This window comes from Sebastes fasciatus, chromosome 13, assembly GCF_043250625.1.
Source record: "Sebastes fasciatus isolate fSebFas1 chromosome 13, fSebFas1.pri, whole genome shotgun sequence".
Classification (NCBI taxonomy): Eukaryota; Metazoa; Chordata; class Actinopteri; order Perciformes; family Sebastidae; genus Sebastes; species Sebastes fasciatus.
This window is the reverse complement of record NC_133807.1, coordinates 27,015,765-27,142,111: the sequence shown is the minus strand read 5'-3', so window position 1 is coordinate 27,142,111 and position 126,347 is coordinate 27,015,765. Positions and strand designations below refer to the sequence as shown.

Genomic DNA, 126,347 nt, shown 5'->3' with positions numbered 1-126,347 from the left:
AATATCTCTCTATATTACACCTGCTTGGCACTAATGTAAGCTGACCATATGAAGGTCTCTCAATGAATCACTGCCGATCCTAATGTTGGCTTTTCCTGCTTCAGCCTCCTGACCACGGCCGGAGGGAACAGGGGAGACACCGGCACCCGGTCGAAGACGATAACGTTTCTCGCTGCGGAGCCCCGTCACTTCACAAGACACAGGAAACCTCTGTTGGTCTGGAGGATTGGCAGCATTTATTTCTGCACAAACATCCACTGTACATTCCCTAGATATTCTCAGAGCTAAACTAACTCTTCCGCAGTGTGTAGTGTGCGCGCATGCACGTGTAGAGGTGGAGCGAGAACGAGCGAGCTGTGTGAGTGAAGGCAGGCAGGCAGAGGAGCAGAGTACAGCAGAGACTCCGTCCCTGGAGACCAAAGCTACGGTCTCCCCCGCGTCCTCAGACCGCGGCCAACACTGTTTAACAGACGGGCTTCACTAGATATAACTTTGCGGTTTTGGTGCTTCCATGTAGTTTGTGTTGGAGTCTGAGTCTGAACAGCGTAGCCAGACACGAGCGCGCATGGGACACCGATCCGGATTGACTTATACGTGTAAGAAGTTACAAACAGTCCCTTTAAGTAAAACTATTAGCTATACTCCTAATAGTAAAACTATTAACTATTAATAGTACAACTCTCAATACAGCACAGTAAAAGTCCTGCATTCAAATGTTTACTTCAAGTGAAGAGTGAAAGAGAGGTATTATCAGCAATATGTACTAAAAAAGTGGAGCTTTTACTTCTAATATAATGCTGGATAATTTCATGAATGATAATGCATCATATTTAAATTGTTATATTTTGTGAGTAAAATCTGAATCTGCAACGTAACCAGTAACGGTTCTCTGTCAGGTAAATGTAGTACTGTTAAGTTTTCCTCTGAAGTACAGTGAGTTGCATATTATTTTAAGTGCTTTGGGGGCCTTTTGTACGTTATTTCAGGGTACATTGAGTTAGAATAGTAACATATTTCAATATTTTTTATATCTATCTTAACATCGTAATAAATCTATAGTTGTTTGGGGCCCTTTTAGTTTGGGGCCCAAGTAGTTGCCTACATTGCTTAACAGTAAAGTCTGCCCCTGTGTTGTTGATGCAGCGTTGTGGCTTGCTAAAATAATTCAAATTTGATGTGAATTCCATGTGAATTAGTCAAAAGTCACGTTTATCATCACACTTCTCCCCAACAGAATGAAAACAACAAACTTCAAACATGTCAGACTCATCAGATAAGGTGCTGAATTGTGTTCACAGGGGTTTGATTGATTAGGGATGATGGCAGTTTCCTCCTCATGAATCATGGAGTCTTTCCAAGCAATTGTGTTTTCACCACACAACAGACTAAACCTGACACACTTTAACAACATGCAGGCTTACGTGCCCGGGCAGGTGGGTTAAACAGCCACACATAAAGTAACAGACTAACTCACAGGGAGTCATCGGTTTCTGAGAAGCGTCACAGACGGTGGGCGCACAGTAGCATGACACCACAACAGATGATTGATCAGTTGCTTCCGCCGATCGTTACATGATCACTGTGTGTATTCAAAGATGATTCTTCCGCATGGTTCAGGGTTGTACAAACTCATAGCAATGGTTTAGTATGATGTAGGAGAGAGTGCTGCGTAGCAAGTGATTCATTCACAAGTAATGTCATGCCAGGTTACGTGCACAACGCTGTAATGTATTCTCCAGGAGGGAAAGTTCAGATGTGTCGTCACTTGTTTTGCTGCGAGTAAAACATCTGGCTGTATATTTTATTATTGTGTCATTTTTCCCAGCAAATAATTGACTTTGTTTGTGTGGTTTTGCCCTAGAATTTTGAAATCAATCCTGTATAGTGGGTTAAGTATGTAATTTACCAGCTTGAACTCAAATGTCCTCCCAGAATTTTCCAATTTCCCCTTATGTTAGAAAAACATACACATTGAAATGGACAGTTGTCAGCATAACGTACTTAATTTAACAGATAAAAATGTTCATATCTATGATGGATCAAATAACTAGATGAAAGGAATTGCTTCCACTGATGAACCTTCCTACTGAAGCTTTAAACTCTTGCAAAACACCAACCTGCTAGTTCATCAGTTAAAGCGCATCCTCGTCATTCACTGTCAGCATTGTAGAGGAAATGATTGTACAATAATTTAACGGTAATTTACATGTATGGGTCTGTTACGTAAAAGTTTCTTGCGGAGGCATTCATTTCCACTGAAACCAACTTAAGAAAGTGATGACGCTTTGTGGAGGTTACCAGCAGACTCATGGTGACTAACTGTGACGTTGTGACGCCACTCTGAGGACAGTCCAGACCACTTGACCCCAGAGTCTATGGTGTGATTTGTTTTTTCGTGCAGAGGTATTTTCCTCCTGTCGCTGAGGTGAATTCGCTAACGCTGATTCACTGTCTTTCATTGTCACCAATAAAATATGAATAGCTGCACCCTGATGAATGGAAAATGACGGGAATTACCCCTGGGCCGTGGCCTGGGTCACATCGAGACAAAGAGGGAGGGGACGGACAGTCGAAAAGCTCTGTGTTGGTCAGGTCATGTGGGATCTGTGCAGGGCAGAAGAGGTGGGAGTCAGAGGATGTGGGTCACTGCCACAGCACCCACCAGTTCCCGCAATGAGACCCTCTTTTTTCCATCTTGCCGGGCACTTCCTGTTGAGAGTATTCCTGGCCTTGCAAGTCTGTAATTTAAGGGACGGAGGTTCAGGCCATTCCTGAGCCCCTTTTGGAGTGTGTAGCGGGCAAAACACACAGGGGGCTGCTTACATTGCACTTCTTTGACAAATCCGCCCTCTTTCAACAAATTAAAACCAAATGTTGATACAATAATCCAGATCTTTACTGGCGAGTAAAACCCCGTTCTAAAGCGAGACGTTGCAGTGTGGGAAATGGCTCCGAATGGTCACGCCGTGAGGTCATTTGAAATATGCCCAGGAGCCGGGGACACGGCTGCGATCTGAGCAGAGCCCACCACATCAGTCAGGCATCTCGGTGCAAAAGGAAGCCAGCTGTTTGGACAGGGGGCGGCGGGCTTTGCCCAGAAGAAGGCGTTTGCTGTTCCTCTAATGCCTTTTGGTAAACTGTAACAGCATACTTTTACTCATTTGGTCTTCTTGGATGTGTCACTTCCTTTCATGTGTCTTCATTTCTTGCCCCACGCCCAACATCTGTGTTGTTGTCCCTCTTACGTCGTTTGTGTCTGGTAACTTCCACTCTGCTTCCGACGAGTCATACCGGCTTGCAAAATTTCTAACAATTTGGGAATTTTCCTTATCTCTCTGATGGCATTATTACCCCAAAGATAATAGCGAATGAATATCCGAATTTCTCCTTAAGACGTAGGGGGACGTTAGTCATCATTAAGTCATCACAAAGATGACCTTCCCATTTTCCTCTCACTCTCTCTCCCTGCCTGTTTTTACACAGACATCAAGTAGGCTAACAGTGGAAAAGCAACCAAGCAAAAAATGCTCAACTATGGAAAACAGTGGAAATATTTGCCAGAGTGGCCAGAAGACCGACAGTCGGTGGCCAAATATGATGTCAGGGAGCGAGGCAGCCACAGCAGATACAGTCCTGTCTCTCTCTCTCTCTCTTTCTCTTCGGTCCTCTTCATTATTCATCATCAACTCTAATCACCATGCCCTCACTGTGATCTCTCACTTCTGAGCCAGAATCCACACACAAAACCCCAAAACTCTTGAGATCCTCCGTTTCCTGAGGTGGTGTTGTAGCGGGGAACTTTCCAACAAAGGAGCCATCTATTTTTGTGCATGAGTAAGGGATGAGAAACAACTCAAGAATTCGACTATAGCATAATGTTTCAGCGGAGGGGTTTGGGTAGCTTACGCTTGGGGGGAAATCGCCGCCAGATTGAATCTATTAAGTTTAAGGGGATGATGTCACTTCTCTCCACTCCTTCACTCCTACTTCCTCAGTATTTTCATCTGAAACAGTGTTTTAATTGTTACAGAAAGTGACTGTGCATGAATAAACACTTTCACTGAAATAAAACCACAGACAACAAGAGCGGCGTGGGCTGGCGATTACTCTGCAGGACGCATATCACAGTTTTCTCAAGTGAATTATCGGTAGCAAGAATGTTTAGAGCAGCTAATCAATTTTAGAATAATGGCCCTTACCAAAAAGTGTGCAAAAACCAAGTGTGCTATTAGTTTACTTCTTTAAAACTTAAAATAAGAGAGTATACTTTCAGTTTACTTTTGATGTACTTATCAGAGATATACTTAACAAAAGTATACATAAGTATACTTGGCTTATACAGACAAGTATACAGAAAAGTCTAAGTACACTTAGCTTATACTGATAAGTATACAGTAAAGTTTAAGTACACTTAGCTTATACTGATAAGTATACAGACAAGTCTAAGTACACTTAGCTTATACTGATAAGTATACAGAAAGTCTAAGTATACTTGGCTCATACTGATAAGTATACAGAAAAGTCTAAGTATACTTGGTTCAGACTGACAAGTATAAAGAAAAGTCTAAGTACGCTTGGCTTATACTGACAAGTATACAGAAATCTGACAAGTATACAGAAAAGTCTAAGTATATTTGGCTCATACTGACAAGATTACAGAAAAGTCTAAGTATACTTGGCTCATACTGACAAGTATACAGAAAAGTCTAAGTATACTTGGCTCATACTGAGAAGTATGCAGAAAAGTCTAAGTATACTTGGCTCATACTGACAAGTATAAAGAAAGTTTTAAGTATACTTGGCTCATACTGACAAGTATACAAGTTAAAAGAGAGTGAGTACTGGACCGGTGACCAGAAACACGACTCCAAATGAGTGATAATGTTGCTAAGTAACTGCTGGATGTATAAACAAAGCAGCTGTTTGCTAACAGGTTCACCTTTTCAACTCAAAAGGTGACGCCATGTTAGTGTTGTGTTTACAGCTTGTTTTTGCTGTCGCCAAGCGGTCAAATGTTCTTACAGGTTTAAGGAACGTATTGCATTGCAAAACTATTGTGGAAATATAAAAAAAGGGAAGAACAAAAATCACAGCAAAACGGAAAATTGTCCAACTTGTAGGTTTACCACACGTATTGTAAGGAAGTATAGTATTGTAAGGTCACTGTTACTACAGACAGTGTGACCTCCAACCTCAGGTCACACAGTGGCCTTACAATACTGCTTACACTTACAGGTGTTGTAAGAAGTGTTGTAAGGTCATTGTTACTACGGACAGTGTGACCTCCAACCTCAGGTCACACAGTGGCCTTACAATACTGCTTACACTTACAAGTGTTGTAAGAAGTGTTGTAAGGTCACTGTTACTACAGACAGTTTGACCTGAGGGTGGAGGTGACACTGACTGTACAGTGACCTTACAATACTTCTTAAACTTACAAGTGTTGTAGGTTGTCGTTGTAAATGAGAATTGGTTCTCAATTGACTTATCTGGTTAAATAAAGGTAGAATAAATAAATAAATAAGAGAAAGAAATACACAAGCAGAGGCAAAAAAAGAATAAAAACTGATTAACATTAGTTCACGCCTGTGGGACAAATTATTCAGTTTTCTTTCCTGAGAATTAAAAGTGAAATTAAAAGCAGGCCTATTTAACAAAAAGTGCTGTTGCGATGTACTTATTATTTTGTTATTTTCATTCTTTAAAAGTCACCAGAATGCAGAAAACAAAGTCTCTGAAACTTTACATTTTGAAACCGCTGTGGTTTCAAAATCCTCTTTATTTTTGAGGTCTCAACATTGGCAAGTATAGTTTCAGATGATTATGAACTATGAAAACTCATGAATATTATATTCCATTTCTGCTAATAGATCCCCCCTTAAGGAGGACCACAAGAGTCACGGAAATAGTAATAACGCATTTAATTGATTCATACCTAATTGTACAACAACAAAATAGGCATTAATACATTTGTTCACAAATGTATTTATTAATCTATGAATAAATGGACTAAATTACAAACTGAACTATTTATTGATGGAACAATATTTAATTTGTAAATTATTTTTTAAATAATTTTTTACCGCCCATAAAAATGTCAAATAATTGCTTATAATTGTATAATAATATTTGTATTTTATATATATTTTAATATATTATTAATATATATTACATTAATAAATTTGCTTACAAATGTATATACTATATGAAGCAATTATTTTTAAAATAAAAATATATATACAATATATATATATATATACTGTATATATATGATCAAATGCTGCTTCATGATATAAATATATATATATATTTATAATAAATATATATATTTATATATTTTTTTATTTTAAAAAGAATTGCTTCATATAGTAAATACATTTGTAAGCAAATTTATTGATGCCTTTTTTATTGTAAAATTAGCTATTAATCAATTAAATGCTTTCTTACTATTTCCGTGACTCTCGTGGTCCTCCATACCCCCTAAATGTTTCACATCGCACCTTTAATATTTGGGGATAGTTCAAGGTTAAAGTTGAGGTCATGGTTTCATGCGTGTGGCTGAAGGGTGTGTTGTAACAGATGTATGTCGCACACGCACGATGATCCACCTTTCCATGCCACAGTATTGTGACAGAAGGTGACGGGGGTTTTGCGGGTGGATGTGAACACTCCGGTAGCCCCTGACCTCCACAGAGCTGCAGCAGCAGCTGACTGGCTGAGCCCCCAGCAGGGGAGGAGTCTGCTGGCTGCCTGCACTCATAAAAGCACGGCTCCTCACGGTAGTGGAAAACAGATTTTGAAGGAGCAACAGGAATGAACTCTCTCTCATGCTCTCTGCATCTCACACTCTGACAAGTGGACCGTCTGTTATTCACTTTGAAGCTTTGGACATTTTCCTGCCTCATCTCCTTTAAGTTTTTATTTTTTTTATTTTTTTTATCTCTCCCCTATCTCTTTAAATTAATTTTTCAAGATGAGTTGGACGGCGAACAGTTGTTTAGTCACCCTGGCCATCCTGTTTCTGTGGCGAGTGGAAGAAATAGCAGAAGCCTGCAGCTGCGCCCCTGTGCATCCTCAGCAGGCCTACTGCTCCTCAGATGTTGGTAAGTTGATTTTTAACTGAGTATAATGAATGAATATGAAGTAGCATTTGATCATTATGTGTTTATAATATAGATGATGTCGAGGATCATCTCTGACAGAGAAACTGTAAATGCTGAGAGGGAAACTTCCCCCTACTCCTGTGTTTACAATTACAGGAGGAGGAGGAGGATGGAAATTTCTGTCTCTCTTAATCTTTCTTTCCACCTCCTCTCTTTTTCCTCCTTCTCTCTCTCTCTCTCTCTCTCTCTCTCTCTCTCTCTCATGACCATCTGTTGATATTCTTCAGTCTTGTAGGCTACTTTATCTCATTTGCCAACTATATTGTTTGACCTACTTTTAGATCTACAGTGGTGAAATATATAACTTAGCCTACTTACCCTTACCAAAAAGAAGTTTATTCAAGTGTGCTGTTAGTATACTTCTTAGTATGCTTTCAGTTTACTTTTTATGTACTTATCAGAGATATGCTGTACTTAACATAATTATATTTAAGTAAACTTGGCTTCTACTGACAAGTATACAGAAAAGTCTAAGTATGCTTGGCTCATACTAACAAGTATTCAGAAAAGTCTTAGGTATACTTGGCTTATACTGACAAGTATATAGAAAAAGTCTGAGAATACTTGTCTCATACTGACAAGTATACAGAAAAGTCCAAGTATACTTGGCTCATACTGACAAGTATTCAGAAAAGTCCAAGTATACTTGACTCATACTGACAAGTATATAGAAAAAGTCTGAGTATACTTGGCTCATACTGACAGGTATTCAGAAAAGTCCAAGTATACTTGGCTAATACTGACAAGTATTCAGAAAAGTCCAAGTATACTTGGCTTATACTGACAAGTATACAGAAAAGTCCAAGTATACTTGGCTTATACTGACAGGTATATAGAAAAAGTCTGAGTATACTTGGCTCATACTGACAAGTATTCAGAAAAGTCCAAGTATACTTGACTCATACTGACAAGTATATAGAAAAAGTCTGAGTATACTTGGCTCATACTGACAGGTATTCAGAAAAGTCCAAGTATACTTGGCTCATACTGAAAAGTATTCAGAAAAGTCCAAGTATACTTGGCTTATACTGACAGGTATATAGAAAAAGTCTGAGTATACTTGGCTCATACTGACAAGTATTCAGAAAAGTCCAAGTATACTTGTCTCATACTGACAAGTATTCAGAAAAGTCCAAGTATACTTGGCTTATACTGACAAGTATACAGAAAAGTCCAAGTATACTTGGCTTATACTGACAGGTATATAGAAAAAGTCTGAGTATACTTGGCTCATACTGACAAGTATTCAGAAAAGTCCAAGTATACTTGACTCATACTGACAAGTATATAGAAAAAGTCTGAGTATACCTGGCTCATACTGACAGGTATTCAGAAAAGTCCAAGTATACTTGGCTCATACTGACAAGTATTCAGAAAAGTCCAAGTATACTTGGCTTATACTGACAGGTATATAGAAAAAGTCTGAGTATACTTGGCTCATACTGACAAGTATACAGAAAAGTCCAAGTATACTTGGCTTATACTGACAAGTATATAGAAAAAGTCTGAGTATACTTGGCTCATACTGACAAGTATTCAGAAAAGTCCAAGTATACTTGGCTTATACTGACAGGTATATAGAAAAAGTCTGAGTATACTTGGCTCATACTGACAAGTATTCAGAAAAGTCCAAGTATACTTGTCTCATACTGACAAGTATTCAGAAAAGTCCAAGTATACTTGTCTCATACTGACAAGTATACAGAAAAGTCCAAGTATACTTGGTTTATACTGACAAGTGTACAGAAAAGTCTAAGTATACTTGGTTTATATTGACAACTTCAAGTATACAGAAAAGTTTAGGTTTACTTGGCTTATACCGACAAGTATACAGAAAAGTCAAAGTATGTTTGGCTCATACTGACAAGTATACAGAAAAGTCTACTTGGCTTATACTGACAAGTATACAAAAAAGTATACTTGGCTTACACTGACAAGTATAACCCAAGTATACTTAGACTTTATCTCATTTGCCAACTATATTGTTTCACCTACTTGTTTGACCTCAAAGTTTACTATTCTTAAACTTAAAGTACACTTAAAAGTATACTTTTATAAACTAAAAAGTGGGCCAATTTAGTCCCAAGTAGTACACTTAAAAGTATACTGCTAGTACACTTATATAAATAGTATATGTATGCAGGACTTGTAATGGAGTATTTTCACAGTACTTTTACTAGAAATACAATAGAAACACAAAATGTAAAATATCAAGACTGCTTACAAAAAAAAAAATTTCTCACATCATTGCCTGTTATTGAGGCTGATCAGAGTTTTTTTTCCCATTGTTATTTATATCCCTGTAATTTATCATATGTGGAGTCTCACAAAGAAACAGCACAGATGTGGTAGTATCTCATCCTTTTCATCAGTAATGCTCATCAGGACTATGCAGAATAATTTATTCCTACCATCCTCACCTCTGTGGTTGAGAGGTTTATGGTGCACTTCCTTAATGACGTTTAAACGGCCGTTTAATTAGCTCTCCCTCAGAGGTCATGTGGATCCGTTCCCTCTTATTTTTCACCTATTACAGAACTCTGTTTGTTGCTGCCTTCAACACAGGCCGTAAGCTAACGAGAGTCTCAACAGTGACCGGCTTGTGTAGCTATTTAAATTTGGTGGTGTGCTGAGGGTCTTTTTTTCTTGGTTGTGAGCCGACTGAGTGTGTGTGTGTGGTATGTATACAGAAGCTGACTTATTCAAAGGTTTCTCTTTACCATTGGATTCCACGGCGCTGGAGGGTGAAGAAACCACATTATCCTTCCTGCTCGAGATTTTACTGAAAGTCATTTTTCAGCAGCAGTTCCTTATAATGATAATAGAGAGAGTGAAGGAAGTTAGCTAAGATGACCTTTTAACTTGGGTTTAACTGCCATTTCTTGTTACAAATACTACAGCGTCATAGGGAGTAGGCCACTACTACTAATAATGATAACAACAGTAGTAGAAATAATAATAATGATGCCAAAAGAACATTTTTCCAACATTGACTCATGGACAGAATTGATGACTTATGATATATTTTCAGTTTTCCTAAACACAACACTAAATATTAAATACAACTCTCTTGTTTTGACACAATGGAACATTTTCTAACCTTTTTTGCATGAAGATAATATTATTTTTCTTATTATTATTAACACTTTTAGTGTCATTTTGTACATCTTCCTTGCTTTACAGTTTGAAGAGGAGCCTTTAAAGTCAGTTCTAGATGCAGGCTTTCAGTCAAGGATGTCCTCGACCAAAAAAATTCTTCGTCGATTAACACTTGATTAGTTGATTTTAAACGGCAGATCTGTAAAACTGAGTTTCTCCACAAAGAAGCACACAAAATCACCACTTTAAATCTTGTGTTTACCAAGGATGTGCTCCTAAGTTTCTTAAAAATTATTCATTCAGCATGAAAAAAAGCATAAAAAAACACTAATCGAATAGAAAAACATAGCCGACTAGACCAAAACAACCGTTTTGAAGAAGGGACATCCTTACTTACTTTGGGGCTCTATCCTGTGAATTGATTTAAACCTAAACTAAGGAGCTGATATTCATCTGAACATCCACACTGATTCATTTCATCACTGAGGTCCGGTCCTAACATGACCTTAACCCGCCCTGCTCCTGCTTCAGCACCATGGATAGACCCTCCTTCTCAACATAAACCACCAGCCTCTCTGGTCAAAAGGTTCTTGATACCAAAACTTGTTAATTTGCGATGTTCTTGACTTGTAAACTCTCTTGTTGTTACATAGAAAATGAATGGATGGCCCACTTTACTACGTTGAGCTGGCACATTCAAAATGAAGCTCATTATCTACCATATAGCTCTGACTTTAATGCACATTTTTTATTTTTTATTTTTTAATTTTAGTTTCGTATAGGGCTGGGCAATATGGAGAAAAATCAAATATCACAATATTTTTGACCAAATACCTCCATAACGATATTCCGACAATATTGTAGGGTTGACTATTGGTGCTTTCACAAAATATTTACACAATGAGATTTTTGATAAATGATCATCAGTAATGTGGATATAATGGCAAATAATAGAACAGCTAGAACAGTCTGATAAGTAAAATGACATCACTTTACTGTAATGCAGCCTTTAAAACCAGGAAAAGACAACACTTATGCCATATTACGATACATTATCCAGAATCTAAGACGATATCTAGTCCCATATCACGGTATAACATCGATATATTGCCCAGCCCTAGTTTATATTATCCTCTGAACTGTAGACGACTGACATTTGTGTTACAATACATCAAATTTATTTGGATTTTTTTATTCGTCTGGTATTTCCATGCCGTTACTGCACAGTAAGACGTTGCCTTGAGGAACCCCTACTTACTGTCAGACAGTTTATGGAAGTGAAAGTATTACTTAAGTTGCACAGAGTCAGTCAGAGTGTCTGGGAATCTATACGGGAAATTACTCAAGAACACGAGTAGCTTGCAAACAAGTGAAACTCCCGAAAATGGGGAAGTAACAGTCAAAGTTTGCAGAAACTACACATTTGTGTTGCATCATTAGGTCCCCGGTGCAACCACTAATCTCTGATCATAGTTTCTATACTGGTTAGTTTCCACCTCTGCCCCTAGTTGACCTCAGCTTGCCGTATTTTGCCTGAGCCTGGCGTATTTCTCTCTCCATATACTAGAGTAAACAAAAACAAAATACCAGGTCAGCTATAAACATGTATTTCCATTTGTCTTGTCAAAACAGACGGAGCAGGAATAAAATCTTTCCTCGTAAATTGAAATCCGTCCCTTGGGTCCTTGGCTGAGGCCGAGGAATGCTGGGCGGCCATATGCTGCGCTCATCATGTATTTGCAGTTTGTTTCACAGTATTCTCTGTGATTGTAGAGTGTACCTGTAAAGCACATTTGAGATCTTGAAGGAAAAGCCAGTTTTCTGACGTGACTTCCGGTACAAACACAACCCCTGCGTTGCAAGCTGTGTCAACATAGCTGCCATTAGATTGAATGTGTGCACGCTCCCACAACAGCTGCTTTAAACTCCAGCATTACAGGCGATAATGCGTCACATCGATCTGTCCGATTTCATAACTTTACACTGCATGTGAACAGAAAAAGAGAAGAAATTAAAATGTCAAGTAAACAGTAAACATGTGGTGCCAGAAGATAAACTATTAGCATATTTCACTGATGGAATGAGGGTTTTAAACAAATTTCATTATGTAAAGTAAACAAAAAGGGTAATGGTGGATTAAACCCGTGCATCCTCGGAGCGGTTCAGCCGAGGAGTCAGTTTGAATTTGTAGTTTCTCGTTCAAAGTGCCACCACTTTGTGGCTTCTTAGAGAGGAAAATGGATGTACAGGCCCTGCAATTACATGACATGCATTTGCTTTCTTCTCTTCTTCTCTTTGTTTTTTTAAAGCGCTCCCGAGACCACAAGACTACATACAAAATAATGTGTTTATTGTTTGAGTAACTTGAAAATTAGATGGTTCCCTCAGTCCCTGGTTTTGTCAAACTTATGATTTTTATAGGGCTTGGTCAGCCTCTTCCAGAAAACAGCATCATGTCCTGTGAGAACTACTGTATATGAGTACAGGAAATTAGGTATAAATAACTTTAACACACGGTACCACCTCAAGCAATAACTAATGTATTAGTGCTTCAATGCAATGGGCATCAGAGCTTATTTTGGAATTTATTGATTATTGTTAATGACTTAAATAACAAATTAGAAATGTAATCATGCTTTTTATTGTTTCCTTAAGAAAAGGACTACAACAACCTAAGCCATAACAAATGAAGCAATATGTACATACAATAACTGTAAATTGAAAAGCACATTATTCAAAAAAAAGGGAGGAGAAAAATAATAATAATAATAATAATAATAATAATAATAATAATAATAATTTATTAAATTGCATTTAATTTGAATAAATAAGAAATAAATACATACAAATGATAATAAATTAAAATGTGTAAATAAAAGAATAATACAAATAAGAAATGTATAAAGAAATGAAATAATAATAATAATAATAAAATTAATTATAATAATAATAATGAAAAAAACATCGTATTATAATTTGTCTATTTTTAGCATGTTGAATGCAAATTAAAGAGATAACCCTCACCCACACAAAGTTGTTTTTAAAGCCCAATTGCTCAAATTATATACAGTATATCATTTATTTAATTGATTAATATAATTTAATTTAATTTAAATAAAAAAATAAGAAATATATACAGTAAATTAAAATGATAATAAATTAAAATGTGTAAATAATAATAAAAATAAATAAAAAATACAAAAATGAAATGATAATAATAATGATAATAATAACAATAATAATGAAGAAAAGATCGGATTATTATTTGTCTGTTTTTAGCATGTTGAATGCCATTTAAAGAGATAACCCTCACCATCACAAAGTTGTTTTTAAAGCTCACACAGTGTATCATTCACATAAGCCCACCACATGTGTTTTTTTACATACTGTGCATATTTTCACCTGCCCTACTTTACACTAGTAGAAGGAGAAGTGATCTGATTCTGCACACTCAGGCGAAGGGGATTACCACTAATCCACTTTGTAGCCCGACAGAGAAGTTGGAGAGTTTCTCAGCACTGCTCGCTCAAAAGTTTGTGATTCGTGAGCCAAAACCATCTTCACTGGTGTAGATTATCTACATTATCTCTGTAGTGTGTGCAGCTTGTTTGTCAGTATATATCTGCTACTTCACAGCAGCTCAGAAAAGCTTCTCTCAACTCAGTATTTTGCACATTTTCCTGGCTGTTGCACCTCCTCTTCTCCCTGACAACTTGCATGTTTGTGACTAGTATTGCTTTGTCTTCTCCCTGTGTACACAAGAAGACACTGTTAGGCTTCAATGTGACTGCTATTCCTGTCTCTTCTCTCCTCTGTTCTCCTGCATCCTCATCACTCCATCACTCTCTCTCTCTCCACACACTCTCCTTTTTCCCCTGTTTTTCTTCTTTTTTTTTTAAGCCTCGACTCTTTAGACCCTTAAAAGGAGATGTTCTCTCTAAGCCTCTATTGTCATCGAATTAGGGCACATATGGCTCGCAGCTTCATACCTCCGTCATATTAAAAGCAAATGAAAAAGATCTTATTTGGTAAGGAAGCGGGTTATTATGATGGTCGGTATGGCTGCCACCTTGACTTCTTGAACATCTGGTTAACATTAACTGTGTCGCTATAGTCTCCCCTTCGCTTAAAAGCTTGATTTTGCATATGATTTTGTGAGCGTAGTAGTCGTCATGTGAATGTGCAGTAATCCACAGGTATTTAGCTATAACTGGCATGTGATCAATGCTACTTGGATTCACATGACAGGAGCAGTGATTGTGAAACACATGAGTCATATTTTTGTGTTGAATACTCGGAGCTCAAAAGCTCATTCGTATGGCTCTGATAATATTTTTCCACTTGAACGGTTGTATTTTCTCTCTCTGAATCTGTGGAAGAGAGAGAGAGAGAGAAGGCTGCACACATGAGAGGTTGATTTGCATGTCAGCACCTCTATCCAGACAGAGAGGCAGGCCGGCCGAGAGGGCCTGAGGCGGGGGTGAAGGGGAGCATTCTAGTTCAGCTTTTCAAAAGATTGCTGACTGGCTTCCTCCTGCGTCGGCCCGGGAGCCTGGGAGCAGGCAGCGCACATTCCTCCCTCTGATTGCAGCTGATGAAACACTCATGTTGCCTCTGTCTTTCCCAGCACCTGGCACATGCACACTCCTCACATCCAAGCCACAGCAATGTGTGTTGTGGCCGACTCCGGCATGCCAGACCTGGGCAGGGCTTAGATCAGACTGTTCGGTTTTAAACATCACAAAGAAACTTTGTTTTCTCATACAATGCATGTAAAATGTGGGTTTGTCTCTCTCCAGTTATCAGGGCGAAGGTAGTTGGAGAGGAGAAGGTTGATGTTGGCAACGACATCTACGGAAACCCCATCAAGAGTCTCAAGTACGAGATCAAACAGATCAAGGTATGAAGCTATCATTTTCATGTTAGGGGTATAAACTTAACTCCAATATGAATCTAAATCTTCTCTGTTTGATTTGCCAGATGTTCAAAGGTCCCACCCAGGATATTGATGCCATCTACACTGCTCCCATCTCCTCACTGTGTGGAGCGACTCTGGAGAGTAACGGCAAGGAGTATCTTATCGCAGGTACAACCTTTCCCCACAGATATAGTTCCTTGATACGTCTTCCTATTGGTTACCATGTCATCTAATGCACTTTCCCTCCTCTGCAGGCAAGATAGAGGCCGATGGGAAGATGCATATCACACTGTGCGACTTCATCGAGCCCTGGGAGGCCATGAGCGCCACCCAGAAGAAGAGCCTGACTCAGCGCTATGAAATGGGCTGTGGTTGCAAGGTAGAAAATGACCACAAAACTAAAACAATCTTGAAAGATGCATTGTTTGTCTTAAGGGGAGACACCCTAGAGAAAAAAACGTTGGGCTATTTTGCTTCTAGGCAAAAGAAAACATCCAAAATACACATTTAGATGTTTATTTTACTACTTTGTCTATTTGCGTCTCTAGATTTCTCCTAAATACACCAAAAGTTAGCATTAGATAATGCCTCATTTGCATATTTAAACATAACATTTTCAGAAAACTTGTAATACAAAAATAATTGTCTTAATGTAAGTAATCAACTGGGGAAGATTCATGATGATATCTGTCAGTTAATTTTTTTTCCCCTATTCATCTTAATCCCTGATTTTCGTCTCTTTTCCGATGCTCAGATCAGCCCCTGCATCTCCATCCCCTGCATGATCAGCAGCCCGGCGGAATGTCTCTGGACGGACTTGGTGATTGAGAAGAAGGTCAGCGGAGCGCAGGCCAAACACTTTGCTTGTATCAAGAGGAGTGATGACTCTTGTGCCTGGTACAGAGGGGCGGCACTGCCAAAACAGGATTTCCTGGACATCCAAGACCCTTAACTCCACCACTCTCCAATAGTCTGAGGATGTCTAAGATATACATAGATACCAAAAACACAGTCAAATTCTTTTTTTTTTTTTCTTGTTAAAAAAGCGATAGGGTGTGTGTTCTGTGGTGAGGTTGTTTTTATTTACAGGATTCATTATGTTTTTTATGAATTCAGCACTTTCAGACCGCTAAATCCAAAGCACTTCCTCATAAACCACTTCTCCCTCAGCTGAAATAAAGGGATCATCATCACAATTCAGTATTTTTTTTGTTCTTGAGCTATTAATTTACCTTTTAAAACAAAGGTATTGTTTTAAAGAGGACCTATTATGCGTTTGTGCTTTTACCTTTAGTGTGTTTAATTGTTTTTCTTTGTTCATGTAAAAGCTCTGCAAAGTTACAAAGCCAAAAGTCCAGGGCAAAGGGAGTTACTCTCCCCCACAGAAACACTGCTCTTGAACTGCCTGAAACGCCTCGCTTTCAGTCTCACCTTTTCTGACATAACATGGTGATGTCACTAAGTAACACATTTGCATAATACCTGCCTAGATTGGCACGCCCTCATGCGAAGCTAGTTAGAGTGGAGCTTGAGCGGAGTCCGAAGAGTTTGGTTCAGTTGACCAGAGTGAGCCAGCTGACCAATCAGAGCAGACTGGGCTTTTCGGGAGGGGGAGGAGCTTAAACAGAGCGTTTCAGACAGACGGTGAAAAAAGGTGCTGCAGCACAGCCTGTATGACTAAAGTAAAGCGTTTTTTGAACATTAAAGCATGTAAACATGTTCTAGAAAAAAAAACAAATAAAAGTATGCGCCTGAAAAATTAGCAAAATAGGTCCTCTTTAAAGTGAACTATAATATTATAATGCAACACATACACACCTATAACTCAAAGTGCAACAATTCTGTGAATCTGTGTGTTCATGAATAACATTAACCGGCGCCCTGATTTGTGACAGCAGAGCTACCACAAGGAATGAGTGCCACCTCTTGCCCGTCCTTCTTCAGATTCTTTCTTGTACCGAGTATGCAAAAACTCTTCCCCTCTTTTTGTTTTTAAAAAGGTGTGGCAAACCTCTTTCGAGTAGTGCTTTTGCTTATTGTTTCCTTTAAATAATCCTGAATAGACAAGAATGCACTTTGAACACATTTGTCACAGCAGTCATATCGTCTTTAATGAAAAATGCCTGAAAAAGAGGATTGAATCCTCCATTTTTGTATGTTTTTATATTACAGCTCTTCTCTATGTAATGCTTTAGTGTAAGAGCATATTTTATTTAATATATAATTCATCATATTCTGTTGAAAAATAAAAGCCAGCATTTTGATACTTTTTGTGACAAGTGACGCCATTGGTATTGTATAAAGAGAAGACCAAATATTTTAACAGCATTAGCGACACACATGTGCGTTAAAGGTCAAATTGTAGGCCTAAATGATAAACTGTCTCGTCCTTTAGGACAGTGGGTTAAGAAACACATTGTAACCAATCATCCATTTACTTTGATATGACCATAAAAGTGTTGAGCAATGTGATTTTAATAATAATAATATGAGAGTGTGAAAAGATTCTTCATTTGAACCTCTAGTCCAGTGTGATGTCTTGTGCTGGTTTCACATGAAATGTTTGAGATGATTTGTGCATGCATGTCCAGCTGAAACAATACTGTACATTTTGACTATTATATTATTAAATGCCAAACCCTATTTTGATGCTTTTGCACTGGTTATTTTCACATCAAATGGTCAATAATGTGTGCCAAAGGATTTAGTTTTTATTTTATTTTGTCCGTTTTCTACTTATACAACTCAAAAACACATATAAAAACAAATAGCAATAACAATAAAATAACAAAAATAAGTCATTACTTTTGAAATAGTGACCAAAGCAAGTTTATGCTGACTGAAAAAGTGCAGGCTGAAGTCTTAGCTTTATATTAAATTTTTTGTAAATTTATACACTAAAAATGAAAGATAAGATAAGATAAGATAAGATATGCCTTTATTAATCCCGCAGTGGGGAAATTTGCAAAGAAACAAACAAAATAAAATATATATATATTACATATACCCCAAAACAAAAAAATCATATAGTGTTCATACCTCAGTTTTATATTTGTATATCATTAAATATATTTTTTTAATCAATTCAGTTTCATTTCATTTTCAAAACAAATCAACTCCTTTGACTGTTGTTTTGCATTTTGTTTCTTAGCTTTGTCTTTGTAAACATGCAAATGTGTCTTAGTTCATACTGACAGTCTAATTTGGAACAACTTCTGGATAATTTTTTTTTTGTTGTTTGTACTTTATACATTAATTGTGCAGTTTTAAATTTCTCCATTTTTAAGAGCATGCTAGTCTATAAATAATATGTTGGGGTTGGTTCATGATAATCAGCTCTGTTTATCTCTCTTCTGTAGCATAACAATTGGATTTGTGCTTGTTTTGTGTGTATATTCAATCTCAGTTCATCAAAGAATCAGGCTTTGTTTGCTAGTTATGTGCATAATAATACACAGAAACCTAACTCATAGTATTAGTCCAAACAGACAGACATGGTGCATGATTCAAGGGAGGCATAAGTCATACAGAAAACTACAGTAAGATGTATCATTTTTCTTAAATCAGTATTTGAGAGACTTAATAAGAGGCAGGGACAGTATAGTTACAGCACTATAACAGCAATCTGCTGCCGCCTAGTGGAGACAACAACATGTGACATCCACAGACATTCCTTCACGAGCCCATCCATGTGCACTAATGTGTAATTATCAAAATGATACTCTCAGGATTTCATCCTTTATTTCATCCAGAATTTCATATGAAATAAAAAGAGAGTTAATTACAGTATATAACATTGCATTTATTTGAATGTGTTCAAGGATGAAATTAAAGTCTTTTCTTTGTTCAGTGTTATTATTAATAATGGTTATGAATAGGTTAATAGGCTGGCTAATCAAATTACAAGTCTACATTTAAGATAAGATAAGATACGATAAAATTGTATTAGTCCCGCAGTGGGGAAATTTGCAGTGTACAGCGGCAAAGGGGATAGTGCAAAAAACAAGATGCATCAGCTAACACATTAAAAAAGAGCTAAACAAAGTGTAACAAAATATGAACCATTTAAATAGAAGGAAGTATAAAAATAGGAGCAGTATATACAGTATTGACAATAAAGAGACTATTAACAAAATTGCACAAGTGGAAAATGATATTGCACAGTGAGAATGAAATGAATGAATAAATGAATGAAATTCCACCTGAAAATATCAGATTATTGATATATATATATATATATCTAATATGGATGAAATTTGTGGGCATCATTCCAATAGTGTTATTATTATTAATAATGATTATGAATAGGCTAATAGGCTGGCTAAATCAAATTACAAGTCTGCAAATATACCTAATATGGATGAAATATGTGGGCATTTTACAATAACTATTTGGTAAAATCAGACAAATTGACACTGAGGAGGTGATTTTATGTGAAGGATTTTCATGTGCAGCTTGTAATTAAGAGTTAATTACATTATATAACATTGCATTTATTTAAATGTGTTCAAGTATGAAATGAAAGTCTTTTCTTTGATACTACTGTGATATGAGGAATTTGTTAGTTCATTCCAACAGTGTTATTATTAATAATGATTATGCATAGACTAATAGGCTGGGTAATCAAATTACAAGTCTGCAAATATACCTAATATGGATGAAATATGTGGGCATTTCATCCAGAATTTCATATGAAATAATTCAGAGTTAATTACAGTATATAACATTGCATTTATTTAAATATGTCCAAGGATGAAATGCAACTGCAGTCTTTTCTTTGATGCTACTATATGAGGAATTTGTTAGTTCATTCCAACAGTGTTATTATTATTAATAATGATTATGAATAGGCTGGCTAATCAAATTACAAGTCTGCATATATACCTAATATGGATGAAATATGTGGGCATTTCATCCAGAATTTCATATGAAATAATTCAGAGTTAATTACAGAATATAACATTGCATTTATTCAAATGTGTCCAAGGCTGAAATGAAAGTCTTTTCTTTGATACTACTGTGATATGAGGAATTTGTTAGTTCATTCCAACAGTGTTATTATTAATAATTATTATAATATTGCATTTGTTTAAATGTGTTCAAGGATGAAATTAAAGTATTTTCTTTGATACTACTGTGATAAGAGGAATGTGTTCATTCCAACAGTGTTATTATGCATAATGATTATGAATAGGCTAATAGGCTGGCTAATCGAATTACAAGTGTGCATTAAACCTAATATGGATGAAATATGTGGGTATTTTACAATAAATATTTGGTAAAATCAGACAAATTGACACTAAGGAATCGATTTTATGTGCAGGATTTCCATGTGCAGCTTTGCTTTCAAGCCAAACATAACTGCTTGCACACAATAGATGATTTATAGTTGCTCTTTGTTGTTATATTAATAATAATAATTGTTAACATGAATCGAGCAGATAGCATCAATGGTAAACAGCGCTGATGCTGGAAGTCAGCGCTGATTGGCTGAACTTCTCCGGCTAGCGGCGTGACCTGTCCTCTGATTGGCTCTTCACACCTGTCAATCACACGTCGTTCCTTCGTCACCGCCCTCTGATAATGCAGCATGGGCGAAAATAGCAGAGCCGAGAGCTACAGCTGAGGAAGCGAGAGCACTGTTCTCTCTACTGGACACGTTTTTGGACGATTGAACGAAAGGTGAGCGAAGAATACGCACTTGGGTTTACTTAATAGTTGTTAATAGTATATTTCTAGCTTGGTGCAGTTAAATAAAGAGGCAGGATGTGGCGGTTAGTGGATTGTTAGCCTGAGATGCTAGCTAACACCACATTGAGGCTTAGCCACGTTAAGTTAGCTTCAATGGCTAATTTGCTGCTACTGTCAAGCGCTTAAAAAGGCAGAAAACACACACAGATTGCAGCAGGAAACTACCAATACTTAAACACAAGAGAAAGGAGGTGTATGTGGAAGTAAGGACGATGGTTTTGTGTCCAAACGTGACACCGTTTGAGGTCGACATTACGGTTAGCTGTGGTTAGCTGTGGTAGCAAGCTAGCATTGAAGCTATGATGATGAGTGGCCCTAGAGTTGACTCCAGTTTGGTGTACTAGAGGCTAGTGGAGTCGATATTAATGACTAGTATTAGTCTTTAATGATAATAAAGAACTACAGAATTGGAAAATCCTTGATATTAGGTGGTTAAATAGTTGTTTAATGAAGCAACAACAGTGTATGTGAGAGAAATAGCCTGTGCTGCCTTCATGTGCTCCTGGAAAGTCAAATTTTTTAAGTCCTAGAGTGGATACTTGTGATTTTATTGGTTATTATTTATGAACAGTATTTTGCTTTTTTGTTGCTGTCGTTGTCAGCAACACAAATAATAATAATAATAATAGTTTGCCAAAAGATGAATTAACTTTAATGCAACTCAATTTGCTGTCTATATTTTGGTAAATGATGTTATCTTAAAATATCAATTCACATGGTCCACTTTGTTTACTTGTGTTTTTTTTATCAGACGTGATTAGAATATTCATCCAGTAATATCCATCATCCAGCTGATATGGGAATAGTTTTTTTTTTTTTTTAGAAGTGACAGTAATAGCTTGTGCTGCCTTCAGGTGCTCCTGTAAAGTCACATAAAATAGAAAGCTTTATTGTCATTGTATTAAATACAACGAGATTCACAGTGTCCACTTCTGGTCAGTGCTTTAAAACAAATACTTGACAAGACTAAACGAGGCAGGTAAAACATATAACAGGTAAAACACACACAGTTATAAAGCAAATAAAACAGGTAAAGTAGATGTAATACATAAATATAAACAGAAGTGTTACACTAGAAGTATAAAATATAAAAATAGATGTAATGTAAACTGAGGTAATTGCACTTGTAAAACAGGTAGGGTAGATGTAATAAATACATAAAGTGAAGTGACAGTAAATAGCTTGTGCTGCCTTCAGGTGCTCCTGTAAAGTCTCATTTTTTTAAGTCCAAGAGTGGATACTTGTGATTTTAAGGTGCTTATTATTGGTTATTATTTATGAACAGTATTTGCTTTTTGGTTGCTTGTCATTTAAACTGGTCCAGCAGCTTTATTTGTGTCAGCAACACAAATATATATATATATATATATATGTATATATATATAACCTTTATTTAACTAGATAGATAGGTAGTAACTTTATTGATCCCGAGGAAAAATTCAAGTTTCCAGCATCACAGTTCCTTAGTGCAAAACATGTTAGTAAAAAGGCAGGAAAAAAGTTAGTAGTACAAAGTGCAAAAAAATATACCAGATATAAAAATACAAGGAGATGAAGAAAACTGTTAAAACTGAATATAGTGCAGGGTAACAGCTGTGATACAAGACTATTAAAAAAAGTGAATATAGTGCAGACGAGACTATTCAAAATTAGTATAGTGCATTATCTGTCCTGTATTATTATCTGTCCTGCAGAAGGACGTCACATTAAGATTAAAACCTCTTCTACAAGTGAGACCTATAGCCAAGACAGGGTCCAACACATAAAATCACGACAGCAACAATAGGTACGATAGAAAATACATTACATCATTATATACAGTGCAATAACAATGCAGCATGTTGGTCATGTGTTTGTTATTTAATTGAAACAACTGCAGCTTGCAGTGACCACTTCCTTTATTCTATGTTTAAAATCAACACAAAAGATGCCAAAAGATAAATTAACTTTAATGCAACTCAATTTGCTGTTTATATTTTGGTAAATGGGGTTATCTTAAAATGTCAATTCACATGGTCCACTTTTCTTTTTTTTCTTTTTTTTTTCATCAGTTGTGATTTACAATATTCCTTGAAGCCATTGAAGTCATCACATGTCCCCCTCACTCTATCATCCAGCTGATATGGGCATAGGCTAATTAAAAAAAAGTTAACATCACTATTAGGCCTGCCACTAATATTATTTTTAATGTGCTAAATATTTTCTCAATTAATCATTTTGTGTATGAAATATGAGAAAATAGAGGAAAATGGGTGGGTGGGAATTTATTTTTTGATAGATGTTAGCTCCTGAAGAGAGGTTGTTCTAAATGCAGCTTCAAAATGTGTAAAAATGTTGACAAATTGTGTGTGTTGCTCAGCCCCTGTGGTTGCTGCAACTCAGCATTGTATTTACTGTACAAGATAACTTCTAATTAGGGAGTAATTTTTCTAGTCTATAGGTTTGCAAATACACCCTTCTGACAAACATTTCAATTTTACCCTGCACTTTTTAAGTGCACATGGACCTGAGATGAATGGAGAAAAAAAAGACATAAAAAAATACAATTTAAAAAAAAAAAAAGAAATCGTCTTGGATTTTGGCAAATTTATCTGGGTGGGCCACTCAAATATATTCTGTATATTGGAAAACCCAGGCGTACAATGCAGCTGTTAAGACTTAATGCATTTTTGCAGTCCTCGTAAAATTAACATGTTGCAACAATTCAGCCTGTCTCATTTAGGCTCCATGAACTTCACTTTGTCGATTTTCCAACCATTTCTATGTATTGGTCCTAATATATAATGCTAGTGCATATTCACACTTAATAATATTATCTGTATTTTTGTCAAAAACTTAGAAAAATGGCCCTTTTTTCTTCTAATGTTTGGCCTGTGATTGCATCGTCAGATGTATTTGTAAGTGACAGAAAACAATGAAAAACTCCACTGATGTATCTAAGCGTGTCAGCGTGAGGAGTACCGCCAAAATATGAAGGAAGCAGACAGTGTATAAGTCATTAAAGGACATAAGAGTGAGACTTGTTTTCATGTTCATATAGAGAGGTCATTACATATTAAACACACAGCCATTGTTTGAAATAGTACAACTAAAGAGTATGGATATACCTGAATGCAAAACTCATAAAAAATCAGTATTTTTGGGACCAAAAAATGTTTCAACCATCTGAAGGTGACGTCTTTTGTGATTTCCGATGCGTGATTCTGTTTGCAGATCTCACGCCAGGCGCCCACTAACCATCTTCACATCTAAATGCATGTGCACTAAAAGACCATATACTATATCTATGTATTGATATTAGCACTTGTAGCCTCAGCTAATACCCATGCATAGATATCACCTATTTGTGAATGGCTCATATCACCTTACAACATTAAAAAAAATCAGAACTATCCTTTTAATTTAATGACAGGATTTCAGATGATTGCTCATTGTCGCTGCAGAGACAATCCAAATGTAAACAAACATTAGAAAGTTTCTTTGTGCTACATTAAAATAAAATGACTAATTGTCATGATGTCATAATAATCTCTGTATTACTGTCTGGTCCTGCAGTTGCATCACTGCAGTTAGCTGCATCCCTGTGAGGCTGCTGTGTCGTTTTTAGTTGTATCAGCCGCACGTGAAGGTCAGCGTGCCCTTGTGCATACAATGCATGTTCAGCCCTCCTTCCCTCCTCGTGACGTCACTGCCCACTCTGATGAGCACGACTCTCGTGGTGCTCCACGCCTCTCAGTGTTGTACTGTAACATCTACATGGTGTAATGCTTTCACTTTTAAGAGGGTTTGTTGTGTTTGGGGGCACCTCGGCTACGTCCTTGAGGCAATAGGAGACTGAGTGATTTGTTTACTCACTCCTCGGTCAGCGTTGAACACATTTTGCCAGCCTGCTGCCTTTTGTAGAAAATCAAAGATAAATCAGAAGTCATTCACTGGTGTTGTTATCTACACTGAAATGTTCCTTTTAGTGTACTCAACTACTCTGTATTTAAAGGGACGGCACAATGCAAATGATTTAATATCTTTCATTCAATTTTTTTTTTATCTGTCATTTCTGATAGTCCTGATGATATACAGTAGAGCTGCAACAATTAGTTGTCAACTATTAAATTAATCGGCAACTATTTTGATAATCGATTAATCGGAATAATTTCTTAAGGACAAACAAGTAAAAATTCTCTGATTCCAGCTTCTTAAATGTGAATATTTTCTGGTTTCTTTACTCCTCTATGACAGTAAACGGAATATCTTTGAGTTGTGGACAAAACAAGACATTTCCGAACGTCATCTTGGGCTTTGGGAAACACTGAACAACATTTTTCACCATTTTATAGACCAAACAACTAATAATAAGATTAATCGAGAAAACAATCAACAGATTAATCGACAATGAAAATGATCGTTAGTTGCAGCCCTAATATACAGCTTTACTGAAGAAACATGCCAGTTGGTGGAAGATAACAATAAAAACATTGAAGCAGAAAAAATAAAGAATAAGAATTTGCCTTGGCAGTTAACAGCAACTGTTTACACCTCATGTGCTCTAATGCTTGTCCTCTCCTATCTCATACACTCTCCGCCACCCTATGTTACCAACGTCTGCTGTCTTGCATAACTGTGAGGACAGCTGCCAAGACCCAGCTGGCTCCTCAGATGCACACAGTCCTTATATCTCTTGTGGAGCCACGTCAGGATTCGTGGCCTGGAGAGGGCTTTATTAGGCTTTTAAGTGATTATCTGAGAGATAAATTCAACATTTACTTGATCAACTGAAGGTTTACTTTTGGTCCTGTTCAGCTTAAAAGGACCATTAACACCGATCATGGTGACAGTCAAGGTACTGTGAGGTGCTTTTGAATAAGGTATAGCCGTAATAAGATGTAGGGAAATGAGTGTTATTTTTTTGTGCAGCTTCGTGTTGTGCCAGTGAAGTGATTCTGTGAACAACTTATGACCCTGACTTTCTCTGCAGTGATGTTCCAACAATGCCGATAGTGGATAAACTCAAGGAGGCGTTAAAACCTGGTCGAAAGGAGACGGGTGATGAGGGCGACCTCAACAAACTGTTGGCCTCCTCTGCCAAGAAAGTCCTCTTGCAGAAGATAGAGTTTGAGCCCGCCAGCAAGGGTTTCTCCTATCAGCTGGACAGCCTGAAGAACAAGTATGTGATCCTCAACCCCAGGAACGAGGGCGCTACGGGCCAGAAGGCCACAGAGCCGGCCCAAATAAAGAGGCAAGGTAAGCTCTCAGACTGAACTCTTTCACATTTTCCATATGAATCTTTTGCCCACTGGTGCTAACTATGGATGTCACGATACCAGAAATTTATTAGTCGATACCAATACCAGCAAAATTCCATGATTCTCGATACCAATTCGATACCGCGGTAAAGAACATACTCTCCTTCATTACCGTTTGTATACTGTTTTTTGTTAGTAAGTTAAACAGGTCATAATTCCCTCTCTATTATCTATTTTATATTGCTGGGAAAATATCTCCTTCAAACAACTGGATTTATTTGAGTTTCTTACCCAAAACTACGTTTTACAAGCAGGGTTTACGTTAGCTGGCATATGCCGTGTAGTTGTCTGGCAGATTAAATAATCAACCGCCAAAATGTCAGTTTGGAAATATGCCTAATTAATTAATTAATTAATAGCATATTAAATAGCCCAATATTGTCAGATATGTTGCATAGACAACTTAAATATGAACTTATATTATACAAAAGTGTAAATGCCTCCGTTCTGCTCTGCTTCTAATCAACTACAGTTTTTGTCAAATTCAGCAAATAGTTAGTTAGTTATGTCAAATGTAGGCTATTATATGACTATTTAAAACATGTCCGGTAGTTGTTCTATATGGCTGGATTTCTGGGATATTAGAATTAGAATTTACTTTCTAATTCTAATATTAATTTCTAATATTATCATATCATTTGTACTGAATAGAGAACCTGAATGCATCGTAATGTAAATCAATGGTACCTCCGTGTTGAAATCAGCAGGACAAGAGCTAGTTAGCGTTAGCTTTTAGCAGCACAGTGCTGCACGGAGCTAACGGCTAACGTTAACTAGCTCTCGTCCTGCCAATTTCAACACAGATTTGTTGTTAACAATGTAGCATTATCAGGGAAAAAATAGTCTCCTGGACATGTCGATAGTGAGTTTACTGCATCACATACTCATTTTCTATCATCCCCAGGACGACGGGACGCTTTTATGCGTGATTAAGCACATTAAGAGAAACCCACATGGAGTATAAAAGATCCAAGCACTTCCTCGTCACGCTAAAGGGCCTATTGAAAGAGGCTCGGACAGGGGTCTTGAGCTATGGGGTATGACACGTGCAGTGTAACTGGAGCTGCGGTTGTGCGTCGCTATTGGCTCAATTTCGGCGAGTGCAGACTCGGTGTTGTACCCCAATAATATGACGCGTGACATGTCCTCTTTTCACCCTCCTTGGTCACGATTCCACGTCAGCTATGTCCATGCGACGTCCTTACGGAAAGTATAGCCAAAGCATTAGTCTCAAGCCCTGATGCTACCTACGGTACTGTAGAAAAACAAGTTCCGCAACATTTTCTGAATTTTGGCATCGACATATTACCGCAGTATCGGTGCTGGTGACATCCCTAGTGCTAGCCATACAACCTCAGTTTCTGTATTACTGTTCTTATGATGTCACATAATTGACTGCACTCTTCCTTCAGTCTCAGACAACGTAGTTGGAGGCCAGAGCGATGGGATCTCTGCCCCACAGAAGATGCTCTTTCAAGGGAACAAGCTCACCCTTAAATGGGAGCGCGTGTACAGGGTGGGAGCCGGTCTCCACAACCTGGGGAACACCTGCTTCCTCAACTCCACAGTGCAGTGTCTCACCTACACCCCGCCACTCGCCAACTACTTACTCTCAAAGGAGCACAGCCGTGCCTGTGAGTATTTGAATCATGCTCATGCTTTTTTTTTACATTTTGGAAATGACTCTGACCCTGCTACTGTTACCCTACTGTATGCTCAGACACATGTGTGAGTGCAAGCCAAAGCAGCTGAAGAAGAAAAACAAAAACAGCTGCTTCAGTGCTTTTGTTCACACTCAGTTTTATTCAGCCTCTGAAACATTCAGCAGTTTATGATTTACTAACTTAACCTTTTTAACAAGCCAAGAGAATAAAGACTTGCTGACCTTAACGTTTCAGAGCTGAAGGTTAAATTGTAAAATCATAAATGACACTTTAGTCCAGACCAGTGGAAGGCTGCAGATGAATAGCCTTGAGTAAGTTTTCATTTCATCAAGACTTATTATGTTGTGGTATTGCAGGTGACAAAGGCATTGAGATGCCATAATTGAGCCTTTAAAATGGCATAATTTAATTTGCCCCTATTTGTTAAGAGGGACAACCTGCTAGATAAAGGCTCTACAACCACTGAATTGTCATACACAAACTGTATGTAAGGCTCATACATTTTCAATTTCTACTACTGCTCACTGAAAAATACCTGGATTTTTCCCCCCCAGATTTTAAGTAAATGCAGTAAAAGCAAAGTATATCCTTCAAGTTGATTAAAAAATATTCCAAATCATTATTTTTCATCCGATTTTCACCTTCAAACACAAAAAAATACGGAATATTTGTTTGAAAAAAAATAAATTCAGAAAATAATTAGCACATTGCTTGTGTTGCTATGCTTTTGAGAAGTATTTCTTTGAGTACCATCAGCCTAATTCTGACTTAGTTTTTTAACCCAACATGTTTTTACTGTGTTTTTAATTTTTTTTTTACTTACTGTATGAAGGAGCCACATGAAAGACCTAGGGCTGCAACTAACGATTATTGTCATTGTTGATTAATCTGTCGATTATTTTCTTGATTAATCGATTAGTTGTTTGGTCTATAAAATGGTGAAAAATGTCAGTATCTCCCGAAGCCCAACATCCTCAACTCAAAGATATTCAGTTTACTGTCATAGAAGAGTAAAGAAACCATAAAATATTCACATTTAACAAGCTGGAATCAGAGAATATTGACTTCTTTTTCTTTAAAAAAAATATTCAAAGTGATTAATCAATTATTAAAAATAGTTGGCGGTTAATTTAATAGTTGACAACTAACGGATTAATTGTTGCAGCTCTAGTGTACAACATTACATTGTTATGAACAATAATGTTTTTCTGAATCATGTCACAATAACACATTTCTGTGCTTTAATTTTGTCAATGACTGATTTATTTTCTTTGTGTTCCAGGTCACCAGTCAGGCTTTTGTATGATCTGTATAATGCAGAACCACATCATCCAAGCCTTTGCCAACACCGGCAATGCCATCAAGCCTGTCTCCTTCATCAGAGACCTGAAAAGTAAGACTTCCTGCAACACTGTGCGATTGTGTCTGAGCGCTTTGTGCTCGCTAGTGTCAGGAGTCACAGACACCTGATTTTTGGTCGAATGCTGCCGGAGGCGTGATGACGCAACACCGGCCACAGCGTCTCATGTGACGACAGCCGGTAACTGCAGTGCAAAAAGTGGAGCGGTGAGACTGCGGGCTGTGAATGAACACCATGTAGGGGGTAGCGATGAGGTGTGAGTTGCACCTTGACATGGTGAGGTACTGTGTGCTGTAGTCTCACAGGAGCCCTCCCTCCCCTCCCTCCACCCGTCCCCTCCCTCCCTCCCTCCCTCCCTCCCTCCCTCCCTACCTGCCTGCTGCTTCCTTATGTGCTGCTGCAATCATGTCTCCACCTCCTGCGCCTCTTTTTTTTTTTCTCTCTCCCTCCTCCCCTTCACCCCTCCTTCCCCGATGCCCTCTCTGTCTCCTTGTGACTGCGGGCTGAGAGGAGCAGCTTTAGCACAAAAAAAATGTACAGTCCACCCTTTTTCCCTCCTTTTCAACCACGACTCAGAGATGTGTTTCTCTTTGCATTCATCTAGCTGGTGGCCACCCCCGCAGTTAGAAACCTCCCTCCACAGCTAGAGCAATGTTAATGCATACAATGAAATTTCAACATCTGTGCCTCTTGCTTATTACGCCCCCCCCTATAAAAAAAAAAAAAACCCATACAGCGCTATGTCATCACACTAGAGCTGATCCTGAAATCACCCCAGGATCTCACAGCCGGAGCTTTGCAAACAAAATAAAACCACAACCACCCAATCGTTTGCCCACAGCGTTCATATTGTCAAGATGTCTCTGAGAAGTGCCCTGAACGGGTCATTAACGCACGGTGTCTTATTCCTCTTTCCCACTCAGGGGGTGACTCATTGTCGTAAATGTGCAGAGATGCGATGCTGGGAATGTGGTGATGACCACATTCTCCTACCAGCTTTCCATTAAGAAATAACTGTAGAGGCAACGGGGTTTAAAGCTACATTATCTCTAATGTGAGTCTTTTAGATGAGACGTCAGTCTGCTGAAGTCACTAAGTGACCGTAAGCTGCTTATGAGGTCATGGCTGTTGAGCTGCATGACTGAGATACACGAGGAACTAACCTCGTAGTAGGGTTTTTCATGCATGTTAAATTAACTACCAAATGAAAAATAACATCAACAGTGAGCTTTTAAAATAATGTCCTACGATTATTTATGGTGCCTTCAAATAAAACTTGTGAGCTCGTGTTTACAACATGGGAAGTCATGCACACAATATGCTTGGCGTTCAAGTGGTTAAGTCGTGAAGAACACCGCTGCTAAGCAACGGCAGTATTAACGTTACTGTAAACGTTACTGTACTATTAACTCTTCCGAATTGGTGGACAACCCGCTCTATCTGAGCCACGGCCTCATATACTGACAGCACAGCCAGACTGATCCTGTCTGTATCTTTCAACACCGCAGATAAGCGAATATACACGGTATGATAGCCGTCAACTTTCCGGTACACCTTGATAACGGTATACCGTATTGCAATGTTATGTTTTGTGATACTTTATTGATTCTCAAAAACACAATTGAGTTTTAATTAATAGTTTACATGCAAAGATTTGTGGCAGTCAGCGGCTCAGATTGCACAAACAGTAGTGCTATGATGTTGGATGTTCCAGGGACTGTGATAAATGCATTAGATAAAAAAATCGCAATATATCGCCTTGCTTACAGTATCGCAATATATTGAACCATGACCACTGTATCATGGTCATTATCATATCGCCGGATTCTTGCCAATACACAGCTCTATTAAATAAATCATCTTCCATGATAATCACTTTATAATGTGTCCATGTGCTTACCTGCCATATGTAAACATCTTAAATACTCAAAACCACATTATAACCTGCTACTCTATAATACTATGAATGTTTTTAAAGAACACACGCTTGTTTGTATCCTTTAAATTCTGACAGGAAATATTCAGGTTATGAATCCGAGCACTTGTCTTTTATTGAGCGTCGTCTCTGTTGTTTTGCAGAAACTTATTTTTAGAGAATACAAATGTTGGCAGAACAAAGGGTTCTTAATGTTTCCTCTCGCTGCTCTGCTGTCCTTTTGTTCTCAGCGTGTCTGAGGATTGTGATGTGATTGAAAGCCCACATTTTTTGTCTGTCTTTTTTTATATTTTAATTATGTCATAATTCAAATATAAAAAAATGTGTGCTATTCTGAACTCTCCTGTTTCATTAAGTGGTGTGGCTAAAACAAATAATTGTCATAAGGCACTTAATTGATGTTAATGCACTCAGAGTTGGAAACATTTAATCAGCACAAAGCTAACAGGCTCTTTTGTCTCCCACAGAAATTGCCAGACATTTTCGCTTTGGAAGCCAGGAGGACGCCCATGAATTTTTGCGGTACACCATCGATGCCATGCAGAAAGCCTGTCTCAACGGCTACCCTAAGTAAGGCTTTATTGTTGTTTCTTAAAAGTGTTCAAAGCATGAGTATGTATTTTTTTAAAAACTGTCTGGTTTTACTGGGGAGCCCTCCTGGAGCCAAACCTGGGAGGGAAGCTCGCTGGCAAGCGTCTGTTAGTCAGGAGAACGAGAGGGTCACCTCTATGCGAGTATGAGTTGCTGAGAGGAAATCTCTGATTGCTGTTTGTGCCCGTGCACCGAACAGTCGAGTGAAGTGGTTGGGATCAACACCTCCACGTCTGAGGCCATGATTCTCTGCCGGAAAACGGTGGATGGCTTCCTCCGGTTGCGAGTTGCTGCCCCAATTGAAGGAGTTCAAGTATCTTGGGGTCTTCTTCACGAGTGAGAGTAAAATGGAGCTTGAGATGGACAGGCATTTTGGTGCGGCATCAGTAGTAATGCATGCTTTGTACCGTTGTGGTGAAGAGGGAGCTGAGCCGGAAGGCAAAGCTTTCGATTTACCTGTCAATCCGACCTTAGCCTATGGTCATGAGCTTTGGGAAGTAGGGATGTCACAGTGAGGATATCTTCCCAGTGGTTAATAAACTCGAGACAACACCGGTGTCGCCGATTACACCGGACATCTTATAAGAAAAGATGACGCTCACTATATGTAGAGCACTTACTTTAATCTTTAACGTTGGATGTCTGTGTGTCTGCTCTCTCCGGTCCAGCTATACACATTCACAAATCTCAGTATGCATTAAGAGATTCTTTTACACATTTACAAATCTAATTACGCACACACAGGTTCAGATACAGTTACACACCTCTCTCCACACACATTTGCAAATAGTTTTGCTTCAATAATGGCCCCATAAAGAACACACTGGAGAGATAACATATCTCATATCTGTCAGGAAGAGCTGGAAACCGTTGCTGGGGAGAGAGACGTCTGGACTACCTTGCTCAGCCTATCTCGGCCTCGGATAAGCGGATGCCTGGTTTTATGTGAATTTTGTTTTGATGTTTTTTTTCCTTCCTGTTTGCAGGCTCGACAGGCAGACCCAGGCCACAACGCTGGTTCACCAGATCTTTGGAGGTTACCTCAGGTCAAGAGGTATTGACTTTCTTTAATGAAATGTAGAATAATATTGCCTCTAGAGCTGTGCACATGAATGAATTACCACATTTGTTTCTTTTGTTATTGCATATTGATCCATTAGCAAGCAGACTACACTAATGTCTGTGTCAACATTCTGAAACAGCTTGATGTAGTTCAATACTCTTCACGCTGCGTTCATACATGGAGATCCAAAGTAGTAGGTGTTAACGTAACGATTAATCGATTAGTTGTCAACTATAAAATAGTAGTTTTAGTAATTTCTTCAGAAAAAAAGGTCAAAATTCTCTGATTCCAGCTTCTTAAATGTGAATATTTTCTGGTTTCTTTTCTTCTCTATGACAGTAAACTGAATAACTTTGAGTTTTGGGCAAAACAAGACTTTTGAGGACGTCATCTTGGGCTTTGGGAAACACTTATCGACATTTTTCACCATTTTCTGACATTTTATAGACCAAACAACTAATCGATTAATTAAGAAAATAATCGGCACATTAATTGACAATGAAAATAATTTGTTAGTTGCAACCCTAGAAAAGTTAAATTGTATTTCTCATCTTAAATCAAATATTAAAGTATCAGGAAAACATGTCTCTCCACTCCATTATATTATTATACTCTTATTATATTACTTATATTATACTCTCCATGATATTAAATAGCATTTACCAAATCCCCTCCTGTTAATGAGTGAACTTTAAGTTTAATCATAAATCTTTAAGATGCAGAAACGTGTCATATTTTGGTATATTTTCTGGTTTCAAGTGTCAGTTTGGTTGAGTAGCTACTAACAGTCAGATCTGAAATGTAAATATTGAGGAGAGTGCTAAATGTGAAGGGATTTCCCCTCAATGTTTGTTCTGAGAGTCAGTTGGTTTCTTCTGTTTACAGGAAGTAGAACAGAGGCTTGTGTGAAAAATTCCAGTAATCACTGATCACTGATCGCATCGTGTTTGTTTTTAATTTTGTCTTTCAGTGAAATGCTCTATTTGTAAAAGTGTTTCCGACACGTATGACCCATACCTGGACATCGCTGTGGAGATTCGAGTACGTTGCACAAGATCTCAATATAACCTTTATTTCTCTGGAAATATTTAATAATATTTTTGTTAAAACTGGCCTCAGCAACACCAACTATCTCTGTTTTCAGCAAGCAGCAAACATTGTGCGAGCCCTAGAACTGTTTGTTAAACCAGACGTACTAAGTGGAGAGAATGCCTACATGTGTGCCAAGTAAGTGTCATTCATCTACTCTGACAGCATCTTAGCTTTTAAGTAAATCTATTCGCATTAGACATCGTTTTGTATCGCGTATCATCACTCTATTTTTCTCTCCAGGTGCAAAAAGAAAGTGCCAGCGACCAAGCGCTTCACGGTCCATCGAACATCCAACGTGCTGACACTTTCACTGAAGAGGTTCGCCAACTTCAGCGGAGGAAAAATAACAAAGGTTAACAAAGAAGTCTCACACTATTGGCTGTTTTTTGAAAGAGCCGTCTCATTTCTCAGTGATCTCATGTTTCTGTCTGCCTTTTTCTTTTCTTTTTTTTTTTCTCCAGGACGTTGGTTACCCAGAATTCCTGAACATCCGCCCCTACATGTCTCAGAGCTCAGGCGATCCTGTTATGTACGGCCTCTACGCTGTTCTGGTGCACTCTGGCTACAGTTGTCACGCTGGCCACTACTACTGCTATGTCAAGGTAAGATGAGCGGAAGTGCATAAATGATGTCAAAATCTGAGGATAAACATCTTGAGATGAGCCTCTTTGTTTTCGAGGGTCAGAAACATGACATTAACAGACAGTAAAGTCAAATAAAAACAAAGAAATTAACATGATTAAGGCAAATAAAACATGAAGGATGCTCTTTAAGACCCAAAGTAAATGTACTTACTAACAAGTTACTTAAAATGTCCTTCCTCTGCAGAAACAGACACCACCACACACTTCTAGTGGGGCATAAGTGATGATTGAGAGGGATTGTTTTTGTATCAGTCTATACATTGTTTTTTAATTAATTCTTGCATATTATACCTTTTTTAAGATGGAAAACAAATATGAATGTGTATTGTATGTCAATCAAATGGTGCTCCTAAAATTTGGGATGATGCTCCTAAAATTTTCATTAGGGAGTAACAATCCTATATTAGTTGTAACAATCTTATAATTCCAGTATTGCCATAAAGCAATCCTTCTTATTAATGTGCAACATTGCCCACAATGGCCTAATACAGGCAGAGTAATTGAAAAGATAACTACCTCGGTGTAAACTGCTTTATCTGAATCTGCATCTGTTTTTGAACTTGTTTATAGTTTAACTGTAACTAAATAAATGTGTAATTAATACATGCTTCATTTTAAAGATGTTATCTCTTCCTTGTTTCCTCTCAGGCGAGTAACGGCCAATGGTACCAAATGAATGATTCAATGGTGCACTCCAGTAACATCAAAGTGGTGTTGAACCAGCAGGCTTACGTGCTTTTCTACCTGAGGTGAGACACCGCGGAGGGCTGCCAGAGATCAAACAAGGTTTTGTCTGGATATATAATTAAATAAACCAGAGTCTTGATTCTTGTATTAAAGGATCCCTGAAACCAAGAAGAATGCAGATGGACTGACCACCAAGCAGGCGATGTTGCATCCTGGGAAGAACAGCGTGTCGTCTGAGCAGATAAAGAGGGCCAACCTGAACGGGCCTCTCTCCTCCCCGCAGGTCACAAAGGTACGAAACAAGATGACTGGATGTGAGTAGAAAAGTACAGCCCAGTTTTTAACACAGGTTCTAAATACAATACTCCTCTTCTCAGAAACTCGAGCCTGCACAACTGCGTAAGATCCAGTCCATGGACGGCGGTTTGGGCCTGCCAATTTCCAGGAACGGTGTGAGCTCTCAGCCACAGCCCAGACTTTCCAACTGGACGTCGTCCGCCAACGGCCCGCCGAAGCTGCCAGGCGGTCCCACGGTTATCGAGGAGCCTTTCAAGAAGCTGAAGAAGCCATCTCCCCAGAGCCAAGCGCAGTCCCGCAGCAGCACGCCGACCCCCTCCAACAACGGGGTCAGCCGTCAGCAAGGTGGCGAGGGCAGAGGCATGTCAGCGTCTACCTCATTTAAGTCTTTGTCTGACTCTTCCTCTGCCGACACCTCTGACTCAAAGGTAATATTTGCATTGGAGAAGCACAGACAAAACCAAATATTAGCTCAAAGGCAGGATCACGGCAGTTTATTTATCATTTGATAACATCTATTAGATTTATATAGTTTTGGTGCACCAAAATGTGCAAAGAGTTTTATCATCAAGACTAGATGTGAAAGTATTAAGGCGCTTATTGTGATCTAAAAACATATTGTGTCCGCAAAATGCATACAAGTTATTTAACAACGTGGGGAACAGAAAAACTATAATGCTGATAAAAACTGTGTCCATATAGTGTTCATTTCGTTAACGAAAACTATGACAAAATATGTTCGTCAACGACCTTTTTTTCCATGACTAAAACGAGACGATGACGAGGCGGCACCGACGTCATTAAACACTAACGGTGACGATATCAAACATGCAATATCATTGACGAAAAAAGACGTTTCTACATTTAGAAATCTTTTGGATCAACATTTTGTGTTTATTTAGTAAGATTTTATGAAAAAACGTGAGATTTTTGTATATATATTTTTTTATTTATGACGCAATTTCAATACTTTTGTCAATTATTATGGTTTATTGACTTATATAACCTTGTAGCTTAGGTTGTAGAGATTTGAGGGATATGAAGCATTTGAAGATACTCCAAGAAGTGACATCACAATAAGTAAAAATACCAATGTAGGCACTGACGGACCATTTCAGGTGCAGAGTTCAAAGGGTTATCTAAGCCTGAGGTGCAATCTTAAAATGGCTTGTTTTGTCGAAGCAAAAATAAAAATGTTCCAAAACCCAATGATATTCAGTTTACAATGATATAAATTAAAGAAAAGAGGCAGATTCTCACATTTGGGAAGCTGGAAATTGGGAATGTTTCGATGTTTTTTTTCTAGATAAAATTACTGACTATCAAAATAGTTACCAAATATACAAATTATTTGTCAGTTTACTAACGGATTTAATCGATGAATTGTTTCAGCTCTAATGCAAATTGAGTATATTGTGTAAAAATACAAGTTAATTAGTCTTTAAAAATGGTGGAAAATGGTGATCAGTGTTTCCCAAAGCCCAAGATGACGTCCTCAAATGTCTTGTTTTGTCCACGACTCAAAGATATTCAGTTTTACTGTCATAGAGGAGTAAAAGAAACCAGAAAATATTCACATTTAAGAAGCTGGAATCAGAATATTGATTAATCAATTATTAAAAATAGTTGCCGATTAATTTAATAGTTGACAACTAATCGATTTAATGTTGCAGCTCTAGTGTACCACATCATGTAGCCCCCTTGAATAAGCATACTGATGCATACTGCAAACTGTATATGGAATATTATGTGTAAAATGAGCCAGACATTACAGCAGACTTCTATTATGGAGTTTTAAACGGAGATGCATAACAGCCGTCTGTAGCTGCACAGAAGCATACCCTAACCACTGTCTTTGTTTCCGCCAGGACTCCGTGGGCACCAAAAGCGCGCCGGTCGGAGAGACTCCCTCCACCCCACGGAAAGGCTCCAACGGCCTGGCGTCCCCCGCCAAGAGCGTGGAGCGCTCTCACAGCACGGAGGAGCAGAAGACGGCGAAAATAAAACCCCCGGCCCTCAACAACATCACGTCCGAAGCCACCAGCACCATGTCGCCACCTCCTGCCAAGAAACTGGCCCTGTCAGCCAAGAAGGTGAACTTCATTCCCATCCACAGCAGCAGCACCACCTCCTGTGGTTTCCTGCTGCCTCACTCTACACTGCTATCCCAAAATATGACCATTGATTTCAATAAGTAGTTATGTTAAGGCAAGTAACTCTCCTTTTCTAGCTTACTTTTGTAATGTGTTGTTCCTCCAAGTGTGCCTGTCTAATCAACCACACGGTAGCACTTGTTTAGAGTTTGTCTTCTTTTCCTTCAGTTTGTTCTTTTTTTCTAACCATTTCTAATTCTTCTCTGCCATACCCTCTTCCTCTTTGTTTTCCCTCCCTCCATCTTTTCCTGCCATCCCCTTTAATCTTCCTCTTCCTCATTTGATTCTCTTCCTTATTTTTGTCACATTCATGGCTATTTTTTTTAGACCACCAAGTTTTTATTTATGTCGATAACTGCAGGCTCGCAGCCGGAGACCGAGCAGCATTGATGCTCTACCCCCTTCGCCACGCCAGCTGTCCAGTGACCCCACGCATCAAAATCAACTTAACCCCCTCACCTTTGCCTCACCCACTCACACTCACAGGTATGAACTATATTACAGGTAACATTTCAAAGTCAATAGCAAATAAATTATAAGACTTTGTATATGATCTATTGCTCGCTTATACTTCCTTACATATCTTACTGTGTGGGGGGGGGGGTCAACATTTAAAACGACCATAAATTCAATAGTCTTATTACAAAAATAGTTTCTTACCTATTATCAATAAGGATGGTTACCAGAGGTGTGGACTCAAGTCACATGACTTGGACTTGAGTCACAAATTTGAGGAGTTTTTTATTTATTTATTTATTTAAAAAAGGATCCCCATTAGCTGATACCAATCAGACCAGCTAGTCTTCCTGGGGTCCGAAATCATGTACATCATATACATACTATATACAACATCATATTGTACATGTTACGCTATGTTCAGCTCATATTCACTTTTAACTGCTTTACATTAAAAAAGCAGACATTCAAATTTTTCCAACATTCATAAATTTACATCATCTATAATTATTTAGCCTCCAGGAAAAAGAACAACTTTAGACTCGACTTCAATTTTAAAAGACTTGCACCTTGACTTGGACTTTAACGCCAGTGACTCGTGACTTCACTTGGACTTGAGGCTTTTGACTAGAAAATACTTGATACCTTCCCTCCAAACCCAAACAGTGAAAAAATATGTTATTTAAAAAGTGTGTGCAAGAAGGCGATCCACTGCAGTACCTACCGGAGGTAACTCCGACAGCGTTGGAGATGTTGGGTTTATTTACTTTTGGAGAGATCATCTTTTATTGATTTGTTTGGGAGGAGGATTCTCTCGTGGGAGAAAAAACTGAACTGAATAAACAGAATTTTCGTCTTTTGTTGTTTATTGCTGAATCCCCGAAAAGTTGTGTTTTGTTTTGGTTGACTAAAAGTTGCAGGAGAAAACTATGAAGAACCAACTTTACTGAGTTGGCGGCACTTACTCTGTTGTTAAAATGGCATTACGTTTGGTGAAGAGTTTGGTGCCCTTTATGACCTGTTTAGAAATCGAAACTCAAAATGTGGGACTTGGGACTTGTCAATCTTGACTTAGGACTTTGTGTAAAGTCTTGCGACTTACTTTGTGACACGCAAAACAATAACTTGGTCCCACCTCTGCTGGTTACTCTGCTCACACAAATACATTATTTATACAGTCTCATGCTATGAAATTTAATGATTTGGTATTTTATAAAATAATGTAAATAATGTTCAGAGATAAAACAAAGTCACTGCTAGACTGTGTACACACAGATGATTATAAGGACATGTATTTCCTTTGTTGGGATTAAATTATGGAACAATGCTAACATAATTTTAAGAACTCGCTTTTGGGTTTTTTGAGGGTTAAAAGTGTGAATGATTTTTATTTTATTATTTTTATTTCAGGTGGGTATCTTATGTTGATAAGAATGTAGGATATGCATGTAAGCATTCTGACGGTGCCTTTTCAATCATTGCTTGAAGGAACTGTGGAGTATTTGGGGGATCTATTGGCAGAAATGAAATATAATATTGATAACTGTTTTCTTTAGTGTTTAATCACCTGAAATAAGAATAATTATTAGCCGTTTATATCTAAAGTTTCAGATGATTGCATCCTACACACTGCACCTTTAACTCTCACTCTTAATTACTTTGCTTGCACTGTCTAGACTATTTATACTTTTTAATTATATTTTGTTGTATTGTGTGTGATGACTGAATAAAAACAACTAACTCTGAACAAGAAATGCAGATTTGCCCAATGCGGCCGAGTAAATCCAGATGTTTTCTCCTCTTCTCTCCCCAGAGCTGGTCCATTCCATTCACCTAAAGTCCAGTCATCGCCTTTTGCCCACTCAAGTGGATCCTTCAAACAGCAGAGCCCTCAGAAACAGTCCCTTCTCTCCACACTGCAAAAACCAAACGCCAGCCTTTCTCTTAAAACCAACGGGCTCCACAGTGCCGGCCCAAAGAGCCCCAAGTCTTCCAACAACCTCAGCTCCTCGGTCCAGGAACCAGACCTCAACGGCGCTCCAGCTCAGAAGAAGAAGAAGAAAAAGAAGCGGCGCCATTCTGAGGTGGAGCGCGACGCGGAGCCGGTGACGTCGTCCCCGGCTACGGCGACGCAGGCCAATGCCGTGGAATCAGCCAGCGAGAAGAAGAAAAAGAAGAAAAAGAAAAAGCGGAAGAAGGAGCACGAAGATGGGGAGAGAGTTGAGGAGAGGGAGTGCGTCCCGTCTCACCTGGACACGTCAACCCAGGAAGAGGATTGGTGTCACGGTGGCATATGGAGCCTTGCATCCCACCCAGATACAGAACAGTCTAAACAAAAGCCTATATTAGCTGACTCAACCCCAACGCAGTGTGAATCAAATCAGAAAGAACAGGGAAGGGACTCAGTGAAGAAGAAGAAGAAAAAGAAGATGCAGCTGGTGGAGGCTCCGCAGGACACAACTCCATCATGTTCTGTACCAGAGAGGTGGGTTGAATTGTAGGATTATTTTAGTTATGTGTGTTTTCTGTTCAAAAAATTGCTGCCGGAAATTAATTTTCAGTTCATAATTTGGAAGAAGAGGCAAATATTTGTTTCTATAACAACCAGTTGACCTCCAGAAACTCCCACAATGCAGCCAGCTTTTCAATAAACATACTGAACTTACTTTTCTTTTTTTTTTCTCCCAACAGCACCTCTGAGACGAAGGCCGCAGTCGTTCAGAATGATTCGGGAAATTTGAAAAAGAAATTAAAGATGAAGAAGAAAAAGAAGAAGAGGCTAAAAGAAGAGGTGAGACTGTGGGAGGAGAGCAGGCGATGCTCGGACGGGCCGAACGTCGAGCCCGAAGAAGTGGAACCCCCTTCCAAGAAGAACGCCACGGAGAACGGCAAAATAAGTAAACAAAGCACAGGTATGAGAGCGTGACACACACACACACACACACACACACACACACACACACACACGCTGTACATGCATTCATGCTATGCAAACTGCAGTGAGAAAAATCTTGTTTACTTGCCAACACAGAACGTTCAATCCCGCTCTGTATTGATTAGATTAATTTGCCGAGAATTGTAATTACAGTAAGAGAGCATGACTCACTACATTCTGAGAATGTCAGATTTAATCTTTTTTTTCTTTTTTTTTATCTGCTTTTTTTTTCTTTCCAGCCTCAATGGTAGTGTGGGACAGCCAAGTGAAGGACGGCTACAAGCGCAGCCAGGCGCCGGCGACTGATGAAAGTGAGTTAGGAGACACCCTGACCCGTCCTGTAGTCTGGGACGGCAAAAAGACAAGTGGGGTGGTAGAGGAGCTGCTCAGGAACGCCACAGATAAGGCCTACGGAGCCAACGGTGAGACACAATTGAATTCTTACTACTAGCATACTAGCTTGTCGCGATGGAGCCTATATAACGCTCCAAACTTGCGCTAAATTTTGGTGAGGAAAATTCAATGTTAGGATTTGAGCATATTTTTTATGCTAAATGCAGTACCTGAGGGTTTCTGAACTATATTTGTCATTGCTTTGTGTAGTTAATTGATTTATAATAATAAATATATACATACATTTGCATAAAGCAGCATATTTGCCCACTCCCATGTTGATAAGAATATTAAATACTTGACAAATCTTCCTTTTTAAAGGTACATTTTGAACAGATGTGCGATTAATTTGCGATTAATCATGATTAAATATTTGAGTTGATTGACAGCTCTGATGGCGATGCATTATAAAAATGAGAATCTTTGACAATACTTTGATAATTTGTCGCAAAAGATGTTTTTTTTTTATATATGCATTTTATAGGTTTTGTTTGTCTTATCTAGTCCTCAGTTGGGATGGAGAGATCTCTGCTATCAGTAGAGACGCTGTTGATGACGTCCGCCACGCCAGATGTGACACTGTGATCGACGAGTGGGATGAAGACTTTGACAGGGGAAAGGTGAAGAAAAAAAATAAACAAGAAATGATAAGAATGTCATCTTAAAGGAACAGTGTGTAGCATTCCGGGGGATCTATTGGCAGAAATTAAATATAATATTAATAAGTATGTTTTCTTTAGTGTATAATCAGCTGAGTCCCTCATCTTCAACTACTCCCCTTGTTTTTGTTGGAATGAACAGGTGAAGAAAATGAAAAACTATAAGAGAGAGAAGTGGAGAAGCGGCAGCAGCATCTTCCAGAAGATCCAGGACCGGCGGAGCAAGTGGTCTGTAACGCCTGGAGGGAAGAGAGCTTTTGGAGTCCGTCGCTGAGAGTCCAGATTGCTGTTGAGGTCATGCTGACTGGAAATCGAGAGAACAATACTGTATACCAAACTTCTGTACCTTTTCTCACTTTCTTTCTTTTTTTTTTTTTTCTTTTTTAAATCTCTCTGTCTTGTGTTAAATCGAGACACAAATTCTTGAATTAGATTTGAGCTCAAAAGCAGCGCAATCTGACTGACGGCCCCTTCGATCTCAATTTTAAACAAACATGAAATGTTGGCTTCGCTCACACTTTTCTATGCATGCAGTATTTAACAGAAAACCCTACACCTCCATGTTAAATGAATAACTGTGTTGGCCTCCTTTGAGCTTTCGTTATTGCCCCGACATGAGCTACTATGAAATTAAATTACCATATTAGATATGTGTGGGCTAAGAATGAGAAAGTAACACTTTGGCTGTCTTGTTTTGGAAACTGCACACAATCTCAGAGCATACTTGTTGCAGACACAAGGGCTCAGTTAGTTGGACATTTTTAACTTTCTCTTGAAATTATTCTATACCAAATTACAAAGATCAAAAAAATCTTTACTCATTAGAACGTATATTATTTTAGATTTCTGTATGATTTTCCTATTTTAATACCTTTTATTTTTGCTGCAGTGTCTGTGCCACGTGGCTTCTTTTTAAGGACCAAATTTTGCCTGCATATTGTTGGTAAAATTAAGCTTTAAAAATTGCCACTATTTTCTAAATATGCATGTCTAAATTTAAGTTTAAAAAATTTACAAAGGTGAATTTTGTTTTTAGTTGTGCTTTCATTTTTTGCTCCTTAAACAAATTCAGTTTATTTCAGATTGAATGTGGATACATTTTAAGATCACAAAAGAATGCTCTGCCGATTAACAGTTTAACTGTTTGTGGAAGTGTCGACACTGATGAGCAACGCAATTGGACGTTATATAAGTTTCATCATATCTCTATTGTTTACCTGGAAGTTATTGTTTTCCGTGCATTTTGCAGAGCAGAAGTTGGGGTTGTTGGGAGGTTGTTTTCTACTGTGCAGCGTTCACAAACTGTTCTTCACCAATGTACTGAAATAAAGGGGTTACATTTTATACTTCAGGCACTGTGTTAGAATGGGACTGCCACACGCTAATAATTTCTCCCCCCCCACCCCCTTCCTTGTATCTTATATCTCTATGCAATTTTCTGATGCTCATGCTGGTCACCTAGAAACTGGGCTAAGACTCAGGAACCCAGAGACATCCTGTAACCCATCTTCATCTCTGTTTCACATCAGAGTAGCCACCAAACCACTTTGCATCTTGTACATCCTGTAGAAAAACTGTTTTATACAAAAGTATTTCAGGTGTGGAAACCATGGGATCATCTCGCACCAGTCCGGGCACAGATGCGTAGAGAAACTTAAAAACAAAAATGCTTTGCCAGCGTAGAAGCCTGTACAGTCCATCTTGTGCTACCCGTTTCCCTCCGACGCTGTAAAGATTTGCCCACATGCATTTCTTTTCATTCTAGAGATGTTGCCTTGAATTGGCTATTAAAAAAAAAAAAGTATAGGATTTAATGTTATAAATATATAATTTAAAGAAGAAAAGACGGATCTTTAATGTGCTACTAATACTCGGATCAGTCGGTGGATGTTGACTTGAGAATCTGCAAATGTGTTAGCTCATTTGTGTGTCCCCTGTCACTGTAGTGTGTACAGTACAAGAGAGACTAATTCCGATAGGACATGTTTGTCGGCTGTGAAATCGACGTAGGGTGCGACTCTCAAACTGGCACACAGGAACATTTGCTGGTGTGAACGGACGGTCCACATGTTTGCATTTGATGGCTCTATATTTTGCACCACCTTTTTCTGACCAGGGAAGAGACCTTTCATAATGAAAGAGGCTCTTACCACACTATAGTTAACTATAAAGGTGCAATAAAGTTGTGACTTTTGTGAGCGGAGTGTGTATCTTTCTGTCTTCTACTGTTTTGTTTTTTTACTTGTAATTTGATGATGGCACTGTAGAAAGGATTTGATATTCACAGTATCAAAATCCTATGAGAATGATCAGCGAAATCACATTTGTTCATTGTTATGCCTCAAGGATGAAGTGATTAGAGTTTGGTGGTCAAAGGTCAAGCTATTTTGGCCATAAATCAAGAATTCACATGCTAATTATGACAATTTCACACTCATGTCTAACAGGATAAAATAATTAAGTGCTGACATTTTTGGACAGACGTGGATGTAACCTGCAACTAGACTGGTTGGTGAAATGTTTGTTGGCCTAAATCCATTATTATACATAAATGTATTGTTAGGCCAATTGAACTGTATCAGGCTTATGTCACATTTAAACGATGAAAACTGAGTTACAAAAAGGCAGAAAACCTGAGGTCAAACACCTGCTGTGACATCACTGATTAGCTAGACGGGAATACTGAAACTTTAAAGCAGCTATAGATATTTTTACAATACCTAATATCAGATGACAATGTGAAAGGGGTCCCTTGTAGCGATGAATCTACAGAGAACTATCGCCTGAATCTGCAGCTCCCCTCGGCCTTACGGAGCTTTATAGAGAGTTTCAGATTGGGCTAGTTTCTACCCCACTGGGCTATTTTTCATTAAATTAGGTGGGTAAAAATAGCGTTGGGCTGGTAGATGAAATTTGGTCTGCTTTTGTCAACATTTGGTGGGGTTTTGAAAATCAAAAAGTAATTTTATGGTAACACAAATTCCATGCTAATTAGGTGATATTATAAAGTAACCTATTTTAAATTTCTTTGGAATTACTGCCAAATTACCCCAATATTTACCTCAAAATGTATCAAAAATGACTTTATTAAAAACATTATTTAATAATTATGTGCTAAAATAGCATATAATGATTAAAATAGAGCGCTTAGGCTTGAGAAGCGGCTGCTCTTCATCAGAGGTGCAAAACCAAAACTAATAGAAGACACTTCTGATCAGGCACCAGTCATCCAGTCATTACATTAGCAGTTAACCTGTACCAGTAACCTGGTAGCTAATGTCAAGATTCAGGGAGTTTTTAAAGAAATTTCAAAGAAGTTATTATGCTAATTATTATCTATTTACCAGAAGACTTGGAAATAAAGCATATCAATAAACGTTGTATTCTTTTCCTGGAAATGTATGAAATAAATTACCAGCTATTGGGAAATAGCGGAATATAATTATTAAATAATGTTTATAATAAAGCTATTTTCGATACATTTTTAGGTAAATATTGGGGAAATTTGGCATTAATTCCAAAGAATGGTCAAAAACACAAATACAAAAATCAGTAAAGTTTGTGTGCTTTTTTCTTTCAAAACTTTCTTAATTTTTTTTTACAACAAGCAGTATACAAAAAGTGTCATTGGCTACAAAAACAAAAAACTACAAGCTAGGGAGTCCAATGTCCATTCATTTTAAGTCGTTTCAGAGTTCAAATAAAATGTATTTGTTTTGGTTTGTTATTTTTTTTTGTACTTTCTTTATTGTAGACTACACATGTTCTTATACATAAGTACAAAATAAAAAAAATAAAAAAAAGAAGACAAAACTAAATTAATTACATTTACATTTTATAATGCCAGAGTTTGTGTTACATGCATTATAATATATTAATTTAATAACATAAAGATCTTAATGGCTTGTTGTTTTTAACATTAGGTAAGAGAGTTCAGCAAAGTTTTTTAATTATTTTTTTTTAACTTTTTTTAACAAAAAAAAAAATAATAATAATAATAAAAAAATGTCCATTAAGTTTAAGTCCTTTCAGAGTTCAAATAAAATGTATTTGAGTTCAGCAAGTGTTTTTTTTGTACTTTCTTTATTTCTTATACATAAGTACAAACAGATACAATAAAAAAAAAAAAAAAAAGACAAAACTAAAATAATTACATTTACATTTTATAATCCCAGAGTTTTGTGTTATATGCATTATATTATATTAATTTAACATAAAGATCTTGTTGTTTTTAACATTAGGTAATAGAGAGTTCAGTAAAGTTGTTAAGTTAAAGTTAGAGCGTGACACATGCGTGACATCACATCTGGAGTGGGCGGGGCTAACGTGCACCGGCTGCTCTGGATTCACATCAGCAGTCAGACAACATCGACACACACTCACACGTTTTATACGGCAACTAGGGGCAAACAAAACGGCAACAAGCTGGAAAAAGTAGGCCTACAGCCGGAGAGAGAGCCGTTCTTTTAAGTTGAAACCAGGTGAACGCAGGAAGGAAGAGGAGAGGAGACCGGAAAGGAGGAAAGGTGGAAGATATCCGGATCGCTGCGGGCGCTTGGCGAGAGAGAGAGACTACTATCCCCGGGCTGTGACGCCTGCAGCAGCATCAGGACCACCAGGATGGAGGGGGAGAATCACGGTTTGTCTTCACTCTTACATATTTGTGGACGCTTTTGCCCCCCTGACAGTTTGTTTTTCTAGCATTGCTGTCTGTCTACAGCTGTTCGTGCTCTGCAGTGCCAAGTGATAGATAGGCTGCAGAAATGACAGACAGTCTACTGAGCATAGATATGATCACACTGCTGCTGCCAGTCTGACTGCCTGGCTGCCTGCCTGCTGGGACTGTTGCATGACTGTGTGTGCATGTGTATTATTTCCTGAAGTCTTAAAGGGACTCATGTTGATTACATTGAAATGCATGCACAGGAAAGGAAGTAGCCTTGAAAACAGGTGCATCCTGTAGCATTCGCTGCAGAAAGGCAGCCGATTAGACTGTTGTCAGGCTATTAAATAGGAGTTATTAGTCGCTATGAGCCCCATAGATGTGGATCAATAGGAGCCTACTACACCCACTAGTAGGTTTTATCTTGGTAGATCACCAAAAGACGGTATAAAAGAACACAACAGCGACCTCTAGCAAACATAGTTGTCTTTCTGTTTGTAGTTATTTTAACCCAAAGCACTATGTTTTTCTCAAAGTGTTTTTTTTACCTAAACTTAAAGAAGTTTTAGTTTTGTTGCATAAACCTAAAGAAGTTGGGAGCAGCACAACTGTAGTTTAGGTTTTATTGCCTAAACCTAAAGAAGTTGTAGTTATGTTGCCTAATCTTAACTATTTTTTGCCTAAACCTAAAGAAGTTGTAGTTTTATTTCCTAAACCTAACTGTTTTTTTTACCTAAACCTAACGAAGTTGTATTTTTTTTTGCCTAAGCCTAAAGAAGCGTTTTTGTTTGTGTTCAAAATGTGATGTTTCATTCAGTTTTATGTTAGAACATGGTTCTTTTAAGTTTCACTTGAACTTTTACAACATATAGGCGTAGTAGGCCCTTACTGACCCACATCTATGGAGCTTATAGTGACTGATAACGCCTATTTAACGGCCTCATAACAGTCGAATCGAGTGTAGCAGGATATGAAATAAATTATTAAGCATTGCACTGCAGCTATGACAGCACTGTAGAAATCCACATATTTGCAGAGAAAGATAAAAAAAATAGTCTTATGGGAATTAATATACAAACTGATTTATTTATATCATGCTGGCTCTTCAGATGACACAGTTCCACCTTCTTATAAAGCTGCCCCTCACTGCTATAAAACCATCTTTACAGGAAGTCCGATGTCCTGACATCATGTAAATAGGGGTGATGATGTCAGGCCAGGATGAGCTGGCTCATCTGATGGCTCATCTCAGGCTATGATAGAGGCTTCGTCTCAATTATTTAGTTTTTCTTTGCTTAATGCATCTCAAAATAGAAACACCAGCTATGGCCTCATTGCAAAACTGATGCTCTGTAGAAAGAAGGGAGGGCCGGTACCCCACATGGCTTTCTGTGAGTCATATAAGAGATAAAAGAAGTAAAGAATCTAATGTAAGTAGAAATAAAAGATGTATGCTGTGGAAATTGTGCTAATGTTACACTTACCAATCTAAAGTATTTGCCTTTTTAAAAAAATGTGTTTATTAGTTCTCATTTTACAGCTAAACAGTACACTATAAGATGTTTCTGAACACATTTGAGGCGAGAAATAGACATTACAGTAACAGAATATTGATTCATATTTGATCAGCGCTGCCTGGTTTGACCATTTGATCGGAGTTTGCAAGTGATTGACAGCTGCTCAGAGACGGCAAGGCTCCAACTCGGCTCTGATTGGTTGTTTTCCTCTGGTCTCTGAAATCTTGCAGACGCCGTTAGGAGCACCGGAGGACACAAAGGCACATGATTTCTTTCAGATTACCTGTCTCATGCTGTCAGGATATAATGACCGTTTTATAAAAATAACTTTTTAATCATAATTGCTCCAACTCTACCCACTGCAGCTTACCTAGCTCTCCAAACCTGCAGCCTCCCAGTTACATTATATGGTAACTGGGAGGTTGCAGGTTTGGAGAGCTAGCCTGCGCGCTAACAACAATACAAAGGTCATAATCTTATAATGAGCTCCTCTAAGAGGACTAAAAGTATTTGCTTTTTGATGGGTTTTTGACACATTAAGGAACACAGTTCTGGCATTCAGCATGTTTGCTCCCAAGAAGGATAATCATATTTACTCGCAGTCGTCTTCCCTTCTTAGTACTTTCCTATTTGCAGCCGAAGAATCAGCCGACGGTTATGTAATTATCTGCTGAAGTGTGAGGCAAAAGAGAAGGTACATACTGAAGCTCCCAGCGCATTCAAATAACACCCTGCCTGTCCCTCACACCTCTAAATCAGCCGCTTTGTGGAGCTAAATAAGTAAATATAAGTCATATCATCTCTTGAGCACTGTCACTTTTCATCATAGTCTGAGAAGGAGAGGATAGAAATAATCCATCCGCTGTCAAAGACTTGACTCTATTTTATTATGGCACAGCTGTGTTTCCTCTATTTTATTATTAATGTGGACTTATGCAACAAAACCGTGTTCTGTTTGTGAGGATAATCTGTGTATTTTACAGCCTTAGTTTCGGTGTCTTATTCTAAAATGTATGACAGGATTAACGCACTCTGCTTGTGCACTCCGTTCCTGTGATGTTGCCCTGAACTGTCTCTGGATTCATAGCTCCATTTCAAGACTCGCTTCAAAGACTTTGAGCTGCACGTTGTCAAAAGTGACTTTGTTTTATCTCTTTGTGCTTTTCTTGCCACCTACCTGCACCTGTCAATGCAGCTCAGTTTGCATCACGGAATTTATGTACACAAAGGAAGCAGTGTGCCGGTTTTATAGGTGTGGTGCACTATAGCGGCAGTATACGCATTGGTTGCTGTGGTTATTATGGGTGTCATCACGCCTCTCTCGGTTTGTAATATAGCTGCTTCTACTGGCTTGTGATATGTTTTTATTTTATGTATACTGTCACGGTAGTCTCTTTACCCATGGGGATTAGACAGGTTCACTCCTCTCTCGTTCAAAGCACAAAAAACTGTCAAAGCAGCAGCAGCAAACTCTCAGTGGACTTATGCAGACATATCATATTCCTGTTCGAAAGAAAGTGTGAAAATCAAAAGATAAAAAAAGGAGAAGTTGAAATCTGTCTCTTCACAGTTGTGTGCTGCAGTTGTTCTTCTCACGTAACCATGTCAGATCCAGAAATAATTATTGTCATGATAAAAAAAACAGCATCTCTTTTGTCTTCCATCATGTTGATAAAGAGAAGCAACACAAAGGGAGGATATTAAAGCTCTCAGACAGCTGAAACAAATCCATATTTAGCCTGTCAAGCTTTATCCTGGTGAGTTGTTCCAACATAGGTGCTCGTTCTGCTCCCACCCGGCCGGTTGTTAGTCACTGGAGGTGATGCTAACAGTGCTGCTATGTAGGAGTTCCACCAACACAGATCAGCCAGCTCTCTGAAGGTTTTATACCCAAATGGGGAAACGCTTTCATCACACAGAACAGAGGACTTGTCTAACTGTTTGAGGACAAACATATGAGTGATATTCATCAGAATCTCCTGCTGATGTTTTGTCTGCTTACACGAGTTGTTCAACCACAGAGGAATTCAATCTGTCTGTATTGTAAACTTCACTTGTTTGTGTGTGACTGAAGCCTTCTGGCCTGTATATTATAGTGAGCTAAGAATAAAGGTGTTGTTCTCTGCTATGTCCACCTGGTGGCATGTATGCATAGCAGCTCAAGTAAAGTGTTCATGTGGGTCCAGTTCAAGGCCGGGACTACATACAGTACAGTACAGTACGCAGCGCCGTGCAGAGGAAATCACATCTCAGCTGCCACTGTGGAGATGTTTGCCTCATGATGCACTTTAACCACATACATGCAGCTGCACCAGATATTGTTGTAGTGTGAACATGTATTGATTGCTGTAGGAAGTTTTTAATTAATACCTTCCACCTGGAGGTAGAGATTGCAGGATCAGCTGCAGAACAGCAACTATGTATTTTTTTTATGCTTTATTAGTAATAAGTTTTTGTGGATTGGAGTGAGTTTTATAGCAATTATGCTATTATAGAGGGCAGACAGTAACATGTTTCCCCTGCAAACTGTGCTCTACACGGTATATCCAGAGCATTAATATAGCAGCAAACTATTTGCTATAATGATATAGTGGATTTTTACGCTGCTTTGTTGAATACTCAATTCTGTTTGGTCAATCATGGCGTATTTCTTTATAGCAGACCGTTGCTATGGGCACAGTTCTGATCTTGGACTCTGGTGGACCATTTTTGTATCAAATTATTGATTTCTTAAGTAAGAAGTCGCTTAATAAGCGGGATGATGTACAGCTAGCGGGTCATTGTTGTGAAATAAACCCAGACAAGGCGATGCGGCACCCCGACGCTCTCCCTCTGTGTGTGTTGTATTTAGAGCTTCTTCGCGCTTTGTTGACATATCCGGGCTGGCCGTGCTTTTAGTGCATGTTCGTGCATGTGAGCGTGCCCCACTGGCTAGCTCACGGCCGCTAATCTGCACTGCTCTCATACGGCGGTGACAGCTGAAAATGCCGTCCCAACCGATGGGGCTGTTGCGGAAGGAAGTGTAACACCCACCATCCGGTTTTCTTCCGCTTATCCGGGGCCGGGTTGCGGGGGCAGCAGGCTTAGCGTGGAATTCCAGACGTCCCTCTCCTCAGCAACGTCTTCCAGCTCCTCCTGGGGGACCCCGAGGCGTTCCCAGGCCAGACGAGATATGTAATCTCTCCAGCGTGTTCAAAGGGAGGCGTCCAGGAGGCATCCTGATCAGATGTTGAACCACTTCAGCTGGTCCATTTCGACGCGAAGGAGCAGCGGCTCTTCTCCGAGCTCCCTCCGGATGTCTGAGCTCCTCACCCTATCTCTAAGGCTGAGCCCAGCCACAAAAGGATAGACCCACTCATAGAGGGAGACCCACTCATAGAAAAACTACTCCACAGCGCTACTAGATGTCAAGAACTCCACAGGGAACCTTTAATAAGGGACGTCCAGGCTGTCTGTCTCTAACTGTGTGTTGCACTTTGCCTAAAAGAATCTGCTAGACCTTGTGGGGCAATATTGAGCATAATGAATTGAAATATACTGTTATTGCTTTGGCTAATCTGCCTTCATGGCGTTCATTAGGGTACTTACAGTTTGCTATGTGGACTCAGGCCACTTGACAGTTCAGTGTAATACACTGACGTTATTCCATTTACAGCAATGAAATGATGTATTTTTGACCTTGCCAGCGAGGTACTCAGCTGACGAGTGCACTCTACACACCTACTATCTATCCATCTATCCATCTATCCATCTATCCATCTATCCATCTATCTATCCATCTATCCATCTATCCATCTATCCATCTATCCATCTATCCATCTATCCATCTATCCATCTATCCATCTATCCATCTATCCATCTATCCATCTATCCATCTATCCACAGTATTTATCTCTCTGTCTGTCTGTTTACTTATTTATACTGTGCTCAGTGAGGTGCTGACAACAAACTCTCATTCAGCGAGGTAACATGGAGCCGAGAGGAAGTGGAGGAATACGATGCATACTAAAAAACGAGAAGATATTTGTGCTGACTTCACCGTGTGGCGTGCTGCTGTTCCTCCTGTGACAAGGCTGCTCTTCTGGGTGATGTGCAGCTGCAGCATTATAACGTGGTCAGGACTGACTTTGCAGTTCATGCAGGGGTCACTCCGAGGCACTCGGCCCCCACGAGGCGATGAACTGGGCAATGATTGTTAGATCAGAGGTGATGTCATAGCCGTGCAGACTGTAAAGAGATGCAGCATGCGTCAGATCTACCTGGCAGCCTGAGTCACTGGCATGCTTTTGGCTCTGATGGCAGCGTGATTGAAAGAGTTGAAATAATAATGAATGACTGACATTGAATGAGCGAGGCTGGTGTTAAGGAGTGAGAGACACTTTGTGTGAGTGACAGGGAGGTTAATTCAGAGTGGCAGCAGTTCAGGAGTGGAGGTAAACGTTTCCTCCGCAACAAGACTTATTGAAAGAGGCTGGGACACGGTTTTGAGCTCTGGGGTATAACACATGCGCAGTGTAACTGGAGCTGCAGTCGTGCGTTGCTATTGGATCAGATTCGGGGAGTGCATACCAGATTTTATTGCGCAGGTGTTGCAACCAAGCCCCCAGGAAGAGCGCCAGTCGTTGATCCCAATTTTCGTAGTGTCCGTCACGTGATGGACCCAAAAATACTTTTTCCCCATAGACTTACATTGGGAAAGAGACGTCTCAACTCCCCAGTACGAACACTTGAATGCCCTTATTTAAATCATTAAGAGATCATTAAAAGTTAGAAAATGCACTAATAGCCAAACCTAGAGTTATTTCCCTTCCTCCTCTCACGTGAATGAGACCCAGACCGAGGCTGGGGCGAGGTGGAGGTAGCAACCGATCGGACGCTACTGCGCCTGCTCCATGGGCCCAATGGATGCGGAAGATTGCCGGAAGATCCGGGTACTTTTCCAGGCAGAAGTTGAGGTATTTTGGCTTCCTTCTCCACTGAGCAACTTTCATAGGAATGAACGGGAGCCCGCCTCCAACGCTGCATCCAGTTCTCTTAATACATCCATGGTTGCACCCCAAAGATATGACGCGTGACATCTCCTCTTTTCACCCTCCTTGCTCCACAAGAGGAAGTGAAAATCAATTGGTGTTGATTATGAGCGCATCTGTGGCAGTTTCAGTTTATTTTGTTGTGTGTGTTTGTGTGTGTAAAAGCCCCATGTGTGTTACGTGGCTCCAGGACGCCCCCAAAATGTGTCCGTGTGGTGGTCAATAGCTGTGATAGATATAATCTAATCAAAACAAATGGCTCACAGTGTTTGGCCCAGGAGCACATCATTTCTTCCACCCCGTTGCCAAGCAACAATGAAATCTTGATTTTTATGTGCAAGGCTTTTGAAGCCAAAAAATGATGAGTGACTAGAGGCTCAAAAGCAACAGAGGGTAACTCAAACACCGCGCCGCACAAAGGAAAGCAAAGTGCCGCCGATAGTTCAACTTTCTCCTTAATTCTTTCTTTCATTAATTGATTTTTATACATTTTTTATCAGGCAACTTTTGGTTGCAGCAAAAAAAAAAGTAATAGCAAACAGTCCTGAAGGTACATTAATAATTATAAGCTTTAAAATACAAGCAGGCTTTTCCTGTGTGTGCAATCTGTTATGTCTAAGAATATCTGCTTGAATTAATATGGAAAGTAGCAAGAGAGTGCAAGTGGGAGAGAAAGAGAGAGAGAAAGAGAGAGAGAGGGAGAGAGAGAGAGAGCAGAGGAGGATAGAGGGAGGCTGAGACACCAGCACAAAAGGGGAACTGGGAGAAAGCAGAAGTGATTTCGGCGTCCTGGCAAGTTGCACGATCTAATCGAGGGGGGGAAGAGAAAGTAGGTGAGAGTGTGAGAGAGATTGGCCGGGGAGCGGAGGATTCATACATGCTGAGGGGATTAGGTGAAGCAGAGTGACAGCAGAGAGCAGGACCTTACAGTTGGAGTCTCTCTCTCCATGGACTGATCGGCCGTGAGCTCGGAGAGCAGCCACAGCGGGGAGCCCGGGCCTCTGCAACTTCCCCTTTTTTCCTCCGTCTCAACCAGGAGAGAGCGTTCAAACACCTAACGGAGACATACCTTCACACAAACACACTGCAGCGATGGGGTCAGTGAGTGAACTCTGCGTGTCCAGCCTTCAGACGTTCTTGTGTCCAGCTGTGAAGCCGCAAGCTCCAGGTAAAGCCACAGCTGTGTGGCCTTATCAGTGTATTATGTTTGTTGTTGGTTGGCTTGTTGGCATGTATTGTATTACTGTAACTCTCTGGCTAGAATAGATCATTTTCAAGCCGTCATCACCATTAGTTTTGAAAGACTTCTCACACACCTGTTGATTGATGGTGTGCTCATGTGACCACTGGCAGAAACACATGGCTCCACCAGGGATGATAACATTTGGACGGAAATAGAGGGATCTTCTTGCAGCTGAAGAGGCTCTCTCATTAAGCACAACTTAAAGCTCACACACACTGAGAGAGGGAGCGAGCTAATGTTATTACTTACTGAGCTGATCTAATCTCCAGATGGTGTCACACTTGGCAAGAATCTGTTGATACGATACGTATCATGATACTGGGGTCACGAGTCAATATGTTGCGATGTATTGCCATACTGTAAGCAAGGCGATACATACATTACGATTTTTTTTAAGTGTCATAGTATAAAGATCACACCACCATATGCATAAAATCTGAGTTAAAAAAGAGTTACTTTTTTATGCAATCAGAACAGTGGGATCTGCATTCATCACAGTCATCTTGGCGGTGTGTTCGAGTGCAGTGGCCAAGACAAAGGCGACGTGAGGAGATGCAACTGGTGGCCTTCTTTGATGTCGGGTTGGTGTGTTTGGGCATTTGGGCTTTGTACATTTGCAGACCTTTTACATGCACAAAAAACTATATAACACACTAAAGGAAAGGGATAAAGCACGAAAGCATAATAGGTCCTCTTTAAATAAAAAATCGATACAGTGTTTTTGAGGATCTTTACAGTATCACAAAACATTAAATTGCGATCCCCGATATTTTTGATATGTCCTTACACCAGACGGTGGCCTCTTTAGGAGTTTTTTTTTTACACTCGCCATCTGTTCTCAGATTTATCCTTTCACACTGTAGTAATAACAGGATCTGAGTTGTGATGGAGCTAATGTGTTTGTTCAGGGATGGTTGTTAAGTGTTGCAACTGCATTACAGGGTGGTACACATGCAGGTTCCCATTGGGAGTGTTTGAAACTGCGCCGGCAGACAGTGTTGATGTGACTAAAGCGGCTTTGCCGGGTTGTGGTGAATCAGCTGACTTTGGTGCGTAGCAAAGGGAAACGCTGCTGTCTCAGGGGTTTCAAAACACCTGAATCAGCACCACGGACGTTCGGGAAAAGAGGGGAAGTAATCTGGATTGTTCTGGTATCAAGAACGCGGTGACAGCAGAGTTTCACAGATTTTTGTCGAGCTAACAAAAATAATTTTTGACATGAACTGAAGAAAAAGTTCTAGTTAGATATGACACTGGTTTGTCATTTGAATACTCAGCCTCCAGTCTGAAAGTAATATACTCCCAAAGGCTTAATTCCAGCTGTCACCCGCCTGCAAGTGTCAGGTTTTTTTTTGTTGCTTAAACTTTAAGAAAAAAACATGTCGTGATGGCAGCCATTGCATTTTGGACCCCTTGTGGTGGGAAGAGACTGGGCAGTGTTCTGTGAGTGTTGGTGGTTCTGCCTTTAATCGTGAATCATGCAAACAGTGATTCATGTGTGACTCATCGAGTTAGTTCTCATTGTATCAGCGGCACTATTAAATCACTCCTGACATAAAGCCAAATGCTGTTTGACATGAAAAAAAAACAAGTGCAAACACGAGTAAGAAGCTTAAAAAGTCACCTAATGTAGTCTTATTTAGGGAATGCAGATTGATTGTTTCAGTCTTCTTAGTCGCTCTCTCTCTCTCTTTACATCTACAGCTTTTCTTAATTGCTTATGCTGTTTCATCACAACACTATTGCATGTTTGCAGAAGGTAGTAACTCACCCAAAAATACTTCATTCATGCTTCAAAAGCTAGTTATTGTGTCAGTAAATTGGCCACCAAAATGAAAAGTTGTTTTGTCATCGTGTGAGTCGTACTGCTCAAAATGTTTAGATGTATTTTCACCATCAACCCTGGAAATGTTTCTAATGTACAAATCTCTGTTTTGTTCTACTTTGTTGTTGACACTGACTGCTTACTCTACTATACAAGCAGTTTTATCTAGCTGAATGTTGTTGTGTATCACACTGAGCTTTTTAGATTCTCATTTCAACAGCAGGTCAAGGTTTACTGGGAAAAGTCAATACTGTAGTAGCTACACAGTAAAATGTATTTGTGTAGCAAAGTGTTACCTGTACTGTAAACATAAAATTCACCCTTGATCTTGTACAGTGAACAGACATTTTGCCACAAAATGACATATATGCCAAAAAAACAACAACAATGAAAAAACCTGCGGTAGTTCAGTTCAGACACCCTTGTCATAGATATTTATGGAATATATTAGGGATGCACCGATACCAATACCGGATCGGATATCGGGCCGATATTGACTCAAATAGCTGGATTGGGTATCGTGACAAAGGGGCCAATCTATTAAATTCTATTTATCTTTTTATATACTACTTTTTATTGCAGAATTTTAATTCCTGTTGCTGCAGTAAAAAGGTTTACACTTGAATTGTAATCCCTGTTAATTTGGAAGATTTTTTACCAAGTTGCTGGTGTACGATTTATTATTTTAATAATAAATAAAAATTCTATTTGTATAAATAGAATAATAAAAAATATTTATTACATTTTGTTTTGACAGATTTTGATAATTGAATGGATTATTTTGAGTGTGATGGCTCAAACGATGAAATAATGTTTAGAAGTTGTGAAGAGGACGACAACTTCACTCTGTTTGATCAGCAAGACGTGCAAGTGGATATTGTACTTACTCTGTTGCACATGTGCCAAAACACGTGCAATTTGTTTGAATGAATGAGTATTCAAATCTGTTATAATCTAAATAATTGTTTAGAGATTTGAACTGAAAAAAATATATTCTTATTCAAAGAACTGAGCCAAAGCGAATGAGAAAAGCTACGAGCACATGTGCAGTGTTACGTCAGTGCCCTTTCAGACTGCAAATGTTACTGTGAGTCTTAACTTTCACAGTCACTGTGAGTGTGACTCAACATGCCCAATTAATCTTCACAGGCTGGGATTGATAGTGGGACAGTGTATCGCCCGTAGCAGACGTGATAGTAATTTAGCTGATTAATACCGCTGCAGTTACGAGGGGCCTGAGGGCCGTCTGCCTGCGCCGTGAGGCAGGTGTGCCCGGTGCTTTGCCGAGATTTTCTGTCATGGAAATTACTCCATGTGGACTCCAGCAGCAGCTGAGGACAGAGTGATCTCTTTGGGAGCACAAACAAGGCCGTCAGCAGCAGTATTTGCCAAATCAGCTTGTTGTAAAGGAGGGTATGAAGCAGCAGTGACGGTGGGTGGTGATGCTAACGTCATCGTGGTAGTGGTTCCCAACCTGTTTGGCTTGTGTGACCCTTTAACCCCTTACCTTCTATATTTCGAGGATTAGGGAACAGGGGATGTTCAGGGAAGTCAACAGTATATGCCACATATTAGGGGTGTACATCATCTGAAAGCTGGGAACCTGAAGATTAATGATGTGAGATGCAGCTCAGCACTGTGTGTCAAGTTGTTCTAGTCATTAATAAGAAACAAAAAAATAATGAATACAATTATGAATTTATTCCCATTTATGTCTCATAAATTGTTGCAGCATTTTTTGGGTTGATGCCATTTGTTACAGATTTTTTGCTAAATTTAACAATTTTTTACCACTCGAGAATTGATAAAAAATTATCAATAATCCCTCCAAAATACCAGGCTAAAATGGGTACTCATGACACGGGGAATGTCCGTGTAACGTCGTAGTATTTATACAACTTCCTGTGAGACTGGGATGTTTTCACAGTGTGTTTTTAGCTCATGAAAGATAATAATAACATGTTAGTCGTCTAAAAATGTCTTATTCAGCGTTCGGTTGTACGTAGTTCTATCCTCTCGTGTCACTTCTGGTTGCAAAAACCAAGATGGCGACGGCAAAAATGGCGGACTCGAGGCTTCAAAACGGCAGTCCACAAACCAATGGCTGACGTTACGGTGACTACGTCCACCCTCTTATATACAGACTATGGAAATAAATCAACCTTGTCACAGGTTGCATACGTACAATATGTCTATGAGATGGGAGAAGTTCAAATGTTGTTTTTCAATTTATTTCAGAGGCCTGAAGAGATAAAAGTATCCAGTATTTCAAAACAGAAAATCAAATATTAATATCAGTTTTTTTTCTCTCAGATTTTCCTTGAGGGTTCCAAACCCAACGTTGGGAGCTACGGGATTATGGGATGCAAACCTCTAACTTTGTATGATGATAAAGTAATGCACATTGATTATAAGGCCTAGTTGATCAGTAAGCTCCTGTGTACATTTACATGAAAGCAGATCATAATGTTGGTATCTTGGATTTCTGGTGAACTGTATTCCACTGGCGATGCTCAGGTTGACGTGTGTTGGAAGCTGAGCGAGACAGACTCTGCCAGCCAGCTGCTTCAAAGAGGCGTGTGTGGGAATCAAAACAGAGGCAGATGAAGTCCACACAGCTCTGTAAGCCAAATCAGATCCTTCTGGTTGCATGGGAGGGTTTGTTTTTCTCTGGCTTTTCTTTCTATCTTGATGAAATGCCAATAAATGAACAGGCGTGGTGGTAGCAGCACGTCGGCTTGGTGAACTGGAACATAATGTTTTCGATTGTGTTCTGTGACATACTGTAACTCCTATTGTTGTAATGTAAATGTGTAGACATGCCGGCCTCCGACTCATCAAGCTTTCATGCCTGCGGACGCCATCCATCTTTGAACAGAAGGGTTTTTTATTTTGTCATTCGCTAAAAGACTGCTTGTTAGTCAAGACTTCATGCATAATGAACTACAGATGAACAAATGCTTTGTCAGCCTGTATTTACCGAGGCTTGTTGGGGGTGATGTCAGCTGAGGAAATGTATGCAGTGCAGAATGCTGCGAGTCTCGCCTGAGGAAGAGTGACTTCTCGACAGGCTGTCCTACTTCAGCAGGAGCTCTCCGCATTTCACACTCTCTTCATAAAACTGATCCGCGAAGTCACATCTCCTGACGGCAGCATTTCTATTTATGTGAGTTATAGGCTGCTATAAAGGATACGATTATAAATGCTGTTGAGGATACGCGGAGAGCACGTCGTATATTAAAAATAGAGCTTTATGTTTGTAATGGCGAGGTGTTTGGCCGCCCCACAGAGTGTTTTTCACATGATAAAAGTAACACAAGAGCCAGATATATTCTGACTCATGTCAGTAATTAATCGCTCAGGTCTGATGCACGCCCTCTTCACTCGGAAAATTATAGGATCCAAAGGTCTCATTACCTCCGACTGCACCTGTAAAAGGAAAGCAGTGGTTTCAGAATCAGCAATGAGTCACGAAGCGTGAAGCGACGAAACTCCAGCCGCAGCAGCTTATGCCAAAGAATGTCTGCCATGCATGTAGTAATATTGATGGTATCTTGTCATGCCTCATGGTGTTTACTTGTCTCAAGCAGGTGTGCAGAAACTAACCTATTTCTCAACGAGCTCTTTTCTGGGAATTAAATTAATCTGTAAGTCATTTGTGTAATCATGTCTGGCTCTTAGGGATCATTTATCATTTAAGGATTTTTATTTTTTTATGTGTGTGTCCAGATATCATTTAGTTATACTAAGTTCCTTTCATACCCTGTCTTTTTCCTGAAGTTTTAAACTGTAACTACTGCAGTTGAGCAGCAGGGGTCACTCTTGGCATCTCTTCTCATAGGATGTTTTCTCTCCATCTAATTCAGGCTATTTGAACACACAGATTAACTATTGTCACTTCAGGAGCTGGAGCTGCATTGTTATGGCCGTATGGATAATAATAGAGCCCTGTGGTTTCAGGAATAACCCTGTTGTAGCTTACAGTTACAGTTCTAGTCATGATTGTGGAGAGTTTACTACTACATTGCCCCTGCATGCAGGCACACACGGCTGGAACCCGTCACCCTATAACCCTGCAAGCAAGACTCTCATTACAGCGTCGTTCCACTGATTTTGCACATCAAGATCAGTTTACTTGTAAATTATGAAGGATGGAACCTGACAAGATCAAAAATAAATGAATGAATAAATAAATGACTTGATAAATATTATTAAATGCAGCAAAAATAATATTGAAAATAAATGTAGTCATTAATTGATAAAATGTGACTAATTTGCTTCTATATTTATTTATCTTTGTATTAATTATCTTATTTAATTTTTTAATTTTCCGTTTTATTTATTTATGTATTTATTTTTATTTATTTTTTTATTTTTTTAAATTTATTTTTGCATTCATTCAGAGGGTTATTGACAGTGTACAACTGATTAAGTGTTCAACAACGGAGATGAATAAAGAAGAAAACGTCATCCTTTTGAGGAATTTCTCCATCTCATTGATCAGCTGCATCTTTTAGAACAAACCCCTCTTAACACTTCATAATCTAGTTTATGACGCTGCTTTGACATCACATTTATTGGAGGATCAGATTTCTTTGTGTTAGATCAGGAAGTTGCAGACAACAAAGTGCTGGTATCAACTGATTATCTGTTCAGTTAAAGGTCAAACGGCTCTCTGGTTTCACTTGTTCTGGGTTCTTTAGTGCAGATTTACAGCAGCGCTCGGGGGAACGGGTGAACTCTTGACAATGAATTGAAACTTTGTGCGAACAGGGGTTCACTTCACACAGACCACATTGTCGGTTGTTGAGTTCGGGCTGCACAAATGAGGCATTCATGGGCCACAGTTTGAAGCCGAGGACCCTCAAATGAAGTGGCCTTTCAATGGGTTTGTGCTTTTATGCTTTAGGTGTTGTACTCTTTGAGCCAAATATGGGCTTCAGAAAACGGGTGAATCCCAGTCTGGATTCCTGCGTTGTTGGTTACTCAACACTATTAAAACGCAGCCAGACATTCAGCCACATTGCATCAGATAGGATTGCAGAGGTGAAAAGAAAAACAGAGAGGAGGTGTTATCTCCTGGTCTCTTTCATTGGCTGTGAGCGCAGCATTCCTCTCGGCTCTCCTGTGTTTTCATCAACAGGCAGGGACAGGCTCGGCCTTCTCTCCTAACTGACAGCAGCGCGGTCGAGCAGGTGTTAAACAAAACAGCAGGCTGATTTATTCACTTTTAACAAGGGGATGGCAAGCTGATGTCTGCCCTTACAGTTTTCATTAAAATATGCAGCAAGAGAAATGTCCCCTTATCAGAGCAACCATCAGATGCACCTTTGATCACAGGCAGCAGCATAAAATGTGAATTATACTGTGTTGATGGGCCTCGGTGAAACATGAAAGTAATAAATCCCACCAAAAAAGATGACTTTTATTTCAGAGCAGATGCTGGCAAGTTGAATCAGGCATTAAAACATGCTGATCAGTCTCACCAGGATTTGGTAGAACCAGTTTCACCATTAATGATGCAGCTGTGTGTGCGTGGTTGTCGTCTTATTGGAGTGATTCAACTCTTTTAGTTGTGTATTAATAACAACTCTTTACCTGAACCACTGAAACAATCCTAATCATCCTAAACACATTCCTAATCCTAAACAGAGCTCCAGTATTTCAATTATAGCTTTTAGGAGGGTGGCTGTCAACATTTCTATATGTAATTTCAAGTGGAAATAAATACCAAATAATATCAAAGTGTGGTGAGATTAGTAAATACTAGATGATTGCATTTCATGGAGAAAATGCACGTGAATGCTGAAAGCTGAAATCAATTGCAAAGCATTGCTGAAAATACAGAAATATTAAAGCGCAAATACGGAATAGACTTCTAGAAAGTAGTATTCGGGTGGAATGACCCTTTAAATCTTTAAGTAGTAAAAGAGTAGTATTTGGGTAGAATTAACTTTTATTTTAAAACATTATGTACATCCCTAAAGAGCTGAATAGTTTGATAATTGAATGGTTTCTGTAGCTTAAAGTATGCAGAAGTAGTTAGAGTCCAAAACATGTACGGAAGAAGAAGAAGAAGAAGCAACATAAGAAGGAGAAGAAAATAAATAGAAGAAGAAGTTGCGGAATAAAGCTGCTGCTGTACAGATTTCACACCATTCCGAGTTTATTTGAATATTCAACAGGTGTTTGTCATGTCTTCGCCACAGACATGTGTTGTAACTATTTTCTGAAGAATGGTTTAATTTTGTTTCTGAGGTTTAAAAGTCTGACTGTAAACACACGTCTGCTCTCAGCGGATGTGGTGAATAAAACGCAAAGATCAGCAGTAGTGAACTGTGTGCCTGTGTGTGTCAATCACAACCTCTCCCTCCCTACCCCCACAAGTCCCAGCAACACTCGTGTGTGTGTGTGCGCCCGAGGCAACAGAGTGCAAACAGCAGACGCGTCATCAGGCCCATTTGCTGCACCTTCAGTTACCGGAAAAGGAGCAGCCCATTCTTCAAAATAAGAGTCTAAAATTATAATCATTCATAGGCTAATATTAAATGAGCTATACTTGCTGTAAACCAGAAGGTTTATATTTTCATTTCTATTTCCAGCGATGATCAAATATTAATCAATATTCTGTAGCTGTAATGCCCATTTCTCGACTCAAATGTTTTTTTTCAGAAACATCTCGTAGTGTAGTGTTTAGCTTTAAAGGTCCCATATTGTAAAAAGTGAGATTTTCATGTCTGTTATAGTATAAAGCAGGTTTAAGTGCTATATAAATACTGTGAAAGTATTGAAACGTTCAATATACGGAGAAATACGCACAGCCTGTATTTAGTAATTGTTCGTTTGAAACAAGCCGTTAGGATTTCTGTCCATTTGTGATGTCACAAATATACAATTATATAGATCATTACACGGTTTTGCACATTTGTCCCAGTTTATTTCCGGTTGCAGTGTATGTTTATGACATCAGCTGTCAGGAAGTAAACATGGACCCAAGCTGTTGCCTAGCAACGTAATTCCATTGCAATTCCGTTGAAATGAGCTAAAACGGAGCGTTTCAGACAGGAGGGTGAATACATGTATATTCAGGCAGACGGTAGGAGAAAAATAATGTGTTGTTTGAACATTAAAGCATGTAAACATGTTCTAGTAGAAACCCAATGTACAAGTATGAACCTGACAAGGAGCATGATATGGGACCTTTAAAGCCTGAAAACAGAGCCATGAGGAGGTGCAGAAGTATCTCTCATTGCACTTGAGTTACAATATGTTGAGAGGTTATTATAGAACTTTTTGCCCAATGATGCCAAAAACATTCTGCCTACTGAAGCTTTAAGCCCTAGTCCTCACTGTAGTCAGAGAAAACCAGTTTATCTGCCTGGTGAGGCATTATGAGGGTTTTTTATTCTGTAAATCCTGACCGGAAGCTCGTTGATTTAACTCCGCGTCGTCTTGACAGCAGAGGATCAACGCAGTAAAGATTGGTTGGTTAAAATCCTTCGTGTCTTCTAACCACTCCCTTTGAGCTGTCGACTGACTGCGAGCCACCCTTCACTTACCGGAGAAACCAGTCAACCCAAGTGGGTTTGTTAACTCGGCAGAAACACTTTTTTAAAAAAAAGAAAAAAGAGTCAATATATTCATCGATACCAGTATCCGGTGAAAAGTTGTTATCGCTCGGAAACCTTCTAGAAACTTTGTTTAGTCGGACCTGCTGGACGGAGACGGAGACAGCATGGTGTTAAAATCAGAAGACGGCGTAGGTGAGTGAAACAGTCAAGGAAATACATATTTTCTTCGTCTAAAATGTCGTTTAAACGTCTTTACGGGACCGTGTTTAGAATATAGAATTTAGAACATGGAATATAGAATGTTCGAATGTAACCGTTAGTTTAAATCTCAGGTTCCAAACGTGTGAAGATAGTCTGGCCTTGTTTACACTGTTTACTCTGCCATTTATACCATCACTATTGTACTTTACTGAGACAACTTTATCCATATTATAAGACTAAACTTTAGTGCCTTCATTAAAAACACAAAGTACAACATAAGAATATAATATGTTGTCATTTATAGTGTCATTAAATGGTTGAGCCAACAGTTGGTTGATGTTACATGTTTTCTGATGCTGTTTGGAATGCAACAGGAAGTACTGTACTTATGTACAGATTTGAGGTACTTGTACTTTACTTGAGTACATCTCAAGAGGCAAATATTGTACTTTTACTCCACTACATTTCGCTGACAGCTTAAGTTACTTTTCAGATTACAATTTTCCATACTTTTCCTGTCCAGAGAAAATAATGTATCTTTATTACTGCACACAAACAATTAGCAGAATTTAGTCATAACTTTACGAGACAAAAAGTTGTAATATTACGAGAATAAAGTCATAACTTTACGAGAAAAAGACGTTATCTTACGAGAAAAGACGTTATATTACGAGAATAAAGTCATAACTTTACTAGAAAAAGTCGTAATATTACGAGAATAAAGTCATAACTTAACGAGAAAAGAAGTAGTAATATTACGATAATAAAGTCATAACTTTACTAGAAAAAGTCGTAATATTACGAGAATAAAGTCATAACTTAACGAGAGAAAAAAGTTGTAATATTACGAGACTAAAGTCAAATTTTTACAAGAAAAAGTCGTAATATTACGAGAATAAAGTCATAACTTTACTAGAAAAAGTCGTAATATTACGAGAATAAAGTCATAACTTAACGAGAAAAGAAGTAGTAATATTACGATAATAAAGTCATAACTTTACGAGAAAAAGAGTTGTAATATTACGAGAATAAAGTAAAAATTTTACGAGAAAAAATTTCGTAATATTATATTAGGCTAATTGCTTGTGTGCAGTAGAAGTTAATTTCATTAATGCAAGTTAATATCAATGCAACAGTAATATTAATCCAAAAACATCATATATAATAGTACAATACTGATAGGGAGCGTTACAGTTGATAGTGTGCAATAGGAGATTCAAATAATACAAAAAAACAACAACATTGACTTAGATACATACAAATGGGTTAGCCATGCTATTTTAAGTTTGTTGATTGTTATTAACAAATTGCCATACTTGCTTGAAGAAGTGTATATATTTGTGGATTTTAATTTTACTTTCACTGTGGGTCACTGTCTCACTCATCTTCAACCGCTTATCTGGGGTCGGGTCGCGGGGGCAACAGCTCTTGCACTTTCGCTGTAGGTGTTATTTCTTAACCACATGTATAGCAACAGTTTAGTAACACATTTAATCTCTTGGCCCTCGATGCAGAGCACAATTTACCAGCTTTTTTTCTGAGAGAGAACATCGTCGGTGTCATTTTTCAGTGACTGCTGAGCTATCAACAGGTGTGAAGAGTAGACGGTTACTCCTCCAATGTCAGCATGGCAGCAAAACATTCATGTTACATTTAAATTTTCTTTATTATCCCTGCCTTTTGAGGAGGTTATCTTAGTTAAAATCACCATATTAACTTCATAGAAGCCCATTCCAACAGTTGTAATATTGTTTTAAACTGTGTAAAAGGATAGTTGTAATTCCTTTACATGCGGTTATTATTTTTTTTATTATTACCCCACAGTGTGTTACTATGAAGAAAGCCTTTGAAGTCAGACACAAATCCGTTGTTACTGAGCATGACGCTTTCATCTCTCTGTCTCGGGTTAGCCTGCCAGCATTAATTAGCACCCTCCACTTGCGTCACTATTAATCGTATTAGAGAACAGTGAACATCTGACTGACTGATCCTGTTATATGCCGCTGCTCTTTTGTCATGCCGATGGATGGAGAGGGAGAACTTGCACCACTCTTAAGCCCCACCATGGCTGAGCCCCGGCTGGCACACATGCTGCATTGTGTTTACCGGGATGAGAGGAGGGGAACAGTCGATTCTCTTTCGAGTCCATTTATCTCTGCCACTTAGAGGTCCGGGAAGTTAAAGTTGTTGTCGCTAATGGTTCCCTAATGAGTGGCGCTGAGAGCTCTAATGGGCCCTCCAGAACAATGTGCCCTGCCTGGCACTAATGCCCCGATGGTTTGATAATCGTCATCCTCTCCCCATAATCATATTTTAGCCTTCTTTCTTGCATCGGTCGCAGCCCTCCTCTCCTCTCAGGCCAGTGTTCACTCTGCACAGTTACTGCTGTAATGCAATTGGACAAATGTGTGTTTACTATGTGTGCAGAGAGGTGTTATTGCGAGTCTCATGTTTGGTAGCTCAGCAACACTCAGTAGGCTGCGTTGCTGAAATGTTTTAGTGTGGTATCACCAGCCAATGAGGCAGAAAAACAATGATATACAGTATTTGAACCACTGCTACCTGTCGCAGTAATGTTTGGCTACATGTAGGGCTGCAATCAATACATATTGTCATTGTTTATTAGGGGCCTCTTGTTTTGCCGGATATTCTTCTTCTTCCCAGGAAAACTGCCTTCCCATGCGTGAAAATTCATAACAAATCAGCTGTACATGCTAGCACATAGCAGCTTTCACCAAAATTTAGGCCCAAGTTAGCAGAAATGTTAATTTTTCATCTTTCTCCTTCTTCCTCAACATGGCTGGCCCCGACTCACAAATGCATCACTTAGATTACAACATGTCAAAAATAATTACTGCCCATCATAGGTTGCCAGAGCCAAAAGTTTTCTTAAGCTTTAGCTTCTTTTGCAGCCAAACATAAAACAAATCATAACATTTCATAGCAATATAAAAGCCAAGGAAAGCAAATCTTAACATTGGTGAAAGTGTAATCAGAAAATTAAAGTTTTAGTTTGATAAAACATTTAAAAAGTTAGTTGATTAATTGTTCTCGTCAAGATCTAAGCTGTAATTTTTTTTTTTTACAATCTAAATTAGATTTCTTAGCCACAATCATGCAGCTCTGTCCAAGTCTAAACTTAAGTCAAAACAATTAATTGATTAGTCGATTGACAGAAAATTGTCAAAATTTTTGATCATTTAGTAATTGTTTAAGGCATTTATCAAGGAAAAATCCCAAATATTTGCTGTTCCAAGCCTCTCAAATATGGGAATGTGCTCTTCTTTTGTCTTTTATTCGTTTTGTGAGTTTGATATCTTTGAATTTGAAGTTAGTCGGACAAAACAGTCAATTTCACTACGTCACCATGGGCTTGTGTTTGTTTCACTGCTGCACCTAACGATTATTTTCATTGTTGATTAATCTGTCAATTATTTTAGATTAGTTTAATTACTCAAACTCATTAATCGATTATCAAAATAGTTGGCGATTAATTTAATAGTTGACTACTAATCGATTAATTGTTGCAGCTCTACTTTATATACTTAAATGAATTTAATTTGATAGCCTAAACTTCCTCTTGTCTCTCATGGGGCTGCCTGTCAGGATAACTGGACAAACTCATGTTGTCACTACATATTGCTGTTGACACAGTTGACAGTTATGGCTGATTTGCATGGGAGCTGTATTTGCTCAGTCATAAACTTATCATCACGCAGGCTTGTGAGAAGCCATATCCTCTGTGTTCCACAAATAGAGCAACCGGTCCTCAACTTAAAAAAACGTGCGGATGGGACGCTGTAGATAAAAGTGCGGATGGAGTTTGCCAGCCATCTTGGTAATAATTTACTTCTCTTTCTCGCAGTCTGAAACATGTGAAGTCACACACACACACACAGCTATTCTTTCACAAGGAATCAAAATTGCACCATTAATATATAGCAATATTTCACTTCTGCCTTTTTCGCTCAGTCTTGCACAGTTTAGCCTGCAGTTAATTTTCCTCTTTTCTCTGCCAGCACTGATATGAGTTACTTGCAGGTTTATTTGCAGCAGGTATAGACACGCCTGCAGTCATTTTCTTCATACAGGACAAAACTCTGTGATCAGTCCTGTTTTTTAGGGCCCAGAAAATCAAAATGGCGCTTGGCAGGTGATGCGGATGTGGAAAAGCTGTTTTTTAGAGTTGATTATCACACCTCTTGTTGATTTTACAAATGGTTTGGAATATTTACTATGTGTATGGTGTGTGTTGTCTCTTTTTGAAAATGCAAAGAATGCATTGAGAAAGATCTGGCACCATAGAAACTTTGTCAAAGAGGTAAACAATGCATGCTTGTGTAGCTGCTTTGTGCACTGTTCGGATCATAGTTGAACCTGCATACCATCATGATGTTATGGAGCTGAAGGATTAAAAGTTATGAAGAATGGCTATTTTATTACTACATTTTCCACAGGATGGGTGGGTTTAGCCACAGCTTTCACTCCTCCACTAAATTATGAGAACAGCTCGCAAACAGGAAGCTGAGAGTTTGACAATATGCTTGACAGGAAATGACATCCCACAGTTTGTGTGTGTGTGTCTTCAACACAGAGACAGACATACAGAGAAAAAAAAAGCTTGGTGGGTCTTCCAGCTTTCCCATCATGTGTTTTCTGGATGTGCGTGTGTGTTTTACTGGCGAGAGAGAGGATGTTGATAGTAGGACAACCCCGATAAGAATCAAGGCCAGCAGCATTGGAGGACAAAGGCATGCATTGTGGGTAGAAATAGCACTTCCGCCTTTGAGGAAAAACATTGAGAAGCATATCAAAACAATTAACGTTGATAAATGCCAATAAAACAGAATGGAGATTATTTAAGAAAGCTGATCTTTTGTGTTCATAGTGATGGATTGTATGTGTGTATGTGTGTCTGCGTGCAGCTGCCGGATGTTTATGCTGTGGAGTCGTCTGTATGTTTGCTTTACACTGAAGCTGTGTGTATGGTGGAGGCAGGCCTTGGTATACGTGCTCCAGCTTCCACCCAGTCACATCCTCTGGTCCCAGCATTCCTCAACACAGCCAGCTGACTGACTGTGAACTGTTTCTGGGATGTCAAATGTTCTCTCACGGGAGTAACAGTCATTTGAATCCTGTGACTAGTTAGTGTGGCATACACCTGACCCGAGTGAAGTAAATACAACAACACCAGGTTGTTTTTGTAGGACAGACAAGGCTCCGAGGGGTCCCAAGATAAATTTAACACAAGGGGACTTAAGATAAAATTACAGGTTCACAAGGTGATTAAACACAATGTTGTTACTCCGTACACATGACATCTATTGCATGTCTGTCCGTCCTGGATGAGGGATCTCTCTTCTGTTGCTCTCCCTGAGGTTTCTTCCCTTTTTTCCCCTGTTAAAAGTTTTTTTTGGTTAAGTTTTTCCTTATCCGATGAGAGGGTTGTACTGTAAAGGACAGAGGGTGTCGGATCCTGTACAGATTGTAAAAAAAAACCTTCGACAAATTTGCGATTTTGGGCTATACAAATAAAATTGACTTGACTTTACTATGTTCTAATAACTATGAACAAGTTCCTCTGGTCCAAAAACACCTATTGCTTCATTTTACGAGCCAAAAAGGTTGGGAACCACTGGTGTTGTGAATATGGGTTCCATACATATTTATTTACATTTTATTTCTGACATAAATCAACCTTCACTTCACCTACATTTCCCCAAAAAACCTGAGCCAAACCCAGAGACAAAGTGCCTGATCTTGATCGATAGGGTTTTTTATTTTAAAAGAGTGATGACGATACTGATAGTGATAGACCAAGTGAAAATATTTTCCTGCTGCATTGCATTATGGTCTTTCTTAGAAGTCTAATACAGGATATAAATCATCATCATCAGAAGAGGCTTTAACCCAGCCGACACATGGATCCCATACTGACACCAGTCAGAGGAAGCTCTGTCACTGTGGGACTGCAGAGAGCAGCCGGCACAGCAGAGGGCTCCAGGTTGACTTATAACAGACATACAGACATGACTGAAGCAAGCGCTCACATCTGCTCTATGATGCAGACGTACCCGGGGCAAGTGTACACTCACGCTGTAAAAAAAAACACGCCGCTCGGGACACGACGAGGAGGAATGCTGCAATCTTTTGGCATGCGTCATTAGGCTCATTGGGATAATGCTCATGCGCCAACAAAAACATATTGTCTTCAGGACAGACTCCATTGTTGAACTGGAGGTGAAAATGATTGCATGACTGGTCGCATGACTGATCAGGAGAGAGAAGACCTGGCTCAAAGTGCTGACTCATACCAGCAGCTCATGACTTTCTCACTGTGATGAAAAGAAGAATAAATACTCCTATATTAAGGGTGTAACGATATGTTTTACAACGATACGTATCACTTTCCATTGTTCCGATACTATTCAAGGAAGATATTTGGCTCATCTAGCGATACGATATGATACGATTCAATGACTTGAAATCAATACAGTAACTTGCCGTTGTATTTTATCTGGCCATTGCATATTCTGCAAACAGCGGGCGATTTATCAAGGACATCTCCCTTTTTGCAAAAGCCTAAATGTTTCCACACGCTGCACCTCAAAAGCGGCTTGAAAATCTCTTGCTCGTCTGGCTCCTCCCCGCCATCAGCCATGCTTCGTTTTGTTCTCGTCTTTCTGAGTTTGACGTTGCTGGCGCTTATCGATGACGTCATACACAGGGAGAGTGAACCCGAGTAATGTTTAACATTTCTTTACTATTGAAAGTGATACAAAATACACTCATAAAACATTTGTTTTGCTTAAATACAAGGTGCAAATTCTTGATACAATAGATTATCTCATCATCTCATAACAATAGATTATTTACCTTGCAAATTGATTTTAGATCGATATGCGTCTCTTGTGAAGGACAACTTGCCAAATACCTATCGATGTAGTTGATCGTAGGAATATAAATCGATACATTGATGTAGTAGATGAATCGTTACACCCCTATCATATATATATATATATATATATATATATATATATATATATATATATATATATATATATATATTATATATATAATGCTCAACATAATAAAATGTTATATCATAAGACCCGGAGCCAGCGGCACAAAAGAGAAAACATAAAGTCTGCCTTATATCAAAAACTAGTCATATGTTCAAACAAGGATCCATTCAAAAGTCACATGTAGATAGAGATATAACATGTCAAGAAAAAAAGACAAATATAGCACTGAACTGGATGGTGAACACAGTGTGTATATATATATATATATATATATATATATATATATACACCCCTATCATATATATATATATTTACTTACTGCTGCTTACTAAAGACAAATATAGCACTGAACTGGATGGTGAACACAGTGTGTATATATATATATATATATATATATATATATATATACACCCCTATCATATATATATATATTTACTTACTGCTGCTTACTAAAGACAAATATAGCACTGAACTGGATGGTGAACACCATATATATATATATATATACACTGTGTTCACCATCCAGTTCAGTGCTATATTTGTCTTTTTTTCTTGACATGTTATATCTCTATCTACATGTGACTTTTGAATGGATCCTTGTTTGAACATATGACTAGTTTTTGATATAAGGCAGACTTTATGTTTTCTCTTTTGTGCCGCTGGCTCTGGGTCTTATGATATAACATTTTATTACCCTCTAAAACGTTGTTTTTGTATGTTTTTTTTAAGTGCATGTTCTTAATCCTATCATTATGGCTGGGTGTCAAACATCAATATTTTATAAGTATTTGTCTTCATTTCATGATTACAATCCTTGTAACCACAGCTCGACATATTTAATAATATATCTGTATTTAAAGAAAGGCATGTGGTTATTGTGATATAGACCTTTTTTATATTGCCATGTGTGTGTGTGTGTGTGTGTGTGTGTAGGTGTATGTGTGGAGGCAGAGAAAGGAATGACCACTGGGTGGAGCCTCCATGTTAATGGTAGTGACAGCAAAATTGAAAGGGAGAGAGAGAAAGAGAGGGAGAGGAGGTAGTGAGTAAGGCTCCTTCCTCAAATGGACTATGTCAGAGTGCTGTGAGCATGCTGGGAGCTGATAGCTGCTGTGTTGTACAGTTGAGGAAACCCGGCAGTATCTCTCTCCCTGTCTGGAGGAGCAGGCTCCTTCTCTCTGACACTTGTCATGTGGACGTCCGGCTCGTCTGCGTTACGCCACAGGAAGAGCTGACGGAAAAAGGGACTTTTTTTTATATCGAAGAAGAGAGATAAGGTGGAGTAGAGACAGAAGAGGAGCTCAAAACTGTCACTTTGGAGGATTTCTCACACAGGTTAGCACTTCAATTTGCTGACGCTTATTTATTTGTTAAATGAATCTTGTTGTTTTCAGGTTTGTTTGTGTAGCTTGTCGTCTCCGGTGCTTTGCTGTCATGTGGGACTTTGGTCAGTTTTCATTGGCTCTGTGTCCACCCCCAGCCACACTCTGACTTTATCATTAAATCAGTAAAGCTGTGCATAATGCATGCTACCCCGATACAAAAACGGATAGGATTAGGAGTCATTTAAAGTGCTACAGGCCTGACTTTTCGTCTCCTGTCATTCTCCAGCGTGGTTTGTTGTGTTGTGGTTAAGACACTGGAGATGATTGAGTGCTGGTGCAGCAGGCCAATGACTGGGCAGTGTGGTGCTGCTGTCAGTGGGGGTGAGGTGTGTCTCCCGATTCGATACTATCACGATACTTGGGTGCCGATTCGCTATGTATTGCGATATGTATTTTTAAGTATTGCGATTTTACAAGTACTGTGAGATATTACGATTTATTGTGATTTTTGTTAACTTTTTTAACACTAGACCATGAGAAAAGTTGAGTCATACACTTCTAGGGACTTTTTCTTTGGCAAATATTTAAATTGATACAGCAAAAATGTTTGATTTTCAGAATGTATGGAGTCAGATGTCCTGAAGTCAAAAAATATTTGTGTTATTTTCTTTTTATTTTGAATACATTTAACATAAATGTAAGTATATGAGTGCATAGATGCGAGTGATGGCTGGCTTTACTGCAGGTTACTGCAATACAATAACATTACCTGTCCATGAGAGAGTTAGCATGCAGCTTTAGCCATGATGTCTAGCTCTGCTTTTCCTGGCAATGTGTGAAACCTAAAGTGTTTCAATACTTTAGTATATGTGTAGTGTTTATCACTTTGGATTTAAAATGTGAGGGTGCAGGTCGTATCCATGTGGAACCTTGGAGGATATCAGAACGGATATGACGTCACGTTACTCAGACTACAACATTAAAAGCGGTATCTTCCTTCTACCATGGCATAGACTGAAATGAAGCAAATATATAGATTCTGGCATTTAAAAATCAATTTCAAAGTCGTAAAAAAAAAGACTATTTTCACTCTATTATGGACCTCTAGTGGCACAAAAGGAAGCTGGGATGACCAACAAAAAAAATGTTGAGTAAAGCCAAGGATGCTGAAGCCATCGGTCCCCCTGCCTGGGCCCTGTTGAGGAATGTCCTGACTGAGAGGCCACTTGCAGACACAAAGGGAAAGCTGTAATCGTCCCACTGCTCTTCCCACTGTCTCTGTGTTCTCCTGCCATTCGCCGTCCCACGCCTCCCCGGCCAAACACAGGGCTCCTTCTCCTGTTATCTCTCCTCTCTCAGTTCACCTCCTCCTACCCTCAGGCCAGGTCAGGTTGGATGCTTTGTGGCTTTTTGATCCATAACTGGTGGTCCATTTCGGGCCCATTTTGTTTGGGTTCTGTTTTTGTGTTTGGCAGCTATGGATCTAAAGGTCAAAGGTGAACAAGGCTTTCGGGCCTATATTAAAGGCTGGCATTCCTTCACAGCCCCTGCTTTGCTTTGTTACAAGCTGTCTGGTTCAGAAGATGAAGAGGCGTGTGTGTGGTTTCAAATATATATGAGGGAGAGTCCCCTTGGGGTTTACCGTAGTAATGAGATTCAGTCTCAGATCAGAGATCAGCGGATGAGACGGCCACGTTTTAAATCACCCTTTGTTGTTCAAGCAGCAAACAGCAGGAACGATCAGAAAGCTTAGAGCCATTTTAATAGACCTGGGCTTACTCTTGCATGTGTGTTTTTGCCCAGCTCACATAATCGATTGTTTGTGTGTTTTGTCCTGAATGCATTTAACCTCATCATGAAGTAGACTGCTTCTTGTTACAGCTGACGCTCTTATTGGTTTAGGCTAGGGGTCGATTGATTGGGGCCTACAGGGACCTTGGGGGATGGAGGGTGCATTTTGCAGTCCAAAGGTAACTATCCGTGTAAATGTAAGGACAGAGGCTGTACAACAGCAACAACAGCATTAAGGAACAGGGGGGAAGGGGAGGGGAGAAATCAACTGATAAGATTGTCTAGAAACAGAAAGACAGGAGGGTACAAAGGAGTAGATGATAGAGGTAGAAGAGTACGGGTAATCAAGTCTAAAGTATGTGAGGACCAAATGGATGCTGTTTCTTTCACAAAGAGGAAAAAAGCTATAGTCACAGAAGAGATGAAGGACCTCGTGCATGGAGACATTTCTGCTATCGGTGTCATTCATCTGCCTCGATCAGTGCGTGCACTTCATCAAAATGTAATTATGTACAGGCACACAGACACATGGCTGCAGGAATGGATGCGTATCTCTTTGCATATTCCCTCAGTCAGCAGATCCCAGGCAGCGTTGAAGCGTAAATATATTCACTGATGTCTCCATCTGGTCCAGTAGATATACAGTAGATAGAAGAGATCCGGTGTCACGCTAAACTGTGTCATTCAGGTCTGTGTGGAGCATAGATATGTCTTTCTCCTCAGTGTGTATCTTGTAGGGCTGGGACGATTCACCTATCTCCCGATTCCATACTATCACGATACTTGAGTGCCGATTCCATATGTATTGCGATTCTACAAGTATTGCGATTCGGTACTACGATTTATTGAGATTTTTAAAAACTTTTTTTAACACTAGACCATTGGGAAAAGTTGAATCATACGCTTCTAGGGACAAGTTAGTGGTATTTTTAATTTATAAGGGACATAATGTTTTTTACTTCTGGTGACTATAATCCAATCAATCTTAGTTCCATATATATATTTTGTATACACAGTTCCCTTTGTTAAGACCTTATTTTGAAAACCGGACGTAGTCATACGTGTACACTTCCGCTAACTTCGCGAAGTCTCTCGCTAGCTTCTCTTTATAGATCTATGGTCACCTCCTTCGGGGCCGTTTGAATGCGTTTAACATAAATGTCAGTATATGGGTGTTCTACAGTTGTAGCGTTGGCTGATTTAACCACAATGATCTGAGTGACGGCTGGCTTGACCGCACATTACCGCAATATGATAACGTTTCCTGTGCATGACAGAGTTAGCATGCAGCTTTAACCATAATGTCTAGCTCTGCTTTTCCATACTTTACTGTATGTGTAGTGTTTACCACTTTGGATTTAAAATGTGAGGGTGTGTATCGTATCCACATGGATCCTCCGCCGTTTCTTACTTTCTCATTTTGGCTCGCTGTGGTTTGTTTTGGTTGACGGATACGGAACGGATATGAGGTCACGTTATTCAGATTACAACAATAAAAGCAGCAACTTCCTTCTACCTCCGTATAGACTCAAATTACCCAAATATATCGATTCTGGCATTAAAGGTGAATCAATTTCCACCCCACCCCTATTATCTTGTGACCCTGTCCAGTAGCTGTGTCACTAGGTGCAGCCTAGGTGAGGACCTTATTAAGTTAATATGTTTTTTTGAGTCCCTGTGAGCTGAGAGGAGCTCCCTAAATTGGGTCACATCTGCAGGGATGGGAGGAGGAGGGGCTGAGAGATCCTACAAGCACTCAAGAATTCTAATTTCCTTATTTTCCAAGGAGAGTTCCTCAGTGATCTGGGTGGAAATGAGACGTCTGCCTCTTCTGCCAGGATGGCAATCAGGATGTGTATTAGTGGGCTCCGCCGCTGTGGGAGAGGGAGCTATAATTGGTATCTCCCTTGATGTCACCTCCCCAGTGCTCTCCGCTGACCCAGCCCTCGCTAAAAACTACTTCGCCCATCTAGGAACTCTAGAGACGCTTTTAGATGCAAGAGATAAAGACACTGTTATATGGGATTTAGGGCTCAAATGAAGCATTGTGGTGAGTTAAAAATGTTAAAGGCACATAAGTTTCGCAGGAAGAGTTAAAGTAAAACAATAGTTGTAGTACGAGATGGGTAGGGCTGTGTATTGTTTAAAAAGTTACGATGCCAGTACCAATACCAGTACCCTTAAAGTGATACCGATACCAATAGAGTACTTCCATGGCTGCTACACTCAAATCAACACTCCCTCCAAAAAATAAAAACAAGCTGTGTTGTATTTGAATTAGGGCTGTGAAGATCGCTGAAGCTTTGACCCTAAAAACAATAATGCATTTCCAATCCAAATTCACAATTTGAATAAAGTTATTTATCGTTCTGAGTCTTTTTTTATTAAATCAACTTTCTTGAATGAATATAACTTGTTGGTTTTGTTTGATTGCTGCTAGAGCGGGATGGAGAGGAAGGTACGGTGATGCTTTTTGAAAAATCCACTCTACGCTCCATCCAAAATCCTTCCACGCGGGCTCCTCGCTCGCTCGCGCTGACATGCTCTGAAAATAGTCATTTGTTTTAGATCTGGGCACAAAATTAATAGATTGCACCCAGCCCTAGGGTTAGGGCTGCGCTACTTCAAGAGTGGGCCCCAGGATTATACTTAAAGGTAGGGCCGTCCTCGACAAAAGAAAGTCTTAGTCGACTATCACTCAGCATTTTGTCGACTAATCGATTAGTTGATTTAATCAACACATCTGTAAAACTGAGTTTCTCCGCAAAGAATCACACAAAAGCACCACTTTACATCTTGTTTTTACCAGAGATATGATCTTAAGTTTCTTGGAAATACGTCATACAGCATTAAAAATGACTAATCGACTAAAGAAATCTTAGTTAACTAAGACCAAAACAACCGATTTGTCGACTAACCGACTAAGAGAGGACAGCCCTACTTAAAGGGAATGTATTAAGTGTTTTGAGTCAAATTTAGATTAAACAGCACTCTCTAGTAATGAGGGCCAAAGCTCAGATTATACTGTCCCAGATTTAACAAAAGGGCAGTTGTTCCTTAAAATAGGGATATTGTCATTATCAGCTCTCCACTCGCACGTTCCCAAATCACTGCACCACCTAGCAAGTTATTCAATCCAGTAAAAAACTTGATGTATTGATATATGTGAAGAGGTAATTTCAGTATCATTTTCTCGCTACTATAAATGTCCTGCCTTGTTTTCCGATGCTGACTTTGGTTAACACTCTCTATTTGAAACATCTTTGCAGTCATATAATGGATTCAGTCTGAATAACACAGTCTGGACAGTTCCAGTCAGATGGTGTTAGTGTTGAAAGTTGAAGCAAGTTACCGAGTGCTGACGCAGCGCCAGGCACAACGGGAGACGCACTGTGTCAGCCCCGGGCGTTGGTGTTCGTGTGGGTGTTACGCATGCGAGTGCGCGTGACTGTACCCTGGTGTATGTGCACGACTGCGCTCATTGTAAGCACGCCTCCGTGTGCATGTGATTCCCCTGAATAAACTGCTTTCCGGGCAGCGTGAGTCCCTGAAGGAGTGGAGATGTGGGCGGCCCGTGTTTCTCTTTCAGCCTGTAGAAAACACTACATACTGTACATACAGGGTCGCCCCAGATGTATAGCTTTAGGGGCCCTCTGCTTCTGAGAGGCTCCTGAAGTCAGATACAGATGGGGCAGATGAGGAGTGGTGCATGTTGTGAATATGGAGGGAAAAACACCACATTTCCTCTCATATCATTTGCTCCTCAAACTTTTTTAGTTGTATCACTGCATCAACAAGAGATGGATATTATTAAGGTATGAGTAAATCAAGCTTTCACTACAGAAACCCATCCTCTCCATCACTCTTTTGTTGAGCTTATTTACCCTTTCTGTCTTGTGTCTTTGTCACTTCCTGTCTGTTTCTGATGACGGCCTCTTTTCATTGGCATACCAGTGCAGAGGTTTGCTGAATGACAGCCAAGCAGCGCTCCCAGATGGAAGGGAAACAAGCAGCGATCAGCATTTACTTAAGTGGATGGGTTCCCCCCTCATCTGCCGGGAAATGACACCCACTTGGTGCCCACCCTTGGCTCATGCGTGGGTGGGGCCTTTCCCTTCCCTAATGTGGTCTTGAATATTTACCCATCTTGCATGGATTTTACCATTTTTTTCATACAGTCATATACTAATTGGGATTCATGTTGATGAATATGAATAGGGAGTGAGAACCATTTCATTTCACTTTATTTCTATTTATTTTGAACAAGTAGCAAATAAGTAAATAACAAGGCAAGAATAACAAATAAAATTAAACAGTAAACATATAGCAAACCATTAAACAATCAACATAAATATATTACATCCAAAGTATACATTTAATGGTTTTACCCCTTCTCCATGACTCAAAAATTAACTCGGCTATTCCTTTTTTATTTCAGTTCCAACCTTGTTAGTGAAGTAATATTTTTCACCGATTGTCCACGTTAGGTCAGGTAATCCTTTATTATATGTTGACGTGGAGTGTTACAGCAGCAGAAGGATCTGCAGTATCTTGCTTTCACACACCGTGGGTGAAGCAGCCTGTCACTGAAAGAGCTATTTAAGAACGCACGGGGTGATGACGTGCCTTTTGTAGTCCATCTTCAGAACATTGTAGTTTCACCACGGCAGACTTGCGTCATAACATCCGCCGCTATCGCATCATCATTACGGAGCCTAGTCTAAGTGCAGTTGGATTCTCTTGACACCACGGTTGTCTTTTCCTAAGTCCTTCTGTATTCTCCTTCACATCTTTCCTTGACCTCATGACGTTTTCTATCGATGTTAGGAAAAGATGTAATTTTTGGACTTTTCGACTGCAGCCTAAATCTGATCTTGTGGGTGATAACGGATGACGTGTGCAGTGGTGGGGTAGATATCCTGCCCTTTAATCCCAGGACCAGGGTGTCATCATGCATCTGCCCTGCTGATGGACTAAGATACTGATTTCCTACAAGTTGTTGTGCTCTTGAAGAAGGCAAGGGAACAGATGATTTCCATCCTCCAAATGATAACGTTCCTCTGCTCAGTTTCTTTTTAATTATAGTCCTCTTCTCTACTGTCAGTCCGTCACTTTGTGGTCCTCTTTTAAGACAGAAATGCTGTGGTTGTTTTGGGTCCGGCTGTCTTGTTTTGTGTGGCGTGGCCTCCCTTTAGCGTCCGCCAGCCGCCCAACCTGACATCATATTTCCAGAAAAAGGAAGGACTTCCTGCGTTTTAGCTCATCCTCTCTGTTGCTCTTGTTTGTGCTGCTGCCCGCTCTGGGTTTACTCAGCGTGACATTAACTCCCCCAGTCGATCGGGAGACAGGGTCATTAAATGCTAGAAGAACGCATATTCTCAAACCTGTCGGCACTTTGTGTCTGTTTGTGCATCTCAGTCTGTATAAAAACATGTTTTCCCCAATATGAGCTGCTCTCGAGGGAACTGTCTGACCAAAAGGTTGTGCACCTATTTATTTTGGTGTCAGTTCCCCTAAGTAAGTGAGAACAGTTGTGTAGAGCTAACCATCGTTTCCATGGATACCCTGAACATTTGGTATGGAATACGGCCAGTTCGCCAGGGTTCCTGTAGGCTGTGAGGTATGTGTGAAAGGTCAACCTCGAGTGGACTAGTGTGCTCCCCCGGCTGTCTGAAAACAAGACAACATGGCTTTGTTTTGGAGCTCCTTAACAGCCCGCTATAAGGCTCTTGTTTTGGACTTCCATTGTCTATTATCCCTGTGTTAAATATTAGCAGACATTCCAGTGAGTGTCATGGGTATTTGCCTCAAGATGTTTAGGTTAGCATACTTTCTGTTATTAAAATAAGTGCTCTGCATTATGCTGCCTCTCTGGGATATCATTTTACGCTTGGATTAAAATCTTCGTTGCAGTAAAATTAAATGCGCTGATCTTGTATTTCGCTAATTGTGACGTTGTGTATGTTTTGTGTGTGTCGAAGCACAACGGAGCTCATCATTTCTGGATGGCTGGCCTCGTCCTTGCTTTATTGATTGCTGTGCCAGATTTTGTTTAGCTTTTGTAACCTTCATTCCGCTGACCTCTTACTTACTGCAGGTACACTGCGTTCACAGTTTAGCCGCTCACATTTTAGTCGTGATTTTTGGCGGTTTTATTGGGATTATGTTGGACCAATATTGAATTAATGTTTTCATTTAGGAGAGTGAAGGAAAAGTCAGAGGAAAAGGGAGTTTTATTCAGGTCATTGTTGTGAAATGAGTAATATAAAACCTTGTGTTGAAGATTCCTCTGTCCTCTATCACTCTATAACCATTACCTTGTTAACCGTTTGCGGAGAGATCCACAGAGTCAACCCTAGCCTCGACCCCTTTGACCTTTGAACCCTGCTGCTGAGGTAATGAGGGGAGGAGGAGGAGGAGGTCACAGGAGGCGGCTTGTGCTTGGCCACTGGGGGAATCAGAAAGAGTCACTGAGTGACAGAGATGATCTTCCAACATAACCGCTGTGACTTGAGCAGCTCATGACACTGTCAGGGTTCAGCGGGGTCGACTGTCATCTATGCAAATATCTCCAGTCTTGTGAATACTGTGACAATATTTCAGTGCAAGTAGGGCTGCCCCCTCTTAGTCTGTTAGTTGAATACAAGATTTCTTTAGTTGATTAGTTGCTTTTAATGCTTTTTTCATGTTGAATGACTCATTTCCAAGAAACTTATGAGCACATATATGATAAACACAAGATTTAATGTGGTGCTTTTGTGTGATTCTTTGTGGAGAAACTGTCCATTTAATCAACTAATCAATTAGTCGTCAAAATGTGTAGTCGACTGAGAATTTCTTTTGTCGAGGACAGCCCTAAGTGCCAGTGTCTACCAAACAACGCTTTGCAGCAGTTTATTTTGCTGCAGAGCGACCAAATGGTTGGTTTTTCACACCTCAGAGGGCACAGGCTTTCATGTAATTTCACAGGAAGGAAGTTAAACTAAAGTTTAGCATTCACTAAAGGAGATCGTTGTTGTTGCACGTTGGATCATGCAGTTCTTCAGACTAATCAACAGTGAAAACAATCATTCGTTGCAGCCCTATAGTCTGAAATAAAAAGGTAGAAGAGAGTAAAGGGAAAATGCTTCCAGTGCAGTGCTGAAAAGGAAACAGAGATTGTGCTGCTTGAACTGCTTTTATGATTAGAGTGCTGATACTAGTGGTGTCCCTTTATGCTTGTAGTGCAGGTAGGGGTTGCACACACACACACACACACACACACACACACACACACACACACACACACACACATAAACACACTGTCCATCAATCAGGACACATTGCTCGCCCCTCAGACAAAGTTAATTATAGCAGCCTATAGAGTGAGTGACAGGAGGACTGGCAGCGCTTTGAGACCTGTCACATTTGTGCTACTCTGGCGCCGATGCTCAGCGCTGCTTGGCTGACCTGCACTGTTTCATTTAGTCGGACAGATTACACACAAAAGTTTAAATCCTCTTCAAAGTGCACCTGGCTGCTGCACACGTGGTTTACTGTTGGTTTAGATGTTTCATTTGCTGTCTGACCTGTCCCCCTCTCCTCTCCTTTCTAACCACATATCGATTGCTTGGCAGACTCCACACCCCTCGCCGTAGGCATTCAATCACCCTCTGATATCAAGGAGAATATTTCTGTGATATCCTCAGGGACACGCCTCAGAGGATAGATACGCATATAGAAGGATTAAGGTGCATTATATTTTGGGTGCTTCTGTCCTAACCCTTCATCCTCTCTCTCATCTCTCCCCAGTGCCGGACGACCTCACCCCAGAGGAGCAGCAGGAGCTGGAGAATATCCGCCGGCGCAAGCAGGAGCTGCTGGAGGACATTCAGGTAATATTGGAATAAGATATGGAGGCTGTTGTAATGTTTATATGTGCAAATCTTAAAACATAGAAACAGATGCATGCACTCCATGTGTTTGACTGCAGAAAATGTCCATCTTAAGCTTATTTTCAGGTTTCTTTTTAGTTTTTTAATCACATTTTCCAACTTAAATTGTACTTGTTTCAAGAGTTCTCTATAAAAAAAGGGTCTCAAGAGAAAATAAACTACTTGATTTTAACTGGAAACAAATATTTTTACCCAACTGCAACACATTTCAGGGTGCTGTAACTTTGGCTGGCTGTAAAAGCTTGTATTGAATGTAAACTAACTATGCAGATTGGACCCAGTTAAACTTTATACCACAGTCGGGCTAATAATAATAACATATTCAAGTGATTCACCCATTAAAATGACCAGTTTTGAGATTTAAAGGCTCGAGGTGGCAAGAGCATCTTCAGTTTTCTTGTCGTACAAGGTCCAGACATTTGGCTCACTTCCACAGCCTTCAGCTACAACTCCTTTGCGTTTTGGTCAAATATTTAGTTGTAGAAATGTCTCTTTTCCAAGGAGTCCTTAAAACATTTCACCCCGAGTGGAATTTGAGGTATTTCCTGCAAAGTGCTCGCTTCGTTAGCAAACCATTTCTGTTTACTGTTAAGCCATTTGTGTTTTGTAGATGTACTGTGTCAACAAAGACCTCTATTTATGGATAGAAGGATCTTTTGGACAAGTGGTTTTGAATATATTGTGAGTACCAAAATAAGATAAGCATACAGATAAAATAGGATTATGCTCTTGCAGCCAGTCGAATATCCCTCATGTGCTCTGATTTCCAAGGATTGCCAGGATTCAAATCAGCTTGGCCGAATTTCCCTAAAGTGGTTTGTTTGATTCCTGTCCATGGCCCATGATCGTTGTTTTTTGGCTGTTGCCTTGACCCAAGAGCAGAGCTGATTATCGAAGCGAGCTGCTCAGTCACTCAATAACCAGTTCTGTAAGCAAATGACACAGAGAGGTGACGGAACTGTCATGGCAGAGAGTTGGCCTCCAGATGTCCCAGTGGGCGTCTCAACGTCCACTAGTCCTGACAGACAAACATCAGAGGCTTGATCCGACACCTTCTCTTTTATGAGCCTGGCTCTCCATCGCTGCTCCTCCCCCCCTCTCTGGCCACCACTGCTTCCTCCCCGTCCTCTCCTTTCCTCCTCACCTCTTGCCTTTTTCCATACACATGTACTGGCTAGCTTGGCTTGACTCGGTTTGACTCGGCACTTCAGCCCAGCAAGGCAGGGATTTGCCTCTCCTTTACACCAGAGCTACCCACTTGAGGGTGTTTTAGAACCACGGCTATGACTAGTGGTCAAAAGAGTGGCTGTAAAACGGTGGATGAACACATTTAATTTCCAATATTCTTCACAATAAATGTCTCCCGTTATTTACAAGCTTTTTATTATGAAGCAACAAAATCAGGAAATGTTGGGTTTTCATCAGCAGTAACTTAACTCAGCTCCCGTACAGCTGAAAGCCAAACAGCAAAATAAAGCAGATATATAAAAGTACAAACTGGGACGCAGGAGAGAAACTAAACTTGTTTGAGGGGGAGAAGTGGGGTTGTCATGGGTTGGCCGTGGCCGGCAAGATGTCACCGCGACCTGCTCCGAGGCAGGTCGGGCGTACCCTTGCCTGACTCGGGAGATGGTTCTTCTTAGCTGAACAACAAAGCCATGGTTTGACTCTGCATGGCCAAAAGTGCCAATAGAAAAGCCCTACTCCTCTTCTTTCTGCACACTGACCCCTCTCCTCCCTCTCGACTCCTACACCCTGGTCCTGCATGTCAAGGCCCCCCACCACCCTAACCACCCACTTCCCTGTATGAGCACAGCCTTTGTTTGCAGATACAAGCATCTGAGGAATGTGTTGTGATTGCGCAGGCCTTGAAAACACAGATGTTCCCTTTGTGGTTTGGCCTATAGTGAGTTGGTATTATACAGGAGAAATTATAAACTGTATATATGAATGGAGAGGCTCGATGATTGTAACCTTTTACTTGAAGAGATGCAAACCTCTCTTGATCAAGAGGAAGCTCTCTCTGTATACAGGACTTATTATTCCACACTTTCATCAAGCTGACGTCACCCTCTCCATCCTCTACCCTCCGGAATGCCCTCACTGCGCCAGTCTGGCACCAGCGGTCCTGGCTTGATCGACTAAATCTGCCTTTTAAGGCCATTAATCACTAAAACGCTACACAAAATATAATCCACTTTCTTCCTGCATTTGTATTGAGGTTATCCCCGAATGTTCTCCGCCTAATCGAATTGAGAATGAGAGGATTGTTTAGGAGAGCACACACACATATGCGTTGATATGAGATAAAGACAGTTTTTAGTTTAAGCAGGGTTCAACAATCTATTTGCCCAAAGTCAATTTGTACTTACAAATTGTTTTATTTATTAGTGCTTATCAAATAACAGCAAGGACTAAGTTAACTGTCATGTTTACTTAAGTAAATGAATCTGGAGTTTCGCCCACATCCTCAACGCCACCCAACTAAACTCCTGCACTACAGCTCATAAGCTTTGTCTTTACCCATCGCCATTGTCTTGCGAGTGCCCAATCGGTACTGCACATTGTGCAACTCTCAACAGAGATGAGAAGGAAGCAAAGTGGCTCACTCCTTAGCTACTTCATAGGGCTGTCAATCGATTGAAATATTTAATCGCGATCGCGAATCGCTGTTCAAAATGTACCTTAAAGGGAAATTTGTCAAGTATTTAATACTCTCATCATCATGGGAGTGGACAAATATGCTTGCTTTATGCAAATGTATGTATATATTTATTATTGGAAATCAATTAACAACACAAAATGATGACAAATATTGTCCAGAAACCCTCACAGGTACTGCATTTAGCATAGAAAATATGCTCAAATCATAACATGGCAAACTCAAACCCAACAGGCAACAACGGCTGTCAGTGTGTCAGTGTGCTGACTTGACTATGACTTGCCCAAAACTGCATGTGATTATCATAAAGTGGTCATGTCTGTAAAGGGGAGACTCGTGGGTACCCATAGAACCCATTTTCATTCACATATCTTGAGGTCAGAGGTCAAGGGACCCCTTTGAAAATGGCCATGCCAGTTTATCCTCGCCAAAATTTAGCGCAAGTTTGGAGCATTATACAGCCTCAACAACCTAGTATGACATGGTTGGTACCAATGGGTTCTGTAGGTTTCCTAGTTTCATATGATACCATTTTCACTGTAGCACATTGTTATCACAGCCCTACTACTTCATCAGCTCCGGAAAAAACAATGTGTTTAATTCTTTTTTGATCAAGTAAAGCAGGATCTGAGGAGAGATGGATTTGCAGCTCATCAGAAGTGACTCTGCTCTCTTTGTTTAGCTGCTGTGACTATATACAGGATGTGATAAAAGGCCACCTGGTTTATAGACAAACAGAGGTGACTCAGAGATGATGGCCTCTCCGTCGGCACTGTTTTAATAGAGCCATACAAATACTTTGCATGTTGTCCGTGTTGGTCGTCCACGCCTCCTGGTGTCAGGGAAATTAGTAGGCCGATGATGAATTCATCTTCTTGTCGTTCTCGTGACATTTTAAGACTTAACATTTATGTCTTTTCTGCAGCGGCTGAAGGATGAGATAGCAGAAGTGACAAGTGAGATCGAAAACCTGGGTTCCACTGAGGAGAGGTAAGAAAAATGATCACACCCTTCCCCCCACTACACCCACATTTCTCTCTGTTTTGCCTAAACCGGCTTGTTGTTTGCCTTCTATTAACTTAGCAAATGAAGCTGTCAATTATTAATGTTTGATGGGCAGGTCGGGCGATCCCGTCACACCAAACTCTCTCCCCAAATTGGCTTATGCTTTTAAGGCAGTTTAAATGTTTCATCAGGCACACCCCCATGATGGGAGGCCTCATTGAATAATGCAGTGGGTGTACGGGCAGAGGCAGACAATGGACGGTCCCAAGGGAGGGAGGGCTGATGTTTGGTCTACTCAAGTGGATAGGGATCCCATCAGCTACAGAATAATCTTTCTTGGATCTAAAACCCATTAAAGTCTTCAGCACCTTCTTGTGATCCAAGTTTCCTCCGATCCATTTTTTGAAGAAAGTACATGATAGTCACGGAGCGTCTGTTTAGTCGAGTGTTGGAGTGTTGGCAGACAAGAGCCGGAGGAATGCTGCTGCGAGTGAATGAGTGGGAAGAAGTGGTGACCTCTTCACCGGCTGGAGATGGAGATGTAACCATGGTGATGCCGAAACTCTTTGAGTGCACTTTGACCCCTTGAATAACTCGAGGCCTGAGAAATGAGACGTTCCCATACGTGTGATGTTATCAATGCTTTGTCATCACACGGTGGAGGGGGAGGAAAGGCCGGCCTCCGCCAAACAAATGAAAAATGTTAATGGGAAAGACACTTTCGGGAAATGAGGCAAATCCATTTATTATAATGGGCCTGGACTGTAATGGATTTTCATACTTAAAAGGCAACAAAAATTAAATGTATTCACGATAGAGCAATGATTGAGTTGTATATCAAGCAAAAATTGCTGGTAACAGCTTCTCAAAAGTGAATATTTTTGGGTTTTCGTGAGTCTTCTGTAATATTGAATTTAATATATTTGGATTTTGGACTATTGGTCGGACTAAACATGCAATTTAAGGACATTATCTTGAGTTCAGGGAAGTTAGTACCGAGTACCGATCTGATACCAGTGTTTAATTAATAAGCTGTATGCCTTGCTGTGTGGAAGTGACTGGGATCATTCTTTTATGTGTAGGGCAACATCAGCCTTGACTTAAACATGGCTTTCCTAACTTTGTAAGACAAAATGTAATAAAGAAATCTATATACATTTGTACATTATTATGTTCACATCAAGAACAACTAACAACAACCTTCACTCTTATGTTCCAGGAAAAATATGCAGAGGAATAAACAGGTGGCCATGGGCCGTAAGAAATTTAACATGGACCCCAAAAAGGTAGGTGGAAAGCAACTGTTGTGATTCTTCAGCAATATGATTTCTCATAAGCAGGAAATAACCCGGGGTGTTGTCTCTTTCTCAGGGGATCCAGTTCCTGATTGAGAACGACTTGCTGAAGCATACCAGCACCGACATCGCTCAGTTCCTCTACAAGGGCGAAGGCCTCAACAAAACAGCCATCGGAGATTACCTCGGAGAGAGGTCAGTATCTAACCATCTCCCTCTCATGCTCTCGCTCATGACTCACCAGCACCCATCTATGTGGTTGTTAAAAGCATCGAATAGCGAGTACATATTTTCCATATTGCTGTGTTTCCTCTTGGTCAGGGACACACCCATCCTTTCTAGTTTATTGGTCCCACATTTAGACCATCCTCTCAAGACGGTGTCCGTTACTCAACAGCTTCCATCTGTCTTTGGTTATCTTACTCATTCATAACGTGATGAAGATACTCACGACTCGGGAATGTTTGAGGGCAATTAAAGATTTCACTCGAGAGCTGAGACCGTCCTCGTTAGAGTGAACACATAACACAGGAAATAGCAATGAGCCTGATGTACAGTATGCGCCGCTCAGGGACTACAGGACAGGCAGGGTTGCGGTCAGGATGTGCTCTGTGAGGTCAAACCAGGAAATGGAGTTCAGGCTGTTGATGGATGCTCTTAGTCTGATTATTATCCAGCTCTCCACGTGTGTTTCAATCTGTGAGGAGCAGCGTGAGAGCCTTGAGACACGATTGGTCACTCGTCCACTGGGAACGGTAGTGACTGGATATGACTCTATGTCAGCGAGAGCTCCTTAGAGCCTTCCCATAATCCCACAGGGCAGATCATTTACTCTGAAGGGCACGAAGGTCGGGAGTGATGTCATGATCGAGATTAGATGATTAATGAAAGGGAGGTGGTGGGTGTTTTTCCTGCTCTATTGGGTTTAATGGGAGTATGCAGCGTATCGCAGACCTTTTTAAGCCCATGTGAGCCAGATCACACCCTGAGCTGAGTCCTCAGACACCGTCCTGATGGGACGACGACTTGTCAAATGAGGCAGCGATCAAAATCTTACGAAGAGCTATATTACAAGCACAGTTTAGTCTTGGCCTTGAGTCTGACGATGTGATGATTTGCTGCTTTTCTTTGTCTTAATGTGATAGGAAATTGAATATCTTTGGGTTTTGGACTGGCGTCGGATATTATTCACTATTTTCTGACATTTTATAGACCAAGCAATTAGTTGATTATTTGAGAAAATAATTGTCAGATGAATCAATGATGAATATAATCATTAGTTGCAGCTCTGATCTTTTGTGTATTTATTTAGCAGAAAAAAACTTTTGAAATGTTTACCAGTAAGAATTGTGTCATGTTTTGTCTCCTGTAGAGATGATTTCAATCTCCAAGTCCTGCATGACTTCGTGGAGCTTCACGAGTTCACAGACCTCAACCTGGTTCAGGCCCTAAGGTAAGACAACATCCTCAGGTCTGCTCCATACTCACCAAGTCCTTGACTAGATCCTGTAGGTTTGCCCTCCTTTTTATGTGAATCATGTGTGATAGAGTTTTGGAAGGCTGCAGCTGTCAGTTTCATTCTTGTGATTTTTTACGAAGTGGAAGTGAATCTGTATCTGACTACTGAGCTGTGTCCCCCTGACAGACAGTTCCTGTGGAGTTTTCGGCTACCGGGAGAAGCTCAGAAGATCGACCGCATGATGGAGGCCTTCGCTCAGCGCTACTGCCAATGCAACCCTGGCGTTTTCCAGTCCACAGGTAGCGCCGCCACTCCATGCAAATATAGCCATTTTTGTCAGCAATATTGATGATTTCAATTACTATAATTCAAATTCCTAATCAGAATATTATAAATAACTAATTTAAACTCTCAATTTCTTAATTTTTAGGGACTTTATCAGATAAACTTTTGTCTTCCTGATGCACTTACTTCTCCATATTGCATATCTAATGGCATGTCAATGGAACTAAACTGCTTTGTTTAGCAGACATAAAGTCTGCCGAGGTGAACTATGCTCTATAAGAGTGTCTGGCTTTTGGGAAATAATGCCTATAGCAGACAGCCGCCTGCCTCTTAACATGGATGCAGATGGATGTGAATAATGCATGGGACTTCTCAACAGCCTAACAGGCCAGATAAAGTGCTGCTGCGTCAGCCGCGTGCTGGCCACGTTGTCTTTCAGCAAACACACACACATTAGAGCGCACGTCCAGAAACTCACATGCATACTTAGCTGCCCACTCGCAGCCTTTCACTCCCACCCACTCCCCTCGCTAACGAAGCTTCGCCTATCTGTTCCTCTCTAGTTTGGCTGTGGTCCCCTAAGTGCAGTCCTTTCAGCTCAGCTAATTCACATTCACATTTAAATTAAACACCGGCAGCAGTTTTATGGTAAACAGCAACCTTTTTGTTCATCCCTCTCTTATGGTGTCATCCTGTGTTACAGACACCTGTTACATCCTGTCGTTCGCCATCATCATGCTAAACACCAGCCTGCACAACCCGAATGTCAAGGACAAGCCCGCTGTGGAACGATTCATCTCCATGAACAGAGGAATCAACGATGGAGGAGACTTACCTGAAGACTTGCTCAGGGTCAGTATGACTATAAAAACACCGGCTCCGGTTCCAGAAGTGATTCACTCCATTGACGTTTCAGAAAATCCTTGTATAAAGAGTTTTGAGCATGGAATCAAACCAACCAATTACAAGACCATAAAACATTTGATTCAGAGCAAAAAAAACATTGGAAAACAGAAAAAAGACAAAGGTACGACACTGTGTACATAATAATTTTAAGAGTGAAGGAAGTACTCATCCCATAAACCATTGCGAATGGCAACTCGCCACGTTTTGGAAACTCCGTTAAACATTTAAACTTAACAACTGTTGATCTAGAATGAAGACAGATTCAGCAACTGCAGGCCTTATTTCTCACCTCAAATGATTGTTTTCAGAATTACATTTTGGTGAACTAATTTCATAATAAAAAAAAAAAAAGGGAAAGTTTCCAAACGAGCCGCCATGTTGACCCAGTTTTAAATCCGGTAGCAGACCACGGAGCAGCACATACGAGCACGTACACTCACTAGCCGTTCACGGCTGCGGTAAAAATTTCCATGGTAATAGCAAACTCCATCAATCAGAGACGTTGCTGTTACACTTAGGATTGTGGGTAGTGTAGTACTTGTCCATGACATTGTGAATAATACATATTTTTCTTAAAAACAAGGTTGATATCATACAGACTTGTGGGTTCTACAGGAGCATATACTATCGTTTCATGATCTGGTGGCTCGTGTTAAATCTACCTTGGATGGTTACAACATTATGGTTAATAATCAAATCCGCGATCCAGAACATGAATGGGATTTTCACTTCACTGTTGAGCTCTATTTCCCTCCTCCTGAGTGATTTCTCAAACCCGCACTGTGTTCATAGTCGACTATCCTTTATTGTAGAATCTGTACGAGAGCATCAAGAACGAGCCTTTCAAAATCCCAGAGGACGACGGCAACGACCTCACACACACTTTCTTCAACCCAGACAGAGAGGGCTGGCTGCTAAAACTGGGTGAGTGACGCTGTAAATACGTGTACACACTTATAATGAATCACTAAAATAACGGTGCTCTCATCAACGTGATAACTTTGTGTTGTGTTTTCATAGCAGCACGTATTGGTAAATAATCTCAAGGCTGCATAAAATGGTTAATACAGTATGTCTCCCTGAGGTCAATAACCCGTGAGTGTGTGTTAAGGTGTCTGCTGTGAGCATGTGTGGATAGTTTTGTACTCACTCGACCCGAGACATCTGAAGACATCTCTGCCCGCTTTCATGTATTATGAATGTGGCCATGAGATCAGGCCGGCACATGCGGAGCCCTTTGAATTATTTAAGGCAGGGCATATTCATACACTGACATGCACACGTACGAATCCCAACTTTTATAGCTTGTAAATCAAGTGTATGCACATAAACAAACATACACATACTGCACATACACTAAGTTTAGAACATTTATGTTGAGAGGGCATCTCGATCAGATTGTTTTGCTTTTTTATGTGGACATTTTTGATCCTGATTTTATTGGAGATTTGAAGCGAATACTTTGTCGCATTGTGGAAACTCCCAGCAAGCTTTGGAATTTTTTTAATAATGAAGGGTTTGTCTTGGTGTTTATAATAATTTTTCTCATCCTAATATTTTTTTAACAGTGTTTCGTGACATTTTAAAGGCCTTTTTGACCTGCATTGATTTGTGACTTTAAAGTATATTCGAACACACACACACACACACACACACACATGCCTGTATCGTTTCCTGTGTTTTACAGGATGTCAGCTGTTACTTTCACTGGTCACAAATACAAGCAGAAAAGCCTTGAACTCTTCATCCTCTGTTTCCTCTGAGATTTCTCTCTGTTGTACAGATTCACAATGAATGTAATAAAAAAGCATGAAAGTGAAATTAAATCTTCCAATCGCTGTGAATCTTTACAACCGACTACGCCAAGAAAGTGAAGAATTACTCTTTCTCCAATGACTCCAAATTGGCAGATCTGAGTAAAACAATCAGGGTGGAAGGTATATTACTGGATACAACAGAAGTGGAGGCGATAATTTAATGTAGTGCTTTACAGTAGCTATGACATTGAGTAGATCTCCCCCTTCTGGGCGGATTTAATAACAGCAGAAATCTGTTGTCCATCATTGCTAAATTAAAGCTGTAAAGCAGTGCATCAAAGCCTCCCTGGAAGCAGATTAAAAGGACTGTGGTGCAATAATTCCTTATCATTTAATTTGATTTTTTTTGTTTTCTTTTCCTCTTCGTTTGTTTGTTTGTTCCCATGATTTTGGCTGTTGTCTTTCCTCAGGAGGTATGTACACCTGCTCTTCCCAAACGCTAGTCCATCTCTCAGCTCTCGGGTGCTTTTGGTGGTCCGCCATGCTTTTGTTCTCTTCACACAGGGTTTTTGTTTTTATTTTTTGTCTCTCCATTGACTCATTTGAACTTCAGATGTTTGTCTGTTCAGTCTCTCATTGAGCCGGTGGTTTGTCCACGCTCTCTTTATCTCTGTGGGCGGTTGCCGGGCGGTCACCGGGTTCATTCGCCACCCCGTGGACTCGGCCCGCCGAGCCGATGCTTTGTGACCACGCTACCGAGCATTTTGACCCTCTTTTCTCTGTATGCTGTGGTGGTCACTCTCTTTGATCTGTTTTTTTTTTTTTTTTTGGAAGCTGCATTATTCCTTTTTTTCCGCACAGAGAGCACAACAAAGGACTTTTGCTTGAAATTGATCATGAACCCATTCACCCATTGGCTTATTGTTGTTTGCTCTCTGGTTGCATGGAAAGGGAATACTGCACCTTTTCAACAATGTGGCTCTGCTCTCCTTATCTGACGCTGTAAATGGATCTGAGAGGTAACAAAGTGTGGCTGCGGCCCGGTGTGGTGCTAGACCGGACTGGACCAAACTGTGGGAGAGAGGCATGGGCAGAGGAGTGTATCGAAAGGGTGTACACACTTAAAGTTTACATGGTTAGTAGCTTGTAATTTATGCATATTTCCTATTAATTACAAAATAAGAGCCCTAGTAAAAACATTAGATAAGAAGAGTTTATCCTGTTGAGATAAATCATTTCCAAAGGAATCATAAAACTCTCAACAACTAGATATGATTTACAAGACAACCTCTTCACCTGTACTCGCCCAGCCTCCCACAGTCCCTGTCTTGCATGGGCGCCCCCCCCTCCACTCAGCTCCACTCCGGCCCAGCACCGTCCACGCATCTCTGCAACAATCTCCTGGGACGCCCCGCCTCGTCCCAGACATTCTTGCACGGGAGGAGGTCACCTCTCTCTCTCTCTCTCTCTCTTTTTTCGGGAGTGACAGGATCTGACATGACCGTGAAAAACCCAATCACAACCGACTCAATCAACTCCGTCAGCTGTGTGATTCTGTGCCATCGCGTCTTGTGTTTTTTTCTGTTTGTCTGCTTTTTTGTCGCAACACAAGTCGAGATGTGGCGAGGGGGCTCTCGAGCGTGTGTCGATGTAGATTAGAACAAGCATAGACTGAAGTGTTTGACCAATCATGTGATATGATGGGATATCATATAACAGTGCTACCTCTGTTATATGATAATACGCGTGTGTTCTACGTGTCTGTATATAAACATCCTCTATCCTGGTAGATGGGTTTCACAAAGCAGCTTTTTTACTAACACTGGTGGTGGGATAGCGTAGTCTAGACAAGGTCTTTATGCCATGTCCAGACTCACTGGACACTGCCCCTATATGACTGAGAAGTTACTTAACAAACAGGAAATTCAAGTCTGAGATGCCTGTAGAGAAGCCGAGCATAGCTCCAGGCGCTGCTGAGCTTCCTGCCCCCTCTGTTGGTTGGCATCCCATCGTCCTAGAGTGAGAGTGCCATCTGCTACTTTGATCAGGTTTCCCCTCGCAGGAAGTATGGGTGACAAAAGGGGGTCAGAGGTCAGCCACAGATCAGCGGGCGCAAGAGTTAACCAGAGAGCCCCCACTGGGCGTGAAAGACAGCTTAATCCTCCCTTACTCTCCACATTCAGCCCCTCGTATTAAGTCACTGGAGTGCTTTCCACATTTATATAACCATCTTATAGTTACTAAGCTCAGTTAGTGCAAAGTGCATATATCTGTATGCAGTCTATCGATCCTTTCCACGCTCATTCCTCTGAGTCAGCAACTAAGGATAGAGAAACAGGGCCAAGTGAGTTTCCAGACATTTCTGGAGACATGTAGCTTTATTGTGTAGCATCTTCACATCCACTTCAATTAGCCTTATTATGGTATTTATCAACTATTTGAGATAAATCTGTTAAGTAGAGTTGTTCCAATACCAGTATCAGACACGCCAGTCTATGCACCGATCCAATACCATCATTTATTAACCCAGAAAAAAATCAACTTGTTTAACCGGAAATCAATTCCGCAAGTTCAGGTATTGGAATCGGGAAGGAAAAAATGGTATCGGAACATCTCTACTGTTAAGTGTCCATTTAGGTGTGAAAATAGCTAAAAGTATTTACATTAACATGTAAAAGGGGGAAAGGAATAAGTAGTTATAAAGTCAGAGAGCTGAAGGCTTTGCAGTTGTGGTGATGGTGAGCTCATGGTGGATTAGGGGAGAGTGGCGGGATGTTATGGGTAAAAGGAGTCCTGTGGAGCCGTCATCTGTCTGTCTGCCCATACATCTGTCTGCCTGTCTGCTGCTCGACCCGGTGCTTCGGTGCTCGTCTCTCTCTCTCTCTCTCTCTTTTCTCCTGCTGATCCTCTCTGACGCTGGCTGTTTGCTCCACAACAGGGGGACGAGTCAAAACCTGGAAGAGGAGGTGGTTCATCCTCACAGACAACTGTCTGTACTACTTTGAGTACACCACAGTGAGTGCAGAATCACTCTCTCAGTCACAGTGAATAATCTGTTCTCTGTCGTTCCCCCGTGTGCAGCGCTACGTCACTCACATATTTTATGTTTGTCCAGGACAAAGAGCCCAGAGGAATCATCCCGCTGGAGAACCTGAGCATCAAGGAGGTGGAGGATAAGAAGCCTGTAAGTATAGCTCCCTCTAGTGGTTCCTCCTGTGATTACAGTCAGGACTGGGATTTAGATTTTACTACAACTAAGGCTGCAAATAACGATTAATAAGATAATTAATCTTTTGATTATTTTCTTGATTAATTGATTAGTTTTTGGTCTATAAAATGTCAGAAAATGGTGAGAAATGTCGATCAGTGTTTCCTAAAACCCCAAGATGACGTCCTCAAATGTCTTGTTTTGTTCACAACTCAAAGATATCCACTTTACTGTCATAGAGGAGTAAAGAAAAGAGAAAATATTCACATTTAAGAAGCTGAAAATATTACTCAAACCGTTTAATAAATTATCAAAATAGTTGGGGATTAATTTAATAGTTGATAACTAATCGATTAATCGTGGCAACTCAAACTACAACCAAAATAAATAAATAAATTACTCGATAAATGTCATTAAATGTAGCAAAAATAATATTAAAAATAGATGTAGCCATTAATTCGTTGATGAAAGGTGGTGTGTACCCTGCACCTCTTTGACATTTGAGGACGAACTACAAAATCAATCAAACTGGTTTATTCAATAAATATAAGGGCTGTCCTCGACCAAAGAAGTTCTTAGTCGATTAAGACTCATACGATTTAGTCGACTAATCAATTAGTTGATCTATCAAAGGATCTGTATATATACATATACAGTATACTGTATATAGAAAACCCTTTTACTGGCAGTTACGTCCTCACAACATTATATGACGCAGTATATAAACAATATGCCATAAAGAGGGATTTCTAAATCTATACATGTGGAACTGTACATGAGCTAATAGTTTATAGCATTTATTTTTTTTATAAATAGTTATTTTTGTCTGTAAGCATTATACTTTTTTATAATTTCTGACCTCCATCCTCTTCACTTCTGCAGAACTGCTTTGAGCTTTTCATACCTGACAACAAGGACCAGGTGATAAAAGCGTGCAAGACTGAGACTGACGGACGCGTCGTCGAGGGCAACCACACCTTCTACCGTATCTCTGCCCCCACCGCTGAGGAGAAAGAGCAATGGATGGACAGCATCAAGTAAATGTTTTCTTCCTTCACTTGTTGAAGGCATAGTATGATACAGGGCATGTTTGTAACCTGCATGTAAGGCTCATAGACACTCCTGTTTAGGGCTTTACCAGACAGCTCAAAGCTTCGAAGCTTCATTCATAACGTTGGCATTCAAATTCTAAATTAACATTTGAATGCTGTGCATATTTATTTATTTTTTTTGCATGTATTTATCCTGTTGAAACCTGGTATTTGTGCTCAGTTGCAGATCAAAACTAGGCTGAAATAATATTATAAGTATTATACTATTTGTAGAATTACTTTCCACTCGTGGCTGCGTAGGATTGTTTCCGATTCATGTGATCTAAACATTTCAAATAACTCCAGAGCGTTGTGAAGTCAAAGTGTATTGAGAAAAAAAGATAGATATATTCATTTCCAAAAATCACAACTTGTTTTTATCTGACGAAATATTCAGCTTCAATCCATATATCCTGGCATTTAGCCTTTCAAAAACAACATTTTCACTGGGGTTAAAAAAACTGTTTTCTCTCCCGTCTTGCAACAACTTGAATCAGCCCGTATTTGTTTGCATTTCGGCAACTTGGCAACATTAAAATTATGCCAAACCGTTCCCGTCTGCACCTAATTTACCCATGGATATGCAGACGACTATCTGGAGAACTGGATTTCTAAAAACGTGATTCTCCTGACAAGTTCTGGAGTCATACGGAGCGATTTATTTCTATGATTTCCAAGTGGATTTATGGACATTTTATGTGCGATGGACATCTGAGATAATGATGTCCTCAGAAAGTGTAAGTCTGAATCTAAAAGTGTGTTTCATTTGTGTGTTCAGATTTGAGGTGAGTTATGGGCTAATTTACCACACAATTGAGTGTTTTTAATGTTTTTTCACCTGTATTTTTTCAGCTAGAGCTGATTGGTTTAAACCAATTTTCACTTTGATTTTATGACACCTCACTTCCACAATGTTAGAGCTCAGTCTAGACGATTTTACGGTTGCAGAGCGTAGAGAGAATTATGTGGGATTAAAGCACAAGTGCTGATTATGCTGAGCAGTTCCTCCTAAGTGCGTAAAAAAACCTCAATGAATGGTTAATCAGTAGTCAGGTATTGCAGATGTTGATCCTAATCACACTCGTAAATGAAAAAATGAGCACTACTTAGATGCAAATGCACCTGCATTTCCACATGCATGTCCAACATTACAGTATAAGTGCAGCAATTTGCACACTTATGTTATTATGCCTCTCTCGCTGACATTTCCCTCTGCGTCTGTGTCCACAGAGCCGCCATCAGCAGGGACCCCTTTTACGAGATGCTGGCAGCCAGGAAGAAGAAGGTGTCGTCCATGAAGAGGCACTAGAGCTGCTCAGCGCTCCAGATGTTGCACTTGAACAGAGCAGGGGAGGGGTCCGGGTGTCTGCTCGCCCCGTCTGGGTCGGTGCAGAGGCCGCGGTCGAGAGACCTCTCCAGGGGATTTTCTCTAGGATATAAACTAGGTTTGGCTTTGGGACTCTACTGGCCAGAAAAACAGGAAGCATGCTGGGGTTTCTAGATAAGAGTCAGGGCCAAAGTGTCCTCTAACCTCCTGTCTCTCTTTCTCTCTCAGCTTTGTGTGTGCTCTCTTGTCTATGAGGCCAAAAGGAAATCTTGCTGTGTAACGCGGCGAAATCCTCTTCGAAGATGCTTTAAAACAAATCCCATATACATTGCACACGTACACAACATGCATACACTCATGCAGCCCCCCCGTAGCACACATCGATTAAACTCAGCAGGTCTGACCAAGTGTGGCACTCCAACCAAAATACTCCTCGCTCTCTGAAAGAAAAGACCTTTTCTGATGTGCTTTAATATGTTCGGGTGATATTTTTACAGCTTTAAATGTCAAATCCTCTTCAGGCTCTTTTGTTTGTTTGCTTTTGTAAAAAAAAAAACTGAAACTGCAAGGTAGGGCGGGTGTGGGAGGGAGGGAATGATTTGCCAACTGTTAGTGATTTTATAGTTAAAAAGAAAAGGAAAAAAAAAAGTTGCCACTCAGGAGATTGTTACTGAAACTTTCCATGTCGGCGTTGACATGGATCCCTGTTCACAACACGACACTTTCAGAGGAACGAAAAGCCTCATCTGTGTCCCAGACTGAACTGTTTTTTTGTAAATGTGTGGGGACGAACCGCTGCAGATGTCTGGACGAAGTCTCAGTGTTGGATCTCGCTGTTCATTTCCTGAAGGTCCTGGAGATGCATCCTGGGGATTAGTGTCTTTGTAAAGTGTTCATCACTCTGGGCTTCTGTTTGAGGTCTGGAAACTAGAACTGGTGGCCCCTTTCTTATTTTCTTTTTTTCCCACATCATTTTGTCACCACTTTCTCTTCCCTAATTTCCTCGTTTTACATAGTTACATTACTGCTGCACAGTGCCTGGCGCTCTAGATGAAATGTTACGAGATAAGCTGCTGGTTAACGACAGTAATTCAAAGTTTTCTTCTCCTAGTTGAACCACATTTAATTCGGTTTCCTACCTTTTAATATGCTTTTTCTTTGTACCTATTTAATGGTAAAAACAAATCATTTCCAGCCGTCAGCACGACCTCATAGATCTCCGTACAATACTGTACGCTTCAGGTTGTTTATGTAATAAAGACATTATATATGACATATTGTTGTAGAGGCTTTAAAGCGGCACAAATTCACGTTGAAGCTCTGCCTGGAGAAGAATGGGTTGTCCCCGTCTCAGGATCCAAAGTGTGATGTGAAACAATACAAAGGAAGGAATGAGGAATGTACTGTGGTGAACCAAAAGACGGAGGTCAGGATGGCTGATTGGTCAGCGACATTTGTCAAAAACTGCATCGAGGTACAATTTTTTTGCAAACGCAGTCCGAGTTGTGAATCAAGCGGTCGTCTTTTCTACTCTCGTCTACAGTCGTCTCATCTGTGCCTGCTGGTGGTTTATCCTCACACTCCCTGCCTCCTCCTCTGTTTCCTCTCTCCGCTCCTCTCTGCACCGCACTAATCCTAGAGACATAAGGACAAAAATGCAAAACAATCATAATTCTAGACAGTATTGGTTTATTTATCAAAGTTGTACATACTTAAATGTATAGTGGGTATTCATTTTGTTTCTTATTAGTTGTGCCATTTTTCTTTTTGGTATCGATAATGTTTGATTTGAGGTTTGTATCATTGCCATTTAATCAAGCTGAAATAAAGACAAATTTGTCGCAACGCTGGCTGTGAATGTCTTTTACAGCAGTGATTCTTAAAGTGGGGTCAGTGGCACTCTGTCAGGGTGTCTGCAAAATAATTTGCTAGAAATTACAAAACTGTGTTGTATCATTAATAAATTAATATCTACTGATGTGGACGATTTGCGGCAATAAAACAAGCATATTGTGTCCATTACAACCACCCATGTTAGCTTTGGGTAAATAGAAACTCTGATATGATTGTGACACACAGCAATAAGTTAATTATTTTGAAGTTGAAGCACTTAAAGTCAGCTTTAGACTGGTAGGTTTAAAGATCTGGATTTATTGGTACTATGTTTTGTCGTGCTACTGTTAATTTTTCGAAAGCTTTTAAGATCAATTACTTGAAAAGTACAAATGCTGTCGTGTTGAGTCCAAATGTATAAGTGATATTAACATGATTCAAATTGAAATGTTTCTGTTGATTACTATGAAACTGGTATTTAGTTTCATAGTGATTTAGGTTGAAAAGTTTTAGTATATAAATAGTACCAATGACATCAAAGAGTATAAATGGTACTAAGCGCATGCTTGATCAGTAGTAAAGTATGTCCAGCAGGTGGCAGTATGTGATAAGCACTGTAGAGGCATTCTGCTGCAGAGACGTCTAACTACTGCAGCAAACAGGGAAGTTTAATGTGTGTTTTTCCTCCTTGCTTCCTATTAATTACAGCTGAATTACAGTCCGGCCAAATCAATCCCAAATGAAATGTTTTAAGAGGGGCCAACCTGCTGTCTGCCCATTAATATTGAACACTGCTTCCGCTGGAGGGCGGCCTTGAAGTTGAATCATTCCCTCTGTTTTGACAAAACTCAAGGTGGAAGAAGTATTCAGATCTTTTACTTCAGTTAAAGTAGTGATACCACAGTGTAGAAATACTCTGTTACAAGTAAAAGTCCTGCATTTAAAATGTTATTTAAGTAAAAATACAAAAGTATTAGCATCACTTAATGTAAACTTAATGTACCAAAAGTAACAGTACCCATTGTGCAGAATATTGTGATCCCTTTTGGATCAATAAAGTTGTATCTGAATAAATCAATAATAATAATCTTAATTTATTAGTTGATTATAATTTGTATTAATAATCTGAATCAGCAAAGTAACTAAAGTTACCTGATAAATGTGGTGGAGTTAAAAGTACAATATTTCCCTCTGAGATGTAGTGGAGTAGAAGCATAGAATAGCATGAATTGGAAATACTCAAGTAAAGTACAAGTATCTCAAACACGCACTTGTACTTAGTTACTTTCCACCGCTGCATAGTTTACATTACTCCAACCACATGTACCCTCTATAAAACTAAATCTCCTGTTACTGTTCCAACCCAGCCTTTATTTACAGCTTCATAACATTTCATATCTTTTCACAACCTTCGCTTTTAAAGTATTTATGGCACAGATGTCGGCGCGGCAGGGAAAGGTCGATATTTACAAGTGAATATGTATCATATTAAATGATGCCTGGAAAAGCGATCAATAGAAATGACTTTTTCTCAATGGAACGGGGCACGCAGGAAACCAGCTGAAAGCTACGCATGCTCATGCATGTTTGGATTTTGGTTAGTGTACACTGGGCTCAGATATTATGGGTGATATTAAATGACTTTATGAAAGATAAATTATCATTGTGGAGATGCTGTCATCCTGCACTATACCGTGGAAAAGAGTAAATGCCTCATGAGACACAAAAACACTCATTGTTTTGACATTACAATATGAATGAAGGGTTGACAACCAGGTTGCAGAAGCTGTGAAACTGTGACTCAAATGTTTTCATTCTTACTTTTCATTTCTACGAAACGATGAGCAGTCTGCACAAATTTGCTGACGAACGCACAGCTGCTTTCCTGCATCTTAAATGTGTGACTTGCAGACGGAGGAGGCTGCCTTTCAAAGCAGTTTGGGTAAACATTTCTGCTTTAAACGCACTTTGTAGGCACACAAATCAGCTTCCATCCCCGTTGAACATGCACAGTAAATGCTAGGTTGCACTGACATATACATTGTAGAGCTGCAGAGGCCTGTGGGTAAAGCTGAGCAGGTAGTAAGTACAGTGATAAAGTCAAAACCTACAACAGTTCTGTTCCACTCAAGTCGAGACGTGTTTATCTGAGCAGAGAGAATTGCTTTCACAAGCCTTTTGATCTGTGAAAGATTAAAATAATATTTTTCTTCCCAGCAAAACCAAATTATGCCCCAAATTCAGGGCTAAATGAATAGGTGCTTATTCTCCTCTGGGCCGTAGCCTGCAGTGTTTATAGTATGAGTACAAATTCTGAAACAATTTGTTCCAGATGTGCGTTGAAAAGACATAATAGCAAAGCAAAATTCCTGCTGTGCATGTGTGCATTCTGATATTAAATGTTTTGACGGATTGGAGATTGTACTCATTTTAGCAGTCAAACTATATTTTTTGCACCGCTGCTGTAAAACAGGACGTTTTTTTTTTTTAGAATTACAGAGCAGGGGCCAAGGAGGTGACCGTGACTGATGGGAAATGAGAGGCATGTTGCCACGGCGAGAAAAAAGAAAAACAGTGAAAAAAAAGTTTGAGAATGTGGCGGTGGTGGTGAGGCAGCAGCAGCAGGGAAGTCTTTGTTTTTGTGCTGTTCTTCACTTCTCGTATTTCTCTCTGCAGAGTAGATAGGCAAGCACATGAAAAGACGGTGTACTTGTACTTCTTTTTTGTGAGGTTTGTGAGGTTCGTGAGAAGGGGAATGTGATATACTGTACAGTTGGAGGGGGAGGTTTCAGCAGTCCTGACCCAGAATGAGTTGACAATAGGAGGAGGGTGCACGTACTGTACAGTAAGACGATCCCTGGAACAAACTGTCCCAAAGAGGTTGCATGTGTTATTTATTTGGGCCATTTATTTACCTGGAATCCCCGTTAGTTACTACCATGGTAGAAACTACTCTTCCTGGGTATCCTACTAAGGCACTACATCACAATGTTAAAATAAATATGTAATTAAAATCCAAACAAAAGAAAAACAAAAAAACTAATAATGACAATCATAACAACAAAATAACCACAAGTCAAAAAAGAATAAAAAAACAAACTACAAGAAACAATAAGTCAACAACAATAAAACAATAATAACAAAAAATTACAATAATTCAGAAATGTAACAAAAAAAGTACAAAAAACACAAAATTTAACAAAAATTAAACTACTGACAATAATAACAAGAAATGACAACATTTACAAACATTTTACAAAAAAAGGCAAAATACAAAAAACACTAAAATTAACAAAAATTAAACTACTGACAATAATAACAACAAATGACAACAATTCCAATTTTTTTTACAAAAAACAAACAAGTAAACTACAAAAAAACACTAAAGTCATCAACAATTAAACTACTAATGACAATAACAACAAAACAACAAGTACCCACAGCTTAAAAACATTCGATACGGCTCAAAAACAACAGCAGCACCGTTAAAAACAGCGTATACAGTTGCCGAAATATAAATTAACCAAGAAAATTCCTCATTAATGATCATAAAGTCAGATATTATGTATGAAAACGTGTCATATTTGGAGAGGGGCTGGTGTTCTGTGCTATCAGGTATTTCTTTAAACTCTTTAAAAACTTGTTAAATGTGTAATGTGTGATGGCAAACCATTTGATATTTGCATTCCTGTGAACACAACAGTGTGTCGCCTTGCATTAGTTTTTGAAACATGAAGTAAAAAACAACCTCTTGATGCATGCCTAATATTAAAGTTATTGTCATTATTGCTAAAGCTCAAAAAAAGAGATATTATAAAGCTGAGTACCTGACCTCAGTGCACCGAGACACCCCAGACCACACCGCTCAGTCATGTTGTCATGTCGGGCCTTCTCGGTGAATTCACTTCTGTGTGGTTATGCTGATGAAGGGGGGAAAGGCCCGGGCCTACAGCAGCCCTCATAGGCCGGGCGGCGGGATCCTCCGTCTCCTCCAGTAAGTGGAGACATGTGAGACCAGTCAGGCTCCAATTAGGCCCAGACTGTTTCCCAGAAGCGCTGGAGGCCTCCCCCTGCCTCCCAGCCCACCGCGGCGGGAGAAGGGTGCACCCCACGGTGTCCGGACCTGACCTCAGCTGGCATGAGAAGGGCCCTTTTCTCGTACGAGGCTTCATGCAGGCAAAGAATGTTACACACAGACTGGCGTGTGCACACATTGTCACGCAAACGTAATGCAACACAGCCACGGTGGAGGTTTGCAAACCAGTTCACACAGCTGCAGAAAATTTACTCCGACAGGTTTCTCGGTTTTCAGTTTTGCATACAATTACCAAGTTAATTTAAGAAGAGCGACGCTTTGAAGTTGACATTATAAGATTACACGCTGCCAATCATTGTTCTAAGACAATAAGAAGCTGTCAAGGCCGATTCATAAAACAGAGAATCCCGTCATTAACACTACCATCATGTTTATACGAATACAAAAAAGCTCTGCACACAGACTGACTGGAGCCTGCAGCTGCAGCTCATCTTCAAACATCTTTTGAGATGCTGCAGTGTTTTAAGGTGCACGCACACTTCAGGTGCTGTGTTGACAGGCGCATTGTTGCTTTACTGGAAGAATAAATCCTGCTCAAATCACTTCAGGAATCTCCTGCGCTGCCGAGAGACACTGAATTCATCCTCTGGGCAGGATTTCTGAGAAAGGGAGTTAAAAAAACAACCACAACAAAGTCTCTCCCTCCTTCCCCCCTTCCACTATCTCTCTCTACAGCTCTCTGCCTCACACACACTCATGCAAGCACCATGTTTACAGTATATCACAGCATCTTGGGCCAGCTGAGAGTGAGGTTATTATAGCACTGATAGTGAAAAAGGCAGTAAAACTTTGGCTTGGTGCTCAGTGTAGCGAGCGAGTAAAACACTGCTGGGACTCGGGATATATAATTTACTGATTTGGTTCAAAGTATTTTGCCACAAACATGCAGTTGTGTAAGTTTGAAAATCGCTCCGCATACAAAATCTTGCAAAACATCTAATTAAAACTAGCTGGAGCAGAAAAGAAAACGAAGATCTACGGCCTCACTTTGTTTTTATTTTGAATTATGTGACTGAATCTCACATCTCGACATTTAAAGAGGACTTATGATGCTTATTTTCAGTTGCATACTTGTATTTTAGAACATGTTTACATGCTTTAATGTTCAAAACACGCTTCATTTTTAGCTATGCTGCTGCACCTCTGTTCACCCTCTGTCGGAAACGCTGTTTGAGCTCCTCCCCCCCCCCAAAAAAGCCTACTCTGTTGTGATTGGTCAACCAAACCAAACTCTTCGGACTCTGCTCCAGCTCCGCTCTAACTAGCTTTGTTTGAGGGCGTGCCAAACTAGCCGCAAATTACACAGCTTTGTTGAATACTTGATTCTGATTGGTCAATCACGGCGTTTTACGGTCTGTTATTTTTTTTATAGCAGACTGTTGCTATGTATAACAGACCATTGCTATCGGCGATGTTCTAATATCGGACTCTGGCGGACCGTTCTTGTGTCAGATTATTGATTTCTTAAGTAAGTAGCCGTGTAATAAGCGGGATAATGTACAGCTAGCAGATCATTGTTGTGAAAGAAACCACAATTGTGTGTTATTTGAAAACAATGACCGGCTCGCTGTACATTATCCCTTCCATGTTACTTGGTGACATCACCGCGTTACGGAAGAAAAGACGGGACTTAATTGTAAGGTGTTTCAGGCAGTTCAGGAGAAGTGTTTCTGTGGGGGTCGAGTAACTCTCTTTGGCGTGGACTTTCTAACTTTGCAGACCTTTTTACATGCACAAAAATATTATATAACACACTTAAGGAAAGGGAAAAAGCACATAAGCATAATAGGTCCTCTTTAAAATGGTGATAAAAACGGGGCAGCTACTGTTTGCGTGTTCACTTTTTAGTGAATTAATAACTTTAGGCTTCTGTTTGAGACATATCTCTTCATATCAAATGCAATTTTCCCACGGAGGACTTGTCCCGAGGTGACATGGTGACCTATATATGAGAGGTTAAAGTTATAAAAGGAGTGTAAAAACAAACAGGTTCACCACACCTTATGTTACAGAAGTGTGCTCGGAGTCATGCTTAGCTAATAAGTAGTACTGGAAGTACTGTGAAGTAACCGCAGTTTACTGGCATCCTTGGATTACGACTGAGAAATGAAGCAGCCATCTTAAGTTTAAATCTAAGTAGTTGTTCCTGAATTGAATTTGACCCGAGTAGAATCGAGTTGAGAGATAGACGCCGTCTGAGTGCCACATCCATTAGATTTACTGGAAAAGAAGAATCAACAGCAATATTTTTGGTAGTGAACTTGCAGAATAACTGTGTGAACAAGACAGAAGGTTGTTTGTCCCTGTGGGAAAATGGTATTGTGGGTTGTTTTGTTGTGTTCTGCACATTCATTGAACTGTGGGTGGCTCTTATTCTGGGAAACTTTTTCAATGTGGTGCGAAAAGAAGCACTTTTTTTTTTTTCCCTGTGGGACTTTTTACGATTTATCTCGCCTCTTAATGGAGCGTCCTGTATATTATCTCATTGTGCTGTGCAGCTTAATGAGTACAGGCATTGCAGGAATCTCACCTGCTGTTAGATGGACAAGATGGAGTGATTTCTGGAACAGGCAGATTGTTTGTTTACATGCAGGATGGAGGCTGGGACAGACTGTACCCTCCATCCAAGATTTCTAGTAAAAGAAAGGAAAAGGAGGACGTGGTTTGGAGCGCCTCCAGAAGAATTTCCTGTCTACAGGGAGTGCTCAAAGAGAGGGAGCGAGAGAGTCCTTCAGTGCTCCTTTCTGATCACCATTTGAGGGTCAGAGTCACAGTAAAAAGTCCCATTGAGCTCCTCTGTGTGATGTTTGCAATCAGAATACATATCTGAAACACGTAGGAGAGGCTGTGGAGACACTGGCTCCCTCTGTTTGGCCTCTCTGGGACACTGAGTTGTTGTTTGCAGAAGTTTGAATGTGTAGGCGTCGTACATCTACAATGCAAAATAGGATTAATGCAGCCGAAACAAAGAGAACTGAGCTGTAAAAGAATAAATACATATATATTAGGGCTATCAATCGATTAAAATATTTAATCACAAAGTAATGGCATGATTGTCCGTAGTTAATCACAATTAATCACACATTTTTTATCTGTTCAATTTGTACCTTAAAGGGAGATTTGTCAAGTATTTAACACTCTTATCAACATGGGAGTGGACAAATATGCTGCTTTATGCAAATATATGTATATATTTATTATTGGAAATCAATTAACAACACAAAACAATGACAACGTATTGTCCAGAAACCCTCACAGGTAGAGCATTTAGCATACAAAATATGCTCACATCATAACAGGGCAAACTGCAGCCCAACAGGCAACAACAGCTGTCAGTATGCCAGTGTGCTGACTTGACTATGACTTGCCCCAAACTGCATGTGATTATGATAAAGTGGGCATGTCTGTAAAGGGGAGACTCGTGGGTACCCATAGAACCCATTTTCATTCACATATCTTGAGGTCAGAGGTCAAGGGACCCCTTTGAAAATGTCAATGGCAGTTTTTCCTCGCCAAAATTTAGTGTAAGTTTGGAGCGTTATTTAGCCTCCTTCGCGACGAAGCTAGTACGACATGATTGGTACCAATGGATTCCTCAGGTTATCTAGTTATGGTAGCAGTATCTTCACTGTAGCTTTAAAACTTTACTGCCTATAACCTAAAAATTGTAAGTTGCGTTAACGTGTTAACTTTGACAGCCCTAATAAATATACACTGACAAATAATGCAGCTGCAATTTTATTAGAAGCTATCTAAAACCAGGGAGCAAACACTCGCAGATAACTGAGATGAAAGAGCTCACTGCAAACAGAAACACACCTGCACCAGTAACAATAGGCTCCATTCAACCGTCACAGTGGCTAGCAGTTTATAGTCCCCTTGATATGACTTCATTGTGTCTGCCATGAAAACATTTCGTGCAAGGTCATCGAAGGCCCAGTCATACACACATGACATGGCAACAAAACTACAACTTTTTTAGGTTTAGGCAAAAAAACTACAACTTTTTAGGTTTAGGCAACAAAACTACAACTTCATTAGTTGTAGGGAACAAAACTACAACTTCTTTAGGTTTAGGCAACAAAACTACAACTTTTTTAGGTTTAGACAACAAAACTACAACTTATTAGGTTTTAGGCAACAAAACTACAACTTCTTTAGGTTTAGGCAAAAAAACTACAACTTTTTAGGTTTAGGCAACAAAACTGCGACTTCTTTAGGTTTATGAAACAAAACTCCAACTTCTTTAAGTTTAGGCAACAAAACTACAACTTCATTAGTTGTAGGGAACAAAACTACAACTTATTTAGGTTTAGGCAGCAAAACTACAACTTATTTAGGTTTAGCTAACAAAACTACAACTTCTTTAGGGTTAGGCAACAAAACTACAACTTTTTTAGGTTTAGACAACAAAACTACAACTTATTAGGTTTTAGGCAACAAAACTACAACTTCTTTAGGTTTAGGCAACAAAAACTACAACTTCTTTAGGTTGAGGCAAAAAAACTGGTTTAGGCAACAAAACTACAACTTCTGTAGGTTTAGCTAATAAAACTACAACTTATTTAGGTTTAGGCAGCAAAACTACAACTTATTTAGGTTTAGCTAACAAAACTACAACTTCTTTAGGGTTAGGCAACAAAACTACAACTTTTTTAGGTTTAGACAACAAAACTACAACTTATTAGGTTTTAGGCAACAAAACTACAACTTCTTTAGGTTTAGGCAACAAAAACTACAACTTCTTTAGGTTGAGGCAAAAAAACTGGTTTAGGCAACAAAACTACAACTTCTGTAGGTTTAGCTAATAAAACTACAACTTATTTGGGTTTAGGCAACAAAACTCTAACATATTTAGGTTTAGGCAAAAAGAAAAAAACAGGTTTAGGCAAAAAACAACTACAGCTAGCCTGATAACAGTCTGATCGGCTGACCTAACCAAGTAAGTTTGTTGCCTAAACCTAAGAAGATTTCTGGCAGAAAAGTAAACTCCTCCCATGTGCAGGATAAGGTGACTTATCAATGACGGATAACTTGCCATCAAGATCTGGCTCCTCTATAGGATTACAGGACATCTTCCAGGTAAATCCCCTCTGATCCTCTGAAACGTCCCTGTCCTCTGCCTGGCACACATCACACACGCCGCTATCAGCGCTCTTATCTGGACAGTATCCACAAAACCGGTGTGTGAACGTTGCACATACACACTAAATCTATCCGGAAATGTCGGACTTACTGGCACAGCTCAGGATCAAGTTACTACTACTGTGTTATAGAGGAAGTGTGTGTGTGTGCGTTTCCATGTGTTCATGAGTGTAGATGCGTATGGATAACCAGCGTATTATTCTGTATGAATACTGTATGCATGATGCACATTTGCATGTATTTTTTGGCAGTGTGCGCCCTCGCTTGAGTGCATTTAAACAAGGTGTGTGTGTGTGTGTGTGTAACAGCATCTCTCAGCCAACCTGCTATTATAGTGTAGACAGATTTATTATCATCTGCCCAATGACATCAGCCAGCTATTCCTGGGGTTTGTGGGAATCAAAGTCCATTTTGAAGATCCCGATTATGTCATTGGCTCCCTTTGTCTCCAAGCATTTGATACTGATAAACGGATGGAGGCGGCAGTGGCAGGCGAGCCGAGATAGGGGGACAGCATCGGATCAATCATATTATCTGCCATGATGCAATCTGAATGTTTGAGGCGGCAGTTGATCACGATCATGGACACTGGCCGTTTCGGGGAACGTGGCAGATTTTGCATTTTCCAGATGCAGCTCGTACCGCCATGGTGGTATGACCTCACATGCTTATTTTGTTGTCGGAAAGCACATAGATCAAAGGGGAGCAGATTGTAATCTTGCACATGATGGTTTCCTTCAGGGTGTTAATTACTTTTCCCTCTTGTTCGCACGACTCATGCATAGTAAAATATATTAAAAGAGTAGTTTGATATTGTGGGAAACATTGTGTGATCCCACTCTCATGCCTGAATGTTAAATATGAAGCTACAGCCAGCAGCCAGTTAGCTTAGCTTAGGACAAAGACTGGAATCTGCTAGCCTAGCTCTGTCCAAAGATAACTAAATCCACCTACCGGCATGTTCAAAGCAGGGAGTATAGAAGCAAAGCCACGAAACTCTGTTGTTTGTTTTGAGAACAGCCACTGCCGCCATTTTGGACTGAAAACGCCTATTATATTTTATTGATCAACACAGGTCATTTCGGTAGAATATGACAATAGAGAAGAAATTATTTTGTTTTACCTTTGTATGCCACTTTTTAGGCCGACGTTTTACTGACGTCCGGTGGTCGTAGCGTAGCTTTGCTGCTGGGCGTTGATGTTGCAATGGAACGAATAATTGTCTTTCACTCCTTGGCAATATATGTTCGTTGTGCAAAGCTCTGCTGAGGTGTTGTGTGTGGGACTATTTCTTGGTTGGGACAAGTGACTTTCTGGAGTCTCCAGTGGTTGCCTGGCAACAGGTGCAACCTGTCCGACCAAGAAATAGTCCAGGCAAAACAGCCAGCAGGGGGCGACTCCTCTGGTTGCAAAAAGAAGTCTGATCGTGTAGAAGTCCATGAGAAAATTACCATATTTCTCACTTGATTTATTACCTCAGTAAACATCGTAAACTTGAGTTTATGTTCTCAATCGCTAGTTTCAAGTCCTCTTCAATACAGCATGATGTTCATTTAGTAAATTATGGTCCCATTTGGAGTCAAATAGACCATAAAGCAGGGTATGCTTTAGGGCGTGGCTACCTTGTGATTGACAGGTTGCTACCACGGCGTTGTCCGCTCTGGGTTTTGTCCGTGTTTTCGTCTTACAACTTTAACCCTTTCACAGTGTGTTCTCAGCTCATGAAAGTTAATTGTATTGTTTGTATTTAGCTCCACCCTCTCGTGTCAATTGTGGTTGCAAAAAACCAAGATGGCGACGGCCAAAATGACAAACTTGAGGCTTCAAAACGACAGTCCACAAACCAATGGGTGACGTCACGGTGACTACACCCACGTCTTATATACAGTCTGTGGTTTAGCACCTTCAAAGTAAATATAGCTTTCCCACCCAGTAGAATATCAACAATTAAGACTATTTCATATTTAATATAATCATTTTCTATAATTTTAGATAGAGACAGAATGAGATGTGGTGAACTGTGGATCAGCTGATTTACACACTATAATCTTGAACATTTGAACTTGAGCTTTCCAGTAAATGTTGAGGTGCCATGTGCCTAGCAACCACATCTAGCTGCACAATGTGGCTCGTGGTGGAAAATAATGACACACTGGATGCCTGGCCCTGATGACGTTTGCGACATTCACTTCTTTCTTTAGCTTCTTCCTCAAAACCATGACTGTGCAGTCAAACTGAACTGAATCACACGTTGCTATACTCTGCATTTCCTAACAGTTTTCACAAGTTAGCGCTAAATGTTAAAATAGTTATTTCCCCAATTGTGTCAGCTATATGTGATTTGCAAAGAGAGGATTTTGAAATTCCAGCGCAGGCCTCTCAGGAGTCAGTCCTGTGATGTTGGTCTCAATAATAGCCCCGGCTGAACTTCCCAGCTTGCTGTCACATGGCTGAAATGGTGGTAACTGACCCACGTGCTCTTCCAGTTGCAACTTATCACAACAGCACTATTATTGTCTCATCAGCTTATGCCAGGAAAATAGAAGTAAAGGAAAGACAACAGGCTGTGGGAGTTTATCACAGCTCTCCTGTTGTCGCATCAAAAGCTCTCCTCCTCCTCCTTTTCCTCTTGTTAACCTTGAGTGGAGCAGAATTTGCCCCGGCCCCGTCAATGAGCCACAGTGTGGAGAAATGTAAATATTGGAGCGATGCCCGGAGCTGAAAGGTCATTTGCTGGCAGGGCCGACGACAAACAATGCCAGAAAGTACGTCATGAAATCAGGAATCAAATAATTAATTCAAAGAGCATTCTTGGCAATAGAATAGGCTTCTGTTAAGAGGGTCCACAGCTGTTGTGAGATAGACGGACACATTGTCAAGGGATAATAATAATCTAAGACAGTGATTGACAGTACATTTACTCAACTACTGTACTTCAGCACCAATATTCTATTTTACTTGAATATTTCCGTTTTACTTAAAGGGATAGTTTGGGTGTTTTGAAGTGGGGTTGTATGAGGTTCTTATCCATAGTCAATGTATTACCTACAGTAGATGACGGTCGGCACGCCCCCAGTTTGGAGAAACAAACAGGAGTTACTGCATGGAACCAAAGCAATGTACTGCTGTGGACGGGGTCGGCAGCAAAACATATTTTAGCCTCCTAAAAGAAAGGCTCACCTAAAAAAAAAAAATCAATATCAGTATTAAGTGTACGCTATATTTAGTATATTTAGTCAGACAGCTCTTTCCAACAGGAAACTGACGCCCTTGTATCCATCTCTGCTCTCGCCAAAGCCACCAGACTACATTGAAAAAAACTGTAATTTTACCTTGCAGAACACGGGGGGGGGGGGGGGTTGCTGGTCTCCAAAGTCACACAATAACACAAACGAACTGACCAATTGAGGCAGGTATTTGGTATCTATGACCTCATAACAAGTTGAATATTTAAAGATATGCACACATGTGCAGTGTTAAAAAAAGATTTTTCACATGGAAAACATTTAATGAACATAATGTTTTCCTAATTTTTCGAAAAATCCTGACTTTGGCTATTAATAAAAGTGTGATTTTTCCTGTGATCTAAAAATATCAAAGCTGTACTTTTAGACACTTCCCCAAAGTATGTCTGTACCAAATTTCAAGACGTTTGACTAATCAGAACAAATGTTAAGGCATTTTTTCCGTTATCATACCAAATATAGTCTTCGAGCACAAGTGGGTGGAACACTTTATGAAGTAGCTAAAATTGGCTCCATCTTCACCACATTAAAGTACCGCTTCCAATTTCAATAATAATTATCCAATGAAACTAGGAATCATTCTGCATAAATTGTCTTTAATACCTCTAAACCTTTACATTTTAAATGCATGATTTGTAGGAGTATTATTTGTATGAGTAAAATACGATTAAGTATCAAAAACACAGGTTGCAGCCGGTGAACTAAGGTTAGAAAAAGCCTCATATTTACTTAGTTGCGACTGCCAATCATTGTGGATAGTTTTGTGGGTGTGAACAATTAAGAAAAACATTTGACTGATACTGTGTTTTGCTTTTAGCTTTTCCCAGAAGACAGCTGTGACTGCAATGACTATTTATGGCTTTCTGCCATAAATAGATGCCATGCGATAGAGCGAGGGATGCAAAATGCGACATTTCACTGCCAACTTTCACACCTTTTCTGATCATCGATTCCAATCCTCCACTTAGAAGTGACCTGTTTATTGACACAGGGGTTAAAAAAAACATGTGTCTGTTGAAAGGTGTTGACATAACTGCACAATAAGTACTGTGCAATGGTAGGATCTCCCTTTTTCTGGTATTAAATGCAATGATTTTTACGTGAGCTTTTATGTCAATCATTTGGCTCGCTAACAGTGCATGGTGAGGTCACTTCCTGCTCGGGGTGTCAATGTCAAAGGAATGATAATAACAAGGTGTTCTTCCCTGTTAAATTTACAGTAATGCTCCATGGTACAGTTGCGAAACCACCCTGAAGACGAGCGTCTCTGAACAAAATGTTCTTTAGAGAATTCATGGCATCACTCCACATACCAGGGGAAGACTGTACTCACAAAGTACATGAATAAATTTTTAGAACAAAAGGACATTGTTTGTGAATATTTTTTGTTAAGAATGAACTGTGAAAAATGGTGTTGCCACTCTGGGTTTTGTGGCTTGTCGTCTGTGTTGGTCACACATGACACTTCCCATAATTCAAACAAATTACACAAAGGATGACATTGAGCAACAGAGAGAGAGAGAGAGAGAGAGATAGAGAGAGAGTTACCAGGAAATCATTACTGGATGATTGGTAACCACACAGAAAAAAGGCCTTCATTAAACCAACAAGGAAGTTTAACAGCTGTCAGTGGAAATGCTCGATAATGGACAAACGGTGACATTAAGGAGGAGACATGCAGGTAGTGAACAGGCAGGAAGTAAAGTTATACTGTATGTAATGATACTGGGCTAACAGGAATTAGATTGACTAATTTGCCAGGAACCTTCCTAACTATCTCATAACATCAGTGACAGTTCCTCAGTAATTTGAATCATACAAAGTTTAGTGTTTCCTCTTATAAACCCCCCCCCCCCCCCCCCCCCCCCTCCCCACCCCCTCATTCATTCAGTATCGTTTAAAGTAGGGTTGTGTCAAAGTTAACGTGATAATAACGCGTTAACACAACTTGAGATGTTTAGGTTGTAGCAGGCTCAGTGTTAAAGCTAAAGTGAAGATACTTATATCATATGAAACTAGAAAACCTACTGAATCCATTGGTACCAATCATGTCATACTGGCTTGTGGCGAAGGAGGTTAAATAATGCTCCAAACTTTCACTAAATTTTGGCGAGGAAAAACTGTCATGGCCATTTTCAAAGGCGTCCCTTGACCTCTGACCTCAAGATATGTGAATGAAAATGGGTGCTATGGGAGTCTCCCCTTTACAGACATGCCCAATTTATGATAATCACATGCAGTTTTGGACAAGTCATAGTGAAGTCAGCACACTGACACACTGACAGCTGTTGTTGCCTGTTGGGCTTGAGTTTGCCATGTTATGATTTGAGCATATGTTTTATGCTAAATGCAGTACCTGTGAGGGTTTCTGGACAATATTTGTTATTGTTTTGTGTTGTTAATTGATTTCCAATAATAAATGTATACATACATTTGCAGAAAGGAAGCATATTTGCCCACTCCCATGTTGATAAGAGCGTTAAATACTTGACAAATCTCCCTTTAAGGTACATTTTGAACAGATATAATTGATTTGTCTATCAATTGACAGCCTTAGCTCAAAGGTTTCAGTAAAACACAGATTTTGATTCTTAATTTAACCCCCCATGATGCTGATGATGGTGTTGATTCAACCTGAATTCAGGGCTCACTGTGTTCAGCTGTGCAAACAATAAGCGGCTTTTAAAGGATCTCCCTGTTCAGTGAAAATCCGCTGGGCCGAGCAGCTCCAAAATATTTTGTCGAATAACATTTTTCGCCCCTCTTTCCAGTCGAGAGCTCCGCTTTTCCCCCCCTCGTGCCCAGCGGGTTTACAGGAACCATCAGCTAGAGTAAATCTCTGAGTCAGTGTGGGAAAACCTAAACAGCTGCCTTTTCCACTAAACATCGGTTTGGACCTACAAAGATGTCATGCGAGGCCTTGTCTCATATTCTAAACTAAGGTTGAATTAATCAACTTCGCATGTGAATTGAAGCGTGTGTCATGTCTGGAGTATCCCATACAAAAAAAGAAGTTTATTCAAGTGTGCTATTTGTATACTTCTTCTAAACATAAAATAAGACAGTATGCTTTCAGTTTACTTTTAATGTACTCATCGGAGTATAGTTAACAAAATGATACTTAAGTATCCTTAACTTATACCAACAAGTATACAAAAAAATCCAAATATACTTGGCTTAAAAGTATACATAAAAGTATAATTGGCTACATACTATAAGTTTTAAAACAAATTTACAAGTATACTTGCAGTAAAAACTATTAAACTAGTAGTTTACTGAGACTGTACTTTCATAAACTAAACTACACTTACAGGTATATTACTAGTACATTGATATTAGTATGATTAATCCATAAAGTATACTTGGACTATTACTGAGAGTGTACTTTCATAAACTAAAAAATGTGCTACAAGTATATAACTAGTAAACTATAAAGTAAACAGTATACCTATAAGTTCACTTGTAGTAAAGTTCATATTATAGTTGCAGTACGAAATACAACTTGGATGTAAAGTAGTTGTGTACTCAAAGTTTACTACACTTGCATTTAAAGTATTTTTACTTTTATAAATTAAAAAGTGGGCCCAATTTAGTCCCAATAAGTACTTAAGTAGTACACTTACAAGTATATTACTAGTGTATTGATATTAGTATAGTTATTACATAAAGTATACTTGGGAATATACGTGAAATAAACTTGAAGTATACTTCTTTTTTGTAAGGGATTAGGAGGACACACATTTAGAAACCTAAGAAAACATGAACAAAAATTATGTTTTTGGTTTTTCTATTTAGATTCTTACTAGAAATAAAAAGCCACACATGTCGCCTACAGAGCCAAATCTGTCCTCGCCAAGCCTCACACCCTGAGCCTCAGATGTTTGGCCGCCGTGACGTCTCGTGGCGTCTTACAGAAACAGAGTAGGAAGCTTTCTCAGCTCCAGGTCACTTGGTTCGTCAGCCGCCTCGACTAACCAGCTATTTGAGGGTTGACCTCTGGTTAAATACACACCGTCTACGTTTCTTTATTTTTATTTCTTGACGTCTTTACAGGTCTTTTTTTCTCTCCAATGTCTTCCTCCCTTTTTTTTTTATAATATTTTTTATTTAAGAAAAAGAATATTATTCATAGATATTTAACACAGAAAAACAGAAAATAACATATAATAACATCTACATAGGGAATGATCATTCAAAATTGAGTAATAAGATTAAAAAACATTGTAATTTAAAAAAAGCAAATAAATAAATATATAAAAAAATAAATAAAAAATAAAAAAATAAAAAAGTCAGCAAACATAATTAATAAAATAAAACATACATACAGATTAATTAATTTAACATTTCGCATAGGAAAAGATACATGCTTTGAAATACAAACAAATGTGTGGATGTTCAAGTATATAGGCTTATTTACCATCAGTTATTAACACTACATTGTAGTGTGTAGTCTTCCTCTTTGTTTAGCTTAGAGGTCCTACTTTTCCACTTTATCAAAGAGTGTAATTGACTTTAGGGAAATTACAGTATACATACTAAAAAGCCAAGTCAGCATGCCTTACAGTAATGATGTGCATAGTGGTTTCCATGGAGACGTGGAGGGGGTTTCTTCTTCTCTTCTTCCTCTCTTCCTTTCATTGACTCGCATTAAGGTCCCAGAGGAGACTTTGGATGCTAAATTCATGCCTCACGATGATGACACAATAGACTTTCTGGAAACAAGTGGACTGTTACGAGGCTATCCCCCTCCTTCTTATCCTGTTGGTGGTCTGAATCAGACAACACCTGACTCACCTCTGTGGATACAGCTGGCTTTTACCAAAACCCATCAGCCTCTGTGGCGTCAATCCGTCGCCCACAACCCCTCCTCCCTCCGTCCGGCTCCCAGCCGAGGTTCGGTAACGTCGAAACAGACGTTTAAAGAGCTACTTTATTGACTGATTTACACTAACAGGTCGTCTTCTACATGATGAGTACATTGAGTGACATGACACCATTAGCCTGGAGGTAATGTGCAGCACAATAACCACCTGAGGCTAATGGTGGTCATAGCTGAGTCAGCAGGGAGGGAAATGATGAGGAGAGTATGAGCACCTCATCAGTCACACACATGTTACCAAAGAAGAGACTTTACATGAGGAACTGAAGTCAGCTTCCTCTAGAAAGCCAAATGCTGATATACAAATTATTATTAAGTGATGATAAAGGAAGTGTTACGGTACGGGTGGGGTCAGGAGAAGAGTCAAGGTCACCTCAGTGGGAGGGGACCTCCACGAAATTCAGTTTTTTTTAACCTGATAGTTGAATCAGCGATGAAATGTAATGTTAATAGACCTTAGATAAAATAAGATGTTAATTAATACTACTTTTTTAAACTTATTTTTACTTTCTAGTAAAAATCTCTAATGAGTTCTGGTTGGATTATTATGAGAAATTATAATTTAGCATTCATAATCACTATATAAACGTTTAATAAATATTGATAACACACTATAATGTATTTGTACGCACCTATAAGGATGTTGTAAGTGTTTATTATGTATAGTATTTGTCTTAACAATTGTAATTTCTCCTATAAAGACAAACTTTATATCATTACTACGGAAAGGTATTGCTGCCACACCGGGAAAAAAACGTTCACTTTAAAACTTCACGTTATAAAGTGATTTATCACATTAAATCTTGAAACATTTCACATTATAACAACACATTATGTCATAGCGTGATCAACGCTTACATTGTTATAACGTGATACAATTTATGTTACAACAACAACATTTTAACATGAAAAGTTTCACATTATAACAACATAGATAGTATATTGTTGTAACAAGAAAAGTTTCTACAACTACATTATAATGTGTTTTTATTAAAAGTTCTATCTTAGGGAGGTATTTTTTTGCGGCAGGTTTTATTTATAAAGCTCAGGATAGGAAATAAAGTTTGCAATGTAATGTTATATGTTGTCTGAGAAAAGTTCCAGTGCTGAAACTGTATGTGCGATGTCTTATTAGTCCATGTGAATGGCGCCAGTTGTGTGTGCGAGACACAATAAATAGCATAATTAATTAATTAAACTAAGTGTATATTAAAGTACACATTTGCATCTTTAATCTGAGGATACTACTTATAAGCATTATTAAAAAAAATTACTGCAGGGGGAAAAACAGACAGACAATTTCACAACTATGTGTAAATAATAAGCTGTTGCCCCTGGATACCAGCAGCTGCTATTGGGAAATAATGTGTCAATGAGCTGTATGAAGATCTGGCGCCCTCTCTGGTAGAGCTGCTGCTCAACATGCAAAGCTACTATTACTGTGAATTTCTGGGAAACACAGTCACTACACAGATACTGAATCATTACCTCATAGTTGACGCTAAAGCGGAACTTGTACTAAAAAAAAAAAAAAAAAAAAAAGAACATATGATCAAATATATAAATATATAGGTGGCGCTTTAATTTTCAATAAAAGTATTATTTAAAGTTATTATTTAAAGACGCTAAAGAGACAGACACTAGGTCGGTAAGGTAAATAATGATTGCTTGGAACTCCTCCTTAACTTCATTTTGGAGGAACAGCTGGGGGGAGGGAGCTTCTCATAGCAGGAATCCTTTAAAGAAAAGAAAAAAAAAAAAAAGCATGCTTCCTGTCAATCTGTTAGAGAGAGAGGCTTCCTGGCAGAGAGGAGGAGCCAGCTCGCAGTTATAATGAGAGCTCTCCTCCTCCTGACCTGCTTCACTAGTAACTCACAGCTCAGCAGGGCTGGAACACACTCAACACAGAGACACAGAGACACACAGAGAGAAAACTACTTTACGAGTTTGTTGCCAAAGAACTTTTGTACATTCGTATCATCTGTGAACATCTGTGCGCATCTATCATCCACCGACACTTGGATTTATCTTTTAAAAGGAGCGGATTGAAAAAGGTGAGAATTTGTTCTTTTTTCTCAAACATAATGTTCTTTTTTCTGCAATAGAAACGTGGATACTTTAATGTGTTTTTGTGTAAGTGAGTAGTAGTTTGTTTGGATAGTGAAGCCAGGCATGGAGTGTACATTTGTGCAATCCGTATTACCATTTCTTTACTGGAACTGACCAAATCCCGAGGGCGAATTACGCACAAAAAAAAAAGTTTCCTCGAAATAGCTGTGATTTTTTCATGGAAGCATTTTTTAACGCTGTTCAAATCCCTCTCAAAGCAAACAGATGAGAGAGGGGTTGTGCAGTTTTTTCTTTGTAGATGACAAAAAGAAAAAGTCATGGCGCTCTGGGGCAATTTCCCCCATCATCACTAGGGATGTTTAAAGAGCTTGCACATCTGGAAAAATAGTTTCCAGTAGAGCTGCTGGAGCTGAGGACTGTTACCTCAACATGACTAACTGCTCTATGTTAAACTTTCAAACTAGTGTCATTGTTTCCACACTAAACTCCCCTTCTCCTTGTCTCCTCAGGTGTCTCACTTCCAGACAGAGTGACCTCTTCACCTCTCTGAACCTCACTTTGACCCCACCTCTTCAGTCTGTCTTTGTCTGCACGGCGCCCAGAGCTCCCCCCAGGCTACCTAGAGAGCGGGCACAGCGCCATGGTAACTCACAGCAAGTTTGACTCCGCAATGAGCAGCAGCCTCGTGGACTCCAGCATGCGGCTGCCTCACCGTTACAAGACTTTCACCTCCAAGACGCAGTACCAGATGGTGCTCGCCACGCTGCACAAGCTCCAGGAGAGCGGCTTCTACTGGGGCGCCATCAATGGGAAGGAGGCCAACGCCATGCTGGCGTCCGAGGCCACTGGCACCTTCGTGGTCCGGGACAGCTCCGACAACCGGCACCTGTTCGCCCTCAGTGTCAAGACGGGGTCGGGCACCAAGAACCTTCGCATCCAATGCGACGCCTCCTCTTTTTACCTGCAGACGGACCCTAAGAACATTCAGTCCGTCCCCCACTTTGACTGCGTCCTCAAGCTGGTCCACTTCTACATGCCTCAGAGCAAAGGGAACACTCGCAGTGGGAATATGTACTACATTTACTCCGGAGGGGAGAAGATCCCCCTGGAGCTCATCAGACCTCTCGCCTGCAGTTTGTCCACTTTGCAGCACTTGTGCAGGAAAACAGTGAATGGACATTTGGACGTTTCTACTAGAAGAGAACAGCTTCCTCATCCTCTTAAGGAGTTCCTCCAGGAGTACGATGCTCCTATCTAAGAGGCGTTGTTGGACTGATGCCCTTGAAAGGGGCTAACTATAAAGAAACTGGATGGTTTCAGCGCAGCTGACCATCGAAGACACGTGTTGTGTCTCAGGAGAAGCAGAGTCAAGAGATGGAGCTTGTGAAAAGGAGTACTGACAAGATGTGTGCAGGTCTCACAGAAGAAACTCTGGATTGATGACTGATCCACAAAGAGAAAAGAGAGAGAGCACTGCTGTAATCTGGCAAAAGAGAGATCGTCCTCCTCTGCCTCACTGATGACTTACAACTTACTGAAAACCGAAGTGAGGCTCACAGTCAGCTGTCTGCAGTCTGATGACACACAGCTTCCCTCTGCTGCTGCTGCTGCTGCTAAACCAAACTGTGCTGTGACGCTGTCGAGCTCACAGACACACACACACACACACACACACCACAGCCTCAGAAAATCATCCATCCATTAAAGCCCCGACCTGGCTTTTACGGTCAGGCTGGCTTTTTTTTTTTGCTGACCTCTGATGATAATCCTGGACGTATTACACACACACACACGTCCGTCCAGCATCCTGGGATCTCTGACCACGCTGGAAATTCACAGACAATGGAAACTTTTAGAGTACAAAATGAGTGATGGGTGCATATTTGTCCCAGACACGATGGGAAAACTTTTTTTAAAATGTGGAAAAGAAGACGTGTTTCTGATATTTTGTTTAGAGGAAAGGTTTACGCCAAAAAAACAGTTTGTTGGAGCACCATCATGACTGAATCCTAGAAGATCTTACTTGAGAGAAAAGCACCACTGCTTAATATGCCTTCAGTGGTGAAGAAATATACATATATATGCACCAAAAGATGTGGTAGTATTCATGGCACAGACAGGATCGCCATTGCTTGCAAATGAATGTATTAAACATGATCTTTTCCCAATAAGGAGAAGAGTCAAAATAATGTATCTTATTTTCATGAGTTTACATGAGTGCAGATGTTTTTTTTTTTGTGCTGTCTTTTATAAAGATGTACTATAAAGCCAGCCAAACCTCCGGCTGTGGATGCTTGAAGATATTTTGTTTGACGAAGCAAGCAGACTGATAACGACTTTGCACTTATTTATATTTGTACGGACATTTCATTAATTTATGATAATAAAAAGAGCACTATTTTTCTATGAAATGAGATCTGGCTGTTTGATTTGTTTTGTGATGACTTTGTTTCCACAGGCAGAGTAAACTGACTAATAGTGAAACACATTATTATTCATGGATCTTTAAGTTAAGTTTGGGTACTTTCGTTCTCTTCGTATCTCTTTAATTTTTAAGCCTCCTGCCTCAACACCAGATTGGGAAAACCACAGCTCTTCTGCATTTTCAGAGATACACTAAACATATCTCAATATATTATATAAGTTTAGAACTATAAAGTTTATCTTTTAGAGATAAGTTTCCTAGAAGGCAGCTTCAAACAGAGCAAACATGACACCTCATTGTTGCTGCTGCTTCAGACAAAATACAGCAGAACTGTAAATATAACAATCCAGCCTTCTAGAGAAGTACCAGCCCTTTATTCTAGTGTAACTCATCCCATTCTCTGTAGGTGTCAGCGTGACCCAACACGCTCTCACGCTCTCACATAATGACAAGTATACAACTTCTCAGAAAAGTCCCCGCCTTGTACACAAATACTCAGGTAAAAATATGTCAACATCCGCTTCACAGCAAAAGAATTCAAAGAGAAGTCCTATTTACCGTTGCACCTTATCCAGTAATCGAGCTGAGTGCTTCCAGCTCACTACTGGAACAACATGTTCAACAACATGTCTGTCTGACAGACTGTTTACCTGCACACAGTCTACTATACCGCAGCGTTAATCAGGAAAGAAGTTCAAGTGGGAATAATTGTTCGGTTTATTTTTAGAACAAGACATCCTGTGCTCCATGGCCCTCTTCCTTTGTAAAAGTACCTGGTTTTCATCTGTCTCGTTCTCATTGAAATCTAAAAAAAACTCCCAAAACCTATTTTTGTTGACTTTTATCGAAGAAGAAATTATTTAATTTGGCAGTTTTTCTAACCCTAATGTTGAGTTCGGAGTCCTCCTGATACTTCATGACTTTAACTAATTCTATGAGAGTTTTAAACTGACGACATTTCTCAGAAAACGATGCATTACTTCTGTTTGGGGTCTCAGAGACAACTGCTGTAAAACATTTTTATATGATCTATATGTGTGATTGGTGTTGACAGGGCTTTTTTATGCAACATTATCCTCCCCAAATCTCAAATAAGTCTGTTATAGACACTTTATTCAAGGGCTGTCAATCGATTCAAATATTCAATTGCGATTAATTGCACATTTTTATCTGTTCAAAATGTACCTTAAAGGGAGATTTGTCAAGTATTTAATACTCTTATCAACATGGGAGTGGATAAATATGTTTGCTTTATGCAAATGTATGTATATATTTATTATTGGAAATCAATTAACAACATAAAAAAATGACAATATTGTCCAGAAACCCTCACAGGTACTGCATAAAAAATATGCTCAAATCATAACATGGTAAACTGCAGCCCAACAGGCAACAACAGCTGTCAGTGTGCTGACTTGACCCCAAACTGCATGTGATTATCATAAAGTGGGCATGTCTGTAAAGGGGAGACTTTTCATTCACATATCTTGAGGTCAGAGGTCAAGGGACCCCTTTGAAAATGTCCATGCCAGTTTTTCCTCGCTAATTAGTGTTATTTAACCTCCTTCTTGACAAGCTAGTATGACATGGTTGGTACCAATGGATTCCTTTAGATTTTCTTGCTGTATATGATACCAGTATCTTCACTGTAGCTGTAAAACTGAGCCCGCTACAACCTAAAAGTTGCATTAATGTGTTAAAGAAATTAGTGGCGTTAAAATTAATTTATATTAATTATCGTGTTAACTTTGACAGTCCTACTTTATTCAGGCATCATTATGTAGCATAACATACTGTACCTTTTCTTGCCGTATAAAGTGGTTCCTAATTTGGGGGCGCGACCCCTAAGGGGGCCCAGAGTTATAAAAGGGGGGCCGCGGCGAGGCTAAATATTGATGTTCTGTACTGGGCTTAAAGATATTTTTTATTTACAAAAGGCCCGGGGCACCCTGCAGAAAAGGCTTGCGAACCTCTGAAGCATGAAATATTTCCATATTTGTTGTAATAACTACGCTTTAGAGTCGTTTCTGTATTTTGTGACCTTTGAAAGCCCAGTTTGTGGCAAAGGGAAGGATAACCACGTCAACACTTTTCTACATATTGTGATTTAATAAGGTCAGAAGAAAAAGAAGAAAGTAAAAGCAAATGTCAAACAAAACATTTTACATTTCAACAACGACTTATTTATGAACTGCCCCCCCAGATGTGGCATCTTTATTCCTCGTGAAAGCACACATCCCTCATCTCTTCACTCTACATAACATTAAGAGCCACTACAGCCTGGAACGTCGTGCACATTTACGGCAAACCGCTAAAATGATGGATGAACGGGAATCTGCAATAACCCTCCACATCCAACATAATTACGGGAATCCGCTCCTGCTCTACCTGCTTCCACAGCACTTTGTCGTTTCCTGAAGAGGTTTCAGAGAGATGCCTTTTTTTTTTCTCAGTAATGTCTTGATGTGGAACCAACATGGTTCCACTGAAACACAGAGTCAGATGCCCAGTTATAAATGCGTCACACTGTTTCCTTATAAACCACGACACCCCCCCGACCCCCCTTTAATTACTCAGAACTAAACAATTTGAGGATTTTTTGGAAACATCATGAATCATTTTTCTTGTTGAATTTGGTTTCAGGAGATGAGTGCAGGATGAGGCTGGAAGTACTGAATGCATTCCTTTGTGTGTAACAATAACAAATAAGTGCAGACTACAACAAAACTGCCGAGCATTAAAAAAACATCACTCTTGATCAACTCTATCTACGCGTGTCGTGAGGATGCATTTTAGCCTTTTTGCGTGCCATTTGTACGTCTCTTTTGTGTGTCATTCTTACGCCATGCAACAAAACTACGGTAATGGCCACACTTAGGTTAAGAAGAAGGTCCGCACACTGTAGCTCCCTTTAAGTGTAATTTATTGGCACATCTTAGTTAGTGCACGGGGCCACATAGCTTATGTATCTTACGTAGCTTACATAGCTTACGTACCTTACGTAGGTTACGCGGCCCCGTGCCCTAACAAAGATCCATCCAACCATCTTCAACCGCTTATCTGGGATTGGGTTGCGGGGGCAACAGCTCCAGCAGGGGACCCCAAACTTCCCTTTCCCAGGCCACATTAACCAGCTCTGACTGGGGGATCCCGAGGCTTTCCCAGGCCAGTGTGGAGATATAATCTCTCCACCTAGTCCTGGGTCTTCCCCGTGTTCTCCTCCCAGCTGGATAACTCCCTAACAAAGATGTGCCAATAAATTGCACTTAAAGTGAGCTACAGTGTGCTGACCTTCTTCTACATTTTTCATTGCTGTCTTCTGCTGGTCCAGCACCGGCCTTCTACGGTTTTGGATGTGTGCAACCACTTAACATTGTTTGTCGCACTTAGGTTTCGGAAAAATGTCATGGTTGGGCTTAAAATAAGTACGTAAACAAAGTAGAATACGTACGGAAATAACGTAACAGAAGTACAGAACGTCATTAACGCAACTTCAAAAATCACTCAACAACACTTCGGGACATGAACACCGGTCTACTATTTGAAACCAAGCCCCCAGGAAAAGCGCCGGTCGTTGATCCCAATTTTCATAGTGGTCAAACGGCGGTACTACAACTTCCGTGTCCGTCACGTGATGCCAGTGGGCCCAAAAAGAATTTTTTTTCCCATAGACTTACATTGGGAAAGAGATGTCTGTAAGTCAGCGGATACTTTTTTTGAGGTGAATCAACTTCCAGTACGAACACTCTAACAGCCCTTATTTAAATCATTAAGTCCTAAATGTTGTAAAACGCACTAATAGCCAAATCTTGAGTTATTTACCTTCCTTTGTTCATGAGAATGAGACCCAGATTGAGACTGGAGCGAGGGCTGGGAGGCTGAGTTGGCAAGCTGTGGCGACAGCGTGACGGTGTAACCCCGTTACCGAGCCATGTGACCGAGTGGACGCTACTGCGCCTGCTCCTCCATGGGCCCGGTGGATGCGGAAGATCGCCGGAAGATTCGGGTACTTTTCCAGTCGCAAAACGAGCCATTTTGGCATCATGCGCCACTAAGCAACTTTCATAGGAATGAACGGGAGCCCGCCTCCAACGCTGTAACCAGTTCTTTTAATACATCCATGGTTGAAAGTCCTGTGTTTGTTGAACCCAATAACCTCCCCTCCCACTCACGATAAAGCAGTCTTTCTTTCTCACGTTTTATTTTACGTCACTAGCTCTGAGCGTAGCATATTTATGCAGATTCATATACATTGCAGTCAGTACTACATGGTGTACAAATGACACACCAAAAGCAAGAACGGCGTTCTTATTTCACGGGAAATAACGATTTACTGTGTCATTCTTGTGCCATTTAGTGCCTGAGCTCCATGTATAAACAACACATAAGGGAGATAGATGGGAAAGCACGAGAAAACACATGATTCTGTACAGTTTATTATGTGATGATTAGTTTAGAGTATCTGTCAGTGAGTTCAACTCTGGTAGTGTTATGAGGTATTTAAAGAGAAGAACATCAATAACCTTTCAAAGGCATTGTTACACTTATCCAGCTGAAACCTGTCTGACCTTCGGCAGAGGACTATTAAAAGCATGCTGGCTTATTGCTGCGCAGCTCAGGAGAAATTCTTTGGTAGTCCCCGGTCATGTGATTCTAGAGAACAAGCCGTGCAGAGTCAGAGCGCTGCTCACACAAGCCATTTGTCATTGTAGCAGCACCCGCAGCCAACCATGCAGCAAGCATCTGAAACCATTACAGCTCCCACATCAGGTTTTTCTGTGGAAGTGCCGGTGTTTTCTCCGCAGCTGTACTCAACCTGTCACAGAGTTAGCACAGAACAGAGCTGATTGGTGGAGAGATAACATTCCTGGTTACTCCTTCTTTTTATTTTTCTTAAGAACGTCTATTTATATAAAGACCGCTCAAGGCAAAGTGGAAACTTTTTTATAAAGTACATCAGTATTGCTTAAAATAAAGAGTCTATAATGTCAGTTAAGTAACTTTATAACATTTGAACGCACCATTTTTTGGCTACAATACAGTTGTTTATGCTTCGTGTAAACTGAAAGAGTGTTTCTTTATATCATCATTTATAAAAGGAGTTAGGGTCAGAGGGAGGGGAGCGCCAGGATGTATACTTTTTTATCCCGATAGTTGAATCAGCAATTGACTATCCAAATTTAGTGTTTACAGATTTTAGATTAATTCATTTTACTTTTTAAAAAAAATATATTTTTACTTTCTAGTAAAATTTCTTATTAGTTCTGATTGGATTATTATGAGAAACGATAATTTAGCAATCATAATCACTATATAAACATTTAATAAATGGTTTATAACACACTATAATGTAGTTTTAAGCACCTATGAGGA

At 39.8% G+C, this 126,347-nt stretch overlaps 4 protein-coding genes and 1 long non-coding RNA gene across 8 annotated transcripts; all 5 read left to right on the top strand.

Annotated features, from left to right (window-relative positions):
• Positions 1-5,120: 5,120 nt before the first annotated feature.
• On the top strand, positions 5,121-5,565 carry LOC141781640 (uncharacterized). Its single transcript, XR_012596909.1, has 2 exons — positions 5,121-5,235; positions 5,335-5,565. It is a non-coding gene; the product is annotated as an uncharacterized LOC141781640 (long non-coding RNA).
• Positions 5,566-6,782: 1,217 nt separating this feature from the next.
• timp2b (TIMP metallopeptidase inhibitor 2b) lies at positions 6,783-17,823 on the top strand. The gene is made up of 5 exons (XM_074656593.1): positions 6,783-7,103; positions 15,062-15,162; positions 15,243-15,348; positions 15,435-15,559; positions 15,935-17,823. The coding sequence occupies exons 1-5, from the start codon at positions 6,974-6,976 to the stop codon at positions 16,130-16,132; spliced, it is 660 nt and encodes a 219-aa protein (XP_074512694.1). The 5' UTR covers positions 6,783-6,973; the 3' UTR covers positions 16,133-17,823.
• A 2,908-nt stretch (positions 17,824-20,731) lies between these two features.
• Positions 20,732-44,359, top strand: usp36 (ubiquitin specific peptidase 36). The gene is made up of 20 exons (XM_074656592.1): positions 20,732-20,862; positions 25,904-26,169; positions 27,644-27,865; positions 29,178-29,288; positions 31,659-31,761; positions 32,769-32,836; positions 33,816-33,886; positions 33,990-34,072; positions 34,178-34,289; positions 34,399-34,539; positions 35,230-35,330; positions 35,422-35,560; positions 35,646-35,993; positions 37,434-37,658; positions 38,080-38,204; positions 39,988-40,659; positions 40,866-41,086; positions 41,349-41,531; positions 42,007-42,122; positions 42,304-44,359. The coding sequence occupies exons 2-20, from the start codon at positions 25,917-25,919 to the stop codon at positions 42,433-42,435; spliced, it is 3,426 nt and encodes a 1,141-aa protein (XP_074512693.1). The 5' UTR covers positions 20,732-20,862; positions 25,904-25,916; the 3' UTR covers positions 42,436-44,359.
• A 2,162-nt stretch (positions 44,360-46,521) lies between these two features.
• On the top strand, positions 46,522-97,802 carry cyth1a (cytohesin 1a). 4 transcript variants are annotated; one of them, XM_074656590.1, is made up of 13 exons: positions 46,522-46,800; positions 82,144-82,226; positions 85,874-85,938; positions 87,173-87,239; positions 87,325-87,443; positions 88,621-88,701; positions 88,894-89,006; positions 89,696-89,844; positions 90,711-90,823; positions 94,592-94,670; positions 94,771-94,839; positions 95,746-95,900; positions 97,185-97,802. In XM_074656590.1, exons 1-13 carry the CDS (start codon positions 46,782-46,784, stop codon positions 97,261-97,263), a joined length of 1,191 nt encoding a protein of 396 aa, XP_074512691.1. In that variant the 5' UTR covers positions 46,522-46,781; the 3' UTR covers positions 97,264-97,802. The 4 variants fall into 4 exon arrangements, with proteins under 4 accessions (XP_074512691.1, XP_074512689.1, XP_074512690.1 ...); XM_074656588.1 differs by lacking the exon at positions 46,522-46,800 and adding an exon at positions 54,408-54,539 and having other exon boundaries at positions 90,711-90,822; positions 94,594-94,670; XM_074656589.1 differs by lacking the exon at positions 46,522-46,800 and adding an exon at positions 63,954-64,202 and having other exon boundaries at positions 90,711-90,822; positions 94,594-94,670.
• A 20,534-nt stretch (positions 97,803-118,336) lies between these two features.
• socs3a (suppressor of cytokine signaling 3a) lies at positions 118,337-120,960 on the top strand. The gene is made up of 2 exons (XM_074656587.1): positions 118,337-118,533; positions 119,059-120,960. Exon 2 carries the CDS (start codon positions 119,190-119,192, stop codon positions 119,805-119,807), a length of 618 nt encoding a protein of 205 aa, XP_074512688.1. The 5' UTR covers positions 118,337-118,533; positions 119,059-119,189; the 3' UTR covers positions 119,808-120,960.
• Positions 120,961-126,347: the final 5,387 nt, after the last annotated feature.

Bases quoted from the DNA above. Each gene is read 5' to 3' on its own strand.
- socs3a (XM_074656587.1), top strand. From the start codon at position 119,190: ATGGTAACTCACAGCAAGTTTGACTCCGCAATGAGCAGCAGCCTCGTG.
- timp2b (XM_074656593.1), top strand. From the start codon at position 6,974: ATGAGTTGGACGGCGAACAGTTGTTTAGTCACCCTGGCCATCCTGTTT. The intron at 7,104-15,061 runs GTAAGTTGATTT...GTCTCTCTCCAG, and splicing joins CTACTGCTCCTCAGATGTTG to TTATCAGGGCGAAGGTAGTT. The intron at 15,560-15,934 runs GTAGAAAATGAC...TCCGATGCTCAG, and splicing joins AAATGGGCTGTGGTTGCAAG to ATCAGCCCCTGCATCTCCAT.
- cyth1a (XM_074656588.1), top strand. From the start codon at position 54,464: ATGGGGTCAGTGAGTGAACTCTGCGTGTCCAGCCTTCAGACGTTCTTG. The intron at 54,540-82,143 runs GTAAAGCCACAG...ATCTCTCCCCAG, and splicing joins TGTGAAGCCGCAAGCTCCAG to TGCCGGACGACCTCACCCCA. The intron at 95,901-97,184 runs GTAAATGTTTTC...CTGTGTCCACAG, and splicing joins CAATGGATGGACAGCATCAA to AGCCGCCATCAGCAGGGACC.
- usp36 (XM_074656592.1), top strand. From the start codon at position 25,917: ATGCCGATAGTGGATAAACTCAAGGAGGCGTTAAAACCTGGTCGAAAG. The intron at 34,073-34,177 runs GTAAGTGTCATT...TTTTCTCTCCAG, and splicing joins AATGCCTACATGTGTGCCAA to GTGCAAAAAGAAAGTGCCAG. The intron at 34,290-34,398 runs GTTAACAAAGAA...TTTTTTCTCCAG, and splicing joins GCGGAGGAAAAATAACAAAG to GACGTTGGTTACCCAGAATT.